Raw genomic sequence first — 144,179 nt, 5'->3', positions numbered from 1 at the left:
GGGTGTGGCCCTCCAGCCAGTTGGCGACCCATTTGACTGTGTGGGTGTCTACACCACAGCCCCCCAGTTTCTTAATGAGAACGAGGTGAGAGACAGTGTCAAAAGCCTTCCGGAAGCCCAGGAAGATTATATCCACTGCTACCCCTGCATCTAATGATCTGGTGATCGGATCGTAAAAGGCCACCAGGTTGGTCTGACAGGACCTGCCACTGATGAACCCGTGTTGGTTGCCCCTAAGCATGCAGTCCCCTGCTGGCCCCTCCTGGATGTGTGCCAGCATAATTTTCTCAAACAGCTTGCCTAGGATCGAGGTAAGACTAACTGGCCTATAGTTTCCCGGGTCCTCCTTCCTCCCTTTTTTGAAGATGGGGACCACGTTGGCCCTCTTCCAGTCCTCCGGTACCTCACCAGAGCACCACAAGTGCTCGTAAAGCCATGCCAGGGGACTTGCAATGACCTCGGCCAGTTCCTTTAGAACTCTAGGGTGGAGATCATCCGGACCGGCTGACTTGAATCCGTCCGGCCCCTCCAGAAGCTCCCTAACTAAATCCTCGCTAACCCGTGGCCCAGGTGTGCCTCCCCCTGGGGCCCGAGGGGGGCCCAGCAGGGAGGTGGCTGTTTTGGTCCCTACCTAGGAAGACGGAGGCAAAGAAATCGTTAAACATGTTAGCTTTGCCGTCTGGTGTGACGATCAAGTTTCCCAACGCGTCCTGCAAGGCCCCCACATTACCCGGGATCTTCTTTTTACCCCCTACGTATTTAAAAAAGGACTTCTTATTGTCCTTAATCTGGGAAGCTAGTCCCAGTTGCATCTCTGCCTTGGCCTTCCTAACTACCCCCTTACATCCCCGAGCAACTACAGAATAGTCCTCCCTGGTGATGACCCCTTCTTTCCATTGGGTGTAAGCCTCCTTTTTAGCAAGGAGACATTCCTGGATGCTTTTGGTGAGCCATGGAGGCTTGTGTGCTCTCCTGCTCCCTTTGATCCTCATTGGGATTACCTTTCTTTGGGCTTGGAGGATCGTCTCCTTAAGGAACGACCACTCTCCTTGGACACCTGGCTCCCCTCCCCTCTGGGACCTCAGCACTTCTCCAACTATCCTCCTTAGCTCATTGAAATGCAGAGCCATGTCATCTGACCTGCAGGGCTCCCCAGGGGTCTGGAAATTTGGCAGTGGGGAAGTGGTAGCAGTGTTTAGAGCTCCAGATTTAATACTGTCACAGTTCCCCCACCACCAAATGTCCAGACCCATGCAGAGCTCCATGGGCTGGATGACATGGTTTCGATAGGCCAAATTTGGCAGGTGATAGATTGAGCACCGCTGCAACAGGGCATATCTTTGGTGCCTTCTGCAGTCTTCAGGTTCCTTTAGTTGTAGACCTGGGTGTTGCATATACATAGAATGCACTTTTATGTTTGTTTGTGTCTCCAGGTGATGGACAAAATTTGACAGACATACTGGGTGCATCTACATGTGCACATTTACTGCACAGTAACCCAAATTACTGTGCATGATGCAGGAACCAAATTTACACCCGATTAGTTATTGCACAATAACGCACATATAGGTGCCTTACTACACAGTAACACTGTGTGTGGACTGACTTGGATCTAACTTTAGTCCCAAGTCAGACTACACAGTGTTAATGTACCTTGATGCCTGCATCTGTAGATGCCGGCCTATTTCTGCTTATTGTGCAGTAACTTACTGCGCAGTAACTTACTGCACAGTAAATTTAATGTGACATAAATGCATGTGTAGATGCGCCCACTGAGTATTTTAGAACTATAATTATCCTTTGGTATGTTGACTGCAAAGCCTGATTGATTTACCGGTGGGCAGTTATAAAGTTCTTCTGAGTGGTTCCATCCTTTGCTGAAAAACATAAGGGTAGGTTTTTTGCAATTCCTCTTTTACCCTCAAAGATACATCTTCCACAGCTCCACCAGGCTGCAGTCATTCTGTACCCCTTTCCCATGTAGTACATGTATTCATTCCCTAAAAGCAACAGCAAGATGCTTTAGGTGGTGATACCAGCAGACTAGAGCTGATAAATTGCTCTAATTTAACCAGGGTCCTTGAACAAGGTTTTACAAACATAATACTTGGGTATAAATGCCGTACATATGAGAAAAAATATTAATATCAACACCAGAAAAGCAACCATTCTGTTATTTGAAGATGCAGGGCCTAAGTAACTCTCTACTGCCACGATCTTGGGGCCTGACGTTCAAGAAGAATAAGGCCCCCTTTGTACTCCTCTGGCTATGTGAAGGTGCCTCAGTATAAATGAAAACCAGGCTGTGAAGATACAAGATATTAGAGAATGTGGCCCTGCAACTTTAAATAACCGAAGTGTTGATTTTGAGTAATGCTTATCCACAGCATGTAGATCCCCCTCACACAGGCAAATAAGAGTGGAGAATTAATTATTTAACTAGTTAAGTTAACCAAGACACTGGCTGTCTTATTTAACTTATTCACCCCCCCTAATACAGCTCATTAAGCATGCACAATAGAAAGCTGAATTGAGGAGTGAAAGGATAAATCTATCCTAATGGCATTTTTTTAACAAGACCATTTAAATGGCTAATCCTTTTCCAATGTGGCTGCTTTTAAGACATCTTAATATAGCTGACTCGTTCCTTTTCAACTTGGCCTTTCGAGGCTTCTGACTTGATTTTGATGGTTTTGGACAGATTCATAGACTGTAAGGCCGGCAGGGACCTTGGAAGATCATTGGGTCCAGCCCCCTGCACCAGGCAGGAAAGATGGACGTTTAGAAAAGTAGTAATAGGTTTCTGGTAAAAATCAAGAAAATCAAGAATTATGAATGAAACAGAAGTTTTAGATGGCAGGGACAATAGAGTCCAAAATATATGGCTCTCAGTCAGAGCCCTTTCAGTTGAATTAATAATTTATTAATGTAACCAGAACGCAAAACGACATTTTGCATTGCAATAGGGCCCAGGCTATTTTTGTATATGTGGAGTAGAAGTGAACCACTAACAACTATGACACGAAATGTTCCCAGGGAGCAATCTTGACACTAGATAGTGTTGTGTGATAAGCAAAAAAAGAGGGAAAAAAGAACATTTTTTCCCTAACACTGAGTCTGTTTCGATGATGAAGATAACGCCAACCCCACCCCGCTACCAGACCCATACAGCTGGATACCAGACTTCAGTAACACACCATATAGATGCGAAGGTATGCTGACATGGATTTGATTGCAGGATCTGGGTATGCAGATGCAAGCCCAAATTTTCCAAAGAGACTAGCAATTTCAACCGTGTCAGCCTCCAGAAGATGGGTGTTTGCTTGCTCAAGATTAAACTCCAAGATGTCTCACCTTGCGGTCCCAAAACCGGAGGCACCCAGAAGCACGAGTCTGTTTCCAGAATGTAGGTTCTCATTTTTCATCAGTCTCAAAGCTTGGCACTGCGCATCGCTGTGCTGACATTCTGCTCTCCTTACCTGCACGCCTCTCTGCTTGATGTCAACAGGCATCCCTTGCATGTAGGGAGTGCAGACTATTACTGTCAAGATCTGCCATGCACATCTGAGAGAAGAATTTTGTCCTTAAGTGTTGAAAATGTAATGATCTATTTGATAGAGAGGAAAAAAGACAGAAACAGTATGAAGATTTTTAAAAGAAAACACACACACAATCCAAGCAGCCTTTGATGTCTATCGCTTTGAAATAGAAAGCAGCCACTGTGCCGGAGATGCTGAACATATTTTTGTTAACATTGTAGGTGTTGTGTTTAAAATGCATTTGACTGGATTTTGGAGCCAGACAGACATTCGCATGCAACTGAGGGCAGAATTTGGCCTTTGAACTCTCGCTGCATTATCAATTGTCCTCAGTGAAACTAGTGTGATGAAGAATCACTCTCTCTCATGATATTTCATAAGAAAGATAAAGATAAAGCATGGGCAAGACTGTTTCAGAAGGAAAATACGTTAAGTAATCACTGCCTAAAAGTTTCTCCTGGCTCTTCTGGCTCAACTTGAACAGCATTCACCCAAACGTCTGGATCTTGTGAAGCTTCTCAATTTGAATTATGGGTGGGATTTTCATAGAGAATAAAGTGTGTTAAGAGCCCAGCTTTACATAGACTGTCACGGGACTTGGGATGCCTGTAGTTGTGCGGGACGCCTGTTCCAACGTGCTGTAATTACAGTGCATCAAACTCGATTAACCGAGTCTGCTCTGATGCGCTGTAATTACAGCACGTTGGAGCAGGCGATGAATCGAGTCTGCTGGAGCACGCTAATGATCACACTACCAGCCTCGGCATCACATGCATTCAACATCCCTGTGCTTCAAATTGGCAGCGGGAGCACTTTAACTAAAGCTCACTGAATGAGCTTTAGTGAAAGCCCCCCCGCTGCCATTTTGAAGCACGGGACATTGAATACACAAGATGCTGTGGGCACTGTAACTAGAGTGGCTCTCAAGACACCCCTGGTGCCTAACTCATTTAGACTCCTTTAAAATCCTAGCCAAATTCAGTAAGGGGAGGGCCACAAAAGAGAAATGTATGTACTGAAAAAAAAAAAGCATGTGGAAATATTGTATTTTCAAGAGACCTCCTTAAGTTGGAAGCAAAGAATCAACCTAGCCATGTGGGCATGCAGAACCTCGCCACTGCCTGCAAGCCAGGTATCTGGATACACAAATAAGACATTAGCCTCACACAGCTCCACCCACGTGTGCAAGGGTTTTTGCAGCAAATAAGGACACATGGTCTTTGTGCTCAAGTGGTCCTATGGCTAATTATGCTCCTCTGTATATGGATGAATTCTGGCTTACAACAGGTAATGGAAATGGTACCAGTCCATCATTCATTATGGGACCTTCTTTCTTGGACAAGTAGCTAACACTCAGATACATATTTGTCTTTTCTGTTGAAACTGTATATCCTATATGTGGGGGGGACTTCATTCCTATGCTTAAGCAGAATCCTTTCCCCAAGTGAACCTTAAGGTTACTGCCAGCAATGCTGTCAAAAGTTTGGGGGTTTTTTTGTTTTTTTTTTTTTGGGGGGGGGGTTGTACGCACAATCCATTCGTAGCAAGGGGCATTTGCAGGACTGAACAAAATACACCAAAAAAACTATATTTTCTTTTCAAATTCCACTGCTTTGTCCAATTGTCTCTAGACAAAAACTTAAAATACGTCCATGATGATGAATGCAGTCCTGTGGAAAGTATTTGCTACAATACTAATGGTTTTCCTTGCTTTTTCTTTTTTTCTTTTTTAAATCAAGACAAGATTTATGAGTTGAACAGATTCATTGCCAAGATGAAACAGGAAAACATGTGCAAGACGAGCGTTTACTTGCATTATTAGTGCTAGTCTTTCTGTACTGATGAGTAGGACAGATAATAAAAGTTTGCCATTCTCTATAGATTTCTATTAACTTTGTTAACAAACACTTTAACTGCTTAGTGAACCTAGAACTGTACCTGCCTCTTCAGCAATTTTCAGGAGTAAAAGTAAGGCAAGCAGGAAAATATACTTGACTATAGGGGCATTAGGGGCATGAAGTTGATTACACTGAACATTGTTTTCCCCGTCTCTACTGACCATTTCCCTGATTCTGATCTCATTTACAGCAATTACTCGCTGATACAATTCTCTGCTTTTGAATGGAGTTAGTTAGTCCTCAGTTACTTAAGCTGAAGATTAAAAAAAATCATGCTCAACAGTTCTGTGATTCATATGGATAAATGGAAGATCAGAACACATTAGGTGGTCTGACCACATTAGAAAAATGTTTCTTAGGCATGCTTAATAAGTGCTCCGGCACACCAGACATTGGTACATACAAGTGCTGGTTGCAAAGTATTCATTCAACAGAACGGTGTCTACCAACACTGAAATGTTTCTAGGAACACTGATTTTTATGAACTCTCATTTTAAATCAAACTGGAGCACTTCTTTTCAACTTTATTTGGCTTTATTACAACTTAATTTTAAATATTTTGCAAAGTTTAATTATTGTTGTTAAAGATCCATAGTTGTAATATGTGCTTATAAGTAAATACTTAATATTAACATATTATCATTACTATGTTGTTATAATGTTTCAGCTTCAGCAAAATTAAATGCTTTGATTTTGTGATTTCTTAACTGAGTTGTTTCACAATTTTTTCCATGGCATTATTCAAGCTATTAGCTTTTTGTCCTGTTTCTGCCTGAAAACCTATTTCTAAATACGAAAGTTTTAATGAAAATTCCATTTTCCAAAAAGCTGTACACACCAATCAGACAATTCTAATGGTCTCATTATCCGCTAATAGCATTTGCTCCCGGTTTTCAAATTCAGAGATATCGATTGAATCTTTAAAATGGCATTATCCATCTGACTTGGCATTTGCTGTTTTGATGATAGGTATATGTTTTACAGACCCTTTTAAAGACTGGTTTCCTCATATGAAGATAAACACTCAGTTTTAAGAGTTTTTCTACATTGCTAGATTCATACACTGAAATGAAGACAACGATTAAAACAAAATTCTAAATAAATCCCTTGCACTTTGATAATCTGCAAGAGCCACCTCCCTTAGTACATAGTAACTAGGAAAAGGCCAGTGGTACAGCACTAGAACACAATTGTTTTAAAAATGTTGTGTGAAACCTTTACCCAGTGTCATTAATAGGTACGCATGTTGCTACTAACTTCAGCAAAACCAGAAGGTCTCTTAATCCCCAATTTTGAATTATCTACCAATTGCCCACTGAGGTCAAGAACAAGCCCTGTTATCCATAAGAACCTTTGTGTCCACATTTTCTAAATAATTTGGCACTTTGTAAATGGGTTATCAGATCATGTCTACAGCCATGAACATTAAAACTACTGCTTTAGGAAGCATAAGAATTAAACGGTACTTCGAACCATTCTCTACCCAACTCAGGGGTCGGCAACATTTTTGGGCAGAGTGCCAAAAACACTCACTACTTCAACTTGTAAGATGTTGGTGTGCCGGGGTGGATGGCGGGGAGCCGCAAAGGGCCTGATTCTTGTGGCCATACAGCCCCGGGCCCTTCCCTGCCATCCACCCAGAGACATGCGTGCTAAGTCTTTGAGTGTCACACTTCGGCACCTGCGCCTACTTCTGGTCCAACTCATGATGATTGAAATAAAGGAATCATGCATTTCACTAACTACATGGTTTAATGGAAACTTAGATGGTGCCACCAAGAGAACTTATAGTTAAGAGCAAAGCTTTTCAATTTTCAATTAAACTACAAAGTGACCATCACTGAACATCCATCTTAATGTTTCCGAATTGTTATAGTGGAGTCTGAGCACATCCTGATGGGGCTGTACTGAACCCTACATTACAAAAGTTTCTGTATGTTTTGGATGGCAGGGGCTGCTTATTGCTCTGTATTTGTATAGTGCCTAGCACAATGGGGTCCTGGTCCATTGCTAGGGCTTCTAGGTGTTATTTAAATACAAGTAGTAACAGTTATGTTAGGTGTCAGCTAGATCTTCTCTGCAACTCTGATGGTCTGAATTATACAGTTCTGAAATACACTGAGATTTTCAGGGGGGCTCTATGGGAGTTAGGTGCCCAACTACTCTTGTGACTAGGGGCCTAAGTCTCTATGGTTCCCGTGAGAGTCCTAGCTGAAAATGTTATGTGCTCAACATATATTCTGCCTTCAAAACAGCATGATATGCAACTATAACTACTCAGGGGTTCTGATGCTGATAATACAGTACTTAGAGGAAACTGCTCCTGCTATCCAATATGATAATACCAGAACTCACAAGAAAGAGCTGTGAGCCTCTAGCACTTACCAGCTGTAATACTGAACAGATTACACAGGAAAATCAGGCAAAAAAAGTAATATGCTTTCACCTCACAGCAAGAAACGCTGAAGTTCAGGAAGAGGAAATGTGTATTAAGAGAGCAGGTTAAAAATCTACATTATCCCAGACTTTCAAGAAATCACAATGATAGGCATGATGCTAAGTTATTATAATGTATTTATTACTGGAATTGCTTTCATATTTAACTGATTTGGCCCATCTTGAGACCTGTTTTAAAATGCACCACCTTGTCCACCTTTCCATTTTCATATGAAAAACAGGAAAGCAAAAACTAATTTACTCAGGGAGACACATCGACTGTTTGCCCGTTTATCTCTTACAGACCACCCCTCAGTCCAATGTTGACAGTACATGATATTCCATTAATCTGCCTAATGAAAATTTAACCAGTGTTATAAACAAATAATTGGCTATTATCCTCTCAAAGATCCCGAATAAATTACTTCTGCTTATTTTTTTCCCCTCCTCTCTCTATCTCTCTCCCTCTCTCTGCTCAAAAGCTAGCCCTTTCTGATTGATGTCACAGGATGGGAAACACCCCCCCCCCCCAGCTGCTGCTGTGTCTCTGCTAGTGGGGAAACCTGGGATAGACTTCAATAAGAGGCTTTGTGGATGCTAAGGGAATGTCCCACGCCTGCTGGGCTTTAGCTTTGGCATCTTTTTGAAGAGGATCCTGGCTTTGCAACGCAGCCTCCCATGTCCCCTCATCCCTCTCCCTCACCCCTACCCAGCTCTCTCTTCCCTTCTAGTGTCTGATTCTGCCCGCAATTACATTCCCATTTCTTCCATCTCTCTGAAGTCACACAAGAGTCACAGCCTTCTTTCCCTTATCATTTGCACCCCAAGTCCGTGGCACTGCTGTAGGCAGAGCGGCATGATGCACTAGGCCGGTGGGCAGCAATGGTGCCTGCCCACCCACCTTCCTGGTGCACCATGCCACTCTGCATCCCAGCTTGACTGTACCCCATGCACTTGCGATGCCCCTCTCACCTGGCATGAGGCTGTCTTGCACCCCACATTGGCTCCTGGCTGCAGCACTTGGAAGGAGGCATGGACTGACTGGCACACAGGGGGCACTGGGCTCCATGCCTACCTGGACACACAGCGCCATCACTGCTAGATGCATGGCTTCACAGCTCCCCCAGTGCCCATCCTGTGCTGGCAGTGCATGCAAGCACCTGGCGTGGCAGGAAGTGCAGCTGGGTGGCCTCTTGCTGCTGCTGCCATAGCTACCAATTGGCCCAACATGACAGAGCTACCCCCCCAAACATGGGTCCCCACTGGTAGCCAGGTGGGTAGGAGTGGGGGCAGGATGCCTGCTCCCCTCAGGACAGGGGTCTGAGCCACCTGTCCTCACCTCTCCACCCCCAGGATGCCCCTTCCCATGCACACACACATGTGAGCATCCCATGCTCACAGCACCTCTCTTCCCGCACCCTGCCTTGCCCCTGCCAATCGGGGAGTTTGCTTCAATTTTCACCAACCACCTGGGAACCCTTCAAAATCCAGGACTGCCCTGGGCAAACTGGGCTGTAGGGTCACCCGAGCTATGCCAAAAAATGCTGTTTGTTTTGTTAAAAATGTATGCGTGTGTGTGCATTAGGATAAACAAACATATATATTTGCCTTTGCCTTCGGGCAGGAGGGAAAGGGGGCTCCGTTCAGCAGTGCTAGAGTGATTCTGGTGCTTTGGTTTACCCTGTAGTAAGGCTGTATAGGGTAAGGAGGGTGAATATGAATCTATGAGCCTAAACCCAAAGTGTGCTAACACAAAGGCTGGCTCCACAGTCCCAGTGGGACACTTTCTATAGACCCCAGTGAGATTTAGATCAGGTATATTGAGATGGGATTCATTTAATGCCACCTTTCACTTCACACCACTCCTGTGTCAACTCCATACCTGTTAAAAGTCCCACCTTGCCAGGAAAATATCTAATGCAAATAGTATTTACGAGAGGCCGTAGATCTGATCCTAGGCATCAAAATGATCTAGGAACTATATTTGACTACCTGCATTAGTTTCCTAGAAGAATCAGAACTCGTGATAGAGGTGATATCTTTTACTAGACCAACTAGATTTTTGCAAAAAAAAAAAAATCTTTAATTGCAAGCTTTCGGGCACAAGCACCCTTCTTCAGGGTGTAAAAGTGCTCCCAGGTAGAAATGAGAGTTCATATTTCATAGGAGATTTAAAGGTCTGGTAAAATCTTAATTCATTTTATGTAGGTTAGTCTCAGAGAAAAGTTGGAATAGCCTGTTTACCTCAAAGTTGTGTGGTGGCAAGCAGGATGCAGTCGTATTTCCTTCTAGTTTGGATGTTTCAACTTTCACAGGAGAAGAAAAGGAAGGGATGCTCCTCTGGGCAGGGATTTCTTCTATGGTGAGGTGTCTCTGGGCTCTGTGATGATGCAAATTACCTTGAACAAGGGCAGGAGCAGGGTGCAGGTTTCAGGTGGGAAAACTTGCTTCCTCCTTGTAAAATTATGAAGATTTCATTTTTATAAATTGGCTAAAATTCAATATCTTCATTTCCTACATACAGTTTTCACAACTCAGGCTGATATATTTATGTGTTAAATTACTCTTTTTACAAATGTAAAGCGTCAAAGGTTGTTTTTAATTAGAGTGCCCATCTGTGGAGGTTAAGATTAGGGCTAGTCAGAATTGGTGACACATTTCGCAGAATTCACACAAAAAGTTTTTGAATAAATTCGGAGTCTAAATGCTGCTTTCAGAAAAACAATTACGCAGGAAAAATCTCATGCAAATTAAGAAGAGGACAGATTCTTCATGTCAGGGGCTGAATCAAATACGTTTTAAAAAAAAAGTTATAGGGGTTAAGTTAAAACCAAAAGTTTTGGCCAATCCAAAAAAAAAATGGATTTTTGCAGAATTTATTACAAGGGAAATTACTAAATCTGCGTGCACAGTGAGAAGGAGATAACAGTGGTTCTCCCTTTACACTTTAATTTAAGGTTGAGGGGGAAAGCTGCCAGCTTGTTTCCCTATAAATGTTGCTTTTACTTAAATAAGAAGTATTTGGTATTTCTATCTGTGAATGCTAAAAGATCTGATTTAACTACAGAACTGGTGGGGAAACAGTCTTTTAAACAATCCTTTTCAGATGCCCCCTCCCTCCTGTAGTTTTTCTCAAGTAAATTCTGATACTGGCGATTCTTGACTCTCTCTAGAATCAATGGAATCTGTTGATTGGTGCTTGTTTAAGGATGCTTTGGAATAATTGTTCCCACCAGGGCCAGGGGTTATTGAGTCTATTATGTCTGCACGCTCCACTCACTCTTATGCAACTGTTTTTCTTAGATCATGAGCAAATCCTGCTCTGGTCCAAGCGGCAAGGGGGAAACTTTGAATGCAGTGGAACTGGGGGAGCTTTCTGCATACCAGAAAGCGGGGAAGCATTTGAGCCTGCACCTCTGGAGAGCTGCAGAGTGCTAAAGCACTTTACAAGCCATTGTCACAGGCAGAGAGGGTGCAAGAATAGCAGAAGCTATTCCCTTGTAACCTCAGGTCGCAGACCACTCAGCTAATGCACTATGATTTTCTTCTTTGAGGAGAAGGGAGACTCATTCCCTCAGCATCTCCTGGGATAAGCTCAACTGGTAAACCTGGTCAGGCCAGACACAAGGGGTCGGGATTTTATAAGATATATATAAATATATATATATGATCCAACCTTTTATATATATATATATATATATATATATATGATCCAACCTTATCTAGGGTTAGGTATCCAGGTTTTTCAATAATTATTTTTGCAAAAATCTAGTTGGTCTAATAAAAGATATCACCTCTACCATGAGTCCAAACCTTTACTAGGGGGCTTTTGTCACTGGAAAACTGAACCTTAGCCAGGAACATTAGCTTAATGTCTTGGAAGTTTGTAAATCAAGACTTGGAAACAAGCAGGAGGCTGAAACTAATAGGGGGCTGCTGTTTACCCAGCAAAAAACAGTCTCCTCCAAGTGCAATGGATGTGTATCAGAAGGGAGAAAAAAGTGAGAGGAAAAGCAGTGCTTCAGAGAGCCCGACATTTGCAAATTAAGTGTATAAATAAGATTTCCAGCATAATGACAAATTAATTCTTCCTTTCATAATTTTATTAAAATAAGCATCTTCTATCTTTTTACTAGACCTGACATATGCTTACATAGATACAACACACCCTGTAACCTAATCTGCTGGCAATCTTGAAGCAATTAACTCCTTCTAATCTTTAGCTAACAAAGCCCACCATGCAAAAGGTCCCTTGAGAACAACACTCTAAAGGCCTCAGTGAGCTCTCTCTGACTATTTCTCTGTTATTCAGTGTGCAGAAGCTCATTGGAGTGCTCAGAGAGCAGGGATTCATTTGAAACAACAAAGATGAATCATCACAGATCATAAGATCTTCATTAACTCCTTATTTCTCTACTAATTAACACAAAAGGAATGACTTGAATGCTTGACAGGCAGCGAATGACCCACAGCTCTGTGGTTAATAGGATGCAAATGATGCCTAATGAGGGTCTCTAGCTGCAGTCTGGGCATCTGGCCTACTATTTTTGTTGTGGATTCAGAGTGGGTTTGAGATCAAAACAGTTTAACCAATAATATAGGCTGCAGCTGAGTTTATACTAAACTCCATGAATTTCTGAGTCCACCACACACAAGAATTAGCTTAAACTGTTTATCAAGAGGTTTATAGTAGCATGGAGTATTGGAGTTCATAGAAACCCTATCCTAATACAGTAATCATAACAAAGAAATATTGTAACTTTTTACAGGCAATAAAAATAGCCAATTACTGACTCCTAATGACATCACAATTGATAGAAGAGAGAGCTTCCCTTTGATTTTTTAGAAACCAGTTGCATGGAGTACCTACAATTGAGCTTATATAAGAAATAAGATAGAAGTGAATGTAGCTTTATTAAAATGTTAGTATTGTAGCTATTGCCAAAACTATTTCAAGCTATCAATTAGGGTCATAATTTAATATCACTAATGACAAAGCTTTTTTTAACAAGTGTTACTGAAACTGTCACAGCTTCACCGCAGGTTCCCAACCATATGAGCCACAGAGCTTTTGATTATGTGACTCAGAGGGTGTTTTTTATACACTCCAAGTTTGTGGTGTAAGTAAAAAAGCTTTATTTATATCAGTACCATTGTTTCTGCAGAGTGGGTTTACACTGAGCTGAGACCAAAAAAACCACACCTGTCCCCTGAATTGCCTGCAAGTCTCTACCTTATGGGACATTTTCACCTGTTTCCCTCTGAGGGCCTGGAGAGAGCAATGGTTCATGCACTGGGACAGAAACTCAGCAGCAATAAATCAGCATTGCTTCTTTAGGCTTTATCCACTTCTCCCACAAATCTCTCCCTACTATGACTCCTAATCTGTCTTCAGGAGATGGTCTAAAAGAAAAAAAAAAACCAGACTCTTTCTCATTTAAGTGCCTCCTAAAGACTTGCTGATTAATCTTCCATTTGTAGTACTTACAACTTTATTAAAAATAACTCTTTGCTCCCTCAGCTAGTCCACTAGTTTCAGGAAGGATCATCCTCATATTGAGGTTGCTACTTTCTCTCCAGATTCTTAGTTTTTGCCAAGTCCCTTCCTCCCCAGCACCTTGCCAGAAATCAGGGTGAACTGTTATGCAAATATATTCAAACCAGTGTGGTGACTGAACCAAATAAAGCTAAGCATAATACATGTATGTACTTGCAACATCGGGTTACCTCCCTATGACTGGATATGCATGCAACCTTGATCCCGTGCAATGCATCGTGTGGATCCAGTTACGTGCTCAAAACCCTATGCCTCACAATCAGCCCTGGTGATATCCATATCTCATTGACATTCATGGTAGTAAAGTAATAAGCATATGAATAAGTGTTTGTAGGATCAGGTATTAGATGAAAGCTCCTTGAAGCAAACAAATCTCTTACCTGTGCTGGGAGACACACGGGTCACTTGTAGGTATTGCAATGATGAACAATGACAACAAGGGGACACTAGTATTTCTAAGATTCTTCCCATACATTTAGATTTTCTCAAAATGTTGCATACAACTGAATGGAACAGGGTGTTTATGCTTTGACTTAAATGAGTTTAAATGATACTTTTCACTCTTTGCATAAGTACTGCAACCAATGCATGAGAGTCCAAAATTGAAAGAGGTGAGGAAATGACTTGAAACAGAAGTGTAATGGACCCATCTGTATGCATTGACCAGGCAAGGTTAAGTGTTTAAATGTAAACTAAAAGGATAAATGCTGAAAAGGATCTAACCTTTAAAACAAAAATCTGTCTCATAAGTGGAGAGACCATAACAGCCATGATTTTGAACCAGAATCTAACCTCCTCCAACAGTTTTTTCCAAAACTTTGGGAAAAGTCCAGGTTCAAATCTGAAAATCAGATCTGGACTTTGCTGCTGCACAGTCCCTTAGTTTTACAGCAGACTGTTTTGCTTGCATGTAATTATTAGCAGCATGTTGTCTCTTTGAAACAAAACAGCTTTTGAAGCAGCCACAGACTATAAAATGATTGACATGTTTCTCCTAGGCATACAGAGATAGTGTCATAAAACAAAGGTGAACTTTTAGTACGGTCTTAAGTTACACTTATGAATACAGCAGTATCAATTTTGAGTCATGGAAAAAAAGATTTGCACCAAAATACATTTTCCCTTGTAAAGCCCTTGCTTTGAAAATCTATGCACTCAGTTACCTGGGGCTAGCTTTATAAACCACTTTCCTTTCCTATTGTTAGCATACATCCAGAAAGTGTCACTCTACGACCAGGAGCCATATACCGTTCTGATTTCATTTGTTTATGAGATGGCTTGCATAAAAAGATGAGGTGCATGGCATACAAGGGGCCAAAATGGCTGTATTATGAGGCTGTGCAGTAAGTAGGGAAAAGGCTGCATGACTCTACCTTTGCTGGACATGGACAGCTCATCCCGAGGCACTCGGGGGATTAATGAAATGAAATTGTTTTTGGACTTGCTGCTCTCTCTCTTATCTTTTCTATCCATAATGTCCCACAGAAGGCAAAATGTAGTAATTTTAGTCAGCAGCCTCTCATTAATTTTCTACCTTTGGGGAAATGCACATTTATAGAAAGATGGCACTATATAGAGCTCATACAGCATATGTAGAGTTCAGGTAATTTGCTTTTCACCAAAAGAGCTCAGAGTAATACAGGAGGTACAAAAGCATAAAGTTATTTAAACTACAGATTCCTTTCAACATCCAGGGTTTATATGTGCACAAACATCTATACACATGCCAACCTATAGAGTCATCAGTTTTGAAGATAATCTTTTAGGTTAAGTATTTTCCCACATTAAACTGATAATTATCCTTCCTTTTCTTCCTCTATCCCCAGATACCAGACAGGCTGGATTTTTGCTTCATGTATTATTTATGGAGTGGAATTAATATGCAGATTCACAAAAACTTAAAAACTCATAATTATTCATAAAGGGCTTTAAGGTTATTTAGTACATATTTATGAAACTTTATGTTTGCTAGGAATTGTATTTGAAAGTACTATAGAAGGGTGTTGACTGAGGTTAATTACTAGTATGGAGAGTAATCTGAAAATGATCAAACTCTTTGAATGAAAATATTTGTCAGTATTTCTGATCTATATTTAAGTGAAGTAATGGACATCAATAGCCTTGCAAATATATTCAGAAATGGCTCTGCAAGAGAGAAGATTTGCATATCTAATGCAAACAACCAATGAGGGAAAAATGTCTAGTTAGACACCTTTGATCAGTAGGCAAATGTAATAAATGATAGAGATTTATCCTGTTTGTTGTCCATCTGTGTTGAGTTATGCTCTTACACAAATATGCTCTAGTCGGAAAAATATTAGCACCAATTTACGATAGCCAGAATCTATTCTTTGCTAGATTAAGAGTCGGAAATGAGATGTGACCTATTTACAGTGCCAAGTTTTCTGAAGAAGTTATTTAGGCCAGGAACTACAGGATGGATGTAAATAATATATAATGTTGGTTTGATATTTACATAGCCCTTACTCTCTGATGCATAATTAACTTCCTACCTATGTCACTGGCATTTAAGGTTGAAAGCTCATAAAATACATTAATGTCAAACAAACAGCAGTGGTAGCTGTTCAAAATGGTAGGATACATCCAAAATGTTAGTAATGCCCCAATCCTGCAAACACTTATATATTTGCTAAATTTTACCAGCCTGAGTAAGCACATGAAATCAGCAGGACTCTGAAGAGTAGTAAACTCAAGCATATGTGCATGTGTCTACAGGAGGATTACAGGGGAGTGACATGATCATTATTACCAAGTGGTCCATTACAGATTACCTTGGAATACAGCACACCTACAAATGACCATCGCATAGTTTGTTAATCCTATAAATCCCACCACTACTTTAACATGTGCCTATTGTAAAGAAAAAAGATGTATGGCTTTATTAACTAAAGAAACATGGACTACATACGCTAGGCATAGCAAAAGGCTGAACAGCTTCCACATGAGATGTCTGTGTAAGATCGTGAAAGTAAAGTGGGAAAACAAACACAGAGCGCACAAGACTGACGCACGTAGAAACCATTATCGAGAAGAAAAGATTGGGATGGATCGGCCATATCAGGAGAATGGGAGAAGACTGTATCCCCAAGAATATTTTGTATAGCGTATGGCTCTAAAAAGCAGGGTCGCCCTCTATGGTGGTACCACAATGTGTGCAAAAATGATATGAAGTCATTCAACATCAATGTCAAAAGCTGGGAGGAACACAGAGAATCCCATCCAAACTGGGAACATCTGGCACTGGGAGCAGCTCAACATGAAGCAGCTTTGATCCAGAGGATGGAAGTAAAGTGAGAAAGAAGAAAGCAGTGTGCTGTAAACTTGGACTCCAACTCAGACAACACATGGATCTGTGAAACTTGTAACAAGCTGTGTTGCTCTTGAATTGGGCTCGTCAGCCGCAAATGGATTCATCAGGCTTCTTATGTGTACGCCATGATCCAGAGGACTGACGGTTGCCTACTGCTAGCACATGGAAACAACACAATATTCTAATCCTCGTGTAAAATGCCTGACCGGTACCAAGGGAGATGGACTTGCCATGGTGATAACAGTGAAAGCTTCCCCATGGCACACTAACAGTGCCCCCCCCAGATTTGTTCAAAACTGGCAATGCTCAAGGCTGGCATGGTAAATCAGACTCCATGTCCATTCGCTCCTTTGCTTCTGAGGTCAAAAGACTTCTCTCGTTATGGGCTCCAATGGTTTATATTAAATCTGATGTTCCTGTTTGTACAGATTTAACAACCAAAGTAGTTAAATGTGTGCATCCCTCCCACACATGCACTAGGCACAGAGATGCTTATGGAAATAAACTGCCCACAAAAGAAGCTTTATACCATTAGACTCTACACTGGTGTTCGCATCAGTGGATTCCACCAATTTAAACCATATCTGTTTTTAAACAAACATAATTAAATTGACACCAAAAATGTTTATAGATCAGCTCTTATGTATGATGTGGAATTGCACATGGGTCACTGCACTACTTTTTGACTGCTGGCTCAGAGGTGAGCTGTGTAGTGGCTCTGTATCCCATTACTAATCCCTATCCCCAAGATACCCAGACCCCAGTAAAACTGTCTGTGTTTTTTAACTCTTTGCCATACCTGTCCACCATGGGAAATCTCTGTAAGTTTCCCCTTAAAGGGTAGGGCGTTGGGGTTTGGCTTCCCTGCAAGGACTGATCTTGGTATTCAGCTCCTAGAATCCAAGAATATCCTGATATGAAACTCAAAGCAGCAACTGGAGGCCTGGGGATCCACCCTTGCTCTGGGGCCCTCTCTAGCCTCTCAATGGATCTGCTCTGCCATGGCTCCCTCTGCTAAGTAATTCTCCTTGACTATCCTCCCTGCATGTCTGGTTAGCAGAGTGACATACAAAAGCATGCAACCAATGAATCTGCCACCAGATCCCAGCACCAGAAGGTACGTGTCTTTCCTGACCCCATCCCATTTTGCCCTTACCCCATTAAAGATCTCTGGACCTGCAGAACATTTTCTATGACCTCTGCCTTGGGGATGGATGGTGACACGGGGGATGTTGAGCCCATTCCTCCACACAGAAAATGAGAGATCTGCATATAGACAATCCCCTCTTTGTGTAGGTCACGAAAGAACTGTTCTTGCCCATGATATTTTGAAATAAATGGAACAATAATGTGGCCATAATAGTTGCCCTAACCACAATGACTATTGCCTGGATAGATTTGTAATCTCTTTTAACAAATACATTAAATTACTTGAAATAACGTCTTATTTGCCAACAGCTTATTCCATAAATATATATGGAATATAAAACAGGAGAGAGTCCCTGACATAATTAAAATTGTGCAGCCAGAGAGGAGGGAGGGAAGAGTGTTATCTTTTCAGCTGCAAACTATTTTACAGAAATATTTCTCACACATAAACCTTCTATTTACCTTCAGGGATAATATAATTGCATATTGAAACAGTGCTGCTCTAGAGGCAATGCTGACTGATGTCTCCACCTTCCACCTCTGCTAGGCCTGGAGCTCAATCAACCAAATTATGGCCACCACCGTCACTGTTTTTGCTGTCCTCCCTCTTCCCAGTTACCTGCAGAGAGACAGCCCTAATATTAATCTCAAGGGTCTAACAATTCCCATTGATAAGATAAAGAAGTAACCGGGATATATAGCTCTCTGTTTGACACTGAGGATGCTCGCAGCAGGATGCAGGATGGGCTCCAACACTGCAGGATGCTAACAGCTATTCAGCATCCACTGCTGTCAACAGGAATAGTGTCAATAGCCAGTGAGTCAATAAATAGTATAGAATATAACAGAATAGAAAGGTGATCAGTGTGACAAATCACATGGTGTTTGTCACCAGCGGGGCTTGAATCCAGGAGCTTCACAACCACACACAGACCTCTGCCCTTGAACCAAGGGAGCACCATCATTTGCTGGAAAAAAAATAGTGGGTTGGTATCCTGTATGAGGACTAACCAGTAGAGGGGACACATGGCAAACAATATTATATCAGTTCCTCATAGGATTAAAGCTACGCTGGAATAATGTAGCTAGCGTATCGAGTCCATATTTTTTACTCTTGCCGTGTTATAATTTTGGCTCATTAGTCAGCTAGATAAATGACAATGCATCAATGAAAGGAAACATTACCATGATATCTGTTACCCCCGGCAGTTCATAGCATCAGCATAAGCATTCAGGAATACAGAACAATTGTATTCATATGGCAGTAGACTATTTCCTGTTAGTACCTGAACTCAGTTACTTACTTCATAGCAATCTCATTTTGAAAACCTGGTTCCTGGAGTTTTCAACTTTTTTTCTTTATACCACACACTACCTCTCATTTGATAGCAGAGTTAAAAGCTCATTAAATTAACAGGGAGTGAAAGGAAAATATTACATAAATTACTAAAAGTTCATCTTTGTTTTATGACGGGGCCCAGGCATGTTAAGTCTTCCTTTCAACCCAGATTCTCTGGTGCCCTCTTCATGTGCTAGACACAGCTGAGGTCTGGTACCTGATACAACTTGGAGCAACCTCATGGTTTCTATAAGCTACATGGACTAACTATAACCCCAGGTGACTAGCACACCAGTGGGGGAGCGGCAGAGTGTTGGGTTGATCCAGCGATACAATCTATTCTCCTGGCATTATTTTAGTTTCTGAAAGCTGCCCATACTGAGAAGTGGTACAAAGTTGACAGTACAATCTTTGTTTCATGAGATACTTCCATAATAAAAGAAGCCTCATCTGGCTGAGCCCTCCAGTGTCCTAGATACCTTGCATATAACAAATGAAGCAGGGGATAAAGGATCTGGCCCACTGAGCTAAAGGTATTCAGGTTCCTAATGCAGAGAAATTATAGCAAGGCAATCTTGGGTGCTTTACTACAGTTGACTAATTAGCACCACCGTAAAGCATTACTGTCTACATGTGCACTGGTATTAGGGCACAGTAAATTAATTAACCCCGCCGTACTGCTGGGGATAGTACTCTCCTACAGTGGAGTAATTATGTGTGCTAAAATGCACACGTACACAGTGACAGGGCTGGCTGGGGCACAAGGGTGCTAAAGCGCGGGGGCTGCCTGCCACCTAGCCCTGCACTTTACCACTCTCCTACCCAGCCAGCCCCTCCGCCACCCAGAGTCTGGTGTTGACAACTCAGACCCGATGCCAGCTTGGGGCTCCTCCACCTCAGCTCAAACTGCTGAAGTCCTGGGCTCACGTGTAGATGCTGTGCCTAGGACCAGCTGACTCTAGTGCAAACTGTGCCGGAGTTTATCATGTCGCCTCAATGGCACATGTAAATGTACCCCTTGAGTATGAATTTACAGTGCACTAGCTACTCTGTATTAATTCTGCAGGTAGACGCAGTTTAGGCTAAAAATAGACATCACATTTCTCTGGGGACAAAGCCTTTCATCGTGGGATCTTACAGTCTTACAACTTGCACCCATTGTCTCACTTAAACTACCTAAAAAGTACATGAGATAAAATGTGTTAATGCTTTTTCCCAGGCAGCTCATTCAAGTTAACTGCCATTCATTCCAGGGACAAGCTACCTGTGTACAGGGCTGTGTCACTCTTCTCTCCCAGATTTTGACTCCAATCAATCAGAATCACCTCCAGAGCACGGTCTGTTTTTACCCTTCTCGGCCTTTTGACTCGGATCAAGTTTCAGTAGTTCTCAGTATCGTACCCCATTTGCAAAGTGAAGGAAACTACATTCCACGCAGGAATTCTTCATGTGCATTAAGAGTGTCCACAAGGGGCGTCAATGTGGAGTAGCTATGCACTGTAAATTCACACCCTAGTTTGCCTTGCGGTAATTCCCATGCAGATAAACCCTAATTGTTTGCAGGTTCAAGGCCTAGAGTTAGAACGAAGGCACAAAGAAAGGGTGAGGAGTGGGTGGGAACAACAATGACTTATAAAGTGTCATGATACCTAGGTAGAGCGGAAACCAGCATAAATCCTCATTCTCTTTCCTGAAGAGGTCAATTACCAAAGCCCTTACTTGTCTGCCGGGAGAGTGAAAGGTTGTAATTTGTTCCATAGCCAGGTGTTCTCCGAGGAGGCTTGGCCATGTTTTCAGCTGCTTTTCATGCCTGTGCTGTTGCTTCAAGGCAATGTAACACTTTCATGGTTGTTGACTTCTAGAAAGAAAAACAAACAGGACAGTAATTTCCCATAGCGTTGCTTTCCTTGCTTAACCAATCCCACTTGAGATTACTGATCCTCTATATTCACAAGAGCAACGCATAATATAGCGCCCCACTGTTCACTTCCATGTTTCTTTCTGCTTGGGCAATCATTAAAAGTGGATCCTAAATATACCATGCCATGGATTAATTTAAAACAAGTTTAAGGAAAATTTATTGCACTGACTGACATCAGGGTAACTCTGTTTACATAAAATAGGATTTTTAAAAACTTGCTGATGGGTTTGAATGGGTTTTGGGACCTGTAAACAAATAATCCTATTCATATAATAAGTCATAATACATATCATTCAATATTTCACCAACGGGCACTTTAATGCTAATTAGCATATTTTAATGCACATTAAAGTGACATAAAAAATGCGTGCTTTTGCTAATGTGCATTAAAATAAGCTATTGCACTTTTCCTAGTATCTCACAATGGAGGTACTAAATTTAACGTGCATTAGCAAAAGCGCATTAATGAATGTGTAGCTGCACCCTCTGTCAGCTAAATCAGTGGTATCTACAGGGTGACTATATTAATCAGATAAATACATTAAATAAAACAATTGGGCATAAAATAAAACAATCCAAATCTCAACTCAATAATATGTATTTTTGCATGTATTAAATTATAGTTTTATTACCAAAAGGGGGGAGATAGAAAATGAAATCACAATCAAAATCTGAATGTAAAAGAATTGCTAAATAACCAAATTAGCTATTAATCAGTAAATCCAGATTTGTGAATATCAATTCTAACTCTTGCTTATGATTTGTCAGAAAGGATTTTAAACTAGCACCAACCTTCTCCCATTTCTGATCACTGAAAAGAAGGAAGGAAGCCTTCCCCGCCCTCCACCCATAATTGTCATTTAGGTTCTGTTTTGAACACTGCTTGGGTTTATTTCTTTTGCTGTTGTGTGAGCAATGACCCGCACTCCAGCTACAACTATGTTCTGATTGCACAGTCACTAATAGAGAGAGGTACCTATCCATGTTAGTCTTAAGTCAGGCAGAAGGCAGCGCAGGGTGGCACTTTAAAGACTCATTCAAGAGAGGCATAAGTTTTCATAGTAACATCATGCTTCATCAGATGCTTTGAATAGATGAACCCATGGCCTTTGGGCTGAATCTGGCCCATGAAGCCATTGGACCTGGCCCACAGACATGGGACTTTGACAGCATTCAGTAGCAGCTGCTTCTCCTTTTCCCTGGTTGGGATAAGTAGCAAAAGTGGCTGTGTCCTAGCATTTGCTTGGCTGCCCATCCACCTGTGACCCAGGCAGAGGCATTTCAACCCTGAGAAGTTTGCCAGCTGATGAACTAACAGTTATAACTCTAAACAGTATAGACTCAAAGTCTGTTGACATCTGTGGACATAGTGGATGAATTTACACATGCAATTAGTAAGGAGCAAAACTCTGGTGCAGTTCTCACAGGAATTTGTATCTCCCGGGACTGCAGCACATTGAGCCAGGGTGGAGCAGGCAGCTCACCATGCCAGGAGCTGCACAGAGAAAACAGGGTAAGTAATTTGGAGCTAGCAGGTCCACAAGGGGGGCTTGGGAGGCCTTGGATGTGGTTGGTGGAATTGGGGTTACTGGCAGATCCATAGGGATGAAGGGTTGCCCAGTTGTGGAGTACTGGGGGACTCCACCCCAGCTCAGTAAGCTGCAGTCCTTGATGGAGCAGCCCTGGGTTGGCAGTGAGTTTGGAGCTCACCTTTGGGCTGTTGCTGCTGGCATCAGGCAACAGAGGGGCTGGCTCGGGCACAGGGGTGCTACAGTGCAGGGCTAGCCAGCAGGCAGCCCCTGAATTGTAGCACCTTCATGCCCCAGCCAATCTCAGTCACCATCTATACATGTGCTGTGGCAGCAAAAATTACTCTACCAAAAGACAGTACTTCTCCCGGACAGTACTATCCTACAGCAGAGTTAATTAATTTACTGCATCCTAATATGGGCACACGTGTAGACAGTGATGCTTTACTCTGGAGCTAATTAGTCAACTCCACAATAAAGTGCATGTATAGATGCACCCACTGCAATTAACTTCAGAGGTTTTGGATCTAGCCTCTAATTCAGACACACAGGGTTGCATTTCATATGCAGAAAAATGACAAGCAAAAAATGAAATGTGTTTTCTGTCCATTACCAGAGGCATGTCCATTACCTATTGTGTATGTAGTAGACAAGTCCTGTGAAGGTCAGTTCAGTTCAGAGCCAAACTCCATTGTTTATAGCCTTCAATGTGAGCTCGTGGTGCCAGATCATTACAAGTGTAGTAACCCACAAGGAAGTTTAGATTTGGATCTAGACTTCAGACAAACAAAGAAACCAGATAATTCACAGGTGCTCATATGTTACCCCCAGTATACATATTGTAGCAGAGAGTTGGTGATTTGTTAAGGTCACTTAGTAACTTAGGGCACCTCCACACATGCCCGATGGCTGCTCCAATGCAGTAATTATTTATGCAGTGTGATAATAAAACAGGCAGAGTGATATTACATTTTCCCTAAAAACCAAGTCACCAAAAGAGATGACTAGATCATCCACTAGCATGTGTATGCTGGGCATTGAACAAGTATTAAAATCAAGTGTGGCCTATAAAGGACAGGCGGTCGGACAACCAGGGCTCTGTTTGTGCCCAGCACGGTGGGCCGTGACATTGGCTGGGACTTCTATGCTCTACTAGAATAGAGATTACAATGAAATAATATGCGATTAACATGGTAAAAGTCTCAGGATAGGTGGCCCCTGTTTCAGTGCAAGTTCATTATTTTAGCAAATGTATCACTAGTGATTTTATTTGCTTTGACTGTTATTGTGTAAGGCAATTAGGATAATTACAGGAATTATTTATTTTGAGTAATTATGTTGAGGATGCATCCGAATGAAAGAACCAGCACAACAAGCAGTTCAATCTGTCACTACCAGGGGAAAGAGAGAATGGATCTTCGGACTGTAATGTTACTCAAAATCTAAAACACATTGAAAAGGGACACGATCAGATAATATAAAGAGCCCAGATAGCAGCTTAAATGAAGTGCGATTTCAGATTGCTGATCCAGTTTTTTACATTATTCTGACACAGAACCTGAGGTTGTAAAACTGAACAATGAAACCAAATAGCGTATGGAAATCTCCAAGGCAAAAACTGTGGTCAGGCTTTTGACTCATACATATAGCAGACATAGGTGTATTAAAAAGCCAGAGGCACTTGTATTAGCTTGGGAACTCTAGTATAATTTAGCCCGAAGATATTCACAAACATTATCAATATTTCTGAGTTTACAATCACACCTTTGCCTGTTGACTTAAAGCATCTAGTTTGGTTCATGCTACTCGTGATGTTTACACTTTGGAATCTATTATGCACAGGAAAAATTAGGGATTATCTTTGACCTGGGTACCACATATTTTTATGCAAAACTAAATAATAGGGTTATTTATTCATTTAATCAATTCCATATATTTGTCATAAGCAGGCCTGATTTCTTCTGAGGTCACATTAAACATCATACTTCTGTGGATGGCCTCTGGTCTGATTGATAATACAGCTCGCTTGGTTGGCACTCAGACAATCTTAAGCTCTCATATCTTCTGACATGTTCGCAGCATTATTTTTTCAGGCAAGCATTTTTTTCAGGCAAACCTAGAGGCAGAATCAAGATGATGGGTGTGGCATTAATGTTAAAAATTAAGGCACACTTAAAGCGTTACCTCTATAAAGAGGATGCTTTTACAGTACTGTGTTGGGAAAAGAAATGTTGTGGGAAAGAAAAGGTTTTAGACCCAGATCTGAAGAGAGATTTAGGCAAATGTTTAGGTTCTTAGGTACAAAACAACGATCCTAAAAACCCTTGCTTAGTTGCTGATTAATTCGGGAGGTGCCTGAAGTCCAGAGATGCTTGGTCTTAGGAGGTCTGCTGTTACATTCAGTAATATAACTAAGGGCAAGGACTTAGGGGGCAGAGGTGGAGGGGATGGTGCAAAAATAGCAGCTGCTGATACTGGCAGCTCCACAGTAACTGCTGCCCTGTTTGCTGTGGCTTTCCACGGTGCAGAGCTGCTCTATTACACCTCTGGTTGCATATCTGCATAATCGCCCATGCCCTGATGTCACTGAACATCCAAGCATATAGGTCACACCTGGGTCTTAGCACAATTCACCAACTGTGGGCTCTGACAGACAAGAGGGTCCTGCTTTAAACTCATGGCGCTTTATATCAAGTGCCATAAGTTAGGGTGCCCCTCCTCCCATCCCCCCACCTCAACAGACATTCACCTCTTGGGTCCTGGGGGTGGAAACTGAGCCTGCCTCCAGGAGCCTGCCTGCAATGGAGGAGCTGATCCTCTCTTCCAGCCCTGCCCTCTCTCTCAGCTCCTGTGCTATCTGCAGGAAGGGAGGGGGAGAAGGCAAGAGGAGTGATCTGCAGGCTGGGGCCTGCCTGGCCTGAGCTAAAGAAGATGAAGCTGGGAGGGGTGGAGAGCAGGGGGGCTCCAATCCCCCTCCCTACTCCTTCCAGCTCAGGAGTTGATCGTGCAACAGATTAACCCTGGGGAACACAAGTTCCTTAAGGCGCTCCAAAGTGGAGCACCTTCATCTCATCCCTCATTTGATGAGGGTTAATTTGTCATGCGATCAATCACTTTACACGTGTTCTGCAGCCATGCTGTAGAGTTTTTCAGGGGGCCGATCATGCAACAAATGTAACTTCTACCTGCACCCTAAGTGCCCATGTTTCTAGCTTGTCTCAGGGGGCTAGATCTAGGTGTTCTCAGAGAGAAGCAGCTTAGGTGAAAGTCCATAACCATAAGATTGCAGGATTGCAGGATAAGGGTGATCCTACAATCTTATGGATAGGCACGCTCATGTTAGCTGGCAGAGTGCTGGAGTTCAGTCCATCCTCTGAGGTCTATTTCAGTGTTTTGTCCAATGACTATTTCATCACCATACTGTGTTGGAGAGATTTCGTGGACCATTAGGATAGTTGGTAGAAGTGTTTGGCAGCTGGACAGATGAGAGAGAACCAAAAATAAAGGGGTGCAGAAGGGTCTTGTGAGCTGAAATAAGAATCAGGGAATCTGATGAAAGTTTCAGCAGTTGAAGAGAGGAGGAGAAAGAGATAAGGGCACCTGTAGGTCCAAAGAGGGTTTGGCCAAAGTTAGCATTTGATGTGAAGTTTTTAGCAGCAGGAAGTGAATGCTTGAGGAAGTTAGCACCAAGAAAACAAAGTTCATCCAATGGTGTAAAGACAGTCATGGGCTATTTCCAGGCTTTCTTAACAGAGGCCTTTTTATTGCAGGATTGTTCACAGGTACTGGGAAGATAAAAAATGATTTAATTTAAAAAGGCAGAAGTCTGAATTACGTGTTTCATCCTATTTCCACATTAAGAATCTCAAACAATTCTGGATGTTTTTAATAACTCCCTTTTCAGAGGGTGGTGGAGTTCTTCAGTGGCTGTTTGTTAATGATCTACAGACCAAGAATCAGGAGCTTAAACCCTAACGAACCTATTGGTAGAGGTTAATCAGTTTTATATTTCATAAATGAGGAACAGAAAGGCAAAGAGAGTCAAATCCATTTATTCTGTCAACACAGTATGTTGAGGACAATGAAAGAACATGCAATTTTTTTTAGAGAGACAAAAATAGATCTGATTTGAACATAAGGGATATTCTCCACAATGACGGATAGTTGAGCAGCATGGCCTAGAAGTTAATAAATTCAAGGGCTTGGCAATCAGATTGGGAGTCCACTTTGCCTGGATGGAATAAACAAAGAACAAAGAATGACCTGTCAATTTTACTGCAGTCAAAAATCACGATGGTATGCAAAAATTCAGTGAAATAGACATGCTGTTATTACTGAAGAATGCATGGAGGAGTAAAGCGTTTTTTTTCTAATGGACATTCTCATTCCATCGTCAAGCATAGCTCAAAGAAATCTTAAAACGTTCAAATATGACAAGAAAAAATAACAGCAAACACATATACCTTTAACAAACAACAAGTAAGAAAGACCCAATAAGGATAGTCAACATTTAATGAAATGGGGAACTATACTATACCTTAACTGATGGAGATTGGCTAGAAGAAGGTAGTGTGAAAAGCTCACAAACATTACATACCCTATGTAGCAGGTTAAACAAAAGTGAATTCAAGATACAACAATGTCAAAATAGAGTTTCTAAAGAATAACCTCATTATTATTTTATTTTGTATTATATTGTTTGTCACTGTGCCTACAGCATGGATTTTCCCTCCACCCTCTTTTTAGTTTTGATGACATCTTTTTAAAAAAAAAACTATATCCTCTTGTGAATTTAAGGAGGAATCAACTTCAGGACCTTCTAATGCATCACATACAAATCTTGAGGCCAAACATCTGTTATAGCTATTCATAGCCTAAAAACTATGCTGACGACTAAGGGCTATGTAAGATGCACATGAAAATTAAGGAACCATTATTCAGGGATACATAGTAGGACTTGGGAGTTAAAAGCGTGCCTCGAGGGAATTGGAGATGTCAGCTGATGCAGGAAAACACTAGTTCACGGTTCTGTGGGCTGGATTGTACCTGACCCATCCCTTTTCTTAAAGGGCTTGGATTTCTTGACAGCCCTTGAGTTCAAGGTGCACAAGGGCACTACGGGGCCAATAAGCAGGCAGGAAGGAGATCTGAGCTACAGTGAAGAGGAGAGAATATTGTATATGTCCTTCAATAGGCACCCAGGGAGCTGCTCTCCTAAATTGCATTGTTTCCTTCCCGGGGTCCCACTGGGTAGTATATATGCACCTGCCTCCAACAGGAGGCTGGAGTATCAAAATGAAAAGCAGGTTGCAAGACATTACATGCATACATCATGGCATTTTAGTGATCTCAGACAACAGGACAGTGAGCAGGAAAAAGAAAGGCAGATATTTATTTTTGCCATCAATACATTTGCAGGTGGATACTGATTCCTAGGTATAGGGGAAATTCTCTGGAGGCCTGCAGGAGTTTCACAGGCTATCATATGGCAGAACCAATCCTGTCAGAAAATTGCACAGGCTGATGGAATAGTGTGTAGGGAAAAAGAGGTAGGAACTCTGCTCCTTGTCATGGACTCCTTTGTGACCAGTTCTTAAGTGAAGAAAAGAACAGGTGCAGAAGGAATGGCAATCAGGCAAAATGTACTGCCCCTAACAGTTTTTCAACCAGCGCCAGGAAACAGAAGTACGGGAGGCAGGGATTGTCTGGAAGATACAGGACACGACATGTCACTGTAAGCACGTAGGCAAAAATAGAAAATAAAATCTATTTCTCCCAAGCTGGAACTTGCAATGGATGGACTATTACCAATCCAAGCCATCAATATATAATGGTAACTTCTCATTTTATAACTTCAGAGAAGCTGAAAAAGTTGTATTTGCCCTCCTCCTGGTCTCTGTTAGGAGATTCAATCTCATTCCCTGCCAAGGCATGATATCTTCAATGCTTTTATTTACAAATAGCCCGTAGACATGTCTCGGCCATATTCTGACACCAGGCTCTGAAACAAAAATGAGTCGTCAAGGGCTGTAAGTGCAACTTGGTTTTCAACTGGAGACAAGCAAGAAATCTAGTCCCCAGGAAAGCAAGTCCCCAAGTCTGTGGTCAGCCGTTGAGAAAGCAGCTGATTTTATTCCCAAGTTAAGCTCTCGCTGATGCCAATTGATATAGGGCTGAACTCTGAAAGCAGTAGGTTTGCCTGCAGGAAATATGCTGAGAACTCACACCTGCAGCCTATTCATAGCCGTTACAAGGATGTGCTTGGAAGTAAACTGTCCCCATTATTAGAGCTATGTAGTTTATTTTTTTGCCTCAGCAAGTGCTGATATCAGGATGAATGGGTCAGGCAGACACTGTAGGAATGGCAAAAATTAATTGCCCAAGGTTTTAGTGGAAAGTATATTCAGGATTTAATCTGTTTAATTGTTCACAACTGAAATTCACATATCTAGATGATTAATTCTCATCTATTTCCACTATAAAAGAGAAGCCCTGCATTGCATCTGTAAAATTAGAAAGCTTCCTGACACTTAAAATTTAGCCCACAGTGTCCATAGATGCATATAAACTGAGTCTTATAAATCCCTGACCGTTTATTCAGGCTAATATATAGTCCCAATCTACTATCCAGGGTTGTAGGCCTAGAAATAGACTCCGTTTTCTTCCCACATCTGTTTGCAAAGTCCATACAATGATCTGTGCATGAATGTTTTACCAAACAAATATTCTAGTGCTCTTTTCAAAACCAAACAGACTGCAATAATGATTGTACACGTAGCAGTCAGACTAGAACTTGACCCTATTGCCTGTTGGAGTTAACATTAAAAGCAAAACTCTGCCCTGTATGGAAACCAACAGGGGAACAATAAGATACTAATCAGTCCTTTCCAGATAAACTGAAAAAAAAAAAAGGAATGAGTGCATCCAACATCAGAACAGAACTCACGATAAGATTTCTTTTTACTTTAAACCTGCATGCTGCTGTGATATTATACTTTTTGTAGTCTTAATATTATATTATTATTTCCGTCTCACTTAGAGTTACACTACAGTGTTTATTATTAATTCAGATTCTCACTATTAAAGGGCACATATTACCCATATGGCTAACGTGCTGCTCAGTATGTTCATAAGTTCCCCATCGTTTTGATTAACGCTGACAGAAAACCCTTTGAAAACATATGGCCCTATATACATCCTGTCATTTCTAATAATAGGGTACATTCTTCAGCACATTTTCTTAAGGAGATGAATTCAGTCATATTTTAGAAACATGCTAATACTTTGTTAATTAGGCTTTTTGAGGTCGGAGGAAGAAAAGACTGAATGAAAATAAACTTTTTCTTCAGCAGACACCATCGACACTGTAGATAATTTGTGTGACAGAAAAACGTGATATCCATGAGTAATGGTCTTTATATACAGCCAGATTTCTTAAACCAATTAGCATCTGGCATATTACTGAAAAGATTCATTCTCTGTCTGAGATGCCAGACTCCTATGGCCTTTGCCTGAAGAATCTGATTTTGGTGCTAGTCTCATTGATTAGTCCAATGCTTTATTTATGGAGTTGAATTTCTACATTTATATCAGTGGCTTCATCTGTCACGGTTGGGAGGTCTCAGTGTCTGAACACTCCTCACCTTCCTCACCAAAGTCCTGATCCCAATCTTAATGAAGGCTCCCATTGACTTCAATTCACTTTGGCTCAGGGCCTGAAAATCAGCGAATTGACATATTAGCCTGAGGACAATGTTTTTTACTCTTGCCCTGCTGGAAGCTCTTGTCCATTCCTTCATCGTTCACCTTGAATTTTGCAACTCACATTTCCATGGATCTCTGTTCTCCTCACACGACTATTTGAACCCCTCCATCCTCAAATGGTTTCATCAGCTCTCTGTTCATAACAGAAGCAAAGCCAAAAGGACTTGTGTTTGAACCTGGTCTTTCTCTGCTCTCTTTTCTCTTCAAACTAGACCTTATCCTGAAGGAAGAGGCTGACATTCATGAGAGAGACTTCATTCTATGATCATTCAGCACTAGGAAAGCTACAAGGCAACAGTAAAACATACTGTATTTTTAAAACATTAGAGGTAGAGGGGTGTTTGTGTGTATGTGTGTGCGCACATGCATCCTACTCAGAAAATGGAAGAGCCTATTGTGGAAAGCTGAGAACTACAAGTTTTCCCTCTCCCCATATCCTTTCATCCTCAGGAAATGTCCCTGTCTGAACCTCAGTGGTGCAGTTTACCTGGACATGAAGCTATTAATCCTATGAAAGTCCAACAAGAAGGAATGATGCATCACATCTCATTAGCAATATGGCCTATTAGATTCATAGATGTTAGGGTCAGAAGGGACCTCAACAGATCATCGAGTTTGACCCTCTGCCCTGGGCAGGAAAGAGTGCTAGGCTCAGCTGACCCCAGCCAGATGTCTATCCACCCTTCTGTTAAAGACCCCCAAGGCAGGGGAGAGCACCACCTCCCTTGGAAGCCCAGTCCAAGTTTTGGCCACCACAACGAAGCACATCAAACCTGTTCTCTGCTCGCTATGCTGAAATCCCGTGGAACACCGAGAAATTTAAAGTTCCCAGTTGTATGTTTAAAGTATTTGGCTTTGATTCCAGAATATCTCCAAGCTTTCAAGAACAGAAAGGTGGATGACAACACATCTCTTCATGTACAGCGGAACTCTGCCATAAGGCTAAAGGTGGCCTATGTAGGAGACAGCCTTCTTGATAGCCAGTTGAAAACTCTGGGATGAACCCCCCCAGAAACTAAAGCCAGTTAGGAACCTCACCACTTTGCATTCCAAATGCAATACCCATTTCTTCAGCTTTGCTTTCTCTAACACGCACAGAGCAGTATTTACATGTAACCTAAAGACAAACCAAAAGAAGGCCTTTATGAAAACAAAACACTTCATTCCATATGCAATTCCCCTTTCAGGGAGAAGATGAGGGAAAGAATGAACCACATATGACAGAGTTTAGCTTGGTTTTGGAAGCCAATGGAACTACCTGTGTGTGTAAAGGGAAGCACGTTTATGAACGTTTATAGTACCAGTCTTTAAGTCTGCAATATTTCCAGGTCAAAACTTTGGTTTCAAATGTGAAGTCCTAGGGAGTGTCTTTTCATGACACTCTGCAAAGGGATCCTATATAGGCATCTGCATTTGGCTGGTTTTAGTGTGTTTTCAAGTCCTTAAGGCATTAATGCACTGTGCATGTTAACTACACTTTTTCAAAATTCATAACTGTATTGCTAAACTGGTATTCCCCCCCTACACACACACTAAAAACAAGGCAAGGCAGCTGTTCGTTATTTGATTCTACCTACATGCCAGAGAGAAGAGTCTGTTTTTATTTTCTTCTTTGAAAAACTGCAGGGAATTGATCTATTTTTGAAAAGCATATAATATATTTTACTTGTAGTCCGAGATCAAAAAATGCCTGAAGAGATTCTCTTCGGACTTTTGAAAAACAGCCATATTTGGATTGTGACCAAACATAGGACATTTCAGACTAAAAAATTACTTTTGTTTTCAAAATACTTTTTTTTTCTCTTTTACCATTCTTTTTCTATTGCTTGTGGCTGCTGTTACAGTCTTGCTTAAAAGTTAGGCCCAGAGGCTGCAAAGACATTATTTTAACCACATAAGGATAAGAAACAGTGGGAATGCTCAGGTGAAACACCGATAAAAAGGTCATACACAAGTAGTCAGCTAGGCAACAATAAAAAGTCTATTGCTTTTATACTAATGTCAGAAGTCTAAGATTGTAGATGGGGGAACTTGAATGCTCATTGGTAAATAACAGTATTGACATAATAGATATCTCAGAAACATGGTGGAATGAGGAAAATCAATGGCATGCTGTAATAGTAGAATACAAATAGAATGGGTCATACTTTTGGGGGAATGGCACTCAACGTCAAAGACTGCATCAAAACAAATAGAGAAGACGTTTTCATTGATAAAATAGGTACCATACACTCTCCATGGATAGACATTCTTTGTTTCAATAGGGAAAAATAAGTATGTCTGGAGATATACTATTGACCCTGAGATTAGGATGGCAAAAGTGAATTAGAAATGCTAAGGGAATTGAGAAAAGCTGCAAAACCAGGAAGCACAGCAATAATGGGTGACTTTAATTAGTTACAAATAGACTGGGTCAATCTAACCTCAAGCTGGGATGCAGTGACAAAATTTTTTAACATTATGAAAGACTGCTTTCTGGAGTGATTAGTTCTGGAACTTACAGGAGAAAAAGTCATACAATGATACTGATGGGAGACTTCAATTTTCCAACATCTGCTGATTGAACAATGCAGCCAAACATAAAATGTCAAACTTGTGTGGAGGACAACTTTCTGTTCCAAGATAGATGATCCCCTAGTTGTATACATATATGAGGTCCCTTTTGTCCTGAACAACAGGGAAGAACTGTTGGACGATGTGAAGGTAATGGGCAACTTGAGAGGAAACGATCATGAGATGCTGGACTTCCACATCTGGCTCAAGGAGCTAATAGGCATGCTGTCATGGGAGGACAGACTAAAGGATAAAGGCACCCAAGAGGGGTGGGAACTGCTAAAGGAAACCAACAAGAAACTGTCCAGACATGATAGAAGCACAAGAAGAATGGCAAGAGACCAACGTGGCTGTACAAGGAGCTTCTAAAATGCCTCAAATGCAAAAGGAAAGCATACTGGCAAGGGAAGAATGGGCAGGTCACCAAAGATGCACACTGAGAAATAGCCAGAACCTGCAGGGAACAAAATCAGGAAAGCAAAGATAAAGAATGAACTGCACCTGGCAAAGGAGGTTAAAGACAACAAGAAGAGCTTCTAGAAGTATGCTGGCCAGAAAAGAAAGACTAAGGAAGCTATGGGTCCTCTGTTAACAAGCCAGGAGGAACTCCTAACCCAAGGTATAAAGAAGGTGGAGCTACTCAACAGCTACTTTACCTCAGTTTTCACACACACACAAAAAGATTCCAGATGCCTAATAGGGACAATCTTGATAAGGAAGGGGGCGAGCTGAGGGAGGAGACAACAAAAGAGATAGTAAGAGAGCTTTTGTTGAGTCTGAATGACTTCATGTCAGCAGGGCCACATAAGCTTCAGCCCAGGATCCTGACGAAACTGGTGAAGGAGATCTCAGAGCCCTTGACAATGATCTTCATGAAGTCATGGGAGATGGACCAGGTACCAGAGGACTGGAAAAAGCCAAGTAGTGACCCTCTTTAAAAAAAGAAGGCAAGAAGAATGACCCTGGGAACTAGATACCCATTAGCCTCACCTCAATACCTGGGAAGTTACTAGAGTATATGCTAAAGAAGGCCTTTTGCAAGCATCTGGGGAAGGAAATAACTGGCTCGATCGTCAAAGCAAAAGGTAATTATCAACAGGCCCATGTCAGAATGGCAGGAGGTTATGAGGGGATTCCACAGGGGTATGTCCTAGGCCAGGTGTTGTTTAATGTGTTCATTAATTATTTGGATGTGAGCATGGAAAGCTTCGTGAGCAAGTTTGTGGATGACATAAAGCTGGGAAGGATTGTGAACATGCTGGAGGACATGAGTGCAATTCAGAAGGATCTCAACAGATTGGAGAAATGGACTACAGCTAACAGAATGAAGTTTCGTGTAGATAAATGCAAGGTGCTGCACCTCAGGAGGAATAATCAAACACACAAATACATAATAGGGACATCTGTCTGGATAGCAGCTCTGTGGAAAAGGACTTGGGAGTCTTGGTAGACTACAGACTCAATATGAGGCTGCACTGTGATGAAGCCGCACAAAAGGTGAATATGGTTTTGGGCTGCATTGATAGAACAATTAGGTGCAAGGCATAGGAGGTGATAGTGCCTCTGTACTTGGCAGTGGTTAGGCCTCATCTGGACTACTATGTGCATTTGTGGGCTCCAAATTTTAAAAAGGATGTGGAGAAGTTGGAGGGGAGTCCAGAGGCAGGCAACAAAGATGACTGAGGACTTAGAATGCAAGTCACACGAGATGATGCTGAAGGAGCTAGAAGTGATCAGCTTGCGGAAAAGGCACTTAAGAAGGGATATGATAGCAGTCTTCAAATACTTGAAGGGCTGCCAAAAAAGGAGGAGGAAAGCACCTTTTCTCTCTTGCCACAGAGAGGAGAATGTGGACCAATGGCTTGAAGTTTCAGTAAAGTAAATTTCGATTGGATATCCGGGAAAACTTCTTCACTGTGAGAATTGTGAAGCAGTGGGATATACTGCTTAGCAAAGTTGTGGACTCTCCATCACTGGTGCTGTTCAAGAAGAGGTTGTACATCTTCTGTTCAGGGCTGATCTAGGTGTAGCTATGCCTGTTTTCTACCATGGGTATTTCCCATGATTCTGGGCTTTGCTGGTTCCTCCTACCCTCTCCCCTTCCTTTTTTTCTGCTATATATGTCAGGGTCTTGGCTACAGCCTACCAGAGGCATTGGGTGCTGGCTACAGCCAAGCCTGAGGACTTCAATGGGGTGTGCCGATTCTCTTGTTAGGAGCAAAGCCACAGGTCCTGGCTAAAGGGCATTGCCCCTCCACTCAGGGTCAGACTGATCGCCATATTTTAGGTCAGGAAAGAATTTTATCCCATATTTGGGGCCAGATTGGTATGGACTGTGGGGGATTTTGCCTTCCTCTGTAGTGGGGAGGAAGTGATTTTGCCTTCCTCTGTAGTGGCCTTCTGCCTGGGACCTCTTAAGCATATATTGACAACTTTTAATAGATGATTGCCATGGGTCCCTTCCTTTACCTGTGGCAGGTTAGGGTGTTAGGTTTATGCTATTGAGGGTACTTTTACATAGAGTTTAGATTATGGTTGTATGAGATGGTTTTGGATAAAGACGATCCTGCCTCAAGCAGGGGGTTGGACTAGATGATCTCGGGAGAGCTCTTCCAGCCTCACTTCTCTATGATATCTATGGCATTAGTGACCTAGTCCTTTGTAGTGCACAGGATTTGGCGCAAAGGGTAAGTGTTAGTGACCCGTTCTGCAGTAGTGACCACAATGCAACTGGGTTTGACATCCATGTAGGAAAAGAGATTTTTAAAAATCTACCACAGTATCCTTTAACTTTAAAAGGGAAGATTACACCAAAGTGAGGAAGCTAGTTAGACAGAAGTTAAAAGAGTCCCCATAGGAGGTGAAGCCTTGTAAGCAGTGTGGAAACTGCTTAAGAATACCATATTGGAGGCACAGAGTAAATGCATACCACAAATCAAAAAAAAAACATTGAAAGCAGACCAAAAGAAAGCCAGCATGGTTTAATGGCAGAGTTGCAGAGACAATAAATAGAAAAAAGGCTTCTTTCAAAAGGTGGAAGTCAAATCCTAATGGAGATAATAAAAAAGATCACAAACTGTGGCTAATCAAATGTAAAACTATAGTAAGCTATGAATGAATTTGAGGAAAAACTTGCTAGAGACATAAAAGGTAACAATAAAAAATAGTTTAAGTGCATTGGAAGCTGAAGACCTTCCAGGAGGTCTGGAGGGTTGCCAGCAGGAATCCAATATTTGAAAAAGGTGCTAGAGGGGATGCAGGGAACTATAGGCCAGTGAGCCTCACGCCTTACCAACCTATTAAAGTTTTTTGATGGTGTCAATAAGCAGGTGGATCAGGGTGATCCAGCTGATGTAATATATTTAGATTTCCAAAAAGACTTTGAGAAAGTCTCCCATCAGAGACTCTTAATGAAGTTAGATAGTCACGGAAATGCAGAGAAGGTCCACTTTTGGATCAGAAATTGCCTTAAGGTTAGAAAACAAAGGGTATAAATGGACAGTTTTCAGGATGGAAAGAAATAAACAGTAGGGTCTCCAGGTATCTATTCTGGGACCAGTGCTGTTTAACATAAATGATCTGGAAAAGGGAGTGAGTAGTGGGATGTGCAAATCTGTGGATGACAAAATAATTCAAGGTGGACTCTGAGGAACTACAGAAGGATCTGGTGCCATTGAGTAAATGGGCAACTAAAAGGCTGATGAAATTTAATGTAGATACGTTTAAAGTAATGCACAGGGGCAAAAATAATCCAAACTATACTGACATTAGGATGAGCTCTACATTAGGTGTTAGCATATAGGAAGGAGACCTGGGAGTCCCTGGGGACAGTTCACTAAAAAACATCAGCTCAGTGCTCAGCAGCTGTCAAAAAAAAGCCAACGAAACGTTAGGAATTATTAAAAAGGGAATTGTGAACAAAACAGAAAGTATTGTTATGTCCCTTTATAAATCTGTGGTGCATCCACAACTTGTGTACTGTGCCCAGTTTTTGTCTCCACACCTCAGAAAGGATATAGAAGAACTAGAGAAGATACAGAGAAGGATGGCAAGGATGGTTAGTAGCATGGAGGGGCTTCCATATGAGGAAAAGCAAAGGAGGCTTGGCCTATTCAGTTTGGAAAAGAGATGCTTGATCAGGGGGCCATGATAAGGTTTTACAAAATACTAAATGGTAAAAAGAAAGTCATCAGGAGTTTATTATTTACTATCTCTCACAATACAAGAACTATGAACCATAAGATGAAACTAGCAGGTTCAAAACTAACAAAAGCTTTCCCACACAGTACGTAATTAAAGCGTGGAACTCATTGCCACAAAATGTGAAAGGTGATAGTTTAATCAGATTCAAGAAAGGGACTGGACAAATTCTTGGGGGAAATCAGTAACTATTGAGCATGGGAGTTAGGGGTTCAGCTTCTGAATCAGAACTTCCTAAAGGCCGCAAGTGGGAAAGGAACTGGGGAAAAACCGTAGTCACCCCCTGTTCACTCTCCTCCACTGTGTGAGATAGGACACTGAGCGACACGGACCTATGCTCTGACCCAGTAAATGGCAGCTCTTATGCTCTTTATGGATATATAAATTTCATACTTCAGGTTCTAGATCAGTCTCTTACAGTTAAAGACCTGCATGCGACTAGAGACGATCACAAATGGGAAATTCTGTCTCAAGAAAAATCCTGATATTTGTAGTTCCATCCTAAATCACTAGGAAAAATCTCCATTTTTTTTTCATGGAACAGAAATCCCCAAAAGCTTCATTTTGACCTTCTGAATGAAATGGAACATTTCAATATTCGCAAATCAAAATTTCAGTTTGGTTTCACATGATCTTAAATTGTGGCGTCATGAGCTGTTGCAGCGCATCCTGAGAATAGAGGCTCAGTTCTTATGTGTATATTCTCCTCTATGAGCTGGGATCCCCAGTCAGACTATCTCTCTCACAGTACATGATGCGCCTAATGATATGGCATACCATAGCGGTGGGGGGAGGAGGGGGCACGCAGTGCATCGCAGGAAATACCCAGGGAAAAAGGAGATATGAGACATCCAAAATACAGCTTTCTGGGTCTAGTCTGCTACAGCATGACATTTCCTATATGAATAAACACCTTTGTATTCAATAGTGCCAATAAAATAAGCAAAACTGCTCCAGTACAAAAATGGTTTGCAAGGTCAGAACTAAACGTTTAAGGTTTTTTGTTTTTTTTTTTCCTGAAAAGCACCCAATACTTTCAGGTGCTATATGAATTTAACACTGCCATGATTTTAGACTCCCTCCACAGGTGGTTTAGGCACCTACTCTGGACTCATTCAAGAAATGCTTGGGTGCTTATCTTGCTGGGATCCTTTGCCCCCAGCTGACTTCCGGCCCCTGGGGCAGGGGGCTGGACTTGATGATCCTCAAGGTCCCTTCTAGCCCTGATGTCTATGAAATCTATGAAATTATAAACCATATCATTTTCACAGCCATATAACACTGTGTTATGCCAACAGTGCAGTCATTTAATACATTTTAAGCTATCTTTTTACTTCCTATATTGAAACCTATAAAAAGAAGAGAAATGCTTATTTATATACATTTAGACAGCAAGACAGCTAAACATTTTTTCCATGAAAATTAATATTTGTGAGCTAAGCCTACTGATATGGTCTTTATCTCTTGCTGGCTGATTCAGCAAAAATATACGTGGGCCCACAAAAAGTTTTTTTTCTAAGAGCAGCAGATTTCCCTGCTATGGATTGCAGTGCCTTGTTCATCAAATACTTTCTTTCTTAGCTGTTACTGAATCCTGAATATTTTAGGTCTGGAGTAACTCAATCTGCAACTCAAGTCCAAAATAATCAAAAGAGGAAAAAAAGAGTTTATTTTTGTTAAAGATATTTTTGTCCTCAATCTTCTGTTTCAATCTTGGCAGTTTAAACAGCCATCTTCCACTTTAAAGGCATCCTTAATTACTAGACATTTCGGCTCCTAGTTGGCAACATAGTACAATATATGGAAACTGGAGGCAGAATTTAACAAATTCATAGCATCGTCCAGAATAGGGAAAGGATGGGATTTTCATCTGGAAAAAAGAAAGTTTGTTTCAAGGCCAATAATAGGGTCCTCTAACATTAACTGTATTCGGGCCACAAACTTTTTCCCCCTCCAGGATTAAAAACTGGCGACAGAGTTACAAGGGAACATCAATGCCTCATGATACAAAAGGATGCCGAATGATATTTTCAGAAGCACCCAAACAGATGGGGTGCCTAATTTCCATGAAGTCAGTGGGAGTTAGGCATCAAATTCACAGGAATTCTTTGAAAAAGGTTGCTAGCTGTATCCTTAGGCACCTAAACGCCATTGCAGAATCTGGCTTGCTGATTCAGCATTGGTGGCCCAAGGAACAAGGCCTTACTTTACATGGACCTGCTGCTACTGAATAAAGCCAAGTATTCCCTCAATATGGACCTGATCCAGAACTTCCAGAAGTCAGCTGAACATGAATTCAAAATGCTATGGATAAGACCATATACAGATTCAGGAGAGAGGAAGGGAGGTTGGAGGTGTGGGGAATATCACTGCCTAAGAAAAAGTGTGGAACAGTGATGGGGAAGAAGAGAATTGGCAATCAAGACAAGGATGGAGGCAGAAAACACGCATAAAATAATATTTTTGCACAGTCGTTGGGATTTACTAACAGTTAACAAGAATCAGATGGGGCTCCAGTGCTGCTGTATCATCAATTTATTTGTTCTTTGCTTTCTTTTTGAAAGCAAAGAAATATGATATGTAGAACTGCGGTATTTGGCTTTCATTCTCTTGCTCAGCTTTAGGGTTGCTAACATCACCCAGAAGTCCATCCTGGCACCAGCAATCATGGAAGATGTGAATATTTTAATCACCTCATTGTTTTGAATCAATTATATTGACAGTGAATGGGATTTGGGGGCAGAACAGTCGAGGCTTCCCACAACAGCTCTAGCAACATGAGTTTGAACCTTGGTCTGGACTCCTGTCGAAGACAAGCCTCCACAGGTAACCCCGTGGGTACCTGGCCATTCAAACTGGGGTGTCCAAGGTGGGTGGACAAAATGCTGACCACATCTGTCCCTTGTATGGTTGTAGGCCTCAGAAACTGGCCAGCTTTAACCAGGGCTTGCCCAACGAGGCATTAGGCTTGAGAAGATCTTTGTATTACTGATAGTGATACCCATCAGGTTAGTCTGGATGGACCAGGTCCTGCCCTTGCCTCTTTACAGCAGGAAGCCAGGGGGAGCTTTTGGCTCTCCAGCTCCACTCAGAATTACAACAAAACAGTCATATCTCTACTAAGGATTTATTGATTCAGGGGGACACCTTGCTTACCACAATATAGGGTGCATTTCTGGTAATTTCATTGCCAGTTATATATTATAGTCCACAGTGTTTCTACATGCTGTAGTCCCCCATTTCAGAAACTAATATAAATAGAACATGAATATTATACCAGGACCATTTAAGTCATGTGTTATTAATTAATAATACATGTCAAGTAATTAATAACACTGAGGACTGGCAGGCCAATTTCTGCCTCTAGTTATCTCAGGGTAAGCAGAGCTTGGTGACACCTGGCCAGCAGGAACAAGGTGTCAGGCTACACAAATTGGGCATGTGGGGGGTGCTGAGGGGACAGGAGGCCAGGCAGGGTGGGCAACACAACACACGAGGCTCAAAAGAGGGGAGGGAAACCCCCTCCTTGCCCCCCAATCCATACCTGAGGGGGCAACGATGCCGTGGCAAATCCCCCTCTGGGTACTTGCACGCCAGGGCTCAGAGCTCCCTGTCCCCATGGCCTCTCCCATCAGCTCTGAAGAATGCAAAAAGCCAGGGGATGAACTAAGCTGAAAAGCACAGGTCCACGTCTGCATATCTGCCCACCCATCAATAGCCAGCAGAGGAGCTGCTAGGGGGTAGAAGGGGATGGCCAGAAGTGCCATGGGACTTGGGGGAGTGAGTGGCACACTTATGGAGGTTTTGGGCACACTGGCACCCCTGAAGGGTTTTACAGCACCTTAGTTAGGAATCAGTGATTTACATGTAGCAGGACAGGGAGTCAATCAGTCAATCTGCCTGACTTGAAGACCCATCAAGCTAGCATGGCCAAGGCACACAAAGGTATCATGTGGCTAGCAGTCCCATCCAGCTGCCTTTAGCTCCCCAGCCCAAATAATTAGGAGCCCACTCTAACTGGGTAAACTGGAGGCTACCTTTGGCACAGACCCAGAGCAAGACTCCAGTTCATTCCACTAAAGCCATAGCCGCACACCTTAGCTACTGTGTCACCATGCCCATCGCTGTACAGAAGGCCTTGGTTTATTAGACATTTCTACCTTGGTTCCCCCAATATCAGCATACTATTTGCCTAGGATTTAACCATTCTGATGGAAAAAACAATGTAATGGGATGTTTTAGATGGACTGTATAAAACTTTAATGTTAAATATTGCAAATGTAACCATTTATCCCCCAGGGAAGTCAGTAATCATGCTCTCCCTGGAAAATGCCAAATGATTAGTATCAGTGTAATTCCCTAAATTGTAAGGCAAGTTGTACCTTTTAGAAGTTCAGTCTTTGTACAGGGGAAAATGGAGAGGGAGGACAAAAGGCAGTGTGAGATGGGAGAGAGGTAATCCAGTGCCTTCATCTATTCCTGAGCAGTATGGAACAAGTAGAACAGCAGGGGCCGAGGTTTGTAGAAGTTGTGCCACAGCGTAAGCCCTGCTTCCCTCCCCCTGAGCATCACTCTGATCCCCTTCCACTGCCCAACCCAACCCCTATTTGCCGGGGCTTTCTCTCTTCCCTCCCTGATCTGCCACATGCTATGCACAGAGGCTGCCTGCACCACTTGTGGTATGCATGCTGCAGGTTGGCCTTCTTTGAAGTAGAGCTTTTGGGCAAGATACTCCTCTGTGTTACCTTAGTTTAAAACCCTAAAAACACCACTGGGTTTGGACCTTCAAGAATTAATGCAAACATCCTTTTATTTAATAGATAGGTCATTCTATTTTTGGATCCATGAAAATGTTTTCATTAAGACACTAGGAGACTTGAGCTTAGCCAAGGACATACTTAGCCCTATATGCTTGATACAGGGAAGCTAAAGAGGGGTACATTAAAGCACAACAAAGAATATAATGTTTGGCATAAGTTGCAGCATCATATCCCTTTTGTCAAATTAATTGCTTTTTTTCCAAGCAAAGGATACTCTACATTCCATCCGGCCTGCAGGGCCCCTAAAATATTTAGAAAATTAATATTTATCTGCCCCTGGCTCCCTGTCATGCAGCCCTCGATGGCTTGCCAAAACTCAGTAAGCAGCCCTCTGCCTGAAACAATTGCCCGCCCCTGCTCTACATCTTACAAGCTGACCCAGCCACCAATACTTTGCTGTCTTTTTCCTGCGAACTCCACTATTTCTTACATTTTTGCTCAGCTCTCTAAGAAGCATTCAACACTGGTAAGACTTCTACATCAAACTTGTGTAACTTGTGCAGGTCACTTATCTGTCCTGAGTATTTCTAGCTCACGCATTACAATGATTATCTAGGGCCCCCTCTACACATTACAGGTATTGCACAAATGGTTGATTGTGCAATTACCTTGAGACCAGCTACATGTGCAAAGTACTCCGTAAAAAAGCTCCAACCAGCTATGAAGTTAGACCTAAAAAATGTGTACTATGTAGCTGGTTGCTCCTGAGCTTTAATATGCATATGTAGCAGTATTGCCTTTGTACTTGGGAGTTCCCAGCTGCAGGGGTGTATCAGACCCACCCAGAGCTGGGAGTCTTGCAAATGAGGGGACTCTCATCCCCAGTAGCTGTGGACTCTGGATCCAGCTAGGTCCCAAGGTCCCTGAACCCACGGAGCATGGCTGCGATCTCCTAGCCCTGGGGCTGGGAGATTGCTGCTGCCAGGGCTCTGTAATCAGGGTAGTGGCATCTCTGAGCTGTGGGGGTGCATGGGCCACAGCCAGGGCTGGGAGCCTTTCGGCTGAGGGGGCTCCTAGCCACGGGAGCGTGCTTCTTGCCAGGGCAAGAGAAGCCTGGGATCAGGCTTCCCCCTGCACCAGCCGTAAGGCATGATGAGATCTAATGTGCAAACCCACATGCATGTGGATCACGCATTAGATCCCATTGTGCCTTTACCTGCATGTGTTGGTGTTAGGTAAATCAATAAAAACCCTGCATCTCTTTCATTGAGCAGCAAATATAATGCTCTAACAGCTGTTATGATGGAAGAATGATTCGATTTGACTTCCATATTAAAGTCCATGAGAGTGTTAATCCCATGAAAATAAAACACCCAGAATTTCTTAATAATAATTGTAAACATTTCTTCCTTTGTCAACTTTTTGATTTATTGGAACTTATTATAGAGCTAGACTTTATTGTATTTGCCTATGATACCACAGTAATCTTTTCCCAGGCTTTCACTTTATTTTGTTACATTTATCTAGCAAGCCAGATTCACACTCCCACAGTAACCATATGGAGAAAAGCCACAAAAGCTGTTAAGTACATTTAATTACTGTTTTGATGAGCTCATATTTTAATTATGTTTATTGATTCTGTGTGTGTTGAAATAGTTTTAGCATTTCAAGAAAAAAATGGAATCAATATACTGTAATTACTGGGCATTTTATAATTTTTCTGTGTAATTAAAACTTCCATATAATATTTTAAAACACTTTTTGCTAATCCCTTGGCTGTGATTGACTGCATTTCCTACTATGCTTAGGTGAGCTTTAGTTTTCATTCCACTTGCATATAAAACCAGGTTCAGGGCTAAACATATTTGCATCAAATACTTTCCCCTTAGACCTTCTTAGAAAACTGCAGACAACATGCATATGGTGTTTACTAACACACCACCAGCCGCGACACCAGGATAACACTGATACAAGTTTCCCCTTGGAACTGCAATGCCAACACTGGCTAGCACTGTAGCTGTCTTAGCCATCAAGCTGTTGCTAAGTAATAGGTCTTCCTAAAGTATCTGTCACCATCGTACATCATTTTAACAGTAGGCATTTGGTCTGGCATAACAGAACGTGTCATTTGCATTTTAAAAAAAAGAGTATGAACAAGTCTGCAATGCTTTATTTATATACTAGGCTATGCCAACTTTGGAACAAAGTATTTCTAGCTATTTAATTCTTGGGCATTTTAATTTGACTTCCCTACTTTATTTACATAAGGAATATTAGATATTTCACTGTTCAAGAAGATGATAATATATGGATAGATTTATCAGGCTACATCCTCCCTAGGTATAAGTTAGCACAGTGTCATTGGTTTTCATGGAGTTCTTAATAGTGGTCTGGACTGGTACAGATTTCAAATTTCCTGGCAAAAAAAACCAAATTGCATCCACCATTGGTTCTCAATTGAGTTATCACCTCACCCCAGTGGGTCACAGGACACCTGCAGGGGTGCATGCATGCTATGTGCTCCTCCTGCCATGTGCTCAAGCGTCCTGCGGACAAGGGGAGTCCAGAGCTGTCCCCTTCCATCTTCCGGCAGCCCCTGCGCTGGCTGCTCCGAGCAGTGTGCTCTGCTGCGGATGGGCAGTCAGACACACAGATGAAGAGCCATGCTTTTCAGCCTGGTTCATCTGTCAGTTCCTTGCATGCTCCCAGGGCTGGTAGGAGGAGCTGGGGGGCAGGTGGCTTTGAATCCCAGCATACGAGTCTCAGAAGCAGCAGCTGTGGCAACAAGGGCTGTGCCTACTGCCTCAAACACAGACTGACTGGGTGCAGAGAAGTTTTTCCTTTCCTTGCTGTGCTCCGAGCCTCATGTGTACTGTTGCCCATCCCCTTGCCCCTGCACTCCCCTCAGCTTTCCCCATGTGCCACACATGTGCAACCTCGCACCTCATCCCAAAAGACCGAGAAGGAAATGAAATGTGGATCACCACGATTCGACCCGTTTATGCAAACCATAGTATTTGCCCCAGATAAATTGTTAGTTTTACCTGAAGTCATAAAGTGACTCTCACTATATTTTTGAACACGTCTTTACACTAGTAATGCATACTTGGTAAATATTGCAAATTCACAGTAGCCGTTTTAATGCATAACACTGCTTTCCTTTTTTTTTTTTTTAAACAAACAGGATGGCAATATTCCTTTCATTTTGATACAAAAATGTCTGTATTATCTGCCTTTGTTATCTACTCATCACCTTTGAGTTTGTTAGACCTGGCCCATTTTTTTTTTCTAAAGCAATAGCTTTCCATTTGGAAATGATTCAGTTAAATCAAAACATTTTGCAACATTGTACTAATTGCAATTTTTTTCAATGGGCAATGATCAAAATGATGATTTTGATAAGTTTGACATTTTTTTCAGTTTTATTATTTTTTTCTTCGGTGCTGTATTGCAGATTAGCAAAAGTCAAAACTTTAAGGTAAAAACATTTTAAAGAATGTTTTGTTTTATTCACACCAGAATCTCAGCATTTCCTGCCTAATAGCAATGCCATCTTTTCACAAATGTTTGCAGATAAAAATGTATATAGTCCTTCTTTATGTTCATTTGTATATTCTAATTTTCAATAATTTATAGATTATACTTCAGTTGTTCTGCCCAGCAACAACTGTGTTTTGCTTTATCTTCACTAACCTCAGGTAACATAAAGAGGGTTTTCTTAGCCAAGAGGTGAAATAGAAGAACTCCTAATTCTAACATGAAATATGAGAGCTATAGAGAAGCAGACCGGTGGTATTTTAAATTAATATTTGGTGAAATAGCACTTTCCCATCTTCAGCTTTGAATTTCCCATAAAATGTTAAAGGATTACCCTATACTCTTAACTATAACATTTGATCTGTAACATAGGGAGCTATTCTTAAAGCACTGTACTCTTGGCTCTCAACCTCAATCTCAAATTACCAAAAAGAAAGTTCTATCTTTTCTGTGGAACTCATCTTAGATTGACTCAGATATATAATGCTAGTAAAGCTGGTATACTAGGTGTTGACTAAGGCAAATGAAAGGACCTCCATCTATTTTAGTATGTTACATCATCTGAGGGTCATGAGATTACTGTGAAAAGGGTGGTCATTGATGCAGTATGTCTGACTCTGATGACAAAGAGGTAATCTAGAGCTGAAAGAGAATATGCATGGGAAAACCATGATAGCCATAACTGGAATTACCGGCAAGAAGAGTGTAAAGGATAGATAGGAAGAGTACAAAGGCAATAGATGATTGTCCATTAAGAACATAAGGGGCTATGGTTGAAGAAAGTTTGGGTATAAGTTTGACCCAAAGAGAAAGCAAATAAAAGGAGAGAAAAGTATTGGAGTGTGAAGGGAAAAGCAGTTTTGAGTCCACCATTATCACCAGAAGGTGAATCCCAGTCTGTTGAGCCTCACAGGTTCTTCCCTCAAACCAGTCAGAACTCCTTACCTTTGTCTTGGTCAGCTGCCAGCACTTACGAGTGGAACCATCCTATAGAGATGAACAGGAATAAAAGCTATAGGGTTCTGCAGAAATAGCTCACACACCTAGATAGTTTAACCCAGAACATAATTCATACCGTAGGGCTTTTGAATCAGCCTGGAGACACCCACAGCAGGGTATAAATATCTGGTAAAACTCTAGAAGATGGTTAAACTGCTTATCTGTTCCAGTTCAGGCCCCTGGTTCTCTCTCATAATGGGTGAGCAGATTGGAAACTGAAACAACATGGAGGACTTGCCCAACTTTAGCTCGACTGGCGACAATTTGACACCAGCATCATCACCTGTAATCATTGCCAGAAGCCAGTGTTGGTTTCCATGAGGGCGCCAAGCCAAAGCCAGGCTAAGCTTCAAGGACTAAGAATGGAGTCTGTTTTGGAGTTTGCAAAATAAATGCCTGATTTATCTACCCCAGAAATTAATGGGAATTGTTTCTATTGACCTCAGTGGGCCTTGAACTAAGCTGTACATGCCTACTTCAGAGGCTGCATTTGTTCATGTGTTTCTAAGCATCCCTATTGTGTTCACTTGATCTTTGTTCTGACATTAATATTTCCCCCAATCCTTTATTAAGCTGGTTTTCCTTTAAAAATTGAAATAGGTTTTTATGAATGATCAAATAACCGAGTTAACTGAGGAAATACCATCCTCCTTCATCCTAATGTAGAGTTATGCACCCAATACACAAAAATCCTAGCTAATTCACTTGAACTCAGATGAATTATTCAAAGTTTATTACAGTGAAAAAGCGAGCAGCCTTTTGATCAAAGAACCACAACTGCACATTTTCTAACCATTGGCTTCCATAGGAGTGAAGGAGGATTTGGCAATGTGGGACTCGTGATTAATTTGTGTTCACATAGTCCTTTAAATAAAAAGATTGTAAGTAATGGAGACTTTAGCAGTGGTGGTGAAATGGTTGATTAGGCCAATACTTGTCAGCAGCATGAATTGGGAGCAGTGTCAGCCATAACTTTGAATTTCCTGGCTTCAGTGTGTGCGACAACATTATCGTTGTTTCAACATAATTTTTTTGTTTTTATTTTCATTTTTAAAAGAAAAAATAATTTATTAAGGGTAATAAAAATGCATATTTTCTACTTAAGGAAGGCTGGTCTCTTGGGTTTTTATGTATAGGCAGTTTTTTAAAAACAATGTATTATTTACGTGATAGGCTGGTACAACTTTTGAAGTGGTTTCTGTCTGTTGGATAAATAGCCATTTATAAACTTCTTTTCAAAGGTGTATAATTTACCTGACAGGCTGAAATGGCTCCTGTGGATTTGTTACAACTCCAGACAACTGTGTAAATAACATTCAGGAGAGCAGCTATATATTAGAAAAATTTCTACAAATTCTTCTGAAAAGAGGTGAATATGCAAGTGACGCAGTCATGTTTCACAGGTTAACAACATAGCTGTTTCCCTTCTCTTCCCCAGCTTATTTGGACCCCTTGCAAATACTAACTCCGGCTCCAGTTCAGCTGTTGTCATCCACATAAAACTCCCATTAATGAGATTTTTTGTGGACAACTGCAAGGTTTGGTTACTGGCCTTTTCTTCAATACGGGATTTCTAAATTTAAAATATGTTTAGTTATAGAAAGCATAAAAGCCATAAAAAAACTGTGCCTTGCTCCATTTAAATTTGAATTAGGATCTTGGTTACTTCACAGGGAGAACATTCTTAGTTCCACTATCTTTGCTACTATAGTGATTTCAGGTAGAAGACTCAAGGGCATTAGGGAGTTGAGTGGACCATGAGCAGATCCACAGTAACATTAGATTAGAGAAATTAAAATGCGAAGAGATACAAACTATCTGAGATCAGGAAATAAGCCAACCTCCAACTCAGAGCAGGCAAGAAGCAGCTTCCCTGATGCCCTGGATATTTTATAAGCATTCACTACTGAATGTCTTTTACCATCCACTAGATCATCAGAGTCAGGAAACTGGTCTAGATGGACCAGAAGAATTGCTATACCTGGCCATATCCATATTCTGATCAGCTCTTCTGCTACAAAACGGTCACATGGAGCCTGAAGCATTGTTCAAAGGTGTTAATCATGAGAAAAGCCCACCAGCACCTATAAGAAAACAAGAAGTGGATTTCAGACAGTCACCAAGCCACATCTATGGGCAGATTTATATGTGCCACTAGCTCTGCCACCTCCCACCATTTCTTAAGATAAGAATCTCGCATTCTCCTGCCTTCAGCCTGAGAGTTCATTTCTCCCATTGTTCTACCTTCAGGCTGTATGCCAGAAAGATCCCCATCTAAATATCTTCAATTATGAGGAAGTAAAGCCATGAAATTAAAGGTAAATTAGCAATAATTTGGTCCTCATAATTTCATCACTTTTAGCTCAACTTCTTGCACAGAAACAGTTAGGTCAAATACAGGTCAGAACGCTCAGGAAATTATTTCATTGCCTTGTCAGCACCCTTAACGATACAGCCTGATGGGCTTTGTCAAATTGTTCAGTTTTAATTAAGGAGTATTTTAAAGATGTTTTCAAAGCACTTTGAAAAGCAGTTTCTATTCCTTGCTCACTTTTGCTTACTTGTTGTTAGCCAAAGGGGCTCTATGGAACATGCTTACATTTACAGCTGCCGGTTACTTTTCTTGCATAGGAATGGGGAGCCATGAATTTTGTCATGTGAGGGATCAAGGTTCAAAAGCAGCCTTGCAACTTCACTTCTGAAACTAATGAGCTGAGAGCCTTAAATAGATGGCATGCATATTCTTGATGAGCAGAAACCAACTGCACCCAAAACACATTTCTACAAGGTGCCGAGTAGCTGTAGTGGCTGCAGATGTGTGGTGGAAGTTAGTTTGCACATGATGTCAAAAGCAATGTTATCGGCACAAGCTGTGTAACAAGTGGAGCACCTAAATTAATTATTGCACGATCCAAGACAATAATCCCAAGAGAGTTGGAGTTAATATCATCTAGCTGACCTCTGCACTGTGGATGTTCACACAACGTCACATGCATGCACACACCTCTCCCCTAGAGCACGTGTCATTTTTCAAAAGGCCAAGTGTGGAAGAGGCATCTCTCTTACCTCCATCACACAGTACCACAGAAACCAGTGTAATGCTTTTTTAAAGTCAAGTCTGCTGTCCACTCAAAAGTTAAATATAAATAATCAGCCTCCATGCAATAAAAACTCAGGGCCAAATACTGGCCACGACAAATTTTAGCAGAAATCTAGGAATATGAAACTTCTGTAAAAGCAGCCATAGCATGAACCTGTGTCATGGTCAGTCACGGAGTAGCTCAGGAGCCCCTAGCAAGAGGACAGCTCATCTTTGAGGGGAATACAGTGCACGTGGAAGCAGGTGGGAGGAGCACGGTTAAGACCACAAAAAGTCTGTCCCGAGATAGTGCCCAATTCTCATCTCGCGTTCATTCTCTAATCCATCCCACCCTGGCACCATCAAGCTTTCACCACCAGCTTGGGGAAGGCCTGCCATTATTTATTCTGTAGTTCTTTAGATTGTCGGCAACTGATTTGAGTTTTCCCAAGGCAATTTCTTCACAATTAACTAGCGATGGGCCAGTGGGACTAGCTCTGCCTGTATCCTGGTCAGTGGATACTACTGATTAAAACAAGGTGGTTCCTGATGTGCACTGAGGTACATAAGATTGTAGTCATTTCCCTTGGGGGGTTGAAATAGGCTCTGAAGGTTGGAAACCTCTTTCCAAAAGTACAATATGCACAAGAGGAGACGTGATTTTGTCTGTTAGACTCTTAGTTTGCCAACCGCTGTGTTTTTTTAGGGAGCCCCCAGCAGGAGGGCAACTCAATGAATGCAGGGGCAGGCAATTATTTTGGGCAGAGGGCCACTTACTGAGTTTTGGCAAGCCATCAAGGGCTGCATGACAGGCAGCTCGGGGCAGATAAATATTAATTTTCTAAATTTTTAGGGGTCCCGCGGGCCGGATAGAATGGCCTGGCAGGCCTCATTCAGCCCCTGGGCTGCATTTTGCCCACCCCGATCTAATATGTTTTATGTGATATAAGAATGTGCGTTCTTCACAACTAGTGAGATGCCTAAGGAGAAACCAAACTAATGCTGTAGCAGGCAGCATAGAACTGGTTAAATATTTTGGCCTTCAGTTAATAAGCAGTTAGCAGATTTGAAAAACCAGTTATTTTTACCTTTTCTCTGTGAGGTCACTTTTCTCTGCGACCTGTATCGCAGCCCCCCAGAAGCTCAGAGCAGGTCATTTAGGGGAAGGGGAAGTCACAGTGTTCATGATGATAGGGAGAAATCAGAGAGGATACCAAGTTTCACTTAGCTTTAGATTAGTCTAAATTAAATAGAGTGGCCTGGTGAGGGGTCTCAGCCTGTGGAGCAACCCGATAGTGAAGCTAGAATCACAGTCTATCTATGTACTAAATTGATGGCAATGAAAATAATACTCCCTAGACACAAAAGTACACTTGTTTTCAGATTAATGCATCCTGAATGTGAGCTTTTCATCCTCTTTCTGAATGAGTTAACGTGTGCTTGCTCGCCTTGGCTAGGGACCGAGTTGCAGTCTCATTATTTGAAAACTTATTTGCTCCAAAATCAGTAAAGCCATTTGCTTGGAAAAAAAGAAAAAAAGGCTGTCCACAGAATCTCATTTTGGGAAAAGCTGTTTTCCAATGGTTGCCAACTGCATTCATGATGTACCCGTGATTTGCATGTTATGGTTGGGCAGTAACGGAAACATTGAAATGATGAATGTGTGGCTGCTCTCAGGCCCAATCCAGAGACCACTGAAGGCAACAAGGAGCTTCAGATCAGGTCCATAGTGAAGTTAAATGCTGCCTTTAAAAAAAAAAAAAAAATCACAGTATACACTACATCTGTGCTGAGAAATGCTGTCATTTTATACCAATCTCTTTCTAACCTCACTCATTACAGGAGAGTTTGGCTATCTTCTATTAGTGATCTGGTCCATTTTCATGCAAATTGAAACCCTGCTGTACTTGGTAAATCTTCAATATAAATACAGTATGAGCACTGTAGAATGGTTTTAAATAATGCTATGACATCATTTTGTATTTGCTTGGTGTTATTGTTAGCATTTATTTCTCAGAGTAAAGAGTTTTGGAAAATAATGATGTCTTTTTGGGATCTGTGATGCTCTACCCCATATATAGCTGTAGCTGTAGCTAGGAAATATGAGATTAAAAGGTAGCTACAAAATCAGTAAGTCAGATAAACAGGCAGCTCAACAGAACTACACCAAATTTCCAACAGCTGTGGGTCTGGGCCATTATGGTTTCCTTATTTTATTAGAAAGAGCTTGAAACAAGCCGTAAGAATTTAGTAAGTGCCACACTGGCTCAGACCAATGGTCCATCTAGCCTTGGATCCTGCCTTGGATGGTGGCAGTAGTGGATGACTTAGAGAGAAAGCATATGGCTGGGGTATATATAAAGTAGGCATACATATCAGAGTGGGTATGCCTTGAGTAGTCCATCATTAGTTTAGAGATGCCGGGGGGACATTTCTGACTGTTCTTTTTGATAGTTATCAATGGGTTTATCATCTATTAATTTGTCTAATCCCTTTTTGAACTTGGCTATGTTATCTGCCTCTACGACCTCCTGTGGCAATGAGTTCCACAATTTAACTATGTGCTGTTTCAAAAAAAGACTCTCTCTTGTTGGTTTTAAACCTGTCTCCTGATAATCTCAGTGGATGCCCCCTAATTCTAGTATTCTGGGACTTGGTGAATAGCAGACTACTATTCACATTGTCCTTACCCTTCGTGATTTTATGGATCTCTATCATATCCCCTCCTGTATCTGCTCTATGTTATTGAAGGGCCCAGATTAACCTTTGGAGAGAGACTTGATAATCCCAAAGTCTAAAACACAAATATTTTATGAAGATCTGTTTACAGGATAGAAGTTCTGTCTCATAGAGGTAGCATTAGAGTGATTTTGTAGCCATCATAATCCAGGAATTATGAGAAGGACAAGGGTTTCTTAGGCCGATATCTTTCTTTGGATATTTCATTTATGCAGTAGGTCCAATACAAGATATCACCTTGGGAAATCTTTGCCTCTCGCATAAAAGGATTTTGAAATTTCAGAATAGGGCTTTACTCTATTTCGGTATTCAATTAAAACATTTTGAATTCTCTGTGAAGGAAAATCTGAGACAAGTTTTGGATTAAACAAAAGGTTTTGTTCCACTTTGTTTCAATTTCTACTTGTTCTATTTTGTATTCCATTTTGTATAAAAGTTATTTTCAGAACAAAAACAAAATCAAAATATTTTATCCCAATATGTCACGCTGATATATTTTGACAGGCTTCTTCCAAAACAAAATTCTGGCAAAACCTAACTGATTCCATGAAGCATTTAGTATTTGACTGAACTGCATATTCTCACAGCATGTGCTTCCCTAAATGTTTCGCCAACCAGCTGTAACTTGGTGTTGTTATTAGGGACTCACTTGGGCAGTGCCTAATAACAAATGGGAATCATTTCTGACATGCCGTGTGCTACTACTGACCTTCTGCATGAGCAACTTTCTGCAGACCTCAATAGTGGAAATCTCCCAAACAGAACCAGCTACTGGATCAGAATCCCAACCCTTGACCTGATTCGGTCCTCAACTCTCAGTTAATCTGGATCTACATGTAAATGCTATGTCATTCTCTACCGACTACCTCTAACTGTAACATTAAAATGAAGACGGTAGAACATTGCTTCCTTATACCAAAAAAGAGCATTAGGATGATTTGTTCGAGCATCCTTGACAAATTAGAACTGGGTAATTACATTCAGACCACCTAAATTTCTCCTGGTATGTTTAGTTGAACACAGTAGCCTTCACTGCTGGCCATAAGTTATTAATATTACTATGCACTGTTGAATGTCTGCTGGCTTCCACTTTTGAACTGGCTGTGTTCAAAGTGAGGGACAACAGCCATACATATATAGTATATAATCTGGTTTGTAAAGTTGTAGAGTGCCTTGTGATCTTTGGATGAAAGTTGCTGTCTAATTGTCATTATTATTTATACCATGTATGTGGTGGTGATATCCATGGGATAAATTGAGAAACCATATGAGAAACATTTCCTTCTTCCCCCCAAGTATGGTATTTCCGTCACAATTATACTGGCGTTCGGCCCAGTACAAATAACATTCAGCCCTGTACCGGTGACCAGCCAGGGTGGAAATAGTAACTTGGTAGCACTGGAAAGGAGTTAGAATCCCCCCCTTACAAAGGCATAGGATTTCTGGTTTGAGCCCCAACAAGTCAAAAATTATTGTACCTTAAAACCAAAAGGTTACAGCTACCAAAAAATAAAAATAAAACAAAAACTACAGGACAATTTTTATGTGGTTTTAAAAATATACATGAAATTGTAATTGAAATGTAATGCATCTCCCCCATCATGGTCTAGTCAGTATGGCATTCAGAATACTAAGGTACATAGCTTACTTTTGGGTCACAAAAAGAGGATCAGAAATGTTTTTAAAAAATTATAATGAAGCAAGAACTAAAGCTAATGTAATAACTTCAGTTTGTTTGAGTTCTAAAGCAGCTAGAACTAGATATTTCTAAAATAATTATCTTGCAAAATATACAGCATAAGGAAAATACATGGGAGGAAGATCGGTTTGGCATGACTCACTCGCTGCCTTCTCACTTTCACATAATGTTGCCATCCCAAGCTCATGCCAATAACTTCTTTTCATGACAGCAAGCAATCATGTACATAAACAGTCACGTAATGGTAGAAAGGTAATTCAAAGGAAATGTCAAATTAAAAAGGAAAACACTTAGAACAAACTCCCACCATCCTTGTATAAATGCCCTGTCAGGTAAATACGTACAGGATTTTAGGCCATCTTTCTGGACTAATTGATCAAATCTAAAGAATGCTTTCCTTGCCTATTTTTCAGATGTTTAAAGGAAAAAGGTGTTTCCAAACAAAGACTTCAGAAATTGGAGCTTGTCAGAGCTTTTGAAAACGAGTTACATTTTAAAATACGTGAAGTTAACCATAAATCGCCGTTTACTTATCAAGTACTTTAAAAAATATTGTAAAACAAAGCACTATAAAATTACAGAGTCATCCACCAACACAGAATATAAATTTTCCCAAATCTAACGGCTGTTTGACTGAGCTAATATTGAAACACTTAATAGCATTTAAACACAAAATGTTGAAATTTCCTTTAAAAGTGGTTCTGTGATCAGAAGATTCAAATTATCATATTCATTAGAGATATCCTGTGTTAGGAGTGAAACTAAAATACAGTGAGCTAAATTGACCTGTAGAAATATATTTGCCTTAAAAAAGAAGATGGACACTAATTCATGATTTATTGCAATACTGAAATGTTCTCTTTGTGCTACAGTATTCTCTCCAGAGCAATTACTTAACTTTCCACCCAGTGCTATTAAAATAATGATAAATATTTTGAATGAACACATTAAGGAGTAGATTGAAAATGTGATAGTATCACAGCAGCCAGCCAACGGATGTGGCATGGTCATATGGCTTCATTCTCGTTCTAAACAAACTAAAACATGGGTGTTTATCTTTAAGGCTGTAGACCAAAGCATCTAATTGATCTCACTTGGGAGACAGGCTCTGAATAATGGGCCATTATATTTTGATGAGATACACAATTGCCTTGAACTTGCCAGGGGTTCAGGTGTGGGTATATCTGTAGCCCGAGCACTTGCAGGAATGTCTGTTTCTGCGCACTCCTGCTCATGCATCTGCCCGGGGTAGCCCTTATAGGAACCAGCTCTATTTCACCTGAATAACTTAGCTATTCATGAACAATAAGGTTCAAATTGTACTTTTCTTTTACACAACATTAACTCTCAAAGAGCTGGAAATTCAGTATTCTGTTCCTTGAGCTTAGATTCCAAATCAGTCACCGAGAACATTATATGAGCAGTAATCCCATTAAATATATCATCTTGCAAATATCTAAATCTAGTTAATTAACTTGTATTGCAAAAGAGCTCCAAGATATAGTTTTCAGTGAACAACCGTACATTTCAGGTCTCTAATTATACTAACAGTAAATTTTAGAATCATCCCTTCCTTTGGAAGAAAAAAAAAACTGTCTCAAAACATAATCATTAGTGGGCACTATACACAATATATTTTAATAGAAAAGCTATCCCAACATAATCAGGAAGAACTTTTTTTTAATTATTATTAAACTCTTACTTTGTAGAGAGATTAAATGTAACATAACCCCCCAAAATGTTGAAAATCAGGAACATTAATTCAGAGAAAAGCAGCTATAATATATGTTCCATTCACAAACCGAACAGAAAAAATAATGGTTGTACAGGGTGTTTTTTTCCCTTCATTAAACTTCCAGTCCATGAAAAGCAGCATTATAATTCTTGTACATACTTAAAAATCAGTTTACTAATGGTTCACACTAAAAACAGGACTAGTCTGGAAAAATATCATAAAAATCCCTGCAGCCCAATGTAATAAGAAAAAAAAATAAAACAACATTTTAAGGGATATGAGTGCTGCTATTTTCTTGGGTTTTGAACATCTTTAACTATAGGAACAGACAGCCATTTCCAACATGCTCTATGTAAAGCACAAAGTTATCATTTTCTACGGATTCACTTTATTTATGACTAAAACTACCATAAATACAGCGCATAAAGACTGCATATTTGTTCATTAAGCTTTTAAAAAACACGGGTACTAATTTGACAAAAAGAGGTATTATATTAGAATGTTTAAGAAACATTTAAAAATGACTGTGATGATCATTAAGCAATGATGTGATATGAAAATACCAGGCTTTACCAGAGCTTTCTCCCTTCCGGGCTTTTTTGGAATGTAAGATTGAGTCCAACAGGAAGCGTTCCCTGGATTTTGTGCAGTGGTAGCCTACAGATTTTGGCACAGGCTACTTGGCCAACTCAGAAAGAAATTATTCCAAGTACAAATCAGTCCATTTTTTCAGGGCTGTAGAATATACAAGATTCCATCAGATACTGCACCATCTAATGGCAAAATCTTGATGTTTTGATTGCAAATAAGTCATGATTTTTGCACGCTTGGCTTGCATGGAAGAAAAGCAGGAGTACAACAGTGTAAGAGGAGATTCAGGCCTATTGACTTTCTGAGTTCAGTATTAACTCTATTCAACTGAATTTTTTTTTTGCTACCCTCACCCACAGAGCGCTTTCCCAAAGGCCTTGAAAAAATTGAGTAAGGGATGGTGGACTTTTAGGTTTGTGTGCTTTTGGACAGAGTGGAAATTCAAAATATTGAAATGTGGCACATAGAGGACCATATTCCAAGTTCGCTCAAGGAAACCCAAAACCAGTGTAATTCCACCAGTTTATGCGGAGTTACTTCTGACATAGGATCTAATCCTGCTGCCACTGAACTTGGAATCAAAACTCTGGTCATTTTAAATGACTTGTCATTATAACAATGGATTTTAGACATAAATACAGTTTCATTATGTGCTTTGTGATCTCATTAATTGAATTCAACCCATCAGAAAGATGTTGCCAGATAGTTTTTGTTCAGACTATGCCACTTGCAATTCTTGATATAAGAATGGATATTGTTTTTTAGGCTAAGCTGTGTGAACATGGAATAAAAGCAGCATGGGGTACAAGAGAAAAGCATTTGAATTATTTCCTTTCATTTTATTAATGCTTTAGGTCAAAGTCTGCTGACCAATTACCAGTGGGTATTTAAGTCCTGAAGTCCTAATAACTATTTAGTCATCAAAGAAGAGCTCCAGGGAACTGCAGTCATCACTGCCGCATCTTCATGTTAGAGGACACTTTTACATGTGGTCCGGGGGAGGCTCCGGGAGCCACTCTAATTAAAGCGTCCCAGTGTCTTGTGTATCAGCTTCAAACTGGCGGCAGGGGTGCTTGAACTAAAGCTTGGTTGACCTGCTTTAGTTCAAGTGCTCCCACCACCATTTTGAAGTGCAGGGATGTTGATGCACAAGACGCAGGAGGCTGCCGGAGCATGGTAATTACCCAAGTGTCGATGTAGTGGCTTCACAATATATCAGAGCAACCTCTGCACTCATGTCCAGGCACCCATATATATTGTGAAGCCACTACGTTGACACTTTGTGCTCTGCGGACTGGTGCAATATCCCCCAAAAGCCACTGCAGCACAACAGAAGAATAAGGGTGTTTTGCGTGTGTGTTTCTTTGACTGAATTCACCTTTCGCTCCTTGCTCTGATTCCATCCTACTTTTTTCCAGCTCTCGGGCTAATTGGCTAATGAGATTTTCACAACTCTCATTCACCCTGCCAGCAGTAGCACTGGTCATTTTTTTGCCTCCCATCAAACAATGTCATCTCATCAAAATGTTTTGTCAGGAAAAATGCTCAAGTCCAGAAAGGAACCTCTGCAAGGAAATGTGAAGACAGAGACAAAACACAGAAAATCCCATCCTCAAACAGTGCAGAGACAAAACACAGAAAATCCCATCCTCAAACAGTGCAAGGGTTAGGGTTAGAGAGCACTTGTTGAGGATGTGACAGGCCCAGGCCCAAGGACCAGTTTTAAATCAGTACAGTATGGACGTGAACCTGGTTCGACCACCTGCCAGGTGCCTCCTCTACCCACTGGACTATGGGGTATTTAGGAGTGAGGTTCAGAGGGAGGTGGGGGGCTGGCTGGTGAGTTGTCCCATGAAACATGTATGTGTTTTTCTTGCCATATTGAAAAGAAAACATTTTTTGAAAACTCGACTTTTTGTGACATGGAATGGGTCTTTTTTGTTTTTCAGCCAGCCTTACCTTATTCAGCACTTCATTTGCAGGAGGAGTCAACATGGAGAGCAGGCAAAACAGAAGTCAGCCTCGTTGAATCCATGGAGCCGACCTTAATATGTTGTTTAAGGTGTAGAGTGACGTACCACAAGACCGTCGCATGTGTCCTTGTGGAGTTAAAAACGAACTTAGTCTAATATTATAGGAAACATAAAGGAAAATATATTGATCGAATTGGAGGAACCAAAACCCAGATTGATTTTAATGTAAAGTCCCAGGCCAGTCTAGGGTTGCAATTCAAAATCTACCAACATTTTAGCACTAGATGGCAGGAGTATCATCAGAGAAGCCTGCATTGCATATTTTTTTATAATTTTGGGCTGGATCTGAACAGCATCCAGAAAGCAAAACCCTAGAGTTTTTGAAGCCCTCAAAAGTATCAGTAAAGCCCTCAAAAGTATCAGTATATGTTTAACTCCAAGTCTTCAAACCAAACAGAGGGGCTTTAGCTTGAGGTTACACTTTAGGGCCATTAACAATTTAAAAGATATAACACCACATAATACATGTTTTCAGTTAATAGATGAATCTTGCATTGAAAATAACTGTATAGTTCAAGGCAAAGATTTTTGCGGATGATATTTTTATTGGACCAACTGCATGACTGAGATAGATTTAGAAAGCTTTCAAATGCAGCAAATTCTTTTTCCAGTCAGGTCAGGTCAGATGCAGTTGGTCCAATAAATGATATCCTTGCCCCTGTATAGTTTAAGACATTACCAATATGTCTTTTCAGTCCTTCAACAGCTTACTACTATAAACTTCAAATAACACCAGCTACCCATAGAGAGGTTCTTAGGGTACAGTTATATCATTTCTAAATGATAAGGGTGTGAAGTATGTCATTTCCCTTTTTCTGAGCAGGAAAGATACATTATTATGCTGACACAGTTGGATTTCTTTTGCAATGAAAGAGATGGCCATACCCTTTTTCAACCAGTCAGATTTCTCCCCCCCCTTTTTTTTGCCAGTGATCTGTAAATATGCTTGAACTGAGTAAGAAGCTGAAAAGCAGTTAATTTATATAGGGAACATTTTGATTTAACTTTGAAATATTAACTTCTCTCCCCAAACTCTGATCTTTTAACATAATTACATTTTTTTTCAGCCTTATGCCATTTTTCATGCCTCAACCCTTTTTGGATCACGTTGAAGCCGGCAGGGCTTCATGCACCACAGCCAGCCATAGTGGTATCCTAATGACAGTATAATTAGAAGTATCATTGTGGTAATGATTCTTTTCATCGCGAGAAAAGGCTTCAACAGAAAAGGTCTCTTATTCGGCTAGTTTCACCTGTCTGTTCCCTTACCTCTGCGGTACTTCATTCCCTGGGTCAGTATCATAAGCTAATACCGGGTGTTTGACAAGGCCTCAAAACCTGTGCTCATCAAACTAATTAAAGAGAAACACATCCAAAGTCAGGTGAATTATTTTACTTTGTAAAAATGCTGCCCATTCATCTTGCCTAAAGATTTACCTGGCTCAGTGGGTCTGATTAATGAAAAGGACAATGGAGCTCTTGTCAGTGCGACCTACAATCACTTGGTTCAGGGTCAGTAGGCTGAGTAAGAGGCATCCATGTCTAAATTTAGTCTCTCTTTTTCTACTTTAAATCCAAAGGATTGAAAAGTTTCTGATTTTATCAGCCTGGCTTAGGCCTGAAAGAAAAGACAAGAACTGTCTTGAACTTCAAACTATTATGATGCAACTATTATTGGTTTGCTTAACTTTAGCACACAGAAGAACTTAACTGGTTGTCACAGCATAGATATGTAGAATAGCCGCACATGAACACTGAACTTGGTGTTCAAGTATTACAAAAAAAAAGTTTGTATCTTTTGAATAAGCTTGTGCAAACAGATTTACGGCGTTATGGAGGAAATTTACAGGTGAGCATCCCAGCAACACACATTTTTATATAAAATGCACAAAGCAAAAAAAAAAAAAATTACTGATAAACAGCTATAAAATGAGTGCTTATTAACAGGGGCTTTATAAAATAATCTTGAAGCTCCTGATGCTGTAAATACTTACGCAGGCACTGTAATATTATTATTGCAATAAGCTCTTGATAGGAAAAAATTAAGCACTCGTGAATGTTGTAGATTCAGGGGCTGTTAAAAACAAGTCTCCATCTGCGACTGTCACAAACTGCAAGCCAAGGACAGCCCATATTTGAGCAACCCCAGAAGCAGACTAGGAACCAGATTGTGACTCAGAATCACAATGTAGTCTATGGTTCTCCTTTGTTTCAGGAGAGGGAAGTAATCTGTATGAGATTTGTATCTAGCTCAGGTTACTTGTGCTGGGGCTCTGTCTCAGCTCTGCCAACTGCTGCTTTGGGGAGGGCTGAGCGGTGACTCTGCCTCTTCCCCACTGCTGCCCTCCCGCTCTCTGCCAGCGTACGGGGAAGGAAGCAGTAGTCCTGAAAAGCAACTCTTGCCCTGCTACAGCTACCTGTGATACAGGTCGGGAGCACAAGGAAACAAGAGAATGCTTCGGTTCCCTTTGCCCTTCTGTGCAGGTGCACGGCATGGCTCACAAGGTGGTCTTAAGTGATTCATAAGTTTCATATTTGGCACCAAATACCCACAGGCTTCTGGCTGCTCTTTCATAATAATATTTGAGCAACAGTGATAATCAGCACATGTTCTGTTAAGGAAACACGTAAAAAGAAGTTACCATTTGGCTAAACTGTTTGGAAGTCCAGCACGCTGTTTAGAGCTATGATTTGTGACCATCAGCAAGCAACACCTTCTACAGAAGGGCTTGCAACATGCATCTCATTTCTGCAATGTAGTTAGACATGAATCATCAAATACATCGTTATAAGCTACCTCTACATAAATAAACAACGTGTTTTGTGATGACATTTGCAATATATGACAATTCGATTTATTAACCGGAAAGCTTGTGACATTTAAAGTTTTGTAAGTTGTCGAGGGTCAAGGATCCAGATCCCCTTCTGTTATGGTAGGCGGAAGTTTGCCACTGATTAAAGAGAGCAGGAGCAAAGCTGACATGCATGTCTTTGACTAAAGCAGCTGTGGGACAATAATCTGAAAGTTATATTCACGATGAAGTTGCATGGGTGCAAATGGTTATTCATGTGAGCACCCTTTGCCTAGTTTCTGTTAGAGTTGTGTTGTTGGAAGTTGCTTCTCTGACGCTCTGACAAGGCCCAGTTGCATTATTCCACTGGAGTCCTGCAGTGGGTTACTGCACTGCTCCCTTGACCTCAGGATAAATCAATCTCTGCTTGTGGGCTGCAAAATGACTTCTCTAGCTAGCCAGCAGGCAGGGTGGCTTTCATGGGGTACCCAGACAGTTTAGCTACAGGGAAGCATAGGGGTGCCAGTACATGAGCATGGAGGCTGCTCCAATGTGCTGTAATCGAGTCTGCTTGCGCTCCAGCATGTCTCGTGTATCAGTGTCTCCACGCTTTAAAATGGTGGTGAGGGTGCTTTGACTAAAGCTCATTGAATGAACTTTAGTTCAAGCACCCCGCTGAGATTTTGAAGGATGGGGACGCTGCTATGTGAGATGCTGTGGTGCTCTGAGAGCGGCTCTAATTAAAGTGCTGTCCCCCACCCCCACCCCCAGCGCACATGTAGAAGTGCCCTAGAGGAGCAGTCATGGAGCGGTGGGGTTGACTTCTTTATGCTCTCTTTGGGACAGCTTCCACCACATGGAGGGAGCAATTCCTTTGGTGAAGGGAACGCAGGCCAGATATAGACATTACACTTTTAATGGTCTAAGTAAGTGGAAACTGGTCTATACCCGTAACAGAGCAGAAGTTTGGCACACAAAACCGGTCTATACCCATAACAAAGAGTCAACACACATAGACCGGTTTAAAAACGGCAGAACCCGGTCTAAGATTTGCATCCCGCACCAAAGGGCAAACGTGTGTTCTGTTTGCTATCAATCTTACAGAAAACCGCGTAACTTAGACTGATTCCTCCTTGGGCTTTTTGAATGTCTGTACCTAGCTACGGTAACTACAGTTTGTTGGGATTATAATGCAAGAATGCAAAAAGAAGAAACCAAATTGCACTCTTCCTTTCCTTTTGTGCTCAACCACTGTGTAGGCACATAATTTGGGCCACCTTCCTTCCATTCACACCTTTGTCAGACTAACTCCTGCATGCTATGGGTATCTTCAGATATGTGACACCAAAATGGTTATAGTTATTACTATAGAAGCCCCTTGGTCATTCCATGTTCACCATATCATTGTGCATAAAATCATTTTCTGGCTTGACTTATTCGTGCCAAAATGTTTTTGGATCAAGTGACCTCTGTGGAACTACCCGTGTACAAAAAAGGCTCTGTTCTTTGAAAAAAATCATCCCAGTAGCATGCCAAAAGTCGCCACTGCCCCTGTGGGTGGCAGCTGCCCTGGGTGCCTGGTCACATTATTACACCTCTGATTGGCAGAGATGCATGTATTATAATCAAAATTATGAAAACTTCTGCACAGTTTAGCTCCACATATGGTCAGGATGACGAGCACGGAGAAAGAAAGTTTGTACAAGCATTTGGTCAACTTGGATAGAGGGTTAATCTAGCTGAATCCTTCCCTTGTGATTGCTTATTCATTCGCTTCCAAGAGAGGTGCTGAATCTGGATCCATATTATGGCTCTTTACTTCTTCTGAAGCAGAAATTAAGGCCCTGATTACTGTCAGACTCATTTGGTCTCTGAATGGAAGTGTGAATGCAGAAGTTGCCAGACTGCCAGCCCCATCCTGACTACGTTACTATCGTATTACAGAACATATTGTTACTTGTACCTGTGTAAAATTCCCAATATACATAAGAGAGAAATAAACTATTCTCTGAGACAACTAAACACTATATTTGAATTTAAGGACTACATACATACCAGAACAAACTGAATGTACATGCAACTTTGGAATACTGTAGCCTAGAAAAGGCTGTGCTATTCTTAGCAAATTATTTCTGAACCAAATTCTTGTTACTTTTTTAATTAAAACCCCCCACACATTTTGAACTATTAATAAACACCAAACACACACATATCTGTCCCCATTAATTTGATCGTGTCAAAAATTTCCACTTTGCTTCACAGCATTTAAAGTTAATTATTTTAACAAGAGTAATAATGACATTCCCCCTATTCGTTGCCCCTTAGTTTGAGCCTCTGGAGAACACAGAATGTAGCTATGCGTGCCAAATGCCAAACCCTCTATTTTATCCCTTTGATTTAGAGAACAAATACTGCAGCGGAGTAGGTTCTTCCGTGTTCGCGTTTGATTCGGTCCATGCTGTAAACAAGTATCTGATGACTTGTCACGGTGCGCTCACAAGTTCTCTCAAGCAGCTTTCATTAGATGGTACAGTACTGTAACTCTAAAGAACGTAGATGTTCAAATAACTCAGATGCTGCTTTTGAGTTTGAGATTCTTGCCTCTTAAGCCAGGCATTGCTTATTGCCATACAGAAAAATAAGGATTTCTTTCAATAACAAATTCATTTGCCATGAGAAAATATACCTTCATTGCAAATTCGAAACGATAGAGTTTGTGAGATTCCAGTTTCAAAGATGATAGCACTTGTGGAGAATTGGTGGGTAAGCCGTGCCCCCTTTTCTTTAACCAGCAATTACCTCTCTGAATAAAAAGGCATCAACATCATGTTTCAAGACATAATGGCTAATGATACGTCTTCCAAGAGGAAATGGCGTTATTAATTATCGTGCTGTGAACACACAATTTATTGACAGCTTTGAAGGCCATTCGTCCAATTAAGCATAATGACTAAAATGCAGTTAGCCCCATCTGTGTAACCTTGTAGGCCAAGCACTCTGTGGGCAGGATTCTGATCTCATTTTCACCTAGTGTAAAAATTCAAAGGAATATCAAAGACACTGGTGAACTTACCCCAGGTCTGTTTACATCAGTGGAAATAAAATCAGAATGTAGCGTGCAACAGCGATACGGAAACCAGAGTCCATTAATACCTGCAATACTGCAAGGACTTTTTCTTTTGTAATAACATGATCTGTCATGCCATCTGATTGCCACTAAAGCATGTTGCTTCCATTTTAATATCAGCATTTACAGTTTTTTTCCCCCCTCTATGCTATGGTTCATGCCTGAATAAATTTTAGTGACGGATGAGTTAGTTGTAAATGGAGTCCTAAGTTGTTACATTATAGTCTTAGTGAAAAATGCAATTTTCAAAATATTCCAGTGTCTCCGTGACTTTTTTCCAGACTGATCCAACAGTAATTCTGAAACATATTAGTTTCTTGTATTTCATCTCAATTATGGATCTGATTCTGATCTCAATTAAGCCAGTATAAACATAAAGTAATTCAATTCTCCAGGTGATGGAATTATTTTGGATTTTATCAGCCTAAATGAAAATAGAATTTGGCTCCATATCTTAAGAACTGCATTGTGGATTTTTCATGACATTCATACTGTACTCATCAACCTGCTGTTTTGCTGATTAATGGGAGACAGGAAAATCTCACTGGGTGTCACACTAACATGTCTTCAAGATGATATTGCAATTGCTGTTATTACTTTGCTATGGCAGGATTTTCTATTCATGGCAACTGATTGATATGGATTTGTGGAGAGAGTCTTCAAGTTTTTTAACATCAAAAATGTCAAGAGAATGAGGTGTCAAAATCTCTAAACATTTAGGAGAACATCAAAGACCTCCTTAAGGGTTTCATACATGCCAGCCCAGCAAACTTTTTAGATCCATCTGTAACCTGAGTGTTAATCACACTCAGAAATCCAATATTGATGCTCACATGACATCTGAGAAACACCTTTCTGTTAAATGGAAAGTGACATTATGGCCAAATGGCAAATGATCACAAGTGCTTTGTTTCAATGTGGCACTGAAACCCAGGAAACTCGCAGTCTTGTAACAACCGATATTGTAGAATAATTTACCACTCTCAACGTCTCTAAACAGTTTAGATGTTTAGGTAAACACATCAAGTGACTGTTTTTAAGAGGTAGCTTTTCTTCTAGAGCAAACTAAGTTGCAACAGCAGTATTTGTCAGCGGGATGTGCAATGCACCGAAGTCAGCTTAATTGTTTAGGCATGACATTCAGTCTGCACTGTCGTGGTTGAGAGGGTGGACAGTAAGTATAGACATGTGCTTGTGTTTAATGGTGCAGTTAACCGGCATTCAGCTGGCGTGTCAGAAAAATGTCCCTTATATCTCTTACTTATGATTGTCCGTAAACAAGCTGAGCTAAAAGCAGGCCTAACAAATGCAGTAGTTAACACTTACAGTGTTGGTTAACAGAAGACCTTCAATCACTTTTAACACTCCTGCCTTTTCTCAGAGTCCTAATTCACCATTAAATGCTTGAGTATATTTTGTACTGAGTTGCAGAGGCTGTAGTATGGACATTTCCTACAAAAACAGACTAGGCGGCGGCATCCCAAGATACTCGTTTACTTTCCTTTCCCCCAGGTATTGGGAGTGTGTGACATTTGACTTCCGTATTTTCCAAAGGGAGGCAACACTTTGGCTTCTCAAAAGGTGCTGCAGTGTCCAAGCACAGTCCAAAATGCGCAGCATGTAATTCTGACATGAGATATATATTCAGTTCTTTGAAGAGCAATCTGTCACATGGCTCACAGCTGTTCAGTATAACGGAACGGATTCTGAAAAGGGGCATTTGTTAGAGAGTGAGTTCAGTCACAAAATTTCAATTCAGATTTCGATCCAAGCTTCCCCAAGCGCTGGAACGTCAGGATACAGAATTGCTGGTTTGTGCCCGTCCACAGAATCCACTGAAGTAGAAATGGAAATTCTCCCTGACATGCTCTGAGAATTTTTTTTCTAGCTCCGATTAAGCAGGAGGATTGTCCGATGGCATCACTTTCATCATGTCATACGCTGAGCTGCTAATGAAATGATAGTGATTGTGGAATTTTAATCGCGTCTGCATCCTTCCACCTTGCGTAAAGCTGTGTAATTGATCTTGTGCACTGAGCCCAGGCGGGGCAAGCAGGAAACTTAAGTATCAGAGCTCCTCGAAATCGAAAGTTGCACAACTGGTTTAATAAGCACAGTTGACAAACTGCAACACTACAGCCTTCTTGAAAAGGAAAAACATGCTCTCAGAGACGATAACAGATTTCTCAACCACACCCATACAGTTTCCGGAGAATCTCCATGTGTTTGATCCACTGAAAACACCTAAACTCATATTCTATGGCATTATATATTCCATTTCAGGTTTGAACTATGTTAAACGATCACAAAATGAAAGATATAAATTCTATTCAAGATCAAAGAGAACAGTGTCTCAGTGCACGCAAGATAAGCAAAACCACCTTTTGATCTCTCAGTTGTCACATCAAGGAAACTGTGCTAAGCTGCATGCCATTTACGTTTATTTCTAAAAGAATCAAAACTTATTTTCCATTTGAATGTTGCATGAATTTCTTCACCAATGTACCAGTAAAATAAATTTAAATTTTAAAGTATTTATTCAGCTCATTGTGGTAATGATACTAGCCTTTCATTATATGATGTTAAAATCTTGAACGTGTTACAAACTGCAAAATGAGCGCGTTATTTCATTGCAAAATAATGAGCTGTATGAGTGCAACTATTTGCAGGACAAAATGGAGCCCCGCTAATGCAACAGGAAGTATAAACTCATTTCTCCATGGCTACTCAAGGCCCTGATTTCAATGGGGAGCTCTTGGTACATAAAGTTAAATGTTTTAGCAAGACTTGAGCCTAGAGTTTAATTATATATTTAAGCAAAAACTTTTCTTTAACCTTACTTTAACAAAAGGAATAAACAGGTGATGGAGTTTACCACAAAGGAAAGAGAATGGTCTTTACAGCATGAAAAGAAAAAAGAAAACAGGTCTGTTATGTCTGTAGTCTGATATTCTACAACCTAAAGGTCCTGATAAAAGATAAGCACTATATAGGCTGACAGTATTTAAGCAATACCACAGGAAGAGGAGAAAGATTTCTTGTTTTAATCGCAGTGCGACTTAAAGGAATACTATTCGATAACAGCAACTTTACGCACTTAGGGGTAAAAAAAATTGTTACATTATTTTTATATTTAACAATGTTTTTAAATATTATCAGGTAACATGTTAAATGTAGAAATGTTGTTTTTGGATCATAGGAAAGAGGGGTGGAAGGGAACCCACAAAGTCATCTAGTCTAGCCCTCTGCTCAAGACAGGATAATTCCTGACTAAATCACCACAGCCAAGTGTCTGTCCAGTTTGCTCTTGAAAATTTCCAGGGATGGATTTTCCACAATTTCTGTGTGGCCCGTTTCAATGCTTGACCACTCTCCTAGTCAGAAAGTTCTTCCTAATCTGCATACTAAATTTCTTCTGCTGCAGCTTAACGCCATTGCTACTAGCCCTGTCCCCTATGGCCACAGATATGCCTATCTCCATCTTCTTTATAATCATCCTTCAGATATTTGAAGATTGTTCTTATACAGAATATTGGCCAACTGTTCCAATGCAAACAGTACCTGAAAATAAATTACACAGAAAATTAGCTCTTACATTGGAGCTGCTTTACTTTTGGCTGACTAAGAATGCCAGCATTTTATTAACCATTGTACAATTGTACCATTGCCTTTGGCAATTTTTCAGGGTTCTTTTAGTTAGGCTAATAATGGAACTACAACAATTGCTGCTGGAGATACGATTCCCCCCTACCACCAGTGCTGTCAGCTGTTCATAAATTCATGGGCAGACCATAAAAAATAAGGCTAAAAATTCCTGTCCTGAAAATCCACAAAAATTGAGCTGTCTATATAAAACTAAGCAACTGGGAGCTTGATTGAAGATCCCTAGTCAGAAGGACAGACAGAGCACAGCAGCACCACCTGGTGTCTGAACAGGAGTACAGGACCCTGAAAGCCTTAGGGCTTTCTGGCTCACTTCTTTTTAGCTCCCTCCCCACTCCTGCAGTCATGTACTGCTGGAGCTGCAGCATCCCATCGCTTGCTGGGTTACAGGTAGGCATATTGCAGTCCTTTTTGGGGGGTCCATTCTGGGACAGGAGTGGGACCCATGAGTGTAAAGCTGAGGGGTAGGCTGCGGGTGGCAGCACAGTGTGAGGTGTAGTCAGAGGTACTGGGGTGTGATGGTAAGCGAATCGTGGGGTGGGGGCACCAACGCATAACAACATTGCTAAAAATCAAGCAGGGTTGCCAACCCAAGACATTTTTTTTTTGCTGACAGTCAACAAGTTTTTCAAATTTAGCCAAAACATTTTTCTATGGTTGACATTAAACCCCTAAATTTGAACCCAGTCCTTGTTCAGGGCTTGGCCCAAGGTTACATTTAAATTATATAAAATATGGCAGTAAAAACATACACCAGTACATTAAGTTTGGTTGTCAGTAAAAAGTTTGCAGATTGTCAGTAAAATATTTGTGTTGAGTAGGTAACCCTGATCAATATTCACTACCTCAGCCATATTAAGTGGCCAAAAGTAACTGCAAGAATACTGTGTCAGGCACTCTACTAAAACACTATATCTATTGTACAAATGAAAGAAGTATTAACAAAATACCCAATGTTGCACTGCTCCTGTGCTTAGCAAAGGTGGTGTTCTTAACAATACTGTGGTGAGAAAATCTTTCACTGGAGTCCCAAGATTTTCCTGGGCATACAGTATTAAGCTGGTCCTAACACATTAAAAAAATAAATCATATGCAACTGATACAAGTTAGAGGGGAAAAAACAGCGGGGGGGAAATGGTTATCTTTTCAAAATCTTTCTTGAGGCTTGTTTAAAAAAAAAAAAGAGAGAGAGAGAGCGGGAGGGAGACATGGCTGATTGAAGTGTAATGTCATTACTTGCCAGGGGTAATACAGGATGTTAAGTGGTTGATTAACCTGCCTTCTCAGCATAAATATTTGGCCCTAAGTTGATACGTTAACTTTTTACCTTCTGAAGTTCGGTAGCAGCCGGCATGCCAATATACGGGGAGGTACACCCTTTGCAGTTGAAATTAGCAATGCTTCCTGAATTTGCCGCGGTCTAGTGCAGAGCCAGATCGGAGCTTTGTCTAAATCTGGGGAGCTTCATCTCAGGAGCTTAAGTTTACATCCCTAACCAGTGAATCATAATTTTCTCTCATTTCTATCGGAAACAGGGAGCAATATTACTGATTTCAGTGCTGCTTTGATTTATACAAGTGCACTCCAGCTTTTGGTCAAATTTGGTGCGACGCATGGGTTTATAAGCATAAGCATTATTTACTATAAATATTTCTCAGACAGATACTTACAGGTATATTATTCCAGGCTTTCTGCTAAATAACTGTAATTATTTTCTATGGGTGCTGATGGTACCAGCTTTCTGCTGGCTCCCACAGGTTAGTAACTCTAACACTTTGCTTTGATTTACAAACAAAATTCTCACCCTTGGCTGTTAACACCTCCTATTTTTGGCTTTGTCTATACCCCCGGAATGCTGCAAAACACGAACGGGTGCTGTACCTTATACCTGCATACAGAAAGTGGCCCCCAGGAATGATAAGTTAAGGTCTTAAAAGAAAGTGCTCCAATAAGGAGGCACAGATGGATGGGTTCAAAGGAATCTGACAAAATGTACCCTTCTAAAGGAAGGCCTTGAAGGCAAACTTATTGCATGCCAGCTCACGTCGATCAGAACTGTCAGAACAGGCATTTCCAGATAATACATCATGACATTCTCAAGCTCCCTGACATCTTGATGTCTGCTTGAACACGGATCAACAGCATCATTACTCCTAAATTTATTAATCAAGCTCTTACTCTTCAGACAACAATGCCACTGGCTCATCAGTCTGAAGTGTACTGTTTGCCATTTGTGCAACTTTGGATTCAGTCTCTGTGAGAGGCAAGCATACTGACTTCCATATGAGCTGAGGGAACTAAATCATTTGCACAATTGGGGTCAATGACAATCTCCGGTTACTTTTTACATTTAAATTATGCATACAGTAGACACAAGTCACTACAGTAAAGTTAGGAGATGCCAGAACTATGGTGACCTATGGAACGTTAATTCAGCCTCCTCCTGCTGTGCATTATGGTATAGTTTTTAATTACACGGTCCCATATTTCCTCCCATTCTTCCCACTGGACAATTAGTGTACAGAATGGACAACGATCACATCACAACTAGTGACTGAAGATTTTTACTTTTCCACGTGCTTTGTTCATTATTCAAAGTCTGCTATAAAGGCATAATTATGGGCTTTTCTAAGCATTCATTAGCATAGTATCTCAATGCTGCACAACCTCTCTCATGAGATTAATGGGTATTAATACAACTGTTTAACATCTGGAGAGCTGAGGCACAGTGAGATTAAGGTCAAAGGTATCCACTAATTTTTGGTGCCCAATTTGAGATGCTTATGGTTTGATTTTTCAGAGTACTCAGCATTACTTATCACTTCCGGTCTTCTAAGCACTGCTCCCATTGACTTCATTTGTAGTTGTGAGTACTCAGTGTTTCTGGGCCCTTGGTCCTGAGGCAGCCAGCCAGAAAACAAGAAACACAAAATTAGTGATCATCTGTGAAAAGCTGTGACTTGGTATCTTTTCCATACTAAAATTCCCTGCCTCCTTCATTACAGTTTTCCAACCTCTGGACAAGAGGGCCAGAGAAAACAATCTCCTTCACTTGCATGACCCTGATCCACAGACTAGGTTATTTTTGTTACTGAAGGAGGCAGGAGTCCCATGGAAAAAAAAGCACTGTAGCATGCAATCAATAGCTATATCATATTGCATATTCCTATTAAATAGAGGTGGGCCAGAAGCCACCAAAGTGATACAGCCATGAAAAAAACAAATGAGCTCCTAGGGGTGCATCAGGGAGCTATCTGTAGTGGGGCACAGGATGCCATTTATACAGTGCACTTCTGACTCCCTCTGCAATACTACTTTCTGGGTGTTTGGCTAGTCTTGCAAAAATGATAGACAAGGAAGAATTTGGGGCTACATCTGGTGAAGTGGAGGAGGGAATAGCATTATGAAGGCACTGGCACTTGACACTATATAGACAACTGGACTTCTTAGCAGGAGGTTTTGCGTAAAATGAACGGAGACACTCAAGATACAGATGGACTGGACACACAATGCATGTATAGTAATATAACAACCTTTATCCCTAGTAACATAACCCACCCTTATATTACTGGAAAAAAGGAACAGGCAAGCAGAGTTACATGAACTTACTAGGAACGGATGGAGAATTTTACCCGGGAAAAAAAGTCAAGAGTAAAACTAAAACAGTATAGGTGTCAATGTCTACTTCTATTCTGGGGTAGTCATTTGCTTAAAGTAAATATGCTATTTTCAACTTTCCCACCACCCAGTAGCAAAGTGCTGTAGCAGCACCTGTTGCCACCTGCCTGCTCCAGTGTTAACTGGATATAAACTGATGTAATTTAACACCCTCTGCTAACTTGTCTTGTGTCTAGGCCAAAATGTAAAACAAAAAGGAGATAAAAAATATGCTTAAAGGTTTAAGATAAATAGTTCATTTTCAAGGAAAGGGGTCAGGGAAAGATGTCTGGATTCCAAGGGAATGCAAGAGAAAGGTAATGCGCACATTTTCACAGAGAGTGGGGAAATAGATGTCACACCATGTGAAAAGATGAGTCCGGCCAGCACCCAGGGAATCTCCTATGGCCGGGGATGGATGGGTGGGTGGCATAGCAGTCCTATCACTCACAATTCATTGTCCCTGGTTAACGTAGGGCCCATTCCATTAAGGTAACTGAAAGATCAAATTATTTCCTCAGTGTCCAGATGGCCCCAGGTTCCTTGCCAAGGCTGAGGTGCCCTAGTTTTTGGCTCCTATTTCTCCTGTGAGGCATATTGGGGAACCCAGCCCTATTCCCTCTTATGGATTCCAGCCCAGGAACCTTGAGTCATACAACAGAAGAATGAATGCTCCTTCCTATCCCATAAGGTTGCTGGTTGTAGCCGTGTTGGTCTAAGGACATAGGCAGACAAGGGTCTTTGGATAAATCTTTTATAAACTAACTAAATAGTTGAAAAAAACGTTCTCTGTAAGCTTTTGGGCACAAGCACCCTTCTTCAGGCATAGAGAGAGTCCATCCCTTCAATTTTCATCCAAATCAGGCGAGGAATGACAAAGTTTTAGGCATTTTCACGACTCCCCATTATAGCCTATGGGCGAAACATCGAAACAGCAAAACAGTTTTGATGAAATGAAACGGGACATTGCTTCAAAACAAACTGAAATCAAATGAAGTGATGCAACAAAACACCGTCCCTTTGAAACGGTGAAACGGACATTGAAACAAAACGATGGTGTTTCGCACAGCCCTACTAGATAACTGCTGTATACACTTTCTAATTAATACAGTTTAATAAATTGCCTTGTTTGGATTGTCCTAGTCTGTATTAACTTGAATCCTCAAACAGTGAGGATTAATTAATTTGGACTGGAGCCAATTTTAATTCAGACTACAGATGTCCACGTGTATATAGTGATGCCTGTAGTCTGGAATAAAGCTAGAAAAATGTAGCATCTAAAAACAGTCTGCAATAATGAGTAGCATAACATCCAAGTGCCTTTGTGGATCTATCCCTTAGTTTCCCATCTATAAAAGGGGATACTGCTTTGAATGAATATGTTAAAGTTGTGAGGCACCCATTACTGCAATAAGGGGAGCATAAGCGTATTTAAAAAACAGAGCACGATGTAATCCATGATAGAGTTCTCAAATAAGACATATAGACTATAAAGGTAAGATTTAAGGCAACTTACTTCCAACTCCATCTCTCTAAAACCATACTTTGTGACCTCTGTATTCCCTCTAAAGTAGCTTCTTTTCCAATTTATCTTACTTAAATTATATACAGAAGCAGTAACGAATCAGGCCAATAAATGTTTGATGTCTTCCTAAAATTTGATGCATCTCAGTTAATCCATATACTGCAACTGCATAAAATTGCCATATTTATATAATTTTAAGGGAAATCAAAGATTATTTATAATATACTCTTTCCAAATTATGAACAGGATGTCTATAGCATATACTTGCTAGTATCAAATGGCATTTTTCTAAACCCCTAGCGCTTTGCTATGTTGTTATAAACTTTGGTGAAAACTTAGTCCAACAATTAGAACTTATTAGTATTGCCATTGCAAAATTCAGCTGTGAGTCAACTAAAAAATGCCTTGATGTTTAGGTCCCATGATGAGTCTTCCTGTTGTGTGCAGGTTTCATCATGATTTCCTACTGTTACTGGATGGCAAATGGACCAGATATTTTTTTTCTCAAGAAAGACTGCATGGAGTGGTTGTGAAAAGTTAGTGCATGTGCATGTTACTAAAGGTCACTGTTAGTTTAATTGTGTGATAAACCTAGTTTGTATAAATCTGTAAGGCCATGATCCAAGAGCAGTGATTTAATTGAGTTTTGGATTAGACCCCTCACAATTACAGTCTCCAAGTGGATCCCAGCCAAAGCTAATAAAATCTTCTGCTAATAATTTTCAGACTGACCCAGTGGGGACAAATGGGCTTCATAAAAGCTAGCTTGTGATGCTTGAAGTTCTTTCCAGTTTAAATTGCTCCAAGTAACTAAGTCCATTGTGATTTAAACTCTGTTTTGCCTAAAGCTATGTTAGTTGGAAGTATCAAAATAAATCCTAAAGTCTGTTCAATTATTTAAAATATAGTAGGCCTCCTTTACAACAATTGTTTTCCAACAAAGAACAACAATACACTTGACCAGAACAGGGGACTTTTCCTCTTTTGTTTTTGGCCTGCTTATGGTCATGCCACCTCTAATTATTGAGTTTTTCTTCAGGGCAGTAATTTTGGATTTTACTAAAATGTTGGCACTGAAGACACCATACATTTATTTCCTTTGTTCATACTATTGAATTTTAATGTCTAGTATTTCCTCCAAGAACCCTAGAATTCTTACGGCATCCAGCATATTGGTTAAGCTTTGGAGTCCTCTGTATACTAGATATACAGCACTGCGATGGCCTGCGGGCTTGCACTCCATTTCCAACACACCATACATGTTAAACAAGGCCATTGCAGGCCTTAGTTATTAGCAGACAGAGAGCCTCCATGGAAAATCTGGGTGCTTAAATCCACTGAAGTAGTGTAGATATTCAGTAACTGATGCATATTAGGGGCACTGTGCTTTTGCTGATTCAGTGCTTTATATCAAACACAATCTGCAACAGAGAATCTAAGCACTTACAGTCATTAAAATTCCATTGTATTTGTCATAGGAGTAGAATGATTAGTGTTTTTGCCCTGCTAATTACATTCTTCATTTCTTGAACTGGTGCATACTGCTGTCCTTCTACCTTAAGCCTCATCCGTTCTCATGAAACCGTAACTGTTGTTGTTCTCATGGGGTGACTTGTTATCCAATAATTCAACATTGTTGGTCTTATGGGGTAACTTGCTACTCCACCTGCATGAACAAAATTGAACCAATGACGACAGTGTAAGTGTACCAAAAAATATTTATTAAACATGCAGATTGTTTGAAAGGGTATTTATAATGATTTGAAACCAAAATATGATTGAACTAGAACAATGAACAAAATTTAACTTTATTTTAGAGTTTCAACACATGAATGAACAATTTGCTAAGTCTGCAGTTCACACAGTTTTCAAACTAACAATTACTTCCAAAAACATTTCCCAACCGTTTTAACTAAATATTGCATTCATCACAAAGCAGCAGTGATGTACCATGGTACACATAAGCAAATCGCTTAAATCTTCGCCTCATTTCTGAGTTTTGCGGTCATCTGTCCTTGGACAAAAAGCACAATGTCCACTGATGCTTGCAGAAGGTTCTACTGGTGTGCATTGTAGCAATTTGTAATTTAGGGCCATCATACCAGACTTGATGGACTTACATGGATATGTATATCTATAGTTCTTCATTTTATTTGTCCATTGATCTACTGGTGTCCAAGCTCCTGCAAAAAAAGGCGCCGTCTTCTTAAATGTGATCTTTGCTTCCAGTTTGAATTCTGGCCTAGCCAAATTATGAGGCTGGCAATGGCAGCCACATCCAGCATATTGAAAAATAGTGTCATTGGCCAACCTATTGATGTTCCATCTGCAGGTGGTCATATGGACTAAGTGGTCAAGGTTATCTACTCCAACCTTATTTTTATTGTAGTCATGGATGATGTCCAGCTGTCTTTGCTCTCCACCCACAAAGGGGTCATGGTGCATGCTTGACAGCGACAGCATAACTTTGGACTTCTTTGGAACATAGGAAACTAGGGTGAGTCCCCCATCAAAAGCAAAAATGGATGAAAAAGTTTCCCTTTTTCAATTTGCTTGCATTTCGTTTGGGATATCAACCTTGTTTTTCCCAATTGTACCCACACAGGTCAAGTCTTGCTACAGCAGTCTTTCTGCCAGGTCAGTACTCGTGAAGGAATTGTCACCTACATATTCCTTCTTGACTTGTACCAGGGATGAACCAGTTTTTCAATGACCTGGGTGCCAAGATAACCTTGGTGTGGAGCTTCTGGTTGCTTGCCCAGGTAGATGTCTCCAGACAGGGGGAACGATGTTGCTGCATCACAGCACCACCAAATTTTCAAGCCATATTTGGCAGGCTTGCTGGGCATATAAATCTGAAGGGACAGTGACCCCTGAACGCAATAAGCTGCTCATCAACCGTCAGAAGTATTCCTGGAATATACCATTTCCTGAGCTGGTCCACAAATTGTGTCCAAATATCTCTGAAGGCAGCAAGCTTGTCCACAGCTCTTCTTTCCTCATGTGTCAGTCTGTTGTCAAATCTCAGGTAGTTGGTGATTTGATGGAATCGTTTTCAACTCATGGTGGCATTGAAGCGAGGATGCCTGATGCGTTGCTCCCACAACTCCTCCAGTGCCGCATAACCACTGTGGTACAGATCACTCAGCAGTAGGAGGCCAATGCAGGCTTTTGGCTCTGTTTTGTCCAGCCTTTTCCACTCCTTTCTATTTTCAGGATGGCTGTCATTCCACTCCCTGAATCTTCTTTCTGCCACTCTGTTTGTTTCTTTTATGATAACAGTCAGGATATCTTGGTGAGAAACAGGCAGAACCTTTCCAGCTCTGTGTCTTCATTACTTTCTCTTGCTTCTGCTCCACATCCTGCTGTAGCTGTCCTCGGTCCTCCACGGCGGCCCAGGCTGGTCCACTTCTGCTTGTGGCACCAATTCCTCCTCATCTGAGCTGGATGAAGCTTCCCTAGACACATGATCTTTTTGCTCTGAACAATCTCCCATGTCTGGAACAAAGACAGCATCCTCACTGCCTTGGGATAAAATTTCATCAGTGGATGTGTCGCTGTCCTCCCCGCTTACCTGTGCAAGACAGGCTTCAGCACTGTAGATGTGCTGCCTTCCCATCCTGGACTGCAGGGAAAAAAATGATTACTGGTGAATGCATATAAATAACAAAGACAAGCCTGTCCGCCTATGCTGTCACAGAAGCAATTTCGCCCTGCCCCATGGCAGTGCAGGTAGCACCCTCTCCTCCTGGGCACAGAAGTCAGAGACTAGCATCCACCCTTTGCAGGCAAGCCAAGTGTGGGTGGATGCTGTTTGGAAACCACACATGGCAGGGGCTTATTGAGAGCAGGTAAAAGGGGCATGGGGGGTGTCAAGCCCTTACCGTTGAAGGGAACTCCACAGTGTACGCGGTATCACTGTATGCCGTTGTTTCTTTTTCTTCTCTGTTGTCCCTTTGCTCCTTGTCCTCACTTCCAACAAAGGCAGGGCAAATTAGCTTGCATGTTATGAAAGGGGCAGGTGAGGTGGAGAAAAGAGAGCAGAGGTGGATTTGGGTGTGACAAAGGGTTTTGGGGTTTTCTTGGCAAAGGGCAGGATGTTTTGATGACCTTGCAGCCTGCAAACACAGTGCTTAGCAAAAGGGATTACCACACCTTCTGCAAAAGCAGAGTGGAGGATGGCCATCCACTAGTTATCATGGATACCTGGAGCTGACACGAATGAGGTGTGAATGAATGCTGACCTTTCAAGTGCATCCACCCAAAGTGGCCAAACAGGTTTAGGTCTGTCATTTATACAGAAATTGCATTGGGGTAACAAGTTAACATGGGCTTGGGCTAAATTGTTACCCCATATAGAAAAACACATTCATGCCTGGGGTAACATGTTGCCCTGGGCAGTTTTTCATCCACAAAGAGCAAACCATGCATGTAAGATAGCTGTGCTTTAGGGATATTGTGCATTGCGGTGCCAGTGACAACGTCGTAAAACCAATGTTTTTTAGAATTAATTAACTTTAAGATACTGCACAAAATATGCATCTGGGGTAGAAAATTACCCCATGGGAACGTATGAAGTTTAAAGATGGTAATATCTATAATCAAAGTAGTTAAACGTTGATATGAGATAAGTAGCTGGTAAGGTGTAAGTTTTGGTGATGACACCATATTCACTTCAGTGACAGTTTGGGGAGTCTAAATAATGTAGGATTGGGACCCATTACGTACAGCAGGAAAGGAAGATTAGTGGCTATTAGGGTTTCTGTGGCCTATATCTAGTTGTTACTAGGGTCACATTCCACCGTGTTTTAATACCAACTCCCTCCCCCTCCGCCAACCTCCTTTTTGCATCCCAAGTAGCTTGATCTCAACCACAAAGGAAATAAGGGTACAGCTATATCCAATATCAAGTGCTGATGTTCAGGTATTTTTATTTACCGTTTTGCAAGGGCTGTCTCTTCTGGTTTAAGCTCAAACTGAGCTCTGACAGTTAAAGAAACCAGGAATCTTTAACCTAGTTATCGCTCAGCTTTGTGTTTAATACTTTTCACTCTCCTAACTTTAGATCAGGGTGGATAAAAAGAAATTAATAAAATATACTGGGTTTTTACAATTTTAATTATATATTTTTTCAAAATTAGTCTATTTACAATTATTTTTTCAACAGCTTGTGTTAAGGTCTCATCTTACTATAATCGATAAAAATAGTTTACATTAAATATTCAAGCAGTATACTTGTTGCTAAAATTTTAAAGTTTGTCAAGCTACTGTACTTGTGGAAGTCCCTGGCTGCAACCAGCTTGATGTGGTATTAAACCAACTTTTCACAGAGCAACTTCTTCAGGTGCCAATAAAATATTTTTTCAGTCCTGTTTATTCAACCAGTTCCAATCAAGAACCATTTAATTCAAAGCTGGGAACCCAATTAGGGCTTGTAAAAAAGCAGGGAAGCTTTTCTTCTTCTGATCTAGGTATAAAAATGGGGTGTCAGAGGATGAGACCTCTGAGACAAACAGTGACCATACACAAATTAATTCAATTCATGATCTACAGTTAATACCTTTGTTTAATAAAGGGTTTCTTAATGCAAAACATATTTTGATATTTTTTCCCCATGTATCCAGCCCTTTAGGGAGAGTTTCATTTAATTATTTAATTAGTTCATTCACAATTTTTAACTGAATGCTCTCTCCCCTCTCTACAAGGCGCACAGGTGAAACAAGAAGAAACCACTGAGTCTGAGAGATCTGCAGGAGAGGAAGAAGACATGAGCAACAACCCCAACCCAGGTACTGAGAGCTTAGATAAGTGTGAGGATGAATAGCCAGGTATAAATGTGGGATCTACTACATGGGAGAAAAGGCAAAACAGCTGGCAAAGAAGAACAGAAAGTTAACACAACAGGGGTAAAAAAAGGGAGAATAGACAGTGGGGAAAGAGACTGTTGAGGAGGACAGATTGATTGGTGGCTCATGGTTATCCTGATTGACTAATGCACTCAGATTTTTCTCCACCAACTTTCTTTCCAATTGATGAGCTGTGCTCTTGCATCACAAATGCTTATGGATAGTTCCAGAGTGCATGATCTTGCACTTTGTATTAACACATTTAATAATAATACAGAATTTCAACTGCTCCAGTCTTCAAAATCTCCCTGCAAGATATTCCGTTCCTTCTCTGCGTTAACAATCCCTCCCAACTTGATGTCATCAACAAATTTCATTAGCATATTTTAACTTCTTGTATCAAAGCTATTAGTAACAATATTAATAAAGATCAAACAACCAATCCTTGAGAAATTCCATAAATAATCTCCCTCCGGTCTTAGTTTCCTTTTCAGCTCAACCTGCTGTCTTCCTTCTTCCGCTAAATTCCTTGCCCAGTTTACAAGTGTTGAACTAATCCCCATCTTTTCTCGCTTTACTTTCTAATGTGGCACTGTGTGAAATGTTTAACTTAACTCTAGATAGGTTATCCATTCTACCCTGCATCCATATTAAACATCACACCTCTTACCAGAAAGCTAAAGCCAAGTAGTCTTTTAATTTTGGGCCATTTCTAGATCATCTTTAAGATCAGCCCACACCCTCAGAGTTGCCATCTCTCATTCCTTTTTTCCTTCTTTTCCCAGTACTTCGAAAGAATTTACTATTTTTGAAGTTCTTAAAATTTTCCTTTGCAGTGTCTAACTCATCTTGACTTTTGGAACAGTTCACTTTTATCCCAGTATGTCCCGACTCTAAGACGCACCTTTCTTTGCTGAGCAGTCCCTTTTCCCATTCTTTGTCGGCTTTTGCTAAGAGATGCCTCTCCTCAGCTGAGTGCCTCCTAGGCACATAAGACCTACCTAAAATTAGTTCTTTAGCGCTCATCTACACCATGACAGCAGTGTGTCCCAGTACTTAGAGGCCCGAAGAGGCCTCACCCACCAATGCCTGCTGGTGTACTTCAAACTGGAAAGTTTGTTGGTAGGGAGGTTACTCTGGGTTCACTCCTAGTAGCTACATGCAGAAGGCTCAAGGCTTGGGGATGGGTAGGGAGAGATGCACGTGGAGTGGTTTTGCTGATGTATTCTGGGATTTGGTGCGTGCATATGGATATGTGTAGGAAGGCCATACTTAGGTCCCTTTTGGTGCCAGCACCACCACTGCCACTGTGTAGACAAGTTCTCATGGCACTAAAATTCTTGCTCTTACCTGGACTTGCAGTTAGCTGCTGCAAAGACTCCAGGAACTGAATATGTATCAGTCCCTCACTGCCACACAGAACATGAACAGAAGCAACACTTAGATCCTGATGTATTTACTAGCTGATCTGGATGGTGGATTAGGAATTTGGGTCAAGATTTAAAAATAGGACTGATTTTGTGTGCTCATTTTGAGGCCTCTTAATTGTTGTTCCCAGAAGGCTCCATGCATCCTGAAATGCAGGCCTCTTCAACGATTTTCAGGTGCTGAAAAAGTCAATTACTACCCACTTCTGAAAATCTTGTCCTTGCTCTGTAAACACCTCTAGAACCTCCTAAATTCTACCGGCCTTCCTGCATATCTAACTAAAACAGTTTGCTTAGGAGAAGCTTTTAAAAAGTACTCAATCTCAGGACCAACATTTTAAAAATAAATATGGTAAATAATACTGAACAATTGATACACTTGACAAAGTGACAATCGGCTGAAAGATGAACAAAGAGGAAAAGGGGAAATACTTATCAGATGAAATCATTGTTACATCCCTTTTGCCCAACTATCTTTGCGGGCAATGCAAGTGTCAAATGGGTCATATAATTGTTAAGAACTGAGAAAAAACTCAAATGAATTCAGATGTTTTACAAAGAGAAGAGGGGCCTCAGTTCTTACTGACATATTAAACGGCATGTTCAATTTTCTATGCAGCTTGTTTTTAAACAGCTGTATCGATTCAATTGCATATGATAAATCCTGTACAAAAGAATGTATGTTAAAGATCAAGTGGGAGTTCCCAGGCAGTTTAATTACCTTTAAAGCTTCAGTAGACTCAATGGGTGGAACTCAAAGGGAATACTGGAAGCATAGCTTTAAGCCCCTCATAACTTTGGTCTCGATTATCTGGCCGATCAAAAATCAGGTTTTGGTTCCCCAAAATTAACCAGGATATTATTTTGAGATAACTCACCTATGATCCTCTACGTATTCTTACCAAATGCTGTATTTTCAGTTTGACATTTTCTACTCTGAGTAAAGATTAATTTGAAGGTTTAGGGACTGGGGCACTTACCTTATTTGTGTTGCATCTAGAAATTTACTGAGCACTAGAAAAAGGTTGTTTGATTTCCTGAAGCCAGCAAATCATAACTAGTTCTTCTTTACATTCAAGAAGTAAGAAAAACAAGAGTGCGGTTCCATTACTAAAAAAGTTGTACAAATTAATGCATTCAAAATAGTCGAATAAAAGTAATCTCTGCTCTCCCCCCTTCATCCTGAAAACGCTGTTTTTAAACAAGGGTGTAGGTTGTAGCTGTATTAGTCTAAGGATATAGGCAGACCAGGCTCTTTGGGTGAATCTGATACCTTTTATTAGAACAACTTAAATAGTTGGAGCATTCAAGCATTTAAAACACTAACTTTAAATGTCTTTGATACCATAAAGAGAGGGTTGTGGTTTTCCGGATTTCTTTTCTAATCTCACTAGTATCAGAAGTAGTTAGGTTAACAATCTGAATACTCCCCTATTTAATTCCAATGTATTATTCAGATCCTTAATGATATAAAGTAGAAGATCAGTTTTCCTTCACAGTATCAACAAGGTCTTTATTCAGTGGTATGGCTAGATGTAACTTATTCTTTTTATAACCAATTTGACGTGGCAAAATCAAATAATAATAACACCTCAGATGTATAGCTATTGCCTACATGAGTTTAGCCTCCAATTTTACCTTGGTTTATTAACGTAAGAACACCATGCACCTTGCATTATTTAGTAGTACGGTTCTATATCACCCTGGATGCACAGCTTCTCTGCAACATCTAGGGGGTAGGAGATAACACTGTCTTCCTGAAAGGGCCAAGACTGTTAAATGCATGATTATAAGCTCATTTGTAATAGTTTCTTGACGTAACTTTGCTGGGTGGAACACTGGCACAATTCTGTATCCTGTACTCTTAAGTATATTCCTGCTAAAATCAGGGGGATAGCACATAATTTGCAGGGTTTGGTCCCAGTGTTTTGTCTATAGATTAAAGAGGCATTTGGACTCCATCCTCCAATTACTCCTGTACGTTTATAGACACAGAAATGGTAGGCCTTGGTTTATTCACTTTAAAAGCTCCTTAACTATTAAAAAAAAAAGTGTGGAAAGGTGACATTGTCCAGGGATAGAAGTGTCCTGATAGAGCTCAATGAAAAGAACTGCCCCCCATCCCAATGAGTCATTATACACTTCAAAGGCTATTTGATCCAGGGATTTCTTTCCCAGTTATTGTTTCTGTCTTTAAGAAATTATTCAACTCATGCCCTTGTCATTAGAGCTGCTAAAGGTCTTATCCCAGAGACTGCCTTCCTCTCATAATTTGGGCACAGAGATTACTGGATTGAGTATTTTAGAGCCAATTATTATTGTCTTTTTTGAGAAATATGAATATTCTTGCAATAATGATAGAATAATACACTGTGTAATTTGAAAGCAAAACACAAGTCACGTTTACCTGAGAAACCAGCACCAGTAACAGGGAGACCTCAAGGCTGTGGAATGACTCGATTTGAATGCCCGTGTGCCCGGCAGCAGGGAACGGTACAGAAGAGATGCCTTTGAAGCATTTCCGTTTTGCCAGCCAACATGGTTTCTCTCTCACCTGGAAGCCATGTCAAGCAGCTGCTCTTCATTCTGGCACTGATTTTGACAAATCAATGAAGGTCTGATTCAACAATCACTGAAGTCTAGGGAAGACGCAGATTTTAGTGGTCATTGGCTTGAACTCAGTTGGTGAACAGGGCTGCAGAGGTGGCAGATGCCAGGCGCTAGATAAATACAATTGCCACTTTAGCCTTTGTGCTCTCAGAAGCTCTTTCACTAGAGGCAGAGATATAATAGGTAGGAGAGGATGAAGTCTTGTGAATGTCACCAGGAAGGGCTCTGGAGGAAAAAAGACCAATGAAAACCTTGGGAAGGAAGAGCTGCAGTCAGGGCACCACCCATTTATATGACCTCTAAAAAGCACAAGGGGTGCATTTGTTGATCAATACCATCAAATGCCACAAAAATCTTCCAACAGATGCCCATGCCCATGCCTACTTATTCAGGACTAAAGGGCTTGGGTTTTGGTCTTGTGTTGGCATGTGCTTAGGTGGATTTGAGCATTTATACATATTATTAAGGAAAAACTCAACATATTTGTCCTGACAACAGTAAATTTAAAATATCTAAGACTGAAATTATCCTGGATAGATTAACTTGCTTTATTATGGGTTTTGGTATATTACTTTTCATAATGAAGTAACTTTTTATTTAGTTTAGATGTCCCCGCACATTTTAAAATTTCTTATAAAAGAAACTATCTTATAAGGTTATTAAAAAATGGGCAAGGCAAGACTCCTATAACAGACCAGGGAATCATAGAAGTCAGGGAAGGACCGTCTCCAACTTAAAAATGGGAGTTCCTTGCAGGGGAAAAAGCTTACAAAACCAAGGTACATTTTCTTCTTAAGTTACGGGATGGAATTTACAGTAACTTAATATTTGTTATAATGGTGAAAATCCCTTTTAATTGAATAAATTTGCTGAAAAGCTCCATAGATGTAATGGTTTTATGAGTCATTTACTAGAAAAGATTGAGCTCTTTAAGAGGATCCAGCTGTAACTTGCCCTGAGCATTGTATGAATTCTTCAGCAGAACTGATGACTTTTTTTGTCTGTGTGGTTGAAAATGATACCCAGTAGTTTTGTTTATCAGTGGAAAAACTTGTTTAAACACATTCAGGACTCTGCTTCTGTTTTTATTGAACCTAATCCATCTGTTTCCCTTATTAAGAATGTTTTATACAAATACAATCAAATCTGTGAAATTGTGCACATAAGATTCATATTTAAATTGAGACAATATAATTGTAGTGCATTTTGATGTTCTCTAAATGAGAAAGACACATTAGGCTACAGTATATCTCCACAGGCTTTTTGGCAGAGCACATAACTTTTTTTTTTTCCCAGCAAGAAAAATGAAATAAAATTTTGGCAAATTAGTGAGCCTAATCTACACAATAATCATCCATGTAAACTCAATTTGGTTTCACATTTTTTGCTTTATCACAGGTCACCATTTGCCACTAGTGCAGATTTTCCTCCTATTCTGCTCTATTGGAACAGAAGTTAGATCTTGCAAAAACAGCTGGTTTGTTTGGTTTAGATGCAGTTTGGTTTAGATGCTAAGGATTTTGTTAGTTGTCTGCTCTGCCTTCGCGGGTTTATTCTTGTGTCTGCCTTCCTCTGGTTCATTCTCCTCCATCCTAATTTATTTCTAGACTCAGAGCTGCTGCCTAAAGGTATATTCATGCAAACTAACAAAACGCAACGTGCTGCCAAAAATACTGCACAAACCACATGCTGAGCCAACTATCTTCCCAAAACGATGCATTTACTGTAGAGCTTCTTGGGTAACTTAAATTTATGTTCGAGTGGTACAGTATACAGACCCATTATTTAAAACAAAACAAAACACTATTACTTATATCAGCATTGTTGTATTCTTGCTGAAAGAAGAATAAAATTATTCTGGTTTTACTTTTTTCAAAATTTCTTCCACTTCATCTCACTGCCAATGATTTACAAATGATGTAGGATTCAATACCTGTGTTTTTAAATAAAAAAATACCCTACAATTCGTTAACACTGTGGAAACATCATCTAGTAGACTAGGCACCAAAAGATTTTTTCCCTTAAGAAGCTGATTTAACTTGTCAGCATTCGTAGGAAAGTTGAGTTTTAGGGCAAGTTTTAAACCCTGTTATGAACAGAATGTGGTGATATGTTCACAACTCAGGGTACTAGAGAAAGTCCTGGAGCAGGTGACAAATTAATTAAAACCATTCACACAGATAAATCTAATACAGATCTACTCTATTAATTAGACAGTATCTAAATCTTTGAGAACAGTTAAACTGAACCAATAGTTAAAATCAAAATCCTTAACTAGATTTGAAACCTGCTTTATTTGTGCTTAAAAGAGCTTGTGAGTTGAAACAAAAATACTTACTGGAGACAATACGTCAGTAGTATATACTAACTGAATTCCCACTCAGAACAACCAATTCCATTTTTAAAAAATAAGCTTATTTCCCTCACTCTGTTGTTTCTGCCCTTTGTTTAGCCTTTAAACTTAAATTTCCATTAGTCTAGTGCATTTTGTTCTGGGACGCAACGAGGTCAATAGAAAGAAATCCCAAACTACAGAAATGTTAGTGAAGTGAATTCTCATGCAACTAGTTTAGCCAAGTATAATCCCGTTTTTAAAAGATAATTTCATACATAAGAAGGCTTAGTTAAACGTAGTGAAACAGGTACTAGTCCTGCTGCTAAGTTGACAACGTACAGACCTGGAAATACATGTCAATTCTTTTGTTCTTAAGAAGAAACACAGGGAAAGAGTCAAAACGTCTCAGTAGGTGTAAAAATAAGATTTAGGTGGGAGTGGGATAGACAAAAACCTTCTCCGACTGTCCCCCACCTGCACAGCTGTGACTTGCCACTACAGGGCTGGTGACCCAAGACAGGCTTCTACCCCTGCTCTACGTGGGCAAGAGAGAGACGGGTTGCGGAGAAGGGGGCGGGAAAAATGAAGCTGGGAGGCAAAGAGTTAATAGGATGGAGATAAGTAATGAAATGGGAGGTGGGAAGGAAATGCGGCTGGGGGAAGGGTGGTGAAATGAAGGACATCAGACCCTGAAGGATAAAATAAAAAGTAAAAAAAAAAAAAAAAAAAGAATTTAAAAAGAAATCAAGAGGAAGTAAATTAAAGATCTCATGTTTTAATAAATTGGCTGGAAATTGTTTTATCTTCAGTGGGTGCATCTACAAGTGTGCCCGACCACACAGTTGTTATTACTATAAAGCATTTAGTACTTGCTTCGGCAAGTAATAAGTGACTGCACAGTTACTGCAGTCCCAGTGTGCATGCAGCATTCCCGACCCCACTGCACAGTAGCAACGAGCTACAGTGCAGTACAGTACCTTTAGCATCAAGGTTCGTGGCTGCTGATGCTATGTCACTGTAGTAGATGTGCCCAGTTTGGACATTTTTAATTCACACATGCATGCAAAACATGAATTCTGCTCTCTGTGGTCACGTGTACATGTCGCCTTACATTGCCATAGTGAAGTGCTCTGACGCCGTATGACGCGCTCTGGCAAGGTAGTGATCACACGGGTCTGCACGTATTCGGCAGCTATGGTGGTCCAAACCTGATCTGGTAGTGTGGGCCCTGGGGATGCATGTTAGGGCCCTTACCTGGCAGCACCAGACTAAGGGAGACACCACAAGGTCCTGAGCAGATCTGAGGAAGGTAGCATGGGACCCTAACCAGTTGCTAGCATGGGGCTAAAGGAAGTGCAGGGCTCAATCCCGGCACATGGGGAACTGGCTCTGAGCCACTCATTTGGCCTGAGGAGCCAAAAGATTGAGCACCACTGATCAAGATCATTAAAAAGGAGAGGAGGTCACTAACATCTGTGAAGAACAATTAGCAGGAATCAGATACATTATCATGAGCCAGGAAATCAAATGAATCCCTCCTCAATGTCTATATTGAAATGCCACCATTGCTGATGGTAAGTTGGTTTTAAATTTGGGGTTGAGCTGAAATCGAGTGGAGTCCAACTGCACCACTGCACCCCAAGATCTGCTCCTGCAGGACTGCACCCCTCACTTCATGCAGCTTCTTGGGGGGAAAAGAAGGAAAAGCAGCGGCAGCAGCTACCATCTCACATCTCCATGCTTCTATCCTGGGCAGAAAAAGCAGCTTCCTTACTTGAGACATGCACCCCAATTTTGGAAGTCTAATTTTTGGGGAAAAAGTGCGAGTAGCATGGAAATGAATACAGTATTTATGTATGAGCTCCCTAAGTATTTTACAGTATTGTCTCACAATATTACACTAATTATTCAAGTATTTTAAAATGTAGCATTGTGAACCGTTACTATGGATACTGGAGTAAACGTCCATAAAGGAACATTAAAGTCATAAAACAGCCTAAATAATTTGTTTATGCAAGTCTAGAGTATAATTAATGATCAGGGTCAGAATCATGTATAAAAATTCAATGAAAGTTTCAAAGTGATTAAATTTCTCATGGCATGTAGTAAAGAGAGCCAATCTCCACATCATTCCATTGGGTTAAAACATAAAACTACCTAGCACATCTTCTTGTCTTCTATGTGTTTCAACATTCTTAAAAATAATTATCAAGTAAACTCTGATGAGCAAAACATCAGTGTCTGTGTACAAGATGGGGAAAACATTGTTCGCTAATGGCAGATTAATGAAAAGTACTACTTTATTGGGGCGAAAAAACTTTATTGTAAAGAAGTGGTACAAAATACTGGTAATTGACTACTTACTAGTTGTTACTTGGCACATCATGAAGTCAATATATTGACATAACTCAAGCTCAGTGAAAAGACAGGTTGTTTTAATACTATTGTAAAAGTCTTCTACAAACGTCATGATGTTAATTAATTTTAAAACGAGACCCTCTGATGTCCCCTTTAAAGGTGGCCTGGGGAGTCAATTTTCAAAGCACGCTTAATATAAGCAGCAGATATCTGAGAAGGCATCCCTCATCACCTAAGCAGCCCCCGCATGAATCATTTAGAGAAGGAGGTGATATGACACCTTTCAGCATTTTTCTTGTTAGAGCCATTGACACCTTGTGACAGACACTTACATGGGGCAACAATAGAGGCAATCTGGTCTGCCACGTGGTGTATCCAACACCAGATTTCTTGAGGCCCTTTCTAACTTCTCAGTGAAGCTGGTTAGTTTAATCCCTAAAGATTATAAAACAGTGTCCGAGAGACTAGGAAAACAGAGGTGACAGCTGGTTGAATCTCTCCACTTCTCCTCGACATCTGCCTTATAGGTAACACCTTAGTAACTAATCCATCTGCTCTACTTTCCAGCGTTAGCTGCTGCTGCATTATTTTGTTTCTCTGGTTTTCAATGTGACACTGATTCAGCTAAAAAATAAAAAATGGATGCAATGTTCAATATCACTATTATAAAAAGAATCCAACACATGTCTGGCAAGAGGTCCTCTTAAGTATCAATCCAGGTCCCACTGACTTGAATGTGTTTTTGGATCAGACTTCTGGTATCGGGCCCAAACTCTATGCTTTCCCTGTCCTCAGTGTGGGGCACTTAATCAGTTTGTACGTTATATAAATCAGAATAAAATGATGTATGCACCATTTTGCAACTTTAATTGAGAAATAAGATGCCTGGTAGAAAAAGAAAAGAGTCACAGGATGTGTTTTTCTTTCCTCTGTTTCCAAATGCATGCATGTCCTCAATACTTTTCAGAAAGGCTTATTTTTAAGCTATAAACACATCCAAATATAGCCAGAGAGTACTTCTGTGTCATAAACCACCAATCACTGCACTGATTAGAGTATATAAAAGGCACTGATTATATCTAAAAGCTTAGTAGAAACCACAGTATAAAAATATAGTGAAATCCAGAAGTAAAAACAAATAGACCACAGGATTAATCTATATAGGATATTTATATGGCTATGCTAGACATAGTATCTTATAGTTTCATAGTTTCTAGGGTCGCAAGGGACCTGAGCAGATCATCTAGTCCGACCGCCTGCCATGGCAGGAAAGAGTACTGGGGTCAAATGACCCCAGCAGGGTGTTCATCCAGCCTGCTCTTAAACACCCCCAGGGTAGGAGCCTGCACCACTTCTCTTGGAAGTTGGTTCCAGACCCTAGCTGCCCCGGCCGTGAAGTAGCGCCTCCTGATATCAAGCCTAAATCTAACCTCTGCCAGCTTGTGACCGTTATTCCTGGTCACTCCTGGCGGTGCTCGGGGGAACAGGGACTCCCCCAGTGCCTGCTGGTTCCCCCCTGACTAGTTTGTAACAGGCCACAAGATCCCCCCTCAGCCTTCTCCTGTGGAGGCTGAACAGGTTCAGGTCCCGCAGCCTCTCCTCGTAGGGCCTGCCCTGCTGCCCCCTGATCACGCGAGTGGCCTCCTCTGGACCCTCTCCATGCTGTCCACATCCCTCTTGAAGTGCGGCGCCCAGAACTGGACGCAGTACTCCAGCTGCGGCCTGACCAGTGCCGCATAGAGGGGGAGGATCACTTCCTTGGACCTGCTCGAGACGCATCTGTGAATGCATGACAAGGTGCCATTGGCCTTCCTGACTGCCTCCCCACACTGCCGGCCCATGTTCATCTTGGAGTCAATGATGACCCCAAGATCCTTTTCCGCCTCTGTGCTGACAAGACAGGAGTTCCCCAGCCTGTAGGTATGGTGCCGGTTGTTCCTCCCCAGGTGCATCACTTTGCACTTGTCTGTGTAGAGCCACACACTTTTCAAAATTATTTTGAATTTTGCATGGGGACACCTGCATGAGATAAACCTGAGTATTTTGAGCTGAAAGCATTTTGCCACATTGTTCTGTGTGTTATGGACATCAAATTTCTTTAAGTCAGTCCCACTCCTACCTCTCACAAAATGACACCATTGTAAAATAATTCCAACGTTTAATTTATATGCGGAGAACAACAGATGGGATTTGTCTTTATCATTGTTATTTTTAGATTTAGTAAATACCCAGTGTTCCAGAAAGGGGCAAGATATTGCAAGTAAGCTGCAGACAAAGCTGGCAAAAAAGCTTAAATTATACCAGACCAAAAAGCATGTTTTTTTGGGGAGGGAAGGGGGAAATGAGGGAGAAAAAAACCCTTAAGCTTCATTCTGATAAGTACCACAAAAATTACTCAACAACCATAGCTTACATAGTTGGAAAGAGAGGGTACTGCATTTACTGTCCCTTCTAGATTACATCTAGAGATTTTCCAAACTTCTCTTGATATATTAATTTATTTTTAAAAAAATCTGTAACCCAACTTTATCAAGGTGTTGAAAAAAATCATGCAGCCAAATCAACAATGGGGAACCTGGAAACTAGTGAATGTATCTAGCAACTTATATTGCCCCCATAACTGCAGTTTCTGAGCATCTAACAAATTATTTTATCTATGCAATAGCATGAGTAGGGAACATATATATCATTATCTCTGTTTTACAGATGGGAACAGAGGTTGAGAGAGGTAAGATTCAGCACATTTGTGACAGAGCTGGGGATTTAACCTATATCTGCAGTTCACTGCTTTAGAGACCCATTTTCTTCCCTCCATCCTGGAAAGAAAAGGCTAACTCCATATTCACTGACAGTTGCAAAGTCAAGAAGTGGACTGGAATTTGGACTGATAGAAGGTTGCAGAAAGGTGAGAAAACATGCAGAAAAAGTTGAGTAAAATTTCCATGGCCAACATGGCAGGGCACACACAGATGCCTCAATAAAGCACACCAGCCTTTGAGAGACTCATTGTCAGGACGATATTGAGATCTTCAAATATGGAAATGATTGGTGGAATAAACTCGTTGCATGCCTTATTGAGAGAGCCAGTCAGCAAACTACAGAAGATAAAAATCCAAACCAAAATTCAGACAGCACAGGAACTTGGAGTGTACAGGACTCACAAATAAAGGAGTTCCCTTCATGAGCAGCACACAATTAAAGAAATGACTCCAATCCTGGTATGGCCTTCACCATCATACTACCTCTAAAGAAGAAAAGGAATGCGATCATAATATAGGGAAAAAAATAAGCCTTATTGATGGTGTGAGAGTATGTGAGCGAGAGAGAGACAGACAGACAGACAGAGAGAGAGAACATTTCTGGAAGATTTTGGCTGCCAGTCTCTCTAGAGCGATTTCTGTTCTGGAGCTGGTATCCTGGGAAAGCGATACCTAACATACATCTTCCAACAATATCTTCCACGGATGACTGGTAGCATCCCAGATGTTACTACCAAAAATCTCATTGTAATATATATATAACATTTGTACAATGTGAAGTGAGAGGCAGGGTGACTGTGGTCTTTATACAAGAAGACACACCCAATTAACACATTAGAGCAAGACGGGTTTTCAATAATTCCATTTTTTGTTGACTACAGTAGAGATGTTAGGAAACACTTTCAGAATTGCCCTTCAAACATTTCAATCCTCCTGAAGCTGAAATGTAGTCCTTGGTTTTTTACAGCCCTTAGTGTTCCTTTATCATAAATATCCACACTTGATTAGAACCATTAAGAAAGTGCATGTATTACACACGTATTAGGCACAGATAGTAGTATTAAACCTCAAGACAGACTGCTGTAGTGCACCGTGGTGTTTTATTAGTGTTAGACATGCAATATTAAATGGGAAAAAATAAAATACTGAGATTACATATTTTAATCAACTAAATAGAGTTCAAGACTTATTGCATATTATGTAATGAAAATAATGTTTTTCATGCATTATCATAAGTCTACAGCTGTCATGTGCATATAGTTGTGTACCTTTAAGAAATTTGCACAAACCACTGATTGCACAAGACAAATCAATCCTTTTAAGCAATACTCACATCTTTATAGACCTCCTATATAGGACTTGGATCTCCAGCATTGTATTGTACTTTATGTAATATAAGCCTCTTGGAAGCTTCTAAGACAAAAAGGAGTGGCTGTATCATCTGTAACATACTTAACAGCGAATATAGCAGATTCTTCATCATTCAAATCATGAGAGATAAAATGAAGGCCAAATATGTTTGAGAAGACTATGCCTTTTTTAACAGAAATCTCTTAAAACTCTTCGGAAAGAGATTAAAGTGCTACCTATTGCATATTAAATACTTCCAGTGACTGTATCTAGATTTAGATGCTGTAAATCATTGAAAACGGGGGTTCATAATGGAAGTGCTGACAGACCCTTAAATTTAGCCTCATGAACACAGCAGCGCTATAATCCTTCACTATTTACTTCAAAAAAGAGGAAGTGAACCAACATGCTTTAAATATCACCATTGGAAAAACGCACAGCTAATACCTTTACCATATCTACAACAGTTATGGATGTATAAAGAGCCAAGAGCATGAGTTTAGTTTAAAACCTAGGTATGGAGTAGCTTTTTTTTTTTTTTAAAGCTAGACATGTAAATAAAACTCCAGTGCAGCAGCAGATAGATTAAGACAGCAGTTCTGTTTGTTTTGAGATGCATCTAGTTAAAGGAAAGGGATCCTTACAGCAAAAAGTACAAGCTGGTCACTAATGAGCTTGGTTCTGGGTTAGATCCCCAAACTGTGAAACCTTTTCAAATACAAGGCAACATTTTCACAGCTGGAAAATTACAAGTAGTTCTTGATTTGTGGCCAACAGCAATAGATGTAGTTATGTATAATCTATGGATAATGCTACATTCATTGGTAGGTGGCAAAACCAAGCTCAGCATAAAACACAGCAGCAAAAGGTTAGATATAAATATTAAACATTCTTCTTAAATGGCAATAAGTTTTAATTTGTTATTTACAACTCTAAAATATGGCCTTGAAATTCACTCTATAAAGTAAGTAGTTAAATATATTACTATTAGCATAGCTGTTTCAAAGGAACATTTTAAAGTATAGTACATATATCAACAAACCTTCATGTTAATTTTTCAAAGAAAAGATCAACAACAATGTGCAGATTTCTAATATCGTTATCCCTAGGTTTTAGGGTATTAAAAGACAGATTTGATGTGTCACGGTATTACAGGTTTGAAATTATTAGAAAGTGTGTTCACCACTAAGGGTGAAACAGAAGTTTCTTTGTGTCCAACAGATGTATGAAATATTCCGTGTGAAGCAGTCTGATTTGAAAGCTGCAAGGTCTGTAAATACTATGAGTGAGAAGATGTCCTTCCAAACAAACTTGTTATGAAAATACAGAAACAATTGTTTTTTTTAACGGAGAATCATGTCCATTTTCTTTCCAGAATTATTCCAAAAACAATTAGTACCTTAACATACACAAACTCATTAAAATATTTGCATTGGTCAATGTTTCATTCTGCTTATTTTAATAACTGTACCTTTCCTTACTTACATTATGCTTCTTTCCCCCCTTTTTTGTTAGCAACTATTAGAAACAAAAGGTGCTTTTATTCACTTACATATCAGATAAAGAACTAGATGGTGCATTAAAAGCTTCACTAAATTTCTCCACTAAAGCATAAAAATAATCTTTTTGCTACCTTTAATCTGCTTATCACTTCTGGTATGCAAATATGTCAAAGGATCTACTTTTAGTCAATTATGCATTTCGATATTCCACATTAACATTCTAATAGAAGTGTTTCCAGAGGTGCTAAATATAGTAGAGCTTAATTTTAATAATTATAAATTGTCTTGTAGAAGTAAAAACTGATCAGGGTCAGTTTTCCTGTTGATTTGCCAGTGAAACTCCCACTCTTCTGTATGACCTAGTGATGACAGTCCCTACACAACCAGACTCATATTGTACCAGCGATTTTTTTAAATTCAAGGGAAGCAAAAATTCAATGGCACAACAAGTCCACAAGTAGAGCAAGTAAAAACCACTGGCTTTAGCCAAACTATTCCTTAACGTTTTAGAATCTTTGTGGTAATACTGAATATTTGAAACACATCTTGGTATCATTTCTAAGCTAAAATCCACTTCAAGTGCAAAACCTGACTTCCTACAATGAATCACAACTTATTATATATCTCCATCCTTTGGCACTTTGAGTATGGTAGAATAAATGTAGTCATTTGGACTGAAAATCAGTCAAAAGAACAATCGTATTAGTTTGAGGTACAATGCCTGCTGAATCCTTGGGTGGCCTTAACAGCACCTACTTAGTAAATCAGGCCTTAATTGTACAGCACAGACTGCTAAAGAAAAATACAATAACCAGGAAGAGCTTGACAATAATCATTGAAGGCATCTATACACGTACATCTGTCTGCTCCGACGCGCCCAGTGCTGCACGGCATCTATTTGTATAAATGGCAAAACGTGCATCAGTGCTGAGAAAATGGTGACGGTGCGCTTCTGAAATAAAACACCTTCAATGCGTTTTAGTTCAAAAGCATGCTGCCACCATTTTCTCAGCGCGGACGCGTATTTTGCTTTATACAAATATATGTGCCGCAGCGCCAGCTGCTTTTAAAAACACACGGAGCTGCGGTGCAACCATGTGTACAAACGCCCCGTGGCTCCACCCAAGCACAGTTATCTGCATTACTAGATCTCAATGCAGGCTTGGGACTGCCAAGCCTAACACTTCTTGTGAACCTAGAACAATCAATCTTTTTTCTTTCCTAGTTACCTGTTCTCCTCATGCTGAGGAATGAAAAGTTTTATTTTTTAAATAAAAGACAACAACGATATAAAGTTAGTGTGGAATCCTGAAAGTTAGTTATATCATATAGCTAAATCTTCTAACGAGTGCAAATCTATGTTGCTGCAGTGTACCTACATGGTTAAAAGTACTCAGATAGAAAAGTTGGTCAAGTAATGTCCAAAAATCACCAGTCACAATGGCATTATTAATTTTTTGCAGACTTAAAAAGGAAAAATGCATCTTATTGTTTTACAACCACAAAAAATAATCAGAAGTTAATTTTAGGTTTTTTTCTTCCTCAGACATGCCCATTATATACCAGTTTAAGAAAAATACACACTTTACAAGAACAGAAGAGGGAAAAAAAAGGACACAGTTTTTCCTCAAAGCTTAAGTAAATTTAACTTTGTAAGTCCAAGGCTAATATATTCTCTTTATAAATGCTATCTTTCTGGCATTTCACAATAACAAGAAATCTTACACGAAGGAAAGTAAAATAAAGTAATATACAGCTGATATTAATACCAATTATTTTTCCTATGCTATTTCCATTAGAAGATATTTTGCCAATGAGTGGAATTACAGATGCACTCTTTTGTACATCACATTACAACTACAACCCGACCAATAAATTTAAAAACAGACTTTTAAAGTCATTGACAAGGAATGCAGACCGTGTCTTCTTAGGTAGTGTTTTTTAAAAAAAATACTGTAGATATGCCTAAGTAATCTAATGTTTTCTGAACAGTATTTTGTCACACGATCTGGACATCCAAGAACAGATGAAGAACGTGAAAAACTCAATTTGAAATTGAGTTACTTTAATTCTTCAAAATCGCCACATCTATTTAAGTCAGTCTACTTATATCTCCTACATTTTTACTGCTCTAGGCTTTGAGTGAACAAACCATTTAACTCTTTATCCATGACCTTCTTCAATCCTACTCCTGACTCCATGAACATTTTTGTATCATTTTAACACATACAAAGGCATGCCGTTACTTTATGCAAAAACCCATTGTGTAATTCGCTCATTTGAAAGTTCATTCACTGTATACAAAATTCAGAATTTAAGTATAACATAATTGACTGAAGTGTATACCATTGCTGAACTGACACAACAATCGCACTGTATATGATGCAACATTTCCTCTTCTCAACTTGTGGGTCTCATGTTTTCCTCTGATAAACTTGAGAATGAACTGTGTTAAAATACCACATTGCAACAACTCACATTTAGATTGGCAAAGTATACAATGCTGACTTGCAAATGACAGCCTTAATGGTATGCTGTAATACCAAAAAGAATGACTGCGTATAATATTGTACCAAATAATTAATAAAGAAAATAGCAACATGGTTTCATAGCTGTAACTGCAATGAGGAACATTATAAGCTATTGTGTAAAAAAACGCACAACCATTTTTAAAGTATATTCTTTACAGTACTGTAAGCAACATTCTGCAGCTAAATGCAATTTCCAAAAACAAATGAGAGACATTCACTTACCATATCTCTCATTTTTTTCTTCAGGAAGTTCTTTAACTTAATATATATGATAGTGTATTAGTTCTGGCAGTCCCTGCTAGTACCTGGAGTGGAAAAAAAGGATTTCTTAGGAAAAGAGGAGTGGAATATGCAATTGAATGTAATAAATCTGCTGTGTAGTGTTATGTCCGTACACTAACGCATTCAATATTGATTAACATGAAAAGTTGTGATTTTAGCTTTTGGAAAATTTGCCGGCTTTTCGGGAAGGTTCATATGGCACTCTGAGAATACTAGGTGTTTCCTCCATTACTCGTACAAGAAGATTGTCAATGTAGTCCTCAAGTTCACGGATATGGGTATCTTTCTTCTTAAGCTGCTCTTTGTGTTTCACCAACTCTTGCAAGACCTCTTCATATGTAAGATTACGGTACCCGGCAGCAGCATCAAAAGGATTTCCATCCTAGAAATAAGTTAAAAAAGTCATTTCAACATTTTACTAACCAAGATTGTGAGCAAGTTGAGAGGTATGAAACAAAGTCATTTTGGTACTGATCTTTAGACTTAGAAGAAGAATCTCGTAATTACCCTAAATTGGTTAACCCAGATGGAGTCAACAACGGAGAGAGGAAAGGTTCAGGACCCTACCTTCTCTTTTCTTTTCTTTCTTGAGTCCTCTTTCATTTTTTGGTTCACCTTTTGTCAGATGTGCAGCAAGGCATTCATTTAGCTCTTCAATAACCTCAAGCCTCATCTGTCTTTCATTTTCCACTCCTGGCCTTTAGCAGTTCTCCAATTTTTCAGTCAGGGTCCACACTTATTATATATTGTGACTTTATAGTTCATATTTTGGAGGATGCTAAAAGGCTGTATTATCATTGCACTAGAGCACTCAGCTAGAAAGAACTATTACAAGTTTAAAAAGTGGTTAACCAAGTCCTAAAAGCAGCAGCAATGAAAATAGAAACATTTTTAGTAATGACTTCTGATGATTCCCTAAATGTAGGTATCAAGAGAAGTAAAATTTAGTTCCCAAAATAAAGGAACAATGCGTGAGCCAAGAAACTATAACCTTGAGTGTCTTATTTTCTACTGAGGAGAGATAATGGTAACATTAAGGAACAAGATTACACTACATTTGGAAACATATAATTGAGAAAAGGATAGTTAGCAAGAGTTGATTTATAAAAGTAATAGTACTGCTAGACACACATAATAATTAGCTTTAGCTGCTTCAGAGGCTGAGGCATTTAAAAGATATGGAACATTTTACTAAATAAAATAATCTAACCCCTCAAAGCTTGAACCTTTGACTGGAATATAAACTGAAGTAATTCATGCTTCGGAGACAGTTTTTGTTTACATTTAAATCGTCTCATTAAAAATGATAAATCAGGTTCTATTAGGAAGTAGCCCACATGGTAGATATAGACACAAGTAGCCCGCTTCACTCCTTTGCATTTCAGCATAGCTCAATATTTACACATTGGCATCCATCTGATCATTAAAATATGCAGGTGGCCAAAGTTTTCGAGTAAGGCTAATTAAAAGTGAGGGCGTACTGTGTGATTCAGTGGGAATGCCACAAGCTAACTGGCCTCTCCCCCAGTCAATTGTTTTCTGTTAGCAATAATTATTAGTTAAGGGTTTTTGACTTGTTTTGTGAGATTTAAAATTATTTTACCCCCATGTATTTAGTCGCTAACAATTAACTTGGTTTTGACAATCCGTAACACTAAAAGCTGCCAGTCATTCTTGATGGCTCGCAGAGCTCATTGAAAAAAACCCAAACACCTAACTTGGTGAAATTTATAAATAATTTAGTATTGGATACCCAATGCTGTATGCATAATAGAAAGCACTTCCAATTCTTATTTGTATACATTGCTTATTTTCTTCCACTGTAAGTTAGGAAGCATTTGGCATTACAATACTAATGTTTCAGACACCTCAGAGAACACATTACTAAAGCTACTGTATCTAAAAATAGAGTTCTTCCTCATTTTCTCATTTGCAAAAAGACATAAAACTGGTATACAACACTGTTTTTAATTATTAGATCGTTCCCCCCAAATATTTGTGTAATACGTATGTTTTAAAGTTGTTTTCTTATGTTCATGCTCCACATGAAACTTTTCTTGTAATAACTTGTTACATAAATGCAAAGGGAAATACTCCTTACAGAAAAATACAAATTTAAATGGCCTACCATTATGTTTTTAGTACATTCAAAAGTGAACACTGAAAGCACTATGGGGTACATTTGAGGCTAATGTTGTTAATTTGAACAAAAGTAACACGTTGCTCTATAGTATCCTCTGTACAAAAACTTGCTACTAAAATTTTACTGTAAAATATTTATCTTATTTTAGTAAAATGTACTAAACAGCAACATCCTGGAGGGAGGGTTGTCTTGGTAACTCTATGTTATTGGGGTACAAACTGACATCCGCAGTAACTGGAGGAGAGTGAGAGAGATAAGACGAAGGCCTGGCGTTCTCTGATCATATCTTTATTGTTCTAATGAGGAATTTTGCTCTGGGAATATCATCTCAGCTACTTTCACATCTTTTGTCCTACTTGCTTCATCTCCCTTTCAGTTCTTAATTAGGCCTTAAAGAGCTCGCGCTGCCCTTTCAACTGGCTACTGCTCCCATTTAAGCACTATTTCCAGAGACAGGTGTTGGCACCAGAGCAGAAGACATACAAATGTAATTTCTAAACACTAGGTATAAGGAAAGAAAAAAATAACAACTTGGTGGAAGGAAGGCTATTACTGCAGAACCTAATATAAATTACTTCAAACATCTTTAAAATAATCTGGAGCATTAAAATGCTTCAAATAGTTTCATTCAAAAACTAAGGGTACATAGATAGTGCTTTCTCCTCTTAATTGTATCTTGCATTAAATGAACATAACCTTATAATCCTGCAACTGACATTTAGGATAGTTGGTATTCCAAAAGAAAATCAGCATATCAAGGATTTCTTTTATCACCTTTAAATCCTTTAAATAAAACAATTCCTATCTTATTTCTTAAAAGAATTATTACCAGCAATAAATTACACGATTTGGGATAGTACATTTACAAGCACATAGAAACTGTAATTAAGGTTACTTTACAGACAATAGCTGCTAAGTTAAATCAATTTTTGATGTTGCTTTTTGTCAGAGATTAGTAAACTGGTAGAATTCAGTTTACTATCTGATCAAAGGCAGCCTTCCTATACTCTGACATCTCCCTCTAGTTTCTTACATTATACAAACTTGGGTATTTATTATGAAACATCAAAAGTTGTTATAAATCATTTACATAACACAGCAAAATACAAACAGTAGAAATCCTATTTGGTTGTGCAACTTATTTTCTATTTTTTAAAGATGGAAAACAAATCCACTTTTAAAGATACAATCTGCTCACAGAACAAAATTCTAGTAAGACCATAATTTCTTTTAAACAAAGAAACTACAAAATGTGTGGATTTTTTTTCTGCAAGTCCACAGGGGACAGGATAAAACTGTAATGGACTTAAATTGGAATAAGGGAGATGTGGTTAGATATTGGGGAGAACTTACTAACTATGAGCATGATTAAGCAGTAGAAGAGATCACTTAGAGAGGTTGTGGCATTGTTGGCATTGGAAGTGGTTAGGGCATGTAAGACAAATATATGTCTGAGGTGGTTTAGACAGGGATGATCCTGTCTCAAGCACAGACTAAATAACCACTTGTGGATCCTTCTAGGTCTTTTCTCTGTGATTTTATGATTCTTTGCATCTTAGAATAAAATTTCTTCTTTCTTTTTTATTTTCTTTTTATTATTTTCCTAAGAAGCTGTTAATTTTTTTTTCATTACTAACCCCTTCATACTTATTTCCTAATCAGGTTATTTCCTCTGAATACCCATCTAAATAACTGTCCTAATAAAGAACCATAGGCTACAACGGTAAAAAGATCGGTTAGGTAATACACCGCTAATGAAAAAATGTTTAATGGATTCTACTATTTAGTTCCAACTTATTTTAAATGGCCAAAGCAATAGGTCTCCCACTATTCCTGGGGGAAAACCTCACATCTGTTCTACATGGTATCTTCAGGGTTATTCTACTTATTTTGAGGTTTGGGTCCTCTAGGTCTTCTCTTAGTTTCATTGAATTGTACCACATCTGTAATCAGGAGAACATTTCCGGTGAGGAGTGCTGGAAATATCAGTCATACAAGAAAACAAAAGAAGTAAATTCCAGCCTTTTTTTTTTCATTAGAGGAGGGAAAATTATTTATTCCGTTTCAGGAATCAAATAGATGACATTTACTGATGGTTCTCCGTAACATTATTACTCACTGTTGTTTTCCTGAGGTCTTCAATGCTTGGTGTATTCATCTTGAAACTAGAGGAGAAACAAACAAACAAAAAAACCCAACAATCTTACTAACGTGTCCTTTGTCAAGAAACTTTATACCAAATATAAAGCAATGTGCATATAATTTGAGACGTCAAGAACTTACGAAATTTAGGGACAATTTCCAAAATTTAAGGTAATGCTCTTAAAACAGCTGGTATACAAACTTGCCACTTCATTTTTTTAAATTTTACTTTTTTTACAAGAACTGCCATTTCTGAAACTGAGATGCTAATTCAGTTTTTATACCCATTTTCTATACAGATGTCTAGGCTGAGATTGTCAAGAAAGGTACCAATTGGTATCTTTCTTTGTGGAGGGTTTGATATAGGTGACCTAACCTACATAAACTAAATGGAGACCACTAGTTGTTTTCATAGCTTGAAAAGTTCTTTAAAGTTCATGATGCTCAATTCCCAACAGAGTTAAGGTAGATCCAATGAACAACTATTCAACAGACTTATTAAATTATTCTACATACAACATTACAAAGTTTTCATTTTTTTTCCTTAAATGACTGAGACCAAAGCACAGCTGATACCTGGCAGTAGCATTTTAATGCTCTAGGTCACCAAATAGTTGATTCTGTGATGCTGGAAAGGTTACGTATGCTCCAGGAGCACACCTGTACTGAAGGCCAAAGTTGAGGCTTGTTGATAGAGGTTTTACGAGCCTTCTAAGTTCAACCTGGCTTGGTTGAACATGTAACAAATCATTTATGAGTAGACCAAACCCTTCATGACTCTCATGGCTCATGAATTTGCCTTTATTTTTTTAGAAAGAAAAAAAAAAAATCTCTGAAGTCAGACATTATACCTAGATAAACTCAATTCAAGAAGAAGGAAACATAATTTGGAAACAAAGTGTTTCAATTTTAGGCCACTGAAAAGGTATTGGAAAAAATAAAAAATGACAACTTTCAAAAGTATGAAAAAAGCTGTCCCCTTGTTTTTCAATTTAACAGAAAAATCAACCATAAAACAAGCAATATTCTTCCCCTTCAATTTCATTCTTTTTTGAGCCTGTAACTTTGGATTATACATATTTAGCAGTTGATATAGAAGAGGTGAATGGACATGTTTTGCATAGCAACACTCTGAATGTTGCCATTATAAAGTGAAATTAAAAAGCTCAATCAATCTAGGACAGCTCTAGTCTTTGCTTATACAGACACCCAGCAAACCACCTGTAGCGCTCGGAATATTAGATGAAGATTTGATTACATGAACAGTCACAACTGCAAGGAAAAAGGTGTCTGATGAATCCAGTTCTGGCTAATTCCCATTATACCTGCTTGTAACAGTGATCTGAGGCATTCTGCCCAGCTCACTAGAGAACAGTTTTGAATGAGGGGCCTCTTTCATCGGGTATTGTCTAAAATCTAAAGGCAGGAACCCTCCCTCATGGTCTGCCTTTTAGTCTCACACTGATGTGTCAAACACATGATGAACTTACTCATTCATGGCTGCCTTTTGTGATCCATTCTGTGTTCAAAAAAAACGAGTGAACTGAACTGGATCGAATTAGCTTGGTGAAAACCAAGAATGTCGTTATTTAGCGAAGTGTGGCGTTAATTTGGGATACCTTTCTTTTGGGACCATTTCCTCGTGTCAGACAAGATATAGAATAATGCAGTCTGACTGCTCAACTGAGTGAGTTTCTGAAAGGTTAAGAAAGCAGGATCTTTTATAGAACTGAATGACTTAATAGTTTTTGAGAAATACGTTCTGAGATGCTCTTGCATAACAGCAACTTAAAAAAGAATCAGGAACAGGGACTATACATAAAAATTGAACTTTAAAATCAGAAAGGCAGACCATTGGGAGTACTAAACAATGTTTTTAAACGGAAAAAAAAGCACGCACCCTGCATTGTTGTGAACCTCCCGACTGCATCTACAAACCCAGCAAGTGTAAGTACGTACATAAGCAGTTGTCTACATTTAAATACAAAAGGGTCACAAATAAAAAACCGATTGTGTACATATCTTAAGAGAAAAGTCAGAAACAGACCCCCTCCTAGGGATGTAGTGAATCATTTTTATTTTTATCTTATCTACCTATCTATCTATATTTTAAATCAGATTGTCTACTAACTAGTCCATGGTCTCAGTGAGCCTAGCATGATTTCCTGCCAGCTCTTCTAGCCTGAGGTGAGTATGAAAAATTCCAGGCTCTCCCAGCTGTACTCATAATTCACCATTTGTGAATTTAATAATACCTTTAAAGAATATACTGTAAAACTGCAAATATACATTTTTGCAGCATTGTGTATTTAAAGTTCCTGGGCCTTTTCTTAAGTTTCATCATAATAATACACCTTGAAGTTAAAGCTGACATCTTAGTTGGCTAATAATAACCATGTAAAAGCAAGCCAAAAAAGCATACACCTAGGATTTTAGGAATCATAAATTGTATATTAAGTAAGGCTACATCTCTCTCTCAAGCAACTAGTGTCTTAACTGTAGAAGGTCATTCTGATTTTAACTGAAGCCACTGATATCAGCAATATCCAAATTCTAATTAATATGTATATCTGAACAATAAAAGCAATGTGGATGTCAATGGCATGCTCTGCTATCATTGTAGGACTATACAGCATAGTTATAATAGCTAAGATCCTATCCCTGTTTTTTTGCCCTGGATTTGATAAATTGGCAGCAAATCTGTGCTGTGGAAGCATGACAAAAATATGTTCACAGCTTGGAAGCATATTTTCTTTTAGCTTTTAGAGCGCGGTTCCACTGTAAAAACTGATTGTAAGCATTGGCATTGTGGGATTCTATATTTATTGTTTTTCAGTTACTTCCAAACTACATTTGCTCAGTTTGCAAGTAAGAAAAGATGTTTCTTCACTAACTGGCAGGCTGTTTTTTTTTGCCAGCTCATCCTGGGAACTGAAAGTCAAATTGGGTTTTTCTGGCTCAAACATCACTATTAAAACTGTCTTGTGTGTATACATATAATTACTGTTTGCAAAAGTTATTTTTAAGTGCTATTAAAAAGGCAAACTAAAATTGATGTTAATAGGATTTTACATCTCCTCAAATAAAAGTTCCAGAACACAGGGTATTTACTGCTCAATAAAAATCACACAGTTATAATGTGAATAATCTATTTAGTTTAGTAAGGACAGCATGTCAAATGTGGTTTAAATTTGCTATTATGATCCAAGATGAGTAATTAAGAGTTTAAAATAAGCTTCGCTGAAATGATATTGTGCCTAAAGGCACACAGGACAGTGTACGAAATCAACAGCAGATCAGCTGAGGGTTTCTCAAAATTCTGCCTCTACATGCTTCTCTTCTCTCATTTCTTTTATTGCCTCTCAAGTCATCTTCTTTAGTATCACTAATATTGCTTCCTTCTTCTATGTTGCTCCTTACTTTAATCCTTCTCGTGTCTAGGTATGGTCAAACGACCAAAGATTCCTCCTTACAAAATCTCTTGCACCTAATATATAATGCCTACGGAGTTTTTCAAACAATTCACAAAAATATGCCACCTTGTTATGATCCAATGTATGCTTTAAAAAATTCCTAATATTACTATGCTGGTAAGGTGAATCTTTTTTTAAATCAACCCTGTTATAAACTCAACCATACAGCTGTGTTGGTATAACGCACTTTACATTAGTATGGCCTACTTTATTTAGTAGAAGCATAAAATATTATAGCAGTGTATTAGCTTTTATTCCGGCAAACTACAACTAAACCAGAGGGTTTCACCGTTTTAACTAAGCTAGCACAGTTAAAAGGGTCAAGGCTTCAAGCATAGGCAAAGTCTTAGTATCATGGCTGTTAAAATCATGCAAGCTGATTACGTCAGGGTATTCCAAGTGGTTTGAACAGGATTATTTAGAAGTGGTTGCAAGCGTAGGACTTTAGATTATAAGTGCAGAGGCAGAGACCATATTGTCTTTATGACTGTACAGAGAAAAGCATACCAATGATGGTCAAATAATAAAAAAACCTGATGTGACGTAAGTTTACTGTGGGCAAACGGAAAAGGGTCCAGCCGAGGGCAATGAAAATGATTAGGAGTCTACATGATTTATGAGAGGCTGAAGGAACTGTGCTTATTTGGAAGAGACAAGACCAACGGGGATTTAACAATAGCCTCCACCTATCTGCAGGGTGGGAACAAAGAGCATGGAGCTGGACTGTTCTCAGGGGTGGTGGATAACAGAACAAGGAGCAATGGCCTCAAGTTGCAGCAAGGGGAGTTTAGGTTAGATATTGGGAAAACTCTCATGAAGACAGTAGTAAAGCATGGCTACCCAGAGAGGCTATGGAGTCTCCATCCTTGGAGGTTGTAACGATGCAAGTATACAACACTGCGGCTGGCCGGGATGATATAGTTAGGGATGGTCTTGCTTTGAGCACAAGGTTGGACTAGATGTAACCCCCTGAGGTCCCTTCTAACCCCAGGTTTTCTATGATTCTATTTTCACTGGGGACAAACGTGTCATAAATAAGAAAAGGAAAAACATACAAAAGATTTAGAAAGCTTTTGCTCTTATTGTCAAGGCAACAAAATATGAAACTTAAAATTATATTTGCATTGTCCTGAGCTTCAGGCCATTTACTATGCAAGGACTTCCCAGAGAGACCTACCTATCATATGTACAATATTACTTAGAACAGTGGTTCTCAACCAGAGTGCTACAGCACCCTGGGATGCCTTGAGATTCACAAAACCCAGACATTTCAAATAGAAATCCATCGGTGTGGCCTTTCTGAGTTCTTTGCAATAGAAGAACTACTCTATTTTTTTTTTTGGACTACAGAAAAATGAGTGAAAACAAGAGCTGGCACTACCAAGGGGTTCCTTGAGTCTAAAAAGGTTGAGAACCGCTGACTTAGCATGCCAACATAAGTATCTATCTGGATGCCCAGACAACCAAACCTGATCACTTACATGGTCATCTATGCCCCCAAAATGCTATTTGCACATAGCTTGGAAACCTTTTTCTGACATATATGTAGTCATGCAGATGGATAGGGCCACACATGCACGAATAATGCCCACCTGAGCATTTTTGAGACTTGGATGAACACGTAGATAAATTTGGTCATCTAAACATTAAAAAACAAACAGAATGCTACCTTTAGCACCATAAAGTCCAAAACAGCAATCCAAAATACCCTCAACCCACTACCTTTCTCATCCTGGAGGTGCCTAAACTACTATGCACATCTCTGGCTGAAAGGTTATGAGATTTTCCCTAAAGGCTTCTGTGCATGTCCAGAGCTGCACGATATCTTCAGCTGAGTTAAGTCCCCATGGCTGAAGACCTGGTGCAATCTAGATACTAGATGCAATAGCACCCCAATGGGCCCAATCTGGTAGGCCAGGGGTGGGCAAAGTGCGGCCCGGGTGCCGGATGCAGCGCCCCAGGCCATTCTATTTGGCCCGTGGGGCCCCCCCAGAATTTAGAAAATTAATATTTATCTGCCCCTGGCTGCCTATCACGAAGCCCTTGATGGCTTGCGAAATCTCAGTAAGCGGCCCTCTGCCCAAACTAATTGCCCGCCCCTGTGGTAGGCATACCACACCCCTGTGATTAACATTTTCTATTGACACGCTCCAGGTGACTCCCTGCTTGGCACATCTAACACACACGAAGGGAATTAGGCCCCTCATAAAAAAGGGTGTCCGAAAGGGCAGAAATATTGGCGGTGGTGTCCATCTTTTATATAATAGCCTAATGATTTTAACACTCACTCAGGAGCTATCATTCTTCATGGGGCATAGTTTCAACTGGAGTAGTGGAGAAAGTCTTCACCCCACTGTAGGTTATATAACCTAATGGTTACGGCACTCTCTTCAGATGTGGAATGTGTTGATTTTAAACCCCCTCAGGCTAGTGGAGGACACTGGACCCCAATATTTCTACTTCCTGGGTGAGTGCTCTAACTGCTAAGGTATTATATAATATGTGAGCTCCTCCTCTTCTTTAGAAGTAGAGAGTGCACCCTGAATCATTATTTCAAAGAATAAAGAGGGGCAGGTTTTTAGATGCAACCCTGTGCTTCATTTTTACATAGCACTATGTGACTCCTTATGTAGCCTGCTGTTAATACACTGCAGCTCTGAGGTGCTTAACTCTTCTCAGGTGCTGTACAGGAAATCTGGATGCCTTATACTAGCTGCCAGCAACCTTTTCAGGCTTTGGGCCAGACTGACAGAGGCAGGCAGACAGAAGGATGTTACGTGACTCAAGTGCCATTGCCACTTTTCCCAGTGGCACCACAGGGAGAGTACCTGCCACCAGTGCTTTCTCCTGTGGAGGGACAGGAAAACAAGTGCTACTGAAGCCCCACGTCTGTGGGCCAGTTCAAGAAACACCATGGGTCAAATCTACCCCATGGCCCAACCTCTATTTTATACTGTCTTTTGGATTTTACCCAGGAGGTCAGTTACCTAAAAGCTGCATGCTGTACTAGATAACTTGTGGGCATCTTAAATTTGTTACTGGATATAACCCTTAAATTATAGAAAATAAGAAGATGAGCACTCATTGGACTAGATGTCCTCTTCACCGAGGGATGCTCATTTCCTTAAGTTTCTGTTTCTTTCATCATCTTCCACTTATCCGAAGCAGCATAAGGGCCAGCACTCCCATGCTCCCTTCCCATAACTCTGCTGCTGGTGACAGCTCAGTACTGTCTCCCCAGACCTCATTCTGGCTTCCTCAGAAATCCCATTTTGATCTCAACTCAAACACTCCTTCACTGGTCCCACCTTCCCAAAGAGGGGTAGGTCATCCCATTGAGAAGTAAATTAGGTTAACCGGCTGGACTCAAAAACATCAGTGACAGTGTAATGGTACAGGAAGAGGCATCCTCCTAAGCAAGCGACTCGCCCAACCTCCATATACCTTCCTGTTTTGCTTTGCACACTAACAACCCAAGTCCTTTGTCTCATTTACTTGGGAAACAACTAGTTTCCCAAGGGCTCTTTTATATCAGTTATTCTTTGACAGGTTAAATAAGGGGTAATTAAGCTCATCCAGGCTCGATGGCCAGATGAGGGGCACAAGGCCAATGTGTGGGCTGGAGCAAGCCCACAGACTGGCCCCACGTGCCAGAGCCCAATGCACATTCTGGACTGGCACCACATGCTGAGTTCAGTGTGGGATTGATTTGGGGCATGTGTAGAACCGGCCCTGCATGCTGGATCCACATCTGCGGGCCTGATCCAGACTAGTCCCAAATCCAGCGTACAGGGCTGGTCCATCCCCATGCACCACCTGCAGCATGTGCCAGACTGGCTCTGTACAGCTCGTCCAGTGCCTGCTGCAGGCCAAGTGCAGGGCTGGTCCAAGACCCCCAAGCAGCACTGCAGGCCAGATGACAGGGCTCTACGCAGGCTGGATCACTGATTCCCATGGGTGAAATCATACCTCCTTATTTTATTGCAACATTTTTTAAACCCAAATGTTATTAAATAGTAAAACCTGTTCGAATTTCCTGGCTTTTATTGATTTGGATTTCCACTTTGAAGTCATAGCTGAGACTCCTTCCCTTTCCTCATGTCACAGTGGGCAGAAGAGTAACCAGGGAGAAATAGTATAAGCTAGTAAAGAAGACAACTTTTGCAGACTATCTGTCTTGAACTGCATTAACCATAACAAATATGTTATTTTATAGTTAAAATATTGTGCCTGTAGTTTTCCCTCCATTGCAGCCTCCTGGTTTACTGGTCTATCAGGTAGTTAAATATTTAGGTTGCTCAACCTAAATGGATCAGAACAGCTCTTTCTAAGGGTTCTTTCTAAGGGTATTCCTAGACTGAAATACACCATTAGTGTCTGTAATGTAGTATAGGCAAAGATTTTCTATACTTGATCTTAGCCCATCGGGCTGAGTGATGACACTTACTACACTTCAACTACATGACAGTGCAGTATAGACTTCACTTAAAAACAGATAGCTTAGGTACCCATCCCAGTTTGCATGAGGCAGCAAAGCTCTATGAAGGCTGCAAAACTCACTGAAGAAATTGGTAAATACATGGTTAACCCACACTGAGCTCTATGATGACCTAACTGTAAAGCTACACTTAAGGCTGTTGACTAATATGGGGGGGGGGAAATGTGCTTTACCAGAAGCGCAAAATGGTAGTTGGACTCTGCTCTTCAGTATCTGTATAGATTGGGCGCTTCACCGAGGCTATTTTGTGCTATTATCTAATAGCTGATTCAATCAGCTATTAGATAAAAGTGCCAAAAAAGCCCCACTAAAGTGCCTGATCTATACAGACACTGGGGAAGCCGGGTCCAACTAACACAATGCCTCTTCTAGGCATGCACTGGGCTCGGCATGGGGGCTCACAGGATTTAAAGTAAAGTTCGCAGGGTGGGGGGCAGGAGTTGGTTATTTTTTTTACATCTGTAAGTTGCCTAAATTTATTTTATTGGTTTTATGGTTAGGTTTTATCAAATTTTGAAACTTTATGATGGTAAAAAACTCACAGGCCGCAGAATTTCTAGATATCTATAAACAGAAGATTTAAAACAGTGTTTTAAAAAACTCACTGTGAAAATAAGGTTATGGACAAACAGGGAATTTGAAGCTGGATAGAAAGAAATTGGAGCTTTAATATGCATCAATTATTTTGCTGTAACTGCCCATCTGCAGACAACCTACAATGAAATTGGGGCAGAGCTACCATGGCTTAGCTTCCATTTGCCAAGGGATAAGAATGGCACACGGGCAGTCATCATAGACCACCACAGGCACCATAGTAAAGCTGTGCCCCATTTATTCTGCAGTAAATAGTTTTTATGTCCACACACTAAAACCGTTATTAGCTGAACAGTTTTATCTGCCAATATAATAATGTGTCACATTTTTCTAACATACTGTTTGTAAATCACAATATGCTTAAAAAGCAAGAAAAATCTATCTTTTGTTAGTCAGATCAGAAGGCTATAGTTATCTTGTGCAATACGCTGGGTTGAGTTGTATTATAGTTTTTACAAGCAGAACTGGCTAACAACAATAAAATGGAAATTTTTCAGGCATTTAAATATTTCTTTTACTATGCACTTTCATACTCAGCTAAGAGATCAAGTATTGAACAGACAACGCTTTGGTTAAACGACTTAAGACATTTTATCCTCAGGAGAGCTACCGTACACATCAGTTAGGTCATTATACTTTAAGTTGTGTCATCACTTCTACTTTAAGGTCCTACTTTCAGGGATATATAACTTAGCTGGGGAAAAAAAAAAAAATCACCCCAGATTTAAAGTCTCAAGCTTAAAAACAATTTTCACTTAAAACAACTGTTTCTTAACGTGCTGAAACACAAAAATGTAGAAGGTTTCCAATTCAAATACTTTGTACATTGACTATATTTTAAAACAATGTCATTTTAATAAATGAAGTTTGGCTCTTTTGCAAACAAAAAAAAAAACCCTGCTTTTTTGGTAATAAAAAAAAAAATCTGTTTGTATTTTTTTTACTTCAACAGCCAAAGAATTATACTTTGGATGGACTTTTCCTTGTATACCCAGAACATCGATTTCAAATGCATTTACAAGATTGCAACATTTCTAAAAAATCTTGTAATTATTCAGTAACATGAACTTTAAGCACAGCAACTTTTATAAAATAAATATTCTAATTAGAAATATCTAGTTGGGTGGGGACAGCTTCCCCTAGTCCAGACTTATAAAAACAATTCACAGAATATTCTGTAGGACTCTATGGCTCCAATACAGCATAGGTAACGACCCAAACATTTGATGGTTGCTTGGTGGGAACCTTAGGGGTGGCAGTTTCAGCCACACAGAAGTATCCATATCATGTAACAGTTGGCAGGCTGAAGCCAAAAGTCCAAAATCAGATAAGGCATAGATTTAATTACTCTCTCACTGCAAGAGATGATCTATCCATCTCACAAGTTAAGCACCTTAGCAGGGCAGGGAGCAAATCCTGCATGGTTTCTGTTTGCTTTGTACTTATTCTGTGCTTAAGTCTCAGACTCGCTGACTTAACATACCAAATTCTAGTAAACATTAAGATTTCTGCAGTACAAATAACACACTATTTCATTCTATTATTTCATATTTTCAACTGATTCTGAGATCAAATGGGTAAATCTCATTCAACTAGAAAGGTGGCAAATATGCATCTAGAACCACAACTGTAAGTGAAGAAGAGTGAAAGAAAAATAAATAAAACAGCACCCAAATTCAAGTAACAGGGAGAGGGTGTGTTGCTTTTGAAAGAAGAAATGTAAAGAATACAAGAAGAAGAAAAAAAAACACTGCAAAATCGTGTAACCGGTATACAGATACTTTGTTAATGACAGATAGAAATGTCAGCATTGACTATTATTGTAAGCAGGCATAGTTACATATATTCTTTAAGCAGTTTCTCCTACATAAAGCATAGAAGGACAGAAAGCAGAGCAGGGTGGCCCCTTAAAGAGCAACGCATTCAGCGAGGCATAAGCTTTTGTAGGCAACAACTGCCATTACATGCTCCTGTTTTGTCCTCATACACAACAAGTTCAGGTTTGGGGACTCCCTATATCTTATAAATGAATGGCGCTGCCACAAACACACATATGGCTTTCTAATATACCAACATATTTATAACAGACCTTGAAGTCCATTTCCTATGCAGCTGCCCTCTCATCTCCATGATTATCTAAGGGGTGTGTGTGTGTGTGTGCGTGCGCGCGCGCGCACGCACGCACGCACACACACACACACACACACAGAGGACATGTGGGAAAGGAAATTCTAGAGAAACTTCATCAGGACTTTAACAACTTTCATCCCTCCATAAAACTATCTCTGGAATACTTCACTTAGCAAATTTATGTCTTACGCCTTACTGTGAAAGTTTGCAATGGCCATATTGCCACCACATGATTACTGGAAACTAAACGACTGCCACAACTAACTTCACCAACTTGCACCTTAAGCACACCATTAGGTTGATCATCTATGGCTAAGCTCATTACAGCCATATCTGATCTGATCCCGCTAACTGGGATGCACACCTTATGGATCTGAAGCAGGGATTCCTACAATTACCATGCAACCCCAAAACTGTAGCCACTCAAAACAAAGCCTGGTTCAGCTCCTGCTCTGACCTAAAATAATACCAACCCCAGGGCAAGGGCAACAGAGTCCCTCTGGTTGTCATCAACAGCCCATGCCTTGAACACCTTAGGCATACCACTAATAAGCTCCAACACCTCTTGGAAACAGATAATCAACTCAACGTAGTTACGAGAGGCAAACCTGTCCTGGCTTACAGGCAGCCCCCTCGACCTCAAATGGCATCTTTCAAGCAACAGGTTATCTGACTCCCAGTTTCATCGAGGCACCAGTCCCTGTAACAGGTCCAAATGCCTTCTGTGCAACATCAGTACAGAACCACATCATCTCTGGACCGCAAACACGCAGATGATAACATCCAAGGTTCATACACTTGCAACTTCACCAATCATATATATGCCATCACCTGCTTACAGTGCCCTTGCTGGATACATTGGACAGACTGAGCAATCCCTACATGACAGAATACATGTGCACTGATTTGACATCCACTGCAAAGACATGCAAGCCTGTGGCAGACCAGTTTAACCTCCCCAGACACACCACAGCTGATCAGAGGGTGGCTGTTCTTAGACAGCCACACTCAAGACATCATCCACAAACTGGATTGTGTTAAGTACGGTTTAAAACAGGGATTATGGATTCTTATCCAATTATCTCGATTAGCTTTTGCGACTCCTTTGTTCCTATGGGTTTGCTGCTTGTTTGCCTATCCCAGCACTGACCCTCCTCTCTCTCTTTTCCCTCCTCCCTTGTGTCTTGTATTTTAATTTCTCCTGCCTCCTTATACTGTGCTTTCTGTACATCATAAAAAACCTCCAACGATGGAGATTCCACAGCCTCTCTAGGTAGCCTGTTCCAGTGCTTTACTACCCTCCTCCTGAGAGAGGCTTACCCAATATCCAACTTATCCACATCCTTTTTGTAGTGGGGAGCCCAAAACTGGACACAGTACTCCACATGTGGCCTCACGAGTGTTGAATAGAGGGGAATAATCACTCTCCTCCATCACCTTGTAACACACACACTAACAATGCAGACCAGTATGCCATTAGCCTTCTTTGTAACAAGGGCATGCTGTTGGCTAATATTCATCTTACTGTCCACTGCAATGTCCATATCTTTTTTGGCAGAGCTGCTGCCCCGGCCTGTACTAGTGCATGGGACTGTTCTGTCCTAAATCCAGGACTTTGCACTTGTCCTTACTGGACTTTATGAGATTTTGTTTGGTCCAATCCTCCAATCTGGCAAGGTCTCTCTGAATTCTACCCTTCCCTCCAGCGTATCTACTCCTCCCGCCAGCTTGTCATCATTTTCAAATTTGCTGAGGGTGCACTCCATCCCATCTCCAGATCATTGATGAAGATACTGAACACAGCTGGCCCCAAGACTGACCCATGGGACACTCCACTTGATACCAGCTGCCATCTAGACATCGAGCCATTGATCATTATCCTTTGAGCCTGACATTCCAGCCAGTTTTCTAGCCACCTTACAGTCCATTCATCCAACCTGTACTTCCTTAGCTTGCTTGCAGGAATGTTGTGGGAGACGGTATCAAAAGCCTTGCTAAAGTCAAGGTATATCATGTACACTGCTTGCCCCACATCCAAAGCACCAAGCATCTCATCATAGAAGGCAACCAGGTTGGTCAGGCATGACTTGCGCTTGGTGAATCCATGCTGACTGTTTCTAATCACCTTCTTCTCCTCCAAGTGCTTAGAAATGGTTTCCTTGAGGACCTGGCTGCATGATCTTTCCAGGGACCGAGGCGAAAGTGACCAGGTCTGTAGTTCTCCAGATCCTCCTTCTTCTGTTTCTTAAAGATGGGCAGTATATTTGCCCTTTCCCAATCATCCAGGACCTCTCCCTATCACGAGTTTTGAAAGAGAATGGCCAGCAGCTCTGCTATTTGTAACACCCTCGGGTGCATCACATCTGGCCCCATGGACTTCTACACTTCCAACTTTTCTAAATAGTCCCTAACTTATTCTTTCGTCACTGTCATCTGCTCACCTTCTCCCCATACTGTGCTGCCCAGTACATTAATCTGGGAGCTGAACTTGCCTCTGAAGACTGAGGGGGAAAAAAGGCACTACTTTAGCCTTTTCAGCATCACCTGTTACTAGGTAGCCTTCCCCATTCAATAAGGGACACAGACTTTCCCTGATTTTCCTCTTGTTGCTGACATACTGATAGAAAACCTTCTTGCTACCCTTCACATCCCTTCCTAGCAGCAACTCCAATTGCACTTTGGCCTTCCTGATTTCATCCCTGTATGCTTGAGCAATACTCTTATATTCCTCTGCAGTCATTTGTCCAAGCATAGGTGACAGGTGGGGGCAGGGATAGGGGGTGTGTGCCCCCCAGATTTCTGCGCCAATGGCCCAGCAGCACTGGGGGTGGCAGTTGCAGCACAGAGTTGTGCCTCTGGCACTGTCAACACTTACACATGACATTTGTGTTCAAGTTTCCACTTATTGTAAGCTACCTTTTTTATGTTTTAGCGCATTGAAGAGTTCTCTGCTAAGACAAGCTGGTCTTCTGTCATACTTGCTAGTCTTCCTGCGTGTTGGGATGGTTTATTCCTTTGTCATCAGCAAGGTTTCTTTGAAATACAACTAGCTGTCCTAGACTCCCTCCCCCACAGACTGGCTTCCAGGGAATCCCATGGGGCCCATCAGTTCCCCAAGGGAGTCCAAGTCTGCTTTTATGAAGTCCAGGGTCCGTACTCTAATGCTCTCCTTCCTTCTTTTCCTTAAGATCCTGATTTTGTGGTTGCTGCTGCCCAAGTTCCTATCCACTACTACATTCTCCACCAATTCTTCCCTGTTTATGAGCAGGAGGTCAAAAAGAACATGGCCTCTAGTTGGTCTCTTCCATCAGGAAGACGTCCCCAAGACTCTCCAAAAATTTCCTGGACGGCCTGTGCCCTTCTTTATTGCCCTCTCAGTGGGTATCAGGGGGCCTGTGATCAGGAAGTTTTCACTAAAGCAGCAGGAGACTTTCTTCAGACAGATAGTACAGACACCTGAGGTAACTAGCTGATTGCCCTGTTTTCTCGGGAAGAATTAGAAGGCCTTGCAAAGAGCAGGGACACAAAACAGAAAGGAATAAAGGAATTTTAATATAAGGGACAGGGCAAAGGAGAGGGGACAGGGTGAGAGAGTTATAGAACATATAGAAAGGAAAGCACTGAAAAATTACACTACATCTGCTTAAAAGGAATAAACAGCATTGCAGTCCTTTGCTCCAGTTCTGCAATGAGCTCTGCAGAAATGCAGGGGTTTAGGCACAAGGAACTCATTGCTGTACAGGAGCCCCTGGTGCTTGATACTCAAGGGCAATATTGCCAAAGCATAACAGTGACACTCACACGTGCAAATGTTAATGAAATATTATAGCCTAACAGTATACTGAATACATGCTGCCCTTTGTCCTCAACTGCTGTCATCTCAACACAATGAAGTGCTCAATATTCTTGTATTTTTGTGCATCTGACTCAAATGTTCTCATAAAAGTTAATGCTTAGCAGACTGAAAATAAAATAGACAATAAGAAATGTTTGGTGGCAATGCAATAACACCAAAGCTAAGGGAAAACAGGGACAAATCAAATTAATAGTATTTCAGGCATTAAAAATATTTGCATTAAACTGTGAAAGAGGAAGTCGTCACTATTTATTTTTAGTAACACCTGACACCACAGGGGCAGCCAGTGCTGCCACTGTTAAGTATGATGAGTATGGAGAACTGCTGAGATACACCGTTAAGACAATCATCATCAGATTTGGGAACACAGACAAAACAAAATAGATAAGCAAAACAGAGAGACTGTTAAATAGAAGCCTTATTTATTTTTCCTCGAGCTGCAGTTTTTAAGTGTTTGAAGAACATTTAAAAGACATGATAGGCTGTCAATATAGATTATAGAAAAGAAACAAAGTAGGTCTTACTTTTATTTGTTATAAAATAATATATTAAAATAGATTAGAACGTCCACTGATATTATGTAAATATCTTCCCTGAATGCAAGTAGGAATGTCAGATTATGTACTGTAAAAGTATAAAAATTTATATAAACTTAGTACAGCTGCAACATCTACACTACAGGCACCATCTGCACTATTTATTTTTCTGGAACCACTACAGAAATAATGGATATACTTCCATCCAACACAAGCTGTGTGCCCATTCCATGTCAATCACCTCCACAAAACTGATGGTAGTTTTTCCGCTCAAAATGTTGACATTGTCAAATATTTTTAGCATACTTGAGTTGCCCAACAGGCTGGTGCAACTATACACATATACGTGTTCTACAAAGGAAGCGTCCCCCTGCCTTCCCACATTTCTGTATTCGCCTCTACTTTTCTTTAAAACATGGTATACGAAATTATTTTTAGAACACACCAGAGATTAAGTGTGTAAACAACACATTATCAAGCTCTTATTTTCTCCAAGAGGTTTGACATTTGTAATTTTGCTCAATGCAACACAACACTTTATTCAGTTAACTCAATTTACGTCTGCTCAAATCTTCTGGAAACGGTCATAGTGAGTAAATTCACTGGCGCAACCAACTGTTTGCATGTCACAGAGTAGTACCGCAATTTCCCTCACACCTCCTTAGACAGTCACTTTCCTTTGGGAGGATTAAACCCACTTCTGATTATCTTACACAATTTCTATCTACTGAAACTTCTCCAACAAAACAGCTATGGTAACAGCAATGAGTTACTAATATCATTACTGCTCTGTCGTGGGAATGTAATCTGAAGAGTTATATTTTTAGAACAAAACAGTGCTTCTTAGAAAGCTCACAGACACCTATCAATTCACTTTTCTCAATCTGGCATTTGATCATACTAGTAACAACCTGTCAGCTTTAAGTATTGGACTATTTGTTACCCTGTGTCCAGTGCCTAAGAGCTCATTAATTACCTAAACTCTCCTTCTGTAGGTCTTGTTAATTACCCGTCTCCTGTCTCAGAGGACCTTGTTAATAACTTGTACAATCTCTCTAAAGAGGTCCTAACAACACATTAAAATTAAAGATGCTTTTCTTTTAGCACCTGTCAAGTGGTGTAAATTGAGAAATTTTCACATCAGTTTATTAGCCTACCATAGTGTTTTGTTTTGTTTTGTTTTTTAAAAACACCAAACAATTTTAGAGAAATGGTGCACAAAGGTTTGGTTATTTTATTAAAACTTTTTATTTTGAAGGGCAAATATCAATTTACTTAAAAATGTTCAGTATAAAGGCAATAAAGCTGGTCCTTACAAATTAAACCTCAAGAAGCACATCAACTAATCAGAGCAATTATAAGGATGAATGTGATATAAATTATACATACGGCAAATGTTTTAAAGCTACGGACTAAGTTTTATTAAGACAAATCTCATTTTGTTTAAATGACAGTTAAGCATACTAGGTTATATTGATGCTTACAAGCTCTTCATTGACAGCACGGTGCAAATCTCTTAGAACTATTGGATATTAGATCATTTATGGAAAGAGTGTTTTTTCTTTTATTATAAAGCCTAGTATTTTTAAAATGTGAAGCTACCCTTGATATCTCTAATTCTCAGTCATGCCTAACAATACAACATGTAAAAATCTTTATGATTTACATAACATTGTATAGCTTCAAAACCCTCATTAAACACTAATTAATCCTGACCAAATTCCTAAGAGGTAGGGAAGAATCATACTTATTTTACAGGCAAAAAAACTGAAGCAGAGAGAAATTAAGTGACTAGCTCAAAGTTATAGAAAATAATTCTTATTAGAGTTGAATTATTAGGTGTTTTTATATCCCCTATTTTGTGATGAACTGAAGACTATTCCTCTGTGCTAATATACAGCAATTTCTTTACAACTAGTATTAATCCTTATTAGGCTTACTAGAACAATGAAACTGAAGCCATTATTTCTGAATGGTTACTGTACCAATTTAACTGTTAGTGGGGAAAGAAAAGCAAATGTTCTGATTTTCTAAACATGTTTTACAACGTCAATAATGACAGATAGGATGAGTACCTTCTTGGCCAACCTACCTTCCCAAAAAATTCATCCAGACAATAATTAATTATGTACTATGAATGTATACTTCAAAAATGCTATTCTCCATATCCTTCTTGCTTAATCAAAAAAACAGCAACCTAAATTACTTAGGATGAAATATGGGCCTGACCTCAAACTGCAAGTCAATGGAAAAGTGTCTCGTAGTTTTAAATCACTGGTGTAGACACACAGACACCTCATCACATTTAAAAAAAAAAAAAAATCAGAAATCAGAAAAACAAATCCGTTGAATAAAGCAATGCCCCTTTCCCATTGTCCTTATCACTTCTGTGTGGAAAAGAAAAACAAAACCAAACCTGTCCTTGCTTCCTCCTAAATTAATTAAAATTTGAAGATGGTATAAGGAGAAGTGCAACAAGCACAGCCGGCCCTGGCAGGGGAGAGGGGAGGGGCAAATCGGGGCAACTGCCCCAGGTCCTGTGCTTTGGGGGATCCCATGGTCAGGGCCACAAGTCCCACTGGGGCTGCCACGCTTTGCCATTGCCAAGCACTACCGGCTCTGTCACCACCACCAAGCACTGCTGGCTACGGCCGCTCGCCACCCACCCCGCCCCACCAGGCCCTGCACAGGCTGGCATGCACACCCCTAGGGATGGCTCGGGCAACAGGGTAAACCGCAATTAACCAAAACCTTAATTTTCCATCAAGTAGTATATGTCATGAAACTGGACAAATTAATAAAATGCTATATATAGATCATGGCTAAAAAATACAAAGTACGAATATATCATTCAACATTACTAATATCAGGGATAATAAGCAAGTCAAAAACAGCTTTCTGGCAAAGGGAATAACTTTAACAACAGCCACATATGGAATTTGAACAACAAGAAGGGGAAATTAAATTCTTGTAAGCCAACCATTAACTGCATGGGGTTAGAAAAAAGCTCCCCCATGGGCAAGTTATCCTATAATCGTCCCTTATGGGGTGCCTTTCAGCTTCCTCTGGAGCATCTGGTTATGTCCAGACAGGATACTGAAACTGAAACAAAGAGGCGCATTGGTCAGATTCAGCACTGCACTTTCCTATTTTAAGTAACTCCATGAGGTTGCTCACTCTACAAACATATTAGGACTAGAAAGCATAACTCCATGCCTGGTAAACAAGAAAGAGAAACATAAATGTTGTTTTTCAATGGAGAGAACTGGATACTAGAAGAATTTCTCCAAAAAGTCTAATTTCCAAGTGGGGGGCTCCAATTAGTTATCAGATACTAAATTATTATTTATCACTAACACTTAAAAAATTGTTAGCAGTGTTAGTTAAAGTCAAACCCTGCCCTACCTACCTCCCACTAACACTATGGCTGCTTCCAGACATTAAAAAAGACAAACAAACCCCAAAACAAACACGCCAGCATGTTACTTCAACCCGTCTCTGCAGCGTCTGTAAAGATCAGGTACTTCAGCAGGACTTTTTGGCACTTTCAGCTAAAGCAGATTCAATCAGTTATTAGATAAAAGTGTCCTATCTTTACAGACGCTGCAGAGCCAGGTTATAAGTAACATGCGGCCTATTCTGGTCATGCTCGGCGTGGGAATGTGCCAAGTTTACTTTAAAGCATCGTTTTTTGTGTTTTTTAATGTCTGCAAGCAGTCTTGAAGATACTCCTTTCCCAATTTATGTAAGCAGGACAATTGGATTCCTGCTATTTCAACCAAGAGGGAGGGCATGGTCATTTACAGGAACAAATGAAAATCAAATTTTGCTGTCATAGCACTGATTTATTTGACTTCATTAACTTATTTCAGCAACAGTGCCATAGCTTTTCTCTTTGAATATTTTACATGAGATTGATATCAGTCTTTATTAATCACAACTAAATTAACAAACAAATGCGAAGATGGGCATAGCAAAAGAGCAAGCCGATGTCACAAGATCCTTCAAACACTCAATGCAAGCCATGCCTACTTTCAACACCAACATCAAGTTATATTTTTAACACCTACACAGTGCTTCTGTGCTCAAAGCTGTGACAACAAATTCAGTACCCAGGTACCTCCAGTAATAAATATATTTTTTTAAAAGTCAACATAAAAAGCGTAATCCCAAATTTCATTGCCAATCTTCTACATTGGATCCAGATGAAAAAAAAATTGCATTGTTCTTATTTCCAATGATCTAGAGCAGTGGTTCTCGACCCATGGCCTGCAGGCTGCATGCGGTCCAATCAGCACACTGCTCCAGCCCATGTGACATCATGTCAAATGGATACACCAGAAGTTGTGGGGGTGCAGCCCATGAAACACATTGACAGCTGCAAGTGTGGCCCACTATGGCAAATAGGCTGGGAACCACTGATCTAGAACCAGTACCAAAACGAAAGCCACCATTTTCAACTGTCAGGGAACCTTTGGTCTTAGAAAAGGATGTATGTTTTTTTCAGCATTTTAAATTTTAGAGGTGTCTAAGGCCAGCCATTTCTGATGCATGGAAAGCAGACTCTACCCCATTAGTGTATACTGGAGATATGCTGTCAACACAATCAACAGGCAGATGTTTAAATCACTAAGCTGCTTTAGAAATAAAATAAGCCAATAATGCTTAGAGTGGAGAATGGGTGCTATCTGTCTGGTTGAATTGGCTAATTTCAGAACTGGTTGCACTGAAGTACAGTGAGGCATCTCTTTCAAAATCAGAATAGGTCTTTTCACAATATTTTTCCTTTTGTAGCATGGTACCCATTTACATTGCATGAGTGGCAAATAGTATACGCAGCAGCTATGAGAAATACTATTTGGGAAATTAAAATTCAGAATATTTCAGAAGGTACTAAAACTTACACTGGAAAAGACTTCTACATAAATAATAGTAGTTCATAATTTGAATAAAAAAGCATGCCAGTTGCTTTACTGATAAAGGGAGAAAAGGTCCCTGCCATACAGAGCTTAAAATCTGGGGAGTAAGGAAACGAGCAAATAAGCAACACAACTTCATATCTAAATTCTCAGTGCATGCATCCCAATTCAAAGATGAACATGCATACTAATAATGCTGATGTTTACTCAACCTAATTTATATTTTGTCCATAGGTGTATACATCTGAGCTCCCTAGTATAATTACCAACTCTGAAAATGAACATTTTTCTTACTTTCCACAGTTAGAATATGAGGAACAGGAAACTTAAATAGTAACATTTTGACTTAATTTCAAAAGGAAACATGCATAACATACATGTCAACAAAGAGATTATAAAGATGTTTATATGCTTCTAAGAATGGAATGTGGAAAAATAGAGATTCTCATTTATATCTAATACATAATGGATATTTCCTTATAGCAATCGTCTTATAATAAAATGTGATCAACATTTATATTTTAGCTTTGTAAAAATAATAGAATGCATATTAAATTTTAAATGAAGTTGTCATGTATATAAGCAATAAAAGTGAAAAACTTTTTTTTTTCTGAAAGAGCAGAATAAGTAAGAATCTCTACTAAATGGGTACTGTGATGTGCTGTGACAATAAATTTGAAGAAATTAGGCATTATTCTATAGCCTTGTAGCCACTGCCATTCAAGATTAACATTTATGAAAACCCGCAGCATTCTGGTATTTGAAATATAAATTGGATATTTATTCAAATTCAATAAGTTTCCATTTAAAAAAAAAAAAAAAACCTACCCAAAATTCAATTTTAAATTATTACAACCTAGGTCAGTATCTTAACTTACTGTGTACATCTAACACATGCGGTTTACTGTGGAGTTGACTAATTAACTCTGCAGTAAAGAGTCACTGTCTACACGTGCACGAGTATTAGCTAAACTAATTAACTCCGCTGTAGGATAGCAGTGTAGGGCATAGTACTATCTTTCAGCTGAGTACTTTAATATGCTGAAACTCATGTGTAAATGGTGACCATGAGCATAAATTGGGCCCAGTCAGGCAGGGGGCTACTCTGACCACGTTTAAATTTCTACTGTCTTGGGTGCATGTGTAGATGTTGCATGTGGGAGCAAATGATTCCAGTGCGAATTGCTCCAGAGTTTATTGCATTGCATTCATTTCACATCTAAATGTATCTACTCTTATCAAAATAATTTAGGATTAATAAATAATATTCAAGTAGTCCGTTATCGATAATTTGATGAGAAAAACACACTGAAATAGTGGAAGTTAGTGGAAACATTTCAGTTTTTTCAACTAATTCAGTAAAATGACCAGAAATGGGGTGGGAAACAAAAAAACACCCCAAAAACCCACCACAAAATGAAAACGGGAAGATTTGTTTTTCTCTTCTAATCTGTGGATCAGATTGTGCTGTGAGAGAATGAACTCTACTAGTTCTAAAATCTAAAAGGACATGGTGATCAGAACAAATTAATTCTATTCACTAACTTAATATTTAAAGTAAAACAGAAATTTATTTATCAGTTAAATAATATGAAACGTCCTTAAATGTACTGTATATGAAAAAGGAACCAAGATCATCAAGATTATGTTTTGCATTTAAAACTAACTGTTTCATAGATTCATAGATTCATAGATGCCTGTTCAGTAAATCTTAACATGCTGCTTTATATTTCAATTTCCACGATTAATGCATTTCTGGAGACACAACTGATCATATTTTACACATAAGAACCATATTCTAAACTGTTGTCTAGCCTTTTCTATGCAAAATGTCAAAACTGGATAAACGGAGGTCAAACTATATAACTGCTTAAATAAGCAGTTACATTTTAATGACAGATTAATATAAATACATAAAATCATACATATACACATGCATATAATATATAAAATATATGCACATATTCTTTCTCTGGTTGATATAATACATCCACACACACTTTTCTCAAGGGAAGGATACACTATAGATATCATTTTAGACATACAATTACACACAGCCTGGTACCTATATACAGTTCATCCTCCTGGTATGCAAAAAATAGAACTAATTTATACCAAACAAGGAGAAACAATTTTTATTGAAGAAAATAATTAAAAAGTACAAATCCAAAACATAAAAGAAATGCGTGACATCAAGATTTCCCACTGGCTGCTTTAAAACCAGTCCAACTTGCTGAGCAAAAGACAGGGGTTTCAAACTGGTGGCCCATGGTTCATACGCAACCCACAAGGAGATAAGTTGTGGCTCCTGGACTTCTGCCTGGCTGCTGATCCTCACCCTCGCTTTAGCTTGCAACAGCAGCTGAAGTCTCTGGGCCCCACACCCTTCTCTAGCTGCTGCTTCCTGCCGCTGGCCCAAGGGGCAGGACAGGACAGGACAATGCAGGAACTGAGGGTGAATACAGGGCCACGTGTAGCGGATCATGCCTGGGTGGTGCAACGGAGGGGTAGGGAGCGGCAGTCTGCAAAGCAGTGGGAAGGGTGTCCAAAAGGGCGTCTGTTGGAGTCATGGTGGGAATGGATTGTGCTTGCATGACCACACTGTGCAAGGGGGCAAGTGTCCCCATGACTATGTAGCCTGTGGCTAGACTGGGGCAGCCCGTGATGGAGGCAGCACCTGGAGGACTTAGAAGTTAGACAGCACTGGCATAGGAAACAGCTGTTTTACTACTCATGACTTGATTATAGTGGACCCTCAAAAAAGTTACAGCAAATCAGGAAAGGTAGGAAAACAGTATGTATAACTTACGGAGAATTAAATCTCCTGCAGATGCTCCCTTGGAGGAGAAAATAATTTTCTAAGAAAAGAGAGCTTGCTATGAATTATGTTATTACAAACAAAAGCAGTGGTTCCCAACCTTTTTAGACCGCAGACTGGAAACCATGGACCGGCAAACTGCGGACCAGCATACTGCAAACTAGAAGTGACTGGGATACTGCGGACCTTTTTATACTCAGTGTAAAAAAGCATTGGCTGCTGGTCTGCAATATGCCAGCCAGTTCTGGACGTCCAGCAGTCAAACCTCCTCTGGACCAGCAGCCAACCCTTCATAGTCTGATACTGGGCCGCGGACTGGGAGTTGGATCCTCTGCTTTAAGGCTTCTCTGCCCCTGATGAATGGGAGTCCCCTTGGGAGACTAACAAACTAACTTAAGCATATTTCTCCATGTTATTCATAGATATATCTTAACTTTCCCAAATTACCCGTGTAGATGCATCTGAATATTACAATAATTTGAAAGTGACTTTTTAAAAGTGATCGCTCTCCAAAACTCAGTGGTAAACCAGCATCCAGCTAAGGTCAAGACTGTTGGGAACAATCCATGATAACACATACAGAATATCTTTAGAAATCCAAGCACTAAAAGGTTTTCACAGTATATTACTAATGTATTTGTAACTTCAAAAAGATCTTTATTCCCCACCCTCTCTTTCTTTTTTTTTTAAAGCAACAGGTAAATAAAGCTTTCAGATAGAAATATGACTTTTAAGTTAAGAAATACCTCCAAAAGCTACCTGCTAAAAGAAAAAATAAAAGGGAAAGGAAGAATTATGGCTTTTTGCTTCTTTGTGATGTATAAAGGGCCATAAGGTTTTATACAGTTTAGTGATATCAGATAAACTCAGTCTTTTCTTCTCTGTTTTTACTGAAGGTTTACACGCGAGGGCCCAGAGAAATGGACTGAGAAGTCTCTTATCCCTTAGTAAAAGGGCTAAGGGAATTAAATCTTTAACAGAACAGCTTTTCTTCTGTTCCGTTTACATTTTACTGGAAAGAGAAGACATCAAATTTATATATAAAGTTCATATTTTACTTACAAACAGGTAAGCAATGGTATAAACATATATAATGTCATTCATGTAAGATGCTCAACGTATCAGGTCCAAATAAAGTAAAACCTACCTAGACGATGGCAACACGCTTGTAGGCTTGAAGTTTGTTGTAAACGGATTAGTTGAATCATAATTAAAACTCTCCTGATGAATTTCACCAAATGCACTAGGTGATTTCAAGTCAGTAGAACTTTCTGATCCCCCATTGCTAAGTTTATCCGACTTCTTGCTATCTTTTTTACCAGTCACTCTTTCAAAAAGACTAACTTTCTCCTTTTTCTCTTTTCTGGTTTCTTTTTTGATTTCAACAGGTTTAGAAAACAGATTTATGTTCTGATCCCATGACGAAGGATTTTCTTCAAATGGATTTTTTTGTCTTGGCAGAGTAGCAAACTTTTGGGGTAATGAAGCACTCACATTTGTAAATGGATCATTTTGTGCTTCAAAACCTGATTCTTTTTCACCAACTGTGCTGTCATCCTGGTTCACTTTAGAAGTATCAGCACTCAATGTCCTCCTATGTGGAGATTTTATACTTCCTGCAAATAATTTTGCTGTTAGTATATAATCAATAAGACATTATCATCATACTTCATGACAGGTGGAGAGCTCATATGAGTTCAGATTTAGTATTAGCTGGATTTCTTTCAAAAGATGTGAGGTTGAATAATTTACTGATTTAAAAAATGCAAAAGAGCTGTGGTCTGAAATTTTTGGTTAAGAAACTTTTCAAATATATACAGGCACCACAATAAAACAAGCTTTGTAAGAAAATTAGGTTTCACAAAGAAAGTGGCTACAACTAATATGGAGTTTTAGAAAAATGACAAAAAATGTATTGGTGTACAAGAAAACTTTGAACAACTTAAAGACTTTTCAAATCTTCACTTATCTCAGGTTTATCCAATTTTTAATTTTCTAAAAATGAAACATGATTAAGTTTGTTTTTTCTGAAATATTTCTGAGAGGTAAAATTACTCACATACTGTTTGCAACACAAAATGTAGTGTTTTATTACCAGCATGTTGGAAAAAAATGGACGATGAAAAATAATCGTAAAGTGTGACAGGTGCAGAATATTCCTTGTTTCTTGGCAACAGCCTGAACAAGAAATAGGGATCACCTACTGATCAAAATGAAAAGGCAAGGTTTTTAAGAAAATCCATAGTTAACTTTTGGGTTTTTAGGTTAAAACTTACTAAAAACAACAAATTCTTAAAAGTTCTCACACATCAATAGCAATTAAGCTGCAATTATAGCAGCCACAATTAAGAAAAGCAGGCTTTACTTACCTGTTTCATCAACAGAACTAAAGGATTCTAGCTGATGTCGGAAAAGTTGAGTGTGACCAATTGCACTGGATTTCAATTTTTCTGAAGACACATGAGACCCAGTTAAATCAGACATGGAATGAGCTGAAGAGAGTCGCTGAGGTCCCAAAAGGAAAGGTTTTTTTGGTTTTGATTTCATTTGCATTTCACTACTGGATGCTTCAATGTTTGCATCAGGTGTGTGAGTACTTGGAACGATTGCAGAAGATGTGTCCGAAAACGTCCCGTCACTTTTTCGACCCTTCATTTTGTCCTTTAGTTTAGCAAAAGGGGATTTTGTTTTATCTTTCATCGACAGGTCAAACATGCTTGCTGTCATATTATTCCTCATAAACTGAATACTGACTTTTATTTCTCCTCTGTCTTTAGTCCTTTTGCCTTGTTTGGATTCTAGGCTAAACCACCTTAAAGGAAAAAGAAAATATGTTATATTGTGTTTCATTAAACTACACATTTTTTACAGTTCAGTTAATCCCATTACTCAAAACTGAACATAGGTAATATGGAAACCAGAAATTCCATAAATAAAATATAAGGTTTACTGTATGCTTAAGATGTCAACTGACAAACCTCCCTTTTCAATATAAGTTCTGGGAAGGGAAAAACTTAAAAAAAAATACTTTTAACTACTCTCACATTCCAAGGACCAGAGGTCAGAATTGATGGAAATGTACTGAATTTCACTAAAGTATACTGTGCTGCTCCTACTTATAAAGCTAAACTTGGTATCCAAAATTAATTAAAGCGACAAATAAAATTTATTTTGCCTCTTAAAAGAACACTGTTTTTTTCTAAATGGCTTTGTGTGTAAATAATACATTACCTGAGTACATATTGCGTGCCAAGTAGCTGACCTAATACCATTTCCTTTTTTTGGTTTTGCTTAAGTTTTTATGCCAGTAAATACATTTCCTTTTTAATTCCTCCGATGAGGTTTATATGGATGCACTAGTAAAGAAGTGCTTGTGGACGGTCTTTGAAGGCCTTTCTGTTTGCCTGCCAAGCATTCTGTCAGTTATACAAGTGCAAATCCAATAACTTTAATGGTCACTGCATGAGCATAAATGGGCCCAAATAGATGCACCTCCATATCAAAGGCCTTAATCCTTTGTCTAAAGGGTCACCAGTAAAACTATAAACATAGTCCACCTTTTTTGCCTGGCTTTGGATTTGTGGTGCAGCCCTAGCTTGTTCCAGGAACAGGGGAAAAAATATCACCCCCTGTCCTACACCAGCCCAATGGTGCTTCCTCATCAAGTTTCTCTGGCTTTTTACATGCACCTTATTGCTCCCTGGTTGTATTCCCTAGTCCCATGGAAAACTTTGGAGTAAAAACTCCCTTTACGTTTCAAGTCTAACTCCACCTGTATGCAGTGATCAGTGAAGATGAGCATCTCATCCTTCAAATGCTACTTTCTCCTGGTTTGAGCAGGGTTCTGGGTAGACTATCACCGGCATGAGGATGTTCCTACCTCTTTACCCTTCTTCTCCCACCCTGTGGAAGGTCTGAGATTTCCTCTAATCCCCACTGCTTCATCAAGCCAACTGAGAAATATAAAAGGAGTGTACAGAGCCTCACACACTTGCTGAGCTGGGACTAGATTCAGTAAAACAACTGTCCTCCTGTATTCAGATGGGGTCTAAGGAAGAAAAGAAAATCATCTGGCTGTTCCCCATTCTTGGCCTTGCCATAGGCAATGTGATGTGTAGGAGAGGGTACGGGGGCTTCAGCTGATAGGGGGGCACAGAGTGTCCCCCCTGAAACTGGCTCCACTGGTCGCTCTGATTGCCGGCTGGCGGACCCCCGCCCCCCAGTCATACTCCACTGGTGCCCCCCCAGACTCAGGTGACACCAGTCACCCATGGTTCTTGCAGTTGACTTGCAAGACATGCTACCCCATGATTCCTGCAACATCAAATCCATTTCCACGATGAACCTGAGAGAGTTAAATAAGGGCTGCTCAACTTCAAGATGGTAGCAGGAGGCCACATGTCATGTGGCCAGCAGACCCCAGATCTACATGCTACATGAGCTATAAATCCCACCCGCACAACTGCCTGCAGGCAGCACCGTTGCCTCCTACTTGCTACATGCATAGTGTGAGCAGCCTGACATCCTCTGACAATGGGACAGCCCTGAATTAAACTATATATAGCTGCTTGTAGATGTTAACAAAAATAAAAATAAAAGGCACTTACTAACTCTGCGTGCTCCCTCACCAAGCCCAGCACATGCCCAGAAGAGGTAGCACATTATTTGGACCCGGCTCGCTCAATGTCTGTATAGATTGGGTGGCTTTAGTGAGGCCTGTTTGGTACTTTTATCAAATAGATTTATATAAAAGCACCAAAAGGCCCCTCTTAAGTGTCTGATCTATACCAACACTGCAGAACTAAGTCAAAGTAACGTGCTGCTTCTTCCAGTAAAGCTCTTTTTAATTTTTTTTTTTTAATCGTCTGTAAGCAGCCTATTGCTTAGACAAGCTAGCAACATTCATCTCTATTATTGTGAACTGCCAGGAGGCTCACCACGCACTCATGGAGAATCAGGAGACAAACACTAACATGCTCCCACAAAATAAAACCTTTTTAGAACAGGGTACCAAGAAGTCAGATGGACTATGGACTAAATGTTTGACTAGCATAGCTCTATCAGGGATAATCCTGCTCTGACCAGGGGGTTGACCTCAATGACAACCTGAAGTCCTTTCCAGCCTTATTCTTCTACAGATGAGAACTGATTATGCACACAGTACTGTCAAAGACACAGAGCAAACAGCCTAAAAAAAGAGGAAACCAGTTCTCCGCTTCCTTTAATCCCTACCCCCTCTCTCTCTCTTTTTTTTTTTTTTTTTTAAGAAACAGGTAAATAAAGCTTTCAGGTAGAAATATGACTTTTAAGTTAAGAAATACCTCTAAAAGTTACCTGCTAAAAGAAAAAATAAAAGGAAAGGAGGAATTATGGCTTTTTGCTTCTTTGTGATGTATAAAGGGCCATAAGGTTTTATACAGTTTAGTGATATCAGATATACCCAGTCTTTTCTTCTCCATTTTTATTGAAGGTTTACACGTGAGGGCCCAGAGAAATGGACTGAGAAGACTCTTATCCCTTAGCAAAAGGGCTAAGGGAATTAAATCTTTAACAGAACAGCTTTTCTTTTGTTCGGTTTACATTTTATCTACGTTTCTGTTAAAAGTAAAAAGGGGTGATATTAACCATCTGAAGTAAAGCAACAATTCCCCTTTCAATTAATCAAAGTTTGCTCTCTGAATATCTGTGATGTCACTAACGCACTAGTTTATCCACAACCATTAGGAAAAGTCAGGATAAGCAAGAATTAGTATAAACAACCCAATTAAAAAAAACAAACAAACTATCCAGCACTCTACTAATCAGCAAAAGAAGGAATTAATTCAACTCACCTTTTACAGGTCATTTTTAAAAGGAAACTCACTCCCAGTACATTGCATTTTTTCCCCCAGAACAACTATTTATTTTTTTTGGAGGAGGAAAAGGTCATTTTCCCATAAACTTCAGTTATACATTATAAATGAAAGAAAATCCTACTTCTGTAACAAATGTAAGCTGAAGATGAGATAGCCGTTCCCCAAAATTTGCACAGATGCCCCAAATTTAGTATGGGATTATGGTCCCTCGAAAGGGGAAAGAGGTGTCCTACATTCCTGAAGTAGAGCTGGGTTTTCCACCTTTTAGTTTAATAGTCCTAACAGTGAGGAAAATCTAATGTCCCAGTAGAATTCAAACGGGAAGACTCTTATCTCTGACAAAATTCCTGGAAAGGGATTTTAAAATGTTATTATGTTTAAACTGAGGGATTAAAAGAATGTCACTTTTTTTAAAATTTAAATTGATATTAGCTGCTCATTAACTTGTTTTGTGACAGCAGCAATAAATGCATATTAAAAACAGAAATGTTGGTGTACTTCTACAGACCTGCCCTTCTCTTTTTATAGTTTAAGGTAACCCAACTATTGATATTTTTATCATGAGTTAACAACTAATCTGTATCACTATCAGCAGTCACCTGCTAACAGCATACATACATAGAGCAAACTAATTTGACATTCATTAAACCTGAAGGAGAGAATTTCATTGCAGCATGTTCACAACTTGCTTTCAGAGCCCGCATAGCCCGTATTCAGAATAGACACAGAAGGCATTTTCACATGTGGCTTGGGACACTGCACTGGGCACCTTAATTAGCAAGCCGTGCTAATTAAAAGTGCCCACGCATCACGTGTATCAGTGTCCCCGTGCCCAAAAAGTGCCACCAAGGTATTTGAACTAAAGCTTATCGAGCGTGTTTTATTTTAAAGCACCCTGCTGCCGGTTTTTCAGTGCGGGGACACGGATGCGCGTGACGTCTAGTTCCGTGCTCCAGCAGATGTGATTAATCAGTTTGCAGATTAATCGAGTCCGCTCCGATGCGCTGGATTTCCGGAGCAGGCTCCACACACGCGTACAGGAGCCCTGAAGAGCTCGCCAGAAACGAGTTTAGTTGGAAGAACAAACCAAAATACCTCTCACCCTTGCAAAACAACTGATGCTTACCTGAGTTTGCTCCTCCAACCCTGAGGTCTATGTCAGTGTTCAGGCCAGTGGAGCCTGAACCTGCACACTTTGCTCATGCAAAATGTCCATTAACTTCAATGGAATTTTTGCCTGAGTAATAACTGCAAGATCAGACCTTTCTTAGTATTAACGCCCCCTCCCCCCTCCCACACTTAACTTTTATAGTCATTACAAAGCTATTTTGGTTACCTTAGAGACTGGATATTACGTTTTAGTTATAATGAAACTTCCATATGCTCTAGCTCAAACAAGAGAATATGAGAAGTAAACTCAACTGGTATTTTTTTTATTCAGAGTGAAATATATTATTTTTACAATGATGAGAGTCAATGTAAAGTAATAAGTCTTGTGAGGAGCTGAATGTGAACAAGCAATAATACTGAGACTATGAATGTTTCTCATTAGATCCTGTTCCTGTAGCATAAAAGGGGAAGGAGCAGAAAAACTGCATCGTATCCAAGAGAAAGAGTTGGAAAATAACACTGCTTTTTGAAAACACTATTCTGATCTTCAAAAACTAAATTCTATTACCCTACTGCAAATGTTTAAATTATAACGTATTATGAAACACTATTAAACTTGTTTTGGTTTTGTTTACAGCACTTCTAACCACAGTATATGTTGCAATTGTCAGACTGCCATGAACTGACTCCATAGAAAGCTTACACCAGGTAGGAAAAGAGCCAATAATCTACATAAACAAAAGGGGCATTTTTATGAGAGCAGTTGCCCTTCCATTTCATAATTATATTACATTCTTTTTAAAAACAGATTTAACATGAAGCCTGGCAAATTCTCTCAACTTCAAAGGCAGACCCCTCGCCTTCTAAATCCAATCCAAAACTCCCTGCATTCTTTGGAGAAAGATGTCCTTTCCTGCCTTCTCCTATTTTTCCCCTCTTGTTCCTTTCCTTTCATACCTCTATCAGAACGGTCCTTGTTATCTTTTCATATACGTTTCTCAAGATTTTCCCCTCGAGTTTCTGACCATTTGAAAGGTGTCAGTTATTTCTCTAATGTACATTCCAGCAACCAGCTCATTATGTACAAAATGCAAAAACGGTGAAACAGCAATGCAAACCTTAACCCAATGCATCAAGGATCTACTAGTGCATTTGTGCTTTTGACAGGAGTCTCCAACAGTTCCTCTCTCTCGCTCTCCTTTCTTTGATTGCACATTTCTCTAATTTTGTTGTGTTTTCCAACTCATTTGGTGTGCTCGATTCCAATTCCCTCGCACACAACCTCTTTTGCTAGACTTTATCTCTATTCCGCTCATGGTGGCAGGTCACATTTCTGCCTCTGTGCTTCCTTCCGTCTTTATCTCTCTCTTCCAAGCCACGGGACTGTTTAGTTCCAACAATGAGTCCTGTTCTCCGGTGGAAGGAGTTTAACTGAAAATACTCTGTTCACTATTTGAATAAAGCTATGGGTGGAGGAAATCCCTGTGGAAATTTGGTTACACAACAAGGCTAATACCATTCCCAGAAGAGGCAATGAGAGCGTTTCTACTAAAGATGGACTGGGTCCAACCTTGTTGACCAGCATGTTCACCATGTGGCTGAAAGTGAAATTTGGTCTTCTGTATCACTTTCTTGTTGCTACCAGACCTGAATAGGAGTGGGGAGGCTTGTTCCATGAGCACACTACTTCGTAAAATCTTTCTCTACTTCCTCTCTACCAGTGAAATAGTTAATGGTTTCAGTTCATTTACTTCGTTTTTAAGGACAAAATTTAAAGGAGTTTAAAAACTGGAGTCTAAAATCAGGTGCATGAATCCTGATTTTGATTTTAAATAAGCAAGCTGATTTTCAAAAGTGAGCTTAACACCGAAATACAATAACCGTAGTCCCTGGGTTTCCAAAGCTTTTGATTCTACATAATAATCTAGACATTTAAAACAAACCAAAAGTGTACCACTGTGTTAAACCACTTTTATAAGTCTACAATGATGACAAAAAAGGAGAGTGCTGTACATCACTGAGTATATACAGCAGAAGGCAAAATGGATTAATTATTAAAATTAGATTTATGATGAAATTTTGAGAAACGAATGCCATTATTTCTGGATGCAAATTCAATGTGTGGAATGCTACTATGTAGAATTTAAAAATAAATTGTACAACAGCAGTATCACACCATTACAAAATCCATATTAATAGAGACAAACCAGAATGTTTGACTCTGGATTTAACACCAACCAGAATTTGAAAACCTGATTTGCCCTTAATTTACACTGTTACTTAGTTTGGTTCAAGACTGCACAAGTAGACTTGCTGTAGAACTGAATAACTAAAAGTGCAAACAGAGACCAACCTAATCATTGCAGGTTGAATTTCTACGCACACCAGCCCCTAACGTGTCACTGAAACTGAAGCTTGGATAGAGTTCAATACAGATAACGCTGGTTATAAATGTGAGGATTGAGAATCTACAGATGTGGCAGGAATTACCTTTGCTTCCCCTAAAAAGAGAATATGTTCCCATTTATTGTTGAAGTTTTCATTCTGGGGATATTATTGGACGATCAAAGTTATTGCTTCTAAGAAGGTCCAGCCCCCACCTTCCCAGTGTTCACCCCACCACAATATTATGATTGTTACGTCTTGCAGCCAAAGTGTTATGTAATGTCAAAGGGGTTAAACTTAGTAAAAACTGTTGCGTTTTATTTTTTTCACTTTTTAAAAACAGAAAAGGCACCAACCACGAAAAAATTCTGAGATGCTGAACAGGAAGCGCAGGGCAACCATTCACAGTGATATGCACTGGTAATTAGTTTCAGGGTCGAATTTAAGGTTGCTTTTGGAAGATACCTCTTTCAGAAATTGCCTCTTTCCCATGTCATGCAGACACAACTACAGTCAAGACCCCATAGCCTAAGTCCCCCCAGAATAAAAGTAAGGTGTCTGTTTAAAGGGACATTCACCAAAAGAAGTTATTAACCTTGTGAGAGCCACTGGTTTGAAATAGCCTTCATCTGTTGATAAAAGAATTAGACTCCACTGCAAGAATTTTTACAAAGGCTACTGAGGACACGTAAGCCCAATAAAATGACAACCATTTGCACAACAGAATATATTGATTGGGTTTGACTTCATCTTTAAATACTCTATTGGTCTGGAATAAGCAAAATCTATCAGTAAATCTCTTCTCTATTTTATATCAATGGCAGAGGCTTGGGATACACACTTTTTTAAAACTATGAATCTAAATAATTTTTTTCAATAGTGTCAAGCAAAGATTTGTTGCTGGTTAGGTCACAAAAAGGAAATAAAGCATCAATCATCCTGAAAACTGCAGTGAGAAACAGAGAAGCCCAAGTTATAACAATTCAGATAAATGTTGCATTTTGAAGTCTAACTCTGCGTAATAAATTCATTCTCCAGGAAAAGCAGTAAAGGAATTGGTAATAAATGGCATGGAGGTAGACGACAACAAGAAAGAAGCTGCTGCTAACGGAACAAGTAACATCGAGAACAAAACTGAGTCAAAATTCATTCTTAGATGGCTCTATCAATTCAGCACGCAAGAATAAGAACTAAATGCAAACATTTTTAAAAGTTACTACTGTACAAAAATATGGCAACATCAAATTATCAGCATATATGTCATGCTTTGTTGGGTGCCAAAAGCTTTCGGGCAGTAGTGACCTATAGATAAAACAGAAGCATTGATAAGAACTTACACCTGGCTTTAAAATGTTATTGTGTATATATATGGAAAAAAGAAACAAAATTACTAGTTACTAAAATAGCTCCTTTAATATGGATAGCAGAAATCGTAATGAGGCCTTCAAGCCCTATTCCAAAGATGTCTTCTAAATAAATCTGAACATTTTTCAATACTGTGAGAATATTAAAATATAAAAACAACAACTCAACAAAAACAATCAATATTCTAGGTTTTCACCTGTGGAGATGTGGTTTCAAAATGAACACGTAAAAGGAGCTGATGACCATATTAGAGGTCCCAATGGACAAATACACAAATCATCACGCTGCCATGACACGACTGGCACTCTCTTACCAAGAAAGTGCTAAAATAACAGTACTGCAGGTGTACTGGCTGAGGTGTCTGAAATAAAGTTGGAAAGTGACTGAGTCATATTTGGATCCAGCCACTCCTATAACTAACACTTTTATGAGTTTGTATTTTCCCTTTCTTTCTGCAACTGATGATTTTTCACTGTGTGATATTACGTAAGATTTTTTCCATCAAATTATGTTGCTTTATTTTCTTAAGTCTAGAGCCAGAATGATGCACAAGCCCTATCGCCATGCCTCTGCTTGAAAACTTTATTGCTTAGAGTATTTTGAAAAACTGGCATGTTTTTTCTAAGGTGTCACAAGCAGCACAAAAAAAAAAATCCTTAATGAAAAAAGCCCATTTTTCCTATCATAATGTGTTTTTGAAGCTGAGGAGAATCTGTAAACATACTTCTGTCTAATAAAATAGGACCTGCATGTCACATACCCTGCCGTTTTCCTAGGAATTCAAAATCAGCTGGTAGCCTTCACTTCTCATACCTATTTTCTAAAAAGCACTGGGGAATTGCTGACAAGGTTCAGCATTGTGCAGAATATTAAATATCTTTTTTGTAATACTCTAGTGACTCTTGAGTCTGTCTGTTGCAGCACCATATGTACAGCTGTGTTGGAAAGAGGAAGCTATTAAATATATTAAAAAGTAGAAATATTACCAATAGACACTTCATCAAATAACTGGATCTCATTTATCCCCAAACAAAGCAAGAAATGTTAAGGTTACATCAACACAAGAAAAATCACTCTGGATGTAATAATACCACAAGCCTGTTGAACATATTTGAAAGCAGAAACATTGTTTAATAAAACAGATTAGTGTTTCTGAAACAAAGAAAATAGCGTTTAGGTATGAGAATTCTACGCAGCTAAGAACAATGGACCTGATACAGAGGCACTAGGCAGCTTTGGTTTCCACTGACATAACTGGAATTGAAGTTCATGTCTGAAAATACCACACCTATGTCAAGTGGCAATTACAAAGTTAAAAGAATATTATATGAAGATAGGCATTTAACAAAAGGAAAGTCAAGAAAGAAAAGAATGTAAACAATGCTTATTTTATTTGAAAGGCTAAATTCATATTACACACACACACACACACACACACACACAGATTTGTCCTCTTCGAAACATGCATGGATTTCCAAATCAGCAGTAACAGGAAACAGCATTAACGTGTATGCAGGGTAAAATGTTCAAAAGCATATATATTCATTGGAAGCATAAGTCTTATTCCAAAAAATGGTTTATCACCAGATGTTTCAATGCAGTTAAAACACCTGAAGATGCAGAGAGGTATACAGTGGGATTTTCAAAAACACTTAAGTCCCTGTTCCCATGGATTTCAAATGGAAGTTAGATGCCTAGGGGCTACTGAAAAATACGCCTAGGAGTCTATCTGGCCCTTGGGCACCTAAAAGCCAAAGTCTCAGTGATTTTTAAAAAGCTGAGCCTCCTAGGTACCCAAGTGACTTTGAAAATGGGGCAATAATGTACTCCATAGACCCAGTCTTAAAATGGGTAAGTGGCAGTGGACTCTGGTATTCTTGTGGAACTGCTCTGACTTCAATGAGACTCTGCAGGACTGCAGCAGGCCACTCACATGCTATGAAATGCAATATAAGGGTCTCTCTATCAGACTTTGACAGTAAGAGCTTTAAGATATAGGGGATATGGAAACTTGTGACAGCCACAAATACTCACAAAAGAAACAGAAAACCCCCCCTAAAGATTAATTTAGTTATCATAAAAACCCTGTTAATTACCTCAGTTTGTACAACCTTGGAAGTCAAGAGAGTCAAGACAAGGAACAATTTTTGTAATATATACTTTATGTTAAAAAAAAAAAAAAAAAAGTATATTCAACCTATAAAGCTACAGCTCGCTTCTGCGAATTTCCTTTCCTGTGCCCTTGTGACAAGGTATTTAGCAAAACTCAGATTCATTGGCATCAGACAGGCCATGCTGTGAGCAGCCTCAAACTTGAGATCTCTGGGCTATCAACTGGGCACCTTAGCACCCATGCCAACCCAGCAGGCACTCCTACCACTACTTCATTGGAGTAGAAAGCATGCAAGCAGGCCCAGAGTTTCAAAACCATATCCTTAACTTAAGCAGTAATTTTCAACCAGGGTGCCAGGGCACCTTGGGGTGCAGCAAGATCTTTTGAAGGATGCTGCAAAGAGAAAAGCAGGTGTGAGAAGGTAAGTGCAGGCTCAGGTTGGTTCCCATCTGACCAGGTTTTGAAATGAGATACTGCTCAATTCAGAAGTTATGGAGGGGTGCTTTGAGTCGAACAAGGGGTTCCTCTAGTCTAAAAATGTTTAAACCAGTGACTTAGAGCTTTAACTATATTGTGTTTGGGGCCAATACAGTTAAAACGATACAACTCCAATGCAGAAAGCTACTCTGCTATAAAGCTCTTTATATGTATACATGTTTTTAACATCAATGCACAGGAATAACCTATGCTTGTACCTTTATGCCAATGTAACCTTGGCCACATTAGGGGCCATAACAGTTGATTAGTAAAAAAAGGGGAAAAAAAGACACAGAGCCCCAACAGCACAATTTAAATTAGTATTACAAAACAAAGATCTGAGTGTTGATCAGTCTTTACGTTACTGTGCTTGATTAAGCACCCTTACCGCACAAAATGCTATTTATAAACCTAAATGTGCCATTATTTCCATTTGGCATTCAGAATTTGCTAGGAAAAAAAAAATCACTATTTGATTTGACAAAACTCATGGAAGTTCCTGCTAAAGCAGAAACTTCTCTACCAGTTTCTCTGCATGGGCCTGCAGCGTAAAGTAGCAAGCAAGATTAAGGCCCAAGATCCCCTGAGCATCAGAAAAGTACGAGGCTACCATGGCAAGCTTGAACCAAAGAGTTCAAAGACAACCAGATGAATAGCTTGGACAAATTAGAATCACGCTGTTTGCAACATATGTCAATACAGACACTATATTAGTTTGAACATGATGCAGTTTAAACTCACATGACACTGTTTGAACAAATCCAATACAGACACTATATTAGGCAAAGTGATGCGACACACGATGGAGTTTGAACGAATCCAGTACGGACACTGTATTAGGCAAAGCGATGCGACATGGGACCAAGTTTGAACAAATCCAATACAGACACTATATTAGGCAAAGTGATGCGACACACATGATGGAGCTTGCCTAATAAAATGTCTGTACTAGGTTTATTCAAAGTGATGCGACACACGTTTGAACGAATCCAATACGGACGTTATATCAGGCAAAGTGCAGCTACACACGATGGAGTTTGAACGAATTCAAACACTGAATTAGGCAAAGCAATGCGACATGGGACCAAGTTTGAACAGATCCAATACAGGCACTGTATTAGGCAAAGCGATGCGACGCGCATGACGGAGTTTGAACGAATCCGAGTTGCAAACCCGGTTCAAACTTTGCAGCCCACATTGATAACAACAGCACTATTCAGGAGCAGGAGAAAAATTAAAAATATAACATTCACAGGGCATATTAAAAATAACATCTTTTTTAAAGGGCGGAGATCTCCGAAACCCCCGCTGACTTTGGGGCGGCTTCGCCCGCACCCCGGGTCCTGTCGGCAGGACAGCGCGTAACGCACCTGTTCACGACACGCAGTTTAATTTGGGGCAGATAAACACAAACCAGGCTAACAAGACGAAAAGGGCACTTACTCCGTTTTCCTCCTTTGCTTGTCCTCAAAGATCGCGTTCAAATTGATAGCCACCTGCCCCAAAAACTTGTCCAGCCCCACCAGCGACCTGTGCATGACCACCAGGCAGAGGATGTACTTCTCGGGGCTGCCTTGCACCAGTAATCCCGGCAGCTCAAACGAGGCCTCTTCTTTCCACACCGGATCCAGCGTCTTCTCGGCCACCGAGGTGGAGTACTTCTCCTTGCCCAGCTGGATGATGGTGTACGTGTCGTTGGTGCCGTTCTTGCCTTTGGGCTTCAGGGCTTTGGCTTGCAGGACCGTGACCTGCACGTGCGTGGGGAACCACCGCTGGGCTTGCTCGGACAGCATCCTCTCGGGCGGGGGGGGGGGCACCAAATACACGGAGTGGGGGCTTTAAACCCGGGGCCCCGGAGCAGACGAGGAGCCGCTGCTCATTCCCGGAGCGGGGGGATTCTCCCAAATCAGCCGCCGCGGGGATGATGTGCAGAGGCCTCCGCTCCCGCGCCCGCAGCCTGCCCGCCGGGCCCGGCGCCGCGCCGCCACTTCCGCCTTCCCCGTCCCTCAGGCCGCCGCGCCGGGCAGGGGCAGGGGGCAGGGGGCAGAGGGCAGGGGGCGGGGCTGCGGGCAGGGGGCGGGGCGAGCGCGGCCGCACGTGGGCAGGGGCGCCCGGCGCTCGCGGGCGGCGGAGCCCGCCGCGGGGGGAGGGGCAGGTGCTGAAGGTGACAGCCAGGGCAAGGGCAAGGGGAAGATCCCGCCGTGTGGGTGGGGGGGCAGCCTCTTCCCCTCAGGGAGGCACCCCTGCGGGGAACAAGGTGGGAGCCGGGCTCTTGGGTCATCTTTTATGAGAGTGGAGAACCTGAACCGCCCGCATCCACGGGCCGGCGGTTCCCCATCTGGGCCAGGGGTAAGGTGGGCATCGTAGAGCACGTTGGCGACATGCAGGGGTCTGCGCCTGCACCACCTGCGAAAAGGCACCGATTGCCGCGGGCCAATGCTGGTGCTGCTGCGGTGGCGGTGGTGCGTGGTCGCCGAGTGCCAGGGCCACGCGGCATTCGTGTCCCCATGTGTGGCAGGGGTACCGCCAGTAGGTGGCCATTGTGGAGGAGCGGCCGGTTTTCTGCCGTTCTGGCTCCCGTCGATACGAAACTGGGTGTTTTTATGTTTGTTGAAGAGAAAAATAGAGACGGCTCTTTTTCTGGAAGAGAACAGTAGAGGAGATAAAGGCGTCCTGTTTCGTATCGATGGAGGACATGTCTGCTATCGATACACATAAAGGCGCCTGATTTTGTATCAGTAGAGGATACGTCCTCTATCAATACACAGGAAGGCATCCAGTTTTGTAGCAATAGAGTATACGTCCGCTATCTATACAGGTAAAGGCGTCTGGTTTCGTAGCAATAGAGGATATGTCCTCTATCGATACACGTAAAGGCGTCCAGTTTCGTAGCAATAGAGGATACGTCTGCTACCAAGACATCTAAAGGCATCTGGTTTCATATCAGTAGAGGATATGTCCTCTATGGATACACATAAATGTGTCCAGTTTTGTATCAATAGAGGATACGTCCACTATCGATGCATACAAAGGTGTCTGGTTTTGTATCAATAGAGGACAGAGGGCAACCGGACTGCTCTCTGTGATGACCACCCTAAACCAGTGGTATGCAGGCCACTGGTCAGGTAACAGATTTATTTGAATTACTTTATATGATAAATATTTGCTGCTGGAACTTAAGGTTGAACTGAAAAAATTGCTGGTGGTACTTAAGGTTGCATTATTTTAAATTGGTGGCGTGCCATCTGTCAGAGTTTCAGAACTGCTGCCTTGGACCAACATGGCTACAACCAAAAATCCAGCAGCACGGGATAAACAGGACACTGAACATGTTCCCCCAGTTCACCCCTGTTCGCATCCTTCGGCAGTTACTGTTGTGAAACTACCCCCCACACCCAGTCACTCAGCACTGCTGCATTAAAAGGCCATATCAAGGCTCAGGCAGCTAGTTTTTGGGGGGTTTTTTTGTTTTTTGTTTTGCATATATATATATATATAGATCTATCTCTATAAAAATAGAGATAGATATAGCTATATCTATAACTCCACAGCCAACGCTCTCCCAGGTGGCCCTTGTGGTTCACTTGGCAGCTCAAAGCACACTAAAAACCTGTTACACAGTTCACACCGTGCAACTGCATGCCCACGCACCCATCTCCATACCCATACCCCCACCCACTACCCTGCTAAGAGGGTCTACTCCTGTAAAAGTCTATGCCAGACCCCTCTCCACCTGATGAGGTCTGCCATTTCTCTCCTGTCATCCTCTTCTGTCTTCCTGTAGTACCAGTATGTTTGATTTAGTTAGCCCCATGTTAATACAGTCTTCAACAGTGAGGTCTGAGTGTCTGTTTAGGAACGGGTCCTTGGCTGTCGACAGGCTCATGCAGCTAATTTGAGGGTCTGAACCACCCCAAGCTTGTCACTCCTTTCCGTTGCTTTAAAGGAAGTTTTCCAAATAATTTCACTCTTGTGATTAAGGGTTTTGCAATGTTAGTTTGGAGAAACGCCATTTCTTAAGGGGGGAGTTATTTCTTTCTTTTTTTTCCCCTTGCATGTTGACCTGGCCTGATAACTTCCATTTTAAATAAAAAATAATTTAAAATATAATGTATTTTAAAGGATCTCTGGAGGCTTGGGAGAGGGTATAGACTAATCCACAGTATTAACTGTTATTCTATAAAAAAAAAAGACACATTTAATGTTGCAGTACTGTACATTCCACCAAAGAAACCACAACAAGCAGCTAAGTCATTTGATGCTTTGTCCACATTTTAGTCATCAGTTCCTCTTTGTAACCTTAGCTTCATTTCTTACGCCCACAGTTTCTGCATTGTCACAGTTATCTCAACGAAGTTCCAGGAGCCCTCAAGCTTTGACTGTGGGCTGGTGATTTGTTCATGTATTTTGCTGATTAATATAGCGGCAGTGGGACTTGCAACTTGGTATGTGCTTTGAAATGGTGTCAGACTGCAAACTGTTTTCCTGGTAAGGTTGAGAAAACTTACCTGAATGAATGATCTGTATTAAAAGATTGTTACACATTCAGCATTTTATACATAAAATATCATTGTAAGTGTGCGTGTCTGCTTGCATGGATGTACTATGGTTATGGTTGTACATTCGTTGTGCAGGATGAGCAACCATTTCTCAAATACGTCCTTAGACAGACACAGCTACAACCTACACCCCATTTCTCAAATAAGCACACATGCGTCTCCCTTGCCTCTTTCATTTCCCTTCCAGCTTCCTCAGTTTTGTTGCCCCAGATGTGTGTGGGGCTTGGGAGCGGGGACTAATGAGAACATAGCATCATGGAAGGATGAATGGCCATGACTGAGGAAGGGAGAGTTAGCCAGAATCTTTATAAAAAGTGGGAATGATAGATAATGTTTGGAAGCATTATAGGGACTTGGCAGTGGTGTTTTGCAGAAGGCTTGGCTTAGTGAGGCAGTTCACTGGAAACCTTGATTATACCTTTAGCAAGGAACATATAGTTGGCTTATTCCTTAAAATTAAAGGACGCATTCTACATTGCATTACTTCTGAAACAAGCATGAAGAACACCTTCTCCACCCATAACTACAGGGGATTTTTAGATAGAATATATTTACTCAATTGACATTTAAGGTAGACATCAGGAATTGCTTGCCAGCTCTTGGGGAAAGTGCCATGAACAATTTTTAACATATAGTTAAAACCTTTGTTTTTCCCTCATCTTTTGTAGTTTTCCCATCCTCAATGCCCCATGGTATTCTATCACTTCTCACTGTACTGAGGTATCTAATGCAAACTGTTCAGTCCCGTGAATAAGAAGCAACATATAAGAGAAAGAGCCCATGGAAATTATTGTGCATTGGACTGGCACATCTTCCCTACCTTCTCAAACCTGTAGCAGAATATTAGTCTTGCTTCCCAACACCTCCAGCACCTCACCTAAGGTTATACCTGTTCCAAACTTCTGTTTTCCAGTTTCCTACTTATATGATGTGGTTGGGGAGCTATTGGCTATACTACCCCTACTTCTTCCATGTCTACACCCAAAGAAACTGGTGAATCTACGCACACATCTTATTCTTTCTTACACCTGTTCATGGTCAGGTTACAGTCATGCCCTTTGATTGTGTCCTCTTTGGAATAGGGGTCTTACTGTACAATATAGGTTACTATAAGACCTCTCCCCTCAGAATGCCATCTCCAGCAAGTATGCCTCCTAGCACTATGTTGGATCATTAAGTGTGATTCCCACTCCTGTTTTCTAAATTACCAACAGGATGTGATCAAAATCTACATGTCACAGTTTCTCTTGTTGCTGTCTCTGATTATTTCATACACATATGTATGTATGTGAAAATTTTGTTGTGTGTGCACCATTTTGGTTGTGAGGCCATACGAGTGCATTCCCTGTAGCCCCCCCTGCTCCCTCCTTGAGACCTGCGTTGTTGACACAGGGCAAACAATGCAGAGTGAGACAAGGTCATTAATATGGAATGACTTTGCCCTAGCTATACAATGGGAATGTTAATGAGAATGGCTAAACTACAAGAAACCAGTTTTTCCAGTTTGGACTTCTAGTGAGTAGTAATCAAGGAACAGATCACCTAACGGGGTCTTTAGTGCTAGCTGGAAACTCACATGACTGAGTGGACTGAAAGTCTCAGATGTTAAAGTTTGTTCTTACATAACCAAAATCCAGAGTGATCTTGGAATGGTGAGACTAGTAGAGAGGGATTTTCTGTACAGTTTATTTTTTGCATGGATTTTCTCTAAACCTGAAAAAGATTTCCAGTGTGTCTATATGCATGCATTTATGTTAACTTTCCAAAGTCTGAAATTCCTGTTGTAACTGTTTCGTAAGGTTCAAAGTGTAAGCAGGAGCGTTAGTGAGGGGAAGGTGTAATTATGCTATGGAAGAGTCATGATTCAGGACTGGTGCTGAGGCCTAGGGCAACTGGCCTGTAGGTTCAGACTTCTAAGAAAGGGTACTGCAGACAGAGACTGCACTGTGGATGTGAGCCTTAGAGGACAGAACCAGAGACATTGCCTCTTAAGTATTAAATTACTGGTCACTCTTTTAAAAAAAGATGAACTCAAGCTGAAACAGGTACTGAGAAGGACTCCTCTGATCAGAGAAATGAAAAGTCTGTCATATGAGAGGCAATTTAAAAAGCATGATTTTGTTACCCTAGCAAAAAGAAAGTAAAAATAGGATTGCTTCCTCTAAATCAGGGGTTCAAACATACAGCTCACAGACCAGACCCGACTTACAGAACTCCACCATCCAGTCCCCAGTGCTGTCCCTGGGTCTGATAAGACCCACACAAGGCATGGTGTACGTCTGTGGCTAGGGGTCAGTCTGCAGCCTAGATTGGGCCCATGGACCTCCTCCCCTTCCTCCATCCTACCGGATTTGGAGTGGCTGGAAAGGGCACCATGTGTGGTGCAGTCCAACCAAAGCAGCAGCTACGGTTGGTTACCCTGGCTGGACCATGCTACACGTGACACCTACTCTAGGACATGTGCTGCACGTGATGCTCACAAACACTACATGCAAGGGTCCTACATTGGTTGGAGCAGGAACCATGTGCAGTGCAGTCCTGGACCTGCCAGGGCAGGTGCCACATGTAGTGTAGTTCAGTTGGGGTGGCCACTGTGTCCAGTGTGGTGGCCACTCCAGCTGGACTGTGCTACACGTGGTGCCCATTCCAGCCACTGCAGGATCTGCGCCCCATGTGTGGCACAGACCAGCCGGTGTGGCTGCTGGACCAGGTATTCTAGGAGAAGAGGGGATTCATGGGCCCAATCCAGCCCACAGACCAGCCCCCTGCCACTCATTTTGCCTACAGGGCCAGATGAGTATAATACCCCTGCTCTAAATGCATTATGGAGTGAACACCAGGAAAGAACATTTTAACGTAATAGAACAATTTTAATCTAACAGGACAATGTGAGCACATTGACTAAAAATGTGTAAATTGATTGTAAATGAATTTAGGCTAAACATTAGAAAAATTAGAATTAGAAATTAGAATAATTTGTGCAATTTGGTTCTAGAATAGCCTTCCAATTCAGAAGAATGGGTCAAAGACTCCAATCCATTTAAAAATGGAACT

At 40.2% G+C, this 144,179-nt stretch overlaps 1 protein-coding gene across 2 annotated transcripts; it reads right to left on the bottom strand.

The window, feature by feature from the left end:
• Positions 1–26,804: 26,804 nt before the first annotated feature.
• Positions 26,805–138,599, bottom strand: RAB11FIP2 (RAB11 family interacting protein 2). Of its 2 annotated transcripts, XR_016443496.1 has the most exons (9): positions 138,010–138,599; positions 125,631–126,073; positions 124,409–124,877; positions 100,415–100,460; positions 96,093–96,534; positions 58,315–58,480; positions 48,494–48,596; positions 46,459–46,500; positions 26,805–26,930 (listed from the first exon to the last, which is right to left on the bottom strand). XR_016443496.1 is itself a non-coding variant. In XM_090057465.1 (5 exons), the coding sequence occupies exons 1-5, from the start codon at positions 138,357–138,359 to the stop codon at positions 96,307–96,309; spliced, it is 1,536 nt and encodes a 511-aa protein (XP_089913591.1). In that variant the 5' UTR covers positions 138,360–138,599; the 3' UTR covers positions 92,360–96,306. The 2 variants fall into 2 exon arrangements, 1 of the variants encoding a protein (XP_089913591.1); XM_090057465.1 differs by lacking the exons at positions 26,805–26,930; positions 46,459–46,500; positions 48,494–48,596; positions 58,315–58,480 and having other exon boundaries at positions 92,360–96,534.
• Between the last annotated feature and the right edge of the window lie 5,580 nt (positions 138,600–144,179).

This window comes from Crocodylus siamensis, chromosome 7 (assembly GCF_052110815.1).
Source record: "Crocodylus siamensis isolate JL-2025a chromosome 7, ASM5211081v1, whole genome shotgun sequence".
In the NCBI taxonomy this organism is placed as follows: Eukaryota; Metazoa; Chordata; order Crocodylia; family Crocodylidae; genus Crocodylus; species Crocodylus siamensis.
Note: the sequence above shows the minus strand (reverse complement) of the source record. Positions and strands in the feature narration are given on the sequence as shown.

Bases quoted from the DNA above. Each gene is read 5' to 3' on its own strand.
- RAB11FIP2 (XM_090057465.1), bottom strand. From the start codon at position 138,359: ATGCTGTCCGAGCAAGCCCAGCGGTGGTTCCCCACGCACGTGCAGGTC. The intron at 126,074-138,009 runs GTAAGTGCCCTT...TTTTCCTTTAAG, and splicing joins AAGCAAAGGAGGAAAACGGA to GTGGTTTAGCCTAGAATCCA. The intron at 124,878-125,630 runs GTAAGTAAAGCC...AATTATTTGCAG, and splicing joins TAGTTCTGTTGATGAAACAG to GAAGTATAAAATCTCCACAT.